The sequence below is a fragment of the Rana temporaria genome, chromosome 3 (genome assembly GCF_905171775.1).
Source record: "Rana temporaria chromosome 3, aRanTem1.1, whole genome shotgun sequence".
NCBI lineage: Eukaryota > Metazoa > Chordata > Amphibia > Anura > Ranidae > Rana > Rana temporaria.
The window spans coordinates 458,676,221-458,820,399 of NC_053491.1; the positions used below are offsets into that span (position 1 = coordinate 458,676,221).

The following is a 144,179-nucleotide window of genomic DNA, read 5'->3' on the forward strand; positions in this document are numbered from 1 at the left end:
CTCACTTCCTGTTCTTCTGTCTGTAACTCCACACAGTAATGCAAGGCTTTCTCCCTGGTGTGGAGAAAGCCTCTTGAGGGGGGAGGGGGCAAGCAGGAGAGTCAGGACACTCTGGCCCAGATTCAGGTACATTTGCGCGATATTTGCGGGGGAGCAGGGCAACGATTTTGCCCTGCGCCCCCGCAAATATTTTGCACTGCCCTCGATTCACTGAGCAGTAGCTCCGTAAATTGCGAGGGCGCGCCGGCAAAATTGCCCGGCGTAAGCGCGCAATGTAAATGATCCCGCCGGGGGCGGGAATCATTTAAATTAGGCGCGCTCCCGCGCCGAGCGTACAGCGCATGCTCCGTCGGGAAACTTTCCCGACGTGCATTGCGGCAAATGACGTCGCAAGGACGTCATTTGCTTCAAAGTGAACGTGAATGGCTTCCAGCGCCATTCACGAATCACTTACGCAAACGACGTGAAATTCAAATTTCACGTCGCGGGAGCGGTGGCTATACTTTAGCATATTAGAAGGGGCAGCCTTGCGCTAAAGGTGCCGTACGGAAACTCCGTACCTGGCTTGTGCAGGGCCCGCGCAAGTTTGTGAATCAGTGGTAGTATGCAATTTGCATACTACACGCTGAACACAATGGGAGCGCCCCCTAGCGGCACACGCAAGAATGCAGCCTAAAATCTGCGAGGCATAAGAGCCTTATGCTGCGCAGATTTTAGGCTGCAGTCGGTGTAACGAGGTTCCTGAATCAGGAGCACTCGTTACACCGGAGCAAGTAAGCAATTGCGCCGTGTAACTTATGGTTACACGGGCGCAATTGCTTCTTGAATCTGGGCCTCTCTATTTTGCAGATAGAGAAAGGAGCTGTGTGTTAGTGGGCGTCCTGACACTTCTGCTCGCCCCCTCCCTCCTCAAGAGGCTTTCTCCACACCAGGAAGAAAGCCTCGCATTACTGTGTGGAGTTACAGACAGAAGAACAGGAAGTGAGGATTTCTCAGAAGAAATAAGGACATTTAAAAGCAAAATGGAAGGATGAGGCAAGTGAAGGAGGACTGCACTAAGGTAAAGGAAGCTATTTAGGGATTTGTTTTTTTACCTTTACAACCCCTTTAAGTTACTAGCGAAAGTCTTAGCGACCCGCTTAAATAGTGTAATTGGTTCTTCAATAAATAAAGACCAGGGGCCAGATCTACGTAGCGCGGCACTTTTTTAAGTCCGGCGTAGCGTATCTCAGATATACTACGCCGCCGTAACTTACATCGTATTTCCCGTATCCACAAATTATTTTGCGCCGTATGTTACGGCGGCCTAGTGTAAATTTGTCGGCATAAGGGCCCGCAATTCAAATCACTAAGTTGTGGGCGTGATTTATGTTAATACGTCTTGACCTCACGTAAATGATGTTTTTTTTAACGGCGCATGCGCCGTCCGTGGGGGTATCCCAGTGCGCATGCTCCAAATTAACCCGCAACAAGCCAATGCTTTCGACGTGAACGTAATTCTACACAAAGCCCTATTTGCGAACGTTTTACGCAAACGACGTAAACAACGGAAAATTCGACACTGGCCCGACGTCCATGCTTAACACTGGCTACGCCTCATATAGCAGGGGTAACTTTACGCCGGAAAAAGCCTTATGAAAACAACGTAAAAAAATGCGCCGGCCAGATGTACGCTTGTGGATTGGCGTATCTAGCTAATTTTAATACTCGACGCGGAAATCGACGGAAGCGTCACCTAGTGGCCAGCGTAAAAATGCACCTTAGATCCGACGGCGTACTAAGACGTACGCCAGTCGGATCTAGCCCAGCTTCAGGCGTGTCTTGTTTTGTGGATACAAAACAAAGATACGCACGAGCAACCTAGAAGTTACGCGGCGTATCAATGGATACGCCAGCGTAACTGCTTCGTGGATCTGGCCCCAGATCGGCTTTATCCCACAGAGCCAAGCATCACATAATATACGCAGGACTACTTTACTAATTCAAGCAACTAAATCACGACAAATACTCATCTGTCTCTTATCTTTAGATATTAAAGGGGAGTTCCACCCACAATTTCACTTTTTAAATATAAATACCCCTGTAATACACAAGCTTAATGTATTCTAGTAAAGTTAGTCTGCAAACTAAGGTCAGTTTTGTTAGGTTGTTACAGCATTTAAATAGTTTATAATCTAGAAATAGACCGTGGCCATCTTAAGTGTGGGCATCATGAAGCCAGACTGTATGACTTCCTGGATTTCAGCTTTGCATATCTCGCACATGCTCAGTGCACAAGCAATGTAATAGGTTTCAGTCAGGTTTGCAAGGACTACTGGGAAACATGATGCCTATCCCAGAAACCCTTGCAAATAGCCTAGGCTAAGAAGGAGGAGGAAGTAATGAAGGATTACAAAATAAAGGTATTTACAAGCAACAAATTAAATAAAAATTGTCCATTCTGAACACTATGGCCCAGATTCTCATACATTAGCGCTGCTCCTGGGCAGCGTAATGTATGAGCTCTACGTTACACCGCCGCAGGTCTATAGGTTTAAATCCTGATTCTCAGAACACTTACCTGTAAACTTGCGGCGGTGTATCGTTAGATTGCTCGGCGCAACCCGCCCAATTCAAATGGGGCGGGCACCATTTAAATTCGGCGCGCTCCCGCGCCGAGCGTACTGCGCATGCTCCGTCGGGTAAATTACCCGACGTGCATTGCGCTAAATGACGTCGCCCCGACGTCATTTTCCTAGATGTATACGTAAATGGCGTCCAGCGCCATTCACGGACGTCTTACGCAAACAACGTAATTTTGATTCAATTCGACGCGGGAACGACGGCCATAGTTAACATTGGTTGCCCCTGCTAATAGCAGGGGCAACCTTAAGTGTCGGGTACGCTACGCAAACGACGTTAATTCGCTGTGTCGACCTCGCGCATGTTCGGGAATCGCCGTACTTACCTCATTTGCATAGACCACGGGGAAAAGCGACGATGCGACACCTAGCGGCGGGAAAAAAAATTACTTTTAAGATCTGACAGCGTAACAGCCTTACGCTTGTCAGATCTAATGGGTACCTATGCGCAACTGATTCTAAGAATCAGTCGCATAGATACCCGGGGCCAGATGAGGAGTTACGACGGCGATAATGGTGTTGCGCCATCGTAACGCCTTCGAGAATCTGGGCCTATGAGATTAGAGCATGCAGCACAGACAAACATAAAAAAATGGGTGGATCTCCACTTTAAATAAGCATTTGCTACAGTTTGGTGGCATTACCTACATTTCATCCTGCAGCATTGGAGATTTGATCCTCATTTTCTTAGCTTCATTATACAAAAATTCCAAAGCATATGTTAAATAGGCTGGATATAAATCAAACCTTTTTGACATCTGTAGTGGAATGCGTCAGAGATGTCCACTTTCCCCACTCTTATTTGCCCTACTTATCGAACCCCTTGCTCAATCAATCCGTACTGACCCCTCTATTAAAGGTCTAGATTTAGCTGGTCATCAACATAAACTTTGCCTAGACGAATCCGATATCTCAATCTCTATGTCATCCCCTCATATTTCTGCTCCTAATCTTATAAGTAAACTTGATCACTTTGCCCACGTAACTGGTCTAATTATTAACTCTCAAAAATCTATAGCCTTAAATATATCTTTACTTCCTCATAATTTACAACAAGCGCAAACATCCCTCCCTTTCTCATGGTCCACTTCACGCCTTCTTTACCTAGGGATAACCCTAATGCCGCATACACACCATCACTTTATGTGATGAAAAAAAACGACACTTTCTGTGAAGTAAAAAATGACGTTTTTGAAACTTCAATTTTCAAAGACGAAGTTGCCTACACACCATCGTTTTCTCACAATGATCTTGCAAAGCGAGGTTACGTTCCACCACGTTTTACCATTGAAGCTTGCTTCATAAGTAGCTTCTGGGCATGCGTGGATGAAAAAACGTCTTAGAAAACTACGTTTTTTGCTACACACGGTCAATTTCTGTGAAGTAAAAAGTGCACTTTTGAAAAACGACACATAAAATTGAAGCATGCTTCAATTTTTTTTGGTCGTTTTTTACAAGACATAAAACAACGTTTTCCCCCACACACAGTCAATTAAAGTGACGTTTTTAAAAACGTCATTTTTTTTCATCACATAAAGTGATGGTGTGTACGCGGCATTACACCCAATCTTTTGCGTCAAATATCTAATCTTCTGACACAATGGCCCTCTCTATCTTGAATAGGTAAAATTAACGCAATAAAGATGGCTATACTGCCCAAAATTATTTTAGGTAGATTCACAGAGAAAGGCTTAAACTTGCGGGCAGCGTAGCTTAGCCTGTTTAGGATACGCCGCCGTAAGTTAGCTAGGCAAGTACACGATTCTCAATGTACTTGCCTGCTAATATACGGCGGCGTAGCCTAAAGCGGGCGGGCGTAAGGGCGCCGAATTCAAATGTGTTGGAGGGGGCGTGTTTTATGGTAAGAGGCTTGACCTCAGGTTTTTTACGTTTTGTTTTAATTCCCCTTCCTCCGGGCGCCTACATCTCCCAGTATGCATCGCGACTAAGTACGCCGCACGGGCCTATTGATTTCGACATGGACGTAAACGACGTAAATCCCGATTCGCGGACGACTTACGCAAACGACGTAAAAAATTTGAATCTCGCGGCGGGAACAGCGCCCATACTTTAACATTGTTATTCCACCTAATAGATGGAATAACTTTAGGCCTGATAATGCTTTACTGAAACGGCGTAAAACTACTGCGGCGGCCGGGCGTACGTTCGTGAACCAGCGTATCAACTCATTTACATATTCTACGCCGACCACAATGGAAGCGCCACCTAGCGGCCATCCGAAAGATTGCAACCTAAGATAGGACGGCGCAAGCCGTCTTATCTTAGATATGTTTAAGCGTATCTCTGTTTGAGCATACGCTTAAACATAAGTCGGCGTAGATTCTGAGTTAGGTCGGCTTATCTACTGATAAGTCGGCCTAACTCTTACTGAATCTACCTAAATATCTTTTTCGAGATTTAGGCCTCGTACACACGATAGGTTAACCAGAGGACAACGGTCTGATGGACCGCTTTTATCGGTCAAAACCGATCGTGTGTGGGCCCCATAGGTTATTTAACCATCGGTTAAAAAAAAGCCAACTTGCTTTAAATTTAACCGATGGATTCCTAACCGATGGAAAAAAAACGATCGTTAGTAGGCACAACCATCGGTTTTAAATCCACGCATGCTCAGAATCAAGTCGACGCATGCTTGGAAGCATTAAACTTTTTTTCAGCACGTCGTTGTGTTTTACGTCACCGCGTTCTGACACGATCGTTTTTTTAACGACGACAATGGTCCATCAGACCGCTCTCATCGGATGGACTAATCGTGTGTACGAGGCTTCACCTATCCCTGTTCCAGCACAACGTAAGGGTTTCATCGGGCAAAAGTTTGGTCTGCAAACGGACAAACCTTTCGGCAACAAAATTCCGATGGTGCCAAGTCCGACCGTGCGTACAGCAAGCCATCGGACTTTTGTACAAAGTGCAAATACGCATGCTCAGAACCAATGTTAAAATCAACCAACAATAGCAGAAGTTAACCAAAGGGTGGCGGTAAAGAGCAGAAAAACCATGTGATGTTGGGAAAGTTTTAGAAAAGTTTGCAGAAAAGTCCGAGCGTATGTATGCTATGGGTGTGACCGGACAACTCACTTCAGACAAAAATCCAAGGGAAAGTTTGTTTGATGTCCAACCGTGTGTACAAGGCTTTAGACCTTGGTAATCTCGATTTATACTTTCATTCTTTGCATTCATGGTATGTGTTTAAAGAAGCACAAAAGTGAGTACTTATTTCGGCGGAAAGCCGCTTGTAAATTCTTTTACATACAGTGAGCTTTCATCTTATTTGCGGTTAAAGCTTGTCAAGTATAACACGGAAATTACTGCCAGAGTAAGATATTTATATGTATGGACAACCTGGATATTAAAGTGGAGTTCCACCCATAAATCTAGCATTACATCAGTAGTTTTAAAAAAATGTCATTAGTCCTTTACGAAAAAATATTTTTTTTTTAGATGCCTTCAAAGTGTTGTTGCTAGGCAGAATAGTTAATCTTCCCACTTCCTGCACCTAGGTGCTTAATGCTTCCTAACCTACACTGCACAGACTCCTGGGAATGTAGTGGGTGTAACTTTCCAGGAGTCTGTGCACTCCCCAGTCTCAAAGAATCATGTGACTTGGACAGCACAGGTGCTGAAACCTGATCTGACACTGCTTGTGCAGCACTGAGCATGTGCAAGGCTGAAATCCAGGAAGTCATACAGTCTGGCTTCATGATGCACACACTTAAGATGGCCCCAGTCAATTTCTATTTTATAAAGTGTCTAAATGCTGTAACAACCTAGCAAAACGGACCTTAGTTTACAGACTAACTTTACTAGAATACATTAAGCTTGTGTATTACAGGGGTATTTATATTTAAAAAGTGAAATTGTGGCCGGAACTCCGCTTTAACCACTTGCTTACTGGGCACATATACCCCCCTCCTGCCCAGGTGAAATTTCAGCTTTCGGCACTGCATCACTTTAACTAACAATTGCGCGGTCGTGCGACGTGGCTCCCAAACAAAATTGACGTCCTTTTTTCCCACAAGTAGAGCTTTCTTTTGGTGGTATTTGATCACCTCTGCGGTTTTTATTTTTTGCGCTATAAACAAAAAAGAGCGACAATTTTGAACAAAATACAATATTTTTTACTTGTTGCTATAATAAATATCCCAATTTAAAAAAAAAAAAAACATTTTTTTTTCTCAGTTTAGGCCGATACGTATTCTTCTACATATTTTTGGTAAAAAATAAAAAAAATCGCAATAAGCGCAAAAGTTATAGCACCTACAAAATAGGGGACAGAATTATTATTTTTTATTATTTTTTTTTTTACTAGAAATGCAGCGATCTGCGATTTTTATTGGGACTGCGACGTTATGCCGGACACATCGGACACTTTTGACACATTTTTGGCGCCATTCACATTTATACTGCGATCAGTGCTATAAATATGCACTAATTACTGTATAAATGTGACTGGCAGGGAAGGGGTTAACACTAGGGGTGAGGAAGGGGTTAAATATGTTCCCTATATAGTGTTCTAACTGTGTGGGGGGAGGGGACTGACTGGGGGAGGTGACCGATCTATGTCCCTATGTACAAGAGCCACAGATCGCTCTCCTCTCCAGAGACAGGACGCTGTCTCTGTGTAAAACGGCAATGAGAGATGATCTCATATGTTTACATATGAGATCATCTCTCATTAGCCGCACGGATCGCATCGCAAACGACCACTCTGATTGGCCGTTCGCGGCGAACTGTAATTGGCTGTGTCCAAGGGACACGGCCAACACAGAGTTTCCCCGCTGCGCGCTCTGGAGCGCGCGCAGGGAACACCCTAAGGGGCGGACGTCAATTGACGTCCAGTTGGATTTCAGGTCCGCGATGTAGCCGTCTATAGCGCGGGTCTGAAGAAGTTAATAACTTTTAAACACACAAGGAAATTGGTTGTATGAATGAGTGAGTGAACTTTCTGTGAGGGTAACTTTACAAGCCTTATGCCCCGTACACGCGATCGGATTTTCCGTCGGAAAAACCTTACATGACTTGCATACACACGGTCACACAAAAGTTCTCTGAACTTTTGTCCGTCAAGGACGCGGTGACGTACAACACTACGAAAAGCAGAGAAAATGAAGTTCAATGCTTCCGAGCATGCATCAAATTATTTCTGAGTATGCGTGGGAATTTTGTGCGTTGGAATTGCTACAGACGATCAGAATTTCCAATCTGAATTTTTCCCGTCTGAAAAATTGAGAACCAGCTCTCAATCTTTTGCTGGCGAAAATTCAGACCGGAAAAGTCCGATGGAGCCTACACATGGTCGGAATTTCCGACCAAAAGCTCACACCGGACCTTAGCTGGCGGAATTTCTGACCGTGTGTAGGCGGCATAAGTTCATTACCCTCTTTACACTCCTGCAACCAATCTCAAGGTGTTTTCAAAACATCCTGCACTGTTTGAGAACAATTAAACACACCGGATCAGCTCGGATCTGTATGTTCATTCAAACCATCAACTGTAGCTCTATTAGAGTATTCGCTAATAACACTGTGTGATCACCTACAGCTGTAACACCTACCCGGAGACCTATTCCTTCAATAGACAACCTTATGTTAACCCAGGGTTTAACAAATTTGCTTGGAATCTAGGAGCCAGCTAAAAAAGTTAGGAGCCAGAAACGCGCCCGTCCCGCCAAGCTTGCGCGCAGAAGCAAACGCATACGCGAGTAAAGCCCGCATATGTAAACGGTATTCAAACCACACAAGTGAGGTATCGCCGCGATTGGTAGAGCGAGAGCAATAATTCTAGCCCTAGACCTCCCCTAACTCAAAACATGCAACCTGTAGAATTGCCTATGGAGATTTTAAAGGGTAAATGTTTGTTGCCATTCCACGAGCGGACGCAATTTTGAAGCGTGACATGTTGGGTATCAATTTACTCGGCGTAACATTATCTTTCACAATATTAAAAAAAATTGGGCTAACTTTACTGTTGTCTTATTTTCTAATTAAAAAAGTGTATTTTTTCACAAAAAAAGTGCGCTTGTAAGACCGCTGTGCAAATATGCTGTGACAGAAAGTATTGCAACGACCGCCATTTTATTCTCTAGGGTGTTAGAATAAAAAATATATATAATGTTTGGGGGTTCTAATTAAAGGGAAGGAGATGGCAGTGAAAACAGTGAAAAACACATTAGAACTGCTGTTTTACATGTAATGCCAACTGCCACCACAAGATGGCGCCAGATCACAGAAGGAAGCTTAGGTCTGCAGAAGGCCGCAAAGCCGCGGTCTCAATTACCGGCGGGCTCAGCGCCAGATCACAGAAGGAAGCTTAGGTCTGCAGAAGGCCGCAAAGCCGTGGTCTCAATTACCGGCGGGCTCGGCTGGGGAGGTGATCGCGGCGGGCCCGCGCCCGCTGGTAATTGAGGCCATGGCTTTGCGGCCTTCTGCAGGCCTAAGCTTCCCCGGGTGCCAGGTCACAATTTCTTGTCGCAATTGCGACCGGGTGCCCGGATTTTGTCGAGCCCTGTGTTAACCTTTGTTCCTTAGCTAGAAACTATTTATGGCGCGTACACATAAATTGATTTTCCGTTAGAAAAAAATCAGATGGTTGTCCCGACGGAATTCCGCTCAAGCTTGAAAACATACGGTCACACAAAAGTTCCCTGAACTTTCAAGCGTTAATAACTCAGTGACGTACAACACTACGGCGAGGCGAGAAAAATAAGTTTAATGCTTCCGAGCATGCATCGAATTGTTTCCAAGCATGCATTTTTTTCCCCCCGTCGAAATTGCATACAGACGAACGGATTTTCCAATGGGAATATTTTCCATCAGAAAAATAGAGAACCTGCTCTCTATCTGAGGCCCCGTACACACGACAGAGTTTCTCGGCAGAATTCAGCGAGAAACTCGGTCAGAGCCGGATTCTGCCGAGAAACTCTGTCTTGTGTTTCAGCCCGATGGAGCCGCCGAGGAACTCGTCGAGAAAATAGAGAACATGTTCTCTATTTTCTCGTTGTTCTATGGGAGAACTCGGCACGCGTAGGCTGCTATCTCCATTGTTTTGCTGAACTTTGTAGTGCATTTGCCATCTGTTTTAAAATAAAGACAACCCAAGGGGTTTTTTTTGGAAGTGCGGCTGTCCATTCTTCCAGCCTCTACAATTTACTCTTTATGTAGTTCTGGTAGCAGAACTTTAATTTCCTTGGTTATCAATATACTAATTGTACACAGTTCTAATATGTAGTATAAGATTTTAAATTCTATAATAAATTATTATTATTATTATTTTTTAAACTATACTCTTGATAATAATTAAGACCTTTTTTTTTTATCTGAGGTCATCTTATATTAACCTGGTCTAAGTTGGTTTTATCCTTCCTTATACAATTTGGGATGTAATATTTTGAGTAGTTAGATCCACGCTAAAATTGTTTTAGTTAAACTACTTTTAGTTTATGTTGGAACTACAACTCAATATATGTGATCTATTATTTTGCTTCCACTTATATATGCTAATTGTTAAAATTGAATAAACAAATTTGACAAGACTATATCTAACATCTCTTTTGACCGGGACATGGAACAGAGACAAGCCTCATCTGTGTTTATGATGTCCTTCACAGCTTGGACAGGGTAGCTCTGGTTCTCTTGGATCTGTCGGGCCACGTTTGATACCATAAATCATGGAATCTTACTGGAGCGGATGAGATCTGTTTTGGGTATGAGCGTGTCGGCTTTGGCATGGGTGGCCTCTTTTTTAGAAGGTAGAGTTCAGGGAGTCAAGACTGGCCCCTTTTACTCTAAGTACACCGCCCTGGAATGCAGAGTGCCACAGGGCTTTGCCTTGTCACCCGTGTTGTTTAATATCTATATGAGGCCCCTTGCCGACCTGCTAAAGTCCCATGCCGTCCTGTACCATGTTTATGCGGACGACACCCAGGTCTACCTGAAGATTCCTAGGAACCAGACGGCTGATGCCACCCTTGCCAACTGTTTGGAGGCCCAACACATGGATGTCTGCCAACTTCCTGAAACTTAACGGGGGAAAAACTGAGGTGATCATCTTCAGCGATCTGACCACCCCCCCAGATATCCCACCTTGGCCTCCCTCATTTGGTCCTGCTCCGGAGGTGGCCCCCCAGGTCCGTGAGCTGGGATTCGTCCTAGATTCAGGTTTAACCCTGGCTCCTCAGGTAAAAAAGGTCGTCAGTGCATGTCACTGGCAGCTAAAACTCCTGAGGGGGCTGTTTAAATATCTGGATATCTCGGACAGAAAAACTGTCATCTGTGCCACGATAGGTAGCTGCCTAGACTACTGCAACTCTCTTTATCTGGGATTGTCAAAGATGTTAGATGTTTTATTCTCTAGGGCAGGGATATGCAATTAGCGGACCTCCAGCTGTTGCAAAACTACAAGTCCCATCATGCCTCTGACTCTGGGTGTCCTGCTTCTGGCTGTCAGAGTCTTGCTATGCCTCATGGGAATTGTAGTTCTGCAACAGCTGGAGGTCCGCTAATTGCATATCCCTGCTCTAGGGTGTTAGATTTTTTTTTTTAAATGTTTGGGGGTTCTAAGTAATTTTCTAGCAAAATAAAATAGTTTTTAACTTGTAAACTGTTTTTCATGGTCGGTCCTTAAAGCGGTGGTTCACCCTAAAAACGACTTTCCCCTATTACACTGCCCCCCCACATTACAATACGATTATGCCTATATTTTTTTTTTTGCTGCTGTACATACCTGGGTACAGCTATTCACCCGTGTCCTCCGGGTTGCGAGTCCCGCGGGAGTGGGCGTTCCTAACATGGTGGTGATTGACGTTTTGACAAAAAAACGAGCTCCCCCCGTCGCGTAAGCCGCGTCACGATTGGCGAAAGGAGCCGAACGGCGAGTCGGCGCTATACTACGCCTGCGCATCGCCGTTCGGCTCCTTTCGCCAATCGTGACGCGGCTTACGCGACGGGGGGGAGCTCGTTTTTTTGTCAATCACCGCCATGTTAGGAACGCCCACTCCCGCGGGACTCGCAACCCGGAGGACACGGGTGAATAGCTGTACCCAGGTATGTACAGCAGCAAAAAAAAAATTATAGGCATAATCGTATTGTAATGTGGGGGGGCAGTGTAATAGGGGAAAATCGTTTTTAGGGTGAACCACCGCTTTAAGTGGTTAAAGTGCGACAGTGCTGAAAGCTGAAAATTGGCCTGGGCAGGAAGGGGGTGAAAGTGCCTGGTATTGAAGTGGTCTAATATCACTTTAATAGCCAACATTTAGCCACTGCAAATTCATCCATTCAGGGTGTTGAAGTTATTACCGGGTAAATCCAAAGCGCATGCCTAACTTGAAGCTACTGGATAATAGCGACAGCCAAGGAACTATAGTCATTCAGAATAGGAGGTAACCATTGGCAGCCTTCGTATTTCTTTTGTTCAGGTTCCCTTTACTTTGACACAAATATCCATATTCTCTCTGCTGTCATCCTACATATTATATAATTCTGTCAGGTGACGTGGTATCCTCGCCTATATATCGGAAAAGCTCTTTCTATGAGTCAGTCCAAACTCCATGCTCCCATCCCGTGACTGCAATCTGCAAGGCTAGTCTCATCTTGTGACTGCAATTTATAAGGGTGGCCAGGAACATAAAAGGGACATCCTATCTGCACCTACTGCAACACACTGACTTCTCCATCAGGTCTCACCACCTCTCACCATGTGCACGGGCAAGTGTGCCAAATGCATCGGATGCACCCTCATCCCTCTCTCCATCATCTGCATCACATGTAACGCCATATTGTTTTTCCCGGGATGGAGCACAGAGCCGTCTATTGAACCCGGGACTAAGCTGACATCAGAAGTCACCACGTGTATGGGGATTTTAGGAGGCGGCCTTATGGTAAGATGGATCCCTTCAGTTTACTAATGCAAAATACTATTTAAAATGAAAAAAAAAAAAAAAAGCGTAACTCTGAATCTATGCCGGTGTTAATTTAAGCGCATTCTGGAAACCAGATACGTTTGAATTAGGCTAAGATACGAGCGGCGTAAGTCTCCTACGCCGTCGTATATCAGGGTGCAATTTTCCCCCTGGCCGCTAGGTGGCGTTTCCGTTGAGTTCGGCGTAGAATATGTAAATGACTAGATACGCCGATTCACGAACGTATGTGCGCCCGGCGCATTTTTTTTACGTCGTTTACGTATGGCTTTTTTCCGGCGTAAAGTTATTCCAACAAATAGCTGGCCTAGCCAATGTTAAGTATGGCCGTCGTTCCCGCTTCGAAATTTGAAAATTTTACGTTGTTTGCGTAAGTCGTCCGTGAATGGGGCTGGACGTAATTTACGTTCACGTCGAAACCAATACGTCCTTGCGGCGTACTTTGGAGCAATGCACACTGGGATATGTACACGGACGGCGCATGTGCCGTTTGTAAAAAATTTGGTTGGTTGCTGATTGGTTGGTAAGTTGAGCTTGGAAATCCTGTGTGTTTTTTGGTCTGCACAGAGTCCTGACCTCAACCTGATAGAACACCTTTGGGATGAATTAGGAACAGAGACTGTGAGCCAGGCCTTCTCGTCCAACATCAGTGCCTAACCTCACAAATGCTCTTCTGGAAGAATGGTCAAACATTCCCATAGACTCAATATTGAACCCTACGTACTGAGACTGGGATGCCAATAAAGTTCATGTGCGTTTAAAGGCAGGCGTCCCAATACTTTTGGCAATATAGTGTATGTTCATATACAATATTTGGTTTTGACTTTGCTCAACCATGTTTCTTGTTTACAGGTCCTGCTTCCAGCCGTTCAAATTTTGGTAGCTGGTGGGAAAGGATGGTGTGGAAACCGTTGTGGGGTAAGAATCCAAAAAAATATATAAATTTCTAAAATTACACCTTTGCGATTGGGGATTTTTGGGAGGAAGGGTCACATGAGATTTTGTTAAATTAAAAAAATAATAATAACAAAAAAAAAATATTAGTATGTAGGGTGTTTTTTTCTTGTCACTTTTCCCCCCCAGGTGAATTCACATAGGGTGGGTGGCCATGATCTTGGGGCCCCCTTATTGAAGGGGGCTCCCGGATTCTGATAAGCCCCCCGCCCGCAGAACCCAACAACCAATGGCCAAGGTTGTCGGGAAGAGGCCCTTGTCCTCATCAACATGGGGACAAGGTGCTTTGGGGAGTGGGGGCCGCAGGGCGCCCCCTGCCCCAAAGCACCTACCTCCCCATGTTGAGGGCATGTGGCCTGGTACGGTTCAGAAGAGGGGGGGCGCTCACTTGTCCCCACTACCTTTCCTGACCGGCCAGGCTGTGTGCTTGGATAAGGGTCTGGTATGGATTTTGGGGAAACCCCCACGCCGTCTTTTCGGGCGTAGGGGGTTCCCTTAAAATCCATACTAGACCTAAGGGCCTGGTATGCTCTTGGAGGGGAAACCCATGCCGGTTTTTTATTTCAAATTTGGCATGGAGTTCCCCCTCAAGATTTGCACCGCACAAGTGTGAATCCAGCCTCAAAGAATAATCGGCTCTGTGGAAGGGAGGGGTTTGTCTGAGAAAACCATTTTCTCTTCCTGGAAAGTTGCTTCAGTTAAGACAGTGATCTGACTTTGGAGGCAACTTCCATGGGTACAAGTTGCCTAGAAGTCGGATTGAAGTAGTACAGGAACCTTTTCTGAAGTCGGAGCGACTCAGTAGTGTACATTAAGACGGCTCTCATTCACTTACATTGATTGTCTCATGTCGGCGACTTGAAGTTGGATCCCAAGTCGCCCCTGTGTGAACCGTCTCTTATCGGTCATTATCTTTTTACAGTTTTTTAATTTACATATCTAGGTTTACACTGATAAGATAAAAGAACCAAGTATCATTTTGCAATTTGTATGGAATTTTAAAACACGATATGAATATTTTTTCAAGGCACTGTATATATGAAAGAACCCCTGAAGAAGTCACATGGGCGTGACATAACACGTAGGGCGTGAGCGGAGGGATACTAGAAGTGACGCCAGCACGGAAATGAGTTCGGCACTCATGGATTTTTGTGCAATTTCGTGTTTTAAAATTCCATACAAATTGCAAAATGGTACTTGGTTCTGTATTCTCTGAAAAAGGCAGTACTGGGAGGTGGGTAGGGGGCAGTGGTGGCTGCTGCTCCAAACTGAAACTGAAAAAAAAAACATCAATTGCAGCCACTGTGCCCATCAAACGCTGCCAGTTTGCCCCCTCAAATGCAGCCAGTTTTCCCCCTCAAATGTAGCCAGTTTATCCCCTCAAATGCAGCCAGTTTGTCCCCTCAAATGCAGCCAGTTTGTCCCAAATGCAGCCAGTTTGTCCCCTCAAATGCAGCCAGTTTTTCCCCAAATGCAGCCAGTTTGTTCCCTCAAATGCAGCCAGTTTGTCCCCTCAAATGTAGCCAGTTTGTCCCCACAAATGCAGCCAGTTTCCCATCAAACGCTGCCAGTTTGCCCCCTCAAATGCAGCCAGTTTGCCCCCTAAAATGTATCCAGTTTGTCCCCACAAATGCAGCCAGTTTACCCCCAAATGCAGCCAGTTTGTTCCCCCAAATGCAGCCAGTTTCCCCCCCAAATGCAGCCAGTTTGTCCCCACAAATGCAGCCAGTTTGTCCCCTCAAATGCAGCCAGTTTTCCATCAAACGCTGCCAGTTTGCCCCCTCAAATGCAGCCAGTTTGTCCCCCCAAATGCAGCCAGTTTCCCCCCCCAAATGCAGCCAGTTTGTCCCCCCAAATGCAGCCAGTTTGTCTCCTCAAATGCAGCCAGTTTGTCCCCCCAAATGCAGCCAGTTTGTCCCCCCAAATGCAGCCAGTTTGTCCCCTCAAATGCAGCCAGTTTGCCCCCCCAAATGCAGCCAGTTTGCCCCTTCAAATGCAGCCAGTTTCCCCCCAAATGTAGCCAGTTTTCCCCCAAATGTAGCCAGTTTCCCCCCAAATGTAGCCAGTTTCACCCCCAAATGTAGCCAGTTTGCCCCCTCAAATGTAGCCAGTTTGCCTCCTCAAATGTAGCCAGTTTCCCCCCAAATGCAGCCAGTTTGTCCCCTCAAATGCAGCCATTTTCCCCCCAAATGCAGACAGTTTCCTCTCAAATGCAGCCAGTTTGTCCCCAAATGCAGCCAGTTTGTCCCCAGCCCGGCACTTAGTTTCCTTGGGTCAGCGGCATCCTCCTCTGCGCTCCCTCCGATCCCTTGATGTCTTCTCCCATCCTCGATGTTGCTTCAGCCAATCAGGTGACCGGTATAACCAGACCCGGTGCACCTGATTGGCCGAGAGGCGGGTCAGTGTTAGGGAAGCGATTTCCTAACACAGCATGGTTTAAACAGGGAACGCACAGCCGTGCGCCCACTGTTTAACCATTTGGAAGCTGATTAGAGGCCACAGGCTCTAATCGGGAAGCCTATTAGAGCCTCTGGCTCTAATCAGGCACTTCCAAAACACCCCCACCGATTTTATTCAGATGGCTGGCGCTCAACAGGGGGCCGGACACCTGAATAGTGGGCGGCAGCGGCGACAATACATAGATGCATGAAAATATCTATTATTGAGTCACGGGTGCGTTCAGGAGAGAGGGGGTGGCGCTCCTGCGCCCACTATGGACGCACTGCCACTGGCAGGGGTGAAACCAAGGAATGATGCTCGTAGGTGGGTAGGGGCGGAGAAAAGAGTTGACTCAGAAAGGGGGAGTTCCTGCACCTATTCTCTAAGAAAAGAAGAAAAAAAGCCCTGGGGAACTCAACAGGGGTGATTTCATCACAAGTTGCATCTATCTTATTTACAAAATGGTTGTTAATGTCCCGGGTGGTGAATGAATGGAGGCAATGGGGGACAAAGTAGCAAGTTAGGGGTGTAAAAGAGTTGAGGTAGTCTAAATGAGGGGTGGTTAATGAGAGTAATCTAACGGGGTCAGTTTGGCAGCACAGAGAAATAATATTTTAGGAGGGCAAATTAATACGGGGTGAAGTCACTTCACACTCACTTAACAACATGGCTTATGAGACCTCTGAAATTGACCTGTTTGCAAGGGTTGTAGCGGTTGGGGCCTAGTTCTGTGCGTAGAGCTAGTGTGACCAAGAAGGATGAGAGTGATCTGTTGTAGGCAAAAGTGGCCAGGTCAGGGCAGGACAGGGATGAGACTTTGCTGCAGAGGCAGGTTGTAGGAGAATAGTTAAACGAGTTATGCCGCGTACACACATGATCGGAAATTCAGATGTGAGCTTTTGGTCCGAAATTCCGACAGTGTGTAGGCTCCATGGGACTTTTGCTGTAAAAATTTCCGCCAAGAAAAGATTGAGAGCTGGTTCTCAAATGACATTCGTCTGTAGCAATTCCAATGCGCAAAATTCAGATGCATGCGCTGAAGCATTTAACTTAGTTTTCTCGGCTCGTCGTAGTGTTGTACGTCACCGCGTTCTTGACGGACGAAAGTTCAGAAAACTTTTGTGTGACAGTGTGTATGCAAGCCAAGCTTGAGCGGAATTCCATCGGAAAAACCATTCAAGGTTTTTCTGATGGAAAAACTCGATCGTGTGTACGCGGCATTAACCACTTAAGGACCGCCTCCTGCACATATACGTCGGCAGAATGCCACGGCTGGACACATATACGTACAGGTACGTCCTGTACTAGTACCCAGCCGTGAGTCACGTGACCCAGTTCGAAGCTCCGTGACCGGGATCACGGGACTCGCGGACCCGATCGCCGCTGGAGTCCCGCGATCGGTCCCCGGATTTGAAGAACGGGGACAAACACGGCTTCCCCCTTCTTCACTGTGGTGGCAGCCTCAATCGTGTCATCCCTTTTATAGTGGGACACAATTGGTGACGTCACACCTACAGCCACACCCCCTACAGTTGTAAACACACTTCAGGTCACACATAACCCCATCAGCGCCCCCTGTGGTTAACTCCCAAACTGCAATTGTCATTTTCACAATAAACAATGCATTTTTTACTGTGAAAATGACAATGGTCCCAAAAATGTGTCAAAATTGTCCGAAGTGTCCGCCATAATGTCGCAGTCACGAACAAAATCGCTGATCGCCACCATTAGTAGTAAAAAAAAAAAATTAATAAAAATGCAATAAAACTATCCCCTATTTTGTAAACGCTATAAATTTTGCGCAAACCAACCGATAAACGCTTATTGCGATTTTTTTTTACCAAAAATAGGTAGAAGAATACGTATCGGCCTAAACTGAGGAAAAAAATGTTTTTATATATATTTGGGGGATATTTATTGTAGCAAATAGTAAAAAATATTGCATTTTTTTCAAAATTGTCGCTCTATTTTTGTTTATAGCGCAAAAAATAAAAACCACAGAGGTGATCAAATACCACCAAAAGTAAGCTCTATTTGTGGGAAAAAAAGGACACCAATTTTGTTTGGGAGCCACGTCGCACGACCGCGCAATTGTCAGTTAAAGCGACGCAGTGCCGAATCTCAAAAAGGGGCAAGGTCCTTTAGCTGCATTTTGGTTCGGGTCTTAAGTGGTTAAAGTATTAAAGGTTTCTATAAGGAACTGTTTGCTGGGGTGAGCAGGAAACTGAATTTTGGAGCAGCCTTACCAGTTGCCTTTTCTTTCTTGGCTTCTTTAGATTGCAGAACTGTTTTAATACTCTTATGCCGCGTACACGCAATCATTTTCGGCATGAAAAAAACGACGTTTTAAAAAAATGTAATTTAAAATTATCGTGTGTGGGCTTCACATAATTTTTCGGGTTCTGAAAAACGACAACATTTTTTTTCGAACATGCTGCATTTTTTAACGACGTTTTAAACAATGTTGTTTTTCGGGTTGTAAAAAATGATCGTGTGTGAGCTAAAACTACGTTAAAAACCCGCACATGCTCAGAAGCAAGTTATGAAACGGGAGCGCTCGTTCTGGTCAAACTACCGTTCATAATGGAGTAAGCACATTCATCACGCTGTAACAGACAGAAAAGCACAAATCATCTTTTACTAACAGGAAATCAGCTAAAGCAGCCCCAAGGGTGGCGCCATCCGCATGGAACTTCCCCTTTATAGTGCCGTCGTACGTGTTGTACATCACCGCGCTTTGCTAGATCATTTTTTAAAAACGGTGATGTGTGGGCAACGTCGTTGTAATGATGAAGTTGGAAAAAAATAAGTTTTTTCTACATGCCGAAAAACGTATTTTTTTTCATGCTGAAAAATGATCGTGTGTATGCGGCATTAGATTTGCTCATGGTAACCCTCAGCCTCTTTGTTCATTGTCTCTCCAGATGTTCCTGACCATCCTGGGTGCAGCTATTGTACTCTGTGGATCACTATTCTGCCTAACAATGTCTGTTGTGGGATTACACCGTGGACCAGTCTGTCAGTATTATGACCGTGTAGAGACGAATACTACTGGCTCCCCAGTACCCACCATCAGTACCTCCCTGATCTGGGGTCGCCCATTTGAGAACCCACTGATTAAACAGAAGTAAGTCCCATATATTTTTGGCTTTTTAAAAGGTCAGTTCTCCCAAAATTGTAAATTTCAGTTAGGAGAGATGCATCACTCACTTGCTTTTTAAATTTCTTTGTGGTCTTTATCATTGACTTTGTGCAAGGAGCTTATTGCCATAATGTACTAATATGTACAAGATATTAGAACATTATTGTGGTGCTACGCAACATTACCAAACTCTCTTAAAACGCATCCTACTATAGGCCCTACCGTGCGAATAGGCTCAAGAATCTGTCGGAATTCTAGATACTCATCGACACAATCACCATTGTTTCCCATATTGGGAAACCCTAGCTTTAGTCCAGGGGTGGGATCAGGGGCGTTAAAACAAGCTACTGGAGAAGGGTTGTACTCAGGCATCACACTTTTTGCACTCTGAGACCTGGCCCACAGTTGCTTCATTGACACTGGGGGGTTGATTCAAATAAAAATTTTGGCAGGCATTACAGTTATGCAATTTTTTTGGGTCGCTGGGACCAGCGACAAATTATCAACGTCAACCAACGATTTTTGAACTATATTGCGAAGAGAAAGAACCCTTACCTTGGACGATATCTAAAATGTATGCGTTGTTAATTGCTCCCTCAGAGGATTTTGAGATACCTGGGATTAGAAAGTAGGAGAAAAAACTTAAAGCGGGAGTTCACCCGAAAAAAATGTTTTAACATTAGATTGAGGCTAATTTTAGTAAGCAGAATCGGGTGTTCTTTTTAAAATGAATGCAGTACTTACCGTTTTAGAGATCGATGTTCTCCCGCCGCTTCCGGGTATGATCTTCGGGACTGGGCGTTCCTATTTGATTGACAGCCTTCCGACGGTCGCATACAGCGCGTCACCAGTTGCCGAAAGAAGCCGAACGTCGGTGCGGCTCTATACGGCGCCTGCGCACCGACGTTCGGCTACATTCGGGAACTCGTGACGCGCTGTATGCGACCGTCGGAAGGCTGTCAATCAAATAGGAACGCCCAGTCCCGCAGCCCATACCCGGAAGCGGCGGGAGAACATCGATCTCTAAAACGGTAAGTACTACATTCATTTTAAAAAAAACATCCGATTCTGCTTACTAAATTTAGCCTCAATCTCATGTTAAAAATGTATATTTTGGGTGAACCTCCACTTTAATAAGACTTTCACTTAATTTACCTCTCCTTGAACTCATTGATCTGCACGTGGTTTCAGGAATCTAATTATAAATTATTGACGAGATGGTATTCTACCCCGTCAAGGTTCCGTAAATTTTCATAATTCGCTGCTGGCGATGTATTGAGGAGCAGGGGAATTTAATCCATATATTCTGTTCGTGTTCAAAGATCAGATCGTACCAGCTGGAGGATCTCTCAAAAATTTACTGTTTTCCCAATTCCAGACGATCCCGCTTTTTTCTTGCTACATTGCTCAGAAATCCCCGTACAGACTTATAAAAACTTGGTGCTGTGTCATTTAGTCAATGCCGCCAAGGCTTGTGTTTCCTTCTGTTGGAAAAACTCTAAGGCCCCGTACACACGACCGGATCTATCCGCTGGGATTTATCCGCGGATCAGTTCCAGCGGATAGATCCGGTCGTGTGTAGGCCCGAGCGGACAATTTTCGGCGGACATTTGTCCAGCCGACGGATTCCCAGCGGATAAACATTTCTTAGCATGCTAAGAAATCTATCCGCTGGAATCCTGTCCCTCGGACTTATCCGGTCGTCTGTACAGACTCACCGGATAAGTCCGTCCGATCCCCATCCCTCGCATGCGTCGGAATGATTCGACGCATGCGTGGAAGAATTTACCTTCCAGCGTCGCGCACGTCGCCGCGTCATCATCGCGGCGACGGCACGGACACGTCGCGACACGTGACCGCGGATGTTTTCCGCGCGGATTTTGATCTGATGGTGTGTACAAGCCATCAGATCAAAATCCGGAGGAGGAATGTCCGCTGGAAACGGTCCGGCGGACCGTTTCCAGCGGAAATCCTCTCGTCTGTACGAGGCCTAAGTGAATCGTGGCTTAATAGGGTCAGAAAAGTTGGGGCCATGGAGGATTTACTACTCTCGGGTTAAAATAGAAAAAAAGCAGTAAAATATGGGCAGCCTGGGATTTATTCATATACTCAGAAGAGGGCAGGAGAATGTTGGGGAATAACCCCCGGGGGGAGAGGCCCACCTGGCAAGGAATTATAGGTATGAATAATACACATTCTATGAATTCTATAAGTATGGAGGTCGCTCGTACCCTCTGGGAAGGCGGAAGGGGGGGGGGGGGGTTGGGGTTGACTTGTGTTTAGGGGTATTTTGCAAAAGGATAAAATAGAAGGGAGGAATAGAGAATACATGGAGTAAAGATAGGGTGAGATTTCCCTTCCTCTTGGAACATGAAGTTAAGGGAGAGTTCTGGCTGAAGAGAGAAAGGGGGAATACGGAGATATTTCTGGGTAATGCCACATATATAGATGTACAAAAAAAACATGAAGATATATTAAGTTTGTTAAATGTGCTTAAAAATGAGGCTAGAAGAAAATATGTATGTATAAGATGTAATGTGAAGTGGCAATGTATTCACTGACTCCTTTCTTATATAAATAAAGAATAATAAAAAAAAAAAAAGAACATTATAGCAGGCAAACCTGCCAATCGATCCCCTCCAGTGGCGCGGTGCAAACGCTCCAATTAATCACTGGTGCTTCCATCTTTTCGGGTCTTCCTACTGAATTATGACGTCCTAATGTAGAGCGCTCCAATTGTAGTGTAGGCTGTTAGGAAAATTTGGCTAGCTCCTCTGTAATCAGGGTTGATTATCTAGGGCTGCTCAGTGTTTCACAGGCTGCTGTTCAGTTGCTTCCCCGTCTTTTAGAGGATTCTCAAAGTATATTGGGAGGAAGGCCAGAGCAAGCAGCCTGAATATTTATGGGACTGTAGCCCATCCCCAGGGAGGTGTGCCCAGGAGGCAGAAAGAGCCCCCATGAATTAAATAGTCTGAGGCCTGTGCAGTGTTCCTGAGTCCAGTCCTGCATGAGGAGACCCCTGTGCAGGGACTATTCCCCTTGGGACAGGAGTGCTAGAGAAGCCTTTGTGAAGACATTGAGGTCCCAGCTAGGCTTAGCTGGGGGCCTATACGCAAGTTAAAGGCCAGGGATCAAGTTGGGTCTGAAAAAGCTTCCTGTAGAGAGCCAAGAGGAAGATGGTGGGACCGAGTCCAGTTGTCCTATAGTGGTGTAAGACTTCATCTTCTTCACTAAGAAGATCCTAGTGAATATTAGACATGTGCATTAGTTTTCGTCCAAATCTCGGCTATTTTCGTTATCGTTTTAACAAATGAAAACGAACGTGCAAAATTTGAAATCCGAAAAGATCCGACATAAAACAATGCTTTATTTTCGTTTTCGTTGCTACAACAGTTCGATATAGATAGGAGATTTGACATGACGCTGACAATAACAATCTGTGTCTATCGAACCTGTGGTCGAATGTGCCTAACCTTAACTCTATTAGTCCAAGATTATTCTACATAGAGAGGAAAGATTCGACATAGAGAGAAACATTATAGAGACAGCGTTGGGGTAGACCATTCGACATGAACAACGAAGATTCGACGAAGCAGCGAAAAACATACAAACGTCAAATTTGTCATTGAAGGCTTATGGTGTCTGTTCTAAGAAGTTCTAAGAAGATTTGACAAGCAGCTAAACTGTACGACGCCGCAATCTTAGATTTCCGGTCAAATGCTCGGCCCATAGGCTATAGAAGAATTTGAATGTTGGTTGACTAGTAATAATAATTTATAAATATAATTATTACTAGTGTCATATAACATTAGAATTCTTCTATAGCTTGTAGGCGGAACATTCGACCGGAAATTTACAATTACAACGTCGTACAGTTTAGCTGCTCCGTCGAATCTTCTTAGAACATTCGACGGACACCATAAGCCTTCAATGACAGATTCGACCTTACCTAATTCAGATTTTCGGACGAATGCATTTTTTTACGAAACAAAATAGATAAAAACAAAATTTCAGGAGTAACTAAATAAATACATTTTTCGGACGAAAACGAAATTCCAAAACGAAATATTTCAGTGTGCGCATGTCTAGTGGATATCGGCAGGAGGCAACCAATGATCCTGTGGCTAAGTGAGTAGTTGACGCTCCGTGCTGGAGAAAAAGTGTGTAGCTTTTAACCCCCTGTAAGGAGTACGGGTCACCAACAGCATAAGAGATCCTGTGGGACATTCAGCAGTTTGTACAGTACAGCCAGCAGTTCTGTGCAGTGTAGCCGGAAATTGAAGTGTCCTGAAGTTATCCAGTTCTATAGTGTCGGGGTATCCCATGCTCTCTCTCCCTATCCCAGTTCATTGTTCCCAACAAAAACCCCAAAACAAACTCCTGGACGGTTTTCTTAGACAGTGGAAGAATGAAGAAAATGCTGTGTGACTGGCTGTGTGTGCTCTACATGGGGAAATAGGACAGTATGGGACTGCTAGCAGCAAGGCATCATCTGGAAGTTTTTTAGCCAGGCTTCTGGAGGTAAGTACATTTCCTACACCAGGGGTGGGGAACCTTTTTTCTGCCAAGGGCCATTTGGATTTTTGTAACATCATTCGGGGGCCGTACAAAATGATCAACTGAAAAATTAGCCTGTTAAAGCGGGGATTAAACGTGTCCCCCCCCCCTGCATCACTGGACCCCTTTACATTACACAGCACCCTGCATCACTGGACCCCTTTACATTACACAGCACCTTGCACCTCTGGACCCCTTTACATTACACAGCACCCTGCATCACTAGACCCCTTTACATTACACAGCACCCTGCATCACTGGACCCCTTTACATCACACAGCACCCTGCATCACTGGACCCCTTTACATTACACAGCACCCTGCATCACTGGCCCCCTTTACATTACACAGCACCCTGCACCTCTGGACCCCTTTACATTACACAGCACCCTGCATCACTGGACCCCTTTACATTACACAGCACCCTGTACCACTGGCCCCCTTTACATTACACAGCACCCTGCACCTCTGGACCCCTTTACATTACACAGCACCCTGCACCTCTGGACCCCTTTACATTACACAGCACCCTGCATCACTGGACCCCTTTACATTACACAGCACCCTGCATCACTGGACCCCTTTATATTACACAGCACCCTGCATCACTGGACCCCTTTACATTACACAGCCCCCTGCATCACTGGACCCCTTTATATTACACAGCACCCTGCATCACTGGACCCCTATTACATTACACAGCACCCTGCATCACTGGACCCCTTTATATTACACAGCACCCTGCATCACTGGACCCCTATTACATTACACAGCACCCTGCATCACTGGACCCCTTTACATTACACAGCCCCCTGCATCACTGGACCCCTTTATATTACACAGCACCCTGCATCACTGGACCCCTATTACATTACACAGCACCCTGCATCACTAGACCCCTTTACATTACACAGCACCCTGCACTGTGCAGGACAATAATACATGAGTCACCATGACCATTGACCAGTGCAGGACATTTACCTAGGGTTGCCACCTGTACGGGATTGACCAGGACAGTACGGGGTTTGAATCATGTGTCCGGGTCTCCTTCCACCTTCTACCCGGACACATGATTCAAACTGTACTGTGGCTTAGCTGGTGGAAGAACATTAGTAGTTAAAGTTGGTAGGGGAAAGTTCTTATCCTTATACAGCAGTTCCGACAATTTAATCTGAGCCCCAATGTCCTCTTCTATACAGATACACTGAGTAATGTAATTGCCGGGATCAGCAGCACAAGGATTACTCTGCAGGGACTATTTGATGATTTTCGGGCTCAGGTTGGAGTAATCCTTGTGCAGAGGTTCTCGGCAATTGCATTACTCAGACAGGGTATCTGTATAGAAGAGGACGTGGGGAGATTAGATTGTCGGGACTCAGAACTGCTGAATAAAGATAAGAACTTTCCCCTAATGACATTGTGATTTTTTTTTTAATATGCAGCATGGGGGGAGGGTGTAAATGTCCTGCACTGGTCATGGTAACTCACAGTGCAGGACATTAATACATGAGTTACTATGACCAGTGCAACTGTGTAGGTAGGACATTTACCCCCCGCCGCCATGCTGAATATTAAAAAAATCACAGACCGTCATCACAGTTAATAATCTTCAGACTGCATAATACAGAATGATGCAGTCTGAAGATTATTAACTTTGATGACTGTCTGTGATTTTTTTAATATGCAGCATAGCGGCGGGGGGAGGGGGGTAAATGTCCTGCACAGTGCACAGGACATTAATACATAACTTACCATGACCAGTGCAGGACATTTACCCCCCCCCCCCCCACATGCTGCATATTAAAAAGAGCATATTCATCATATTTACATTTAATATTTTTCAAATGTAAATATGATGAATATGATCTTTTTAATATGCAGCATGTGGGGGGGGGGGGGTAAATGTCCTGCACTGGTCATGTTAACTTATGTATTAATGTCCTGTGCACTGTGCGGGACATTTACCCCCCCTCCCCCCGCCGCTATGCTGCATATTAAAAAAATACACCGTATGTCATGATGCCGTCAGCATAATATTTATGGCTTACTTGCTGCTTAGAAATGGTTCCTCGTCGGTGGCGCTGGCTCGTCCTTTTTAAGCTCCTCCCATCAGTGCCATCCCAGCCAGCCTTGAATGAGAATCCCCGCCCGCTGTGAGTGACGTCACGCCGCCTGGACGGGCGCCGCCGCCGGGCGGGGCTGTAAACGAAGGGGAGCAGCTCATCAGCTGCAGTACAATGATCCTATTGGCTGGAGGCTGGCGCTGGCTAACTGGGGCGGGCCGCAGGAGCGGAGTAAATGTATTGCTAAACACACGGACAATGAATGAATGATCGCCATGATCATTCATTCATTGTCAGTGCATTTAGCAATACATTTACTCCGCTCCATAGTGACAATCGGCGGCGCTGTTTTACGATCCCATGGGGGGCCGGATGGAATGATCTCGCGGGCCGCAAGCGGCCCGCGGGCCACAGGTTCCCCACCCCTGGTATGGCAAAGGCATTATTCATTATTCAACTTAACGCAAAGTTGCACAGTAAGGGCCAGATTCTCAAAGGAGATACGACGGCGTATCTCCAGATACGCCGTCGTATCTCTGAGTCTGGGCGGTCGTATCTATGCGCCTGATTCTTAGAATCAGTTACGCATAGATTTCTATTAGATCCGACCGGCGTAAGTCTAATACGCCGTCGGATCTTAACTGCATATTTACGCTGGCCGCTAGGGGCGTGTACGCTGATTTACGCCTAGAAATATGTAAATCAGCTAGATACGCGAATTCACGAACGTACGCCCGGCCGACGCAGTACAGATACGCCGTTTACGTTAGGCTTTTCCTGGCGTAAAGTTACCCCTGCTATATGAAGCGTACATGCGGCGTACCAATGTTAAGTATGGACGTTGTTCCCGCGTTGAATTTTGAAAATGTTACGTCGTTCGCGTAAGTCGTTCGCGAATAGGGCTGGACGTCATTTACGTTCACGTCTAAACCAATACATCCTTGCGGCGTAGTTTGGAGCAATGCACACAGGGATATTCCACAGACGGCGTCAATCACGTCGGGTCACAAGTTATTTACAAGTTATTTACATAAAACACGCCCCCCTGTTCCACATTTGAATTAGGCGGGCTTACGCCGGCCTATTTACGCTACGCTGCCGCAACTTACGGAGCAAGTGCTTTGAGAATACAGCACTTGCCCGTCTAAGTTGCGGAGGCGTAACGTAAATAGGATACGCTACGCCCGCACAAATTTACGCCGATCTACGAGAATCTGGCCCTTAGTATTTATCTACAGGTGCCTCTTACCTACATAGTAATTTGTTTGGTAAAACAAACCCTTTAAGACTTGATAAAGGTAGCCTCTCTGACCCCCTAAACCACATTGATTTTTTTAAAACAAATAATGACAAATGATATCTGATATTTAAAAATAGCTTGCCGTTCTTTTTCCTATGGTTTTTTAAGAGTCAACATAGGCCCCTGCACACCAGATAGTTAAATCCTGAAAGTTCCCAGACCCAGTTAGGACTTCCCCCTCCAATGTCAGGGATCCAGCACTTCACCAATCTAATTCCCTATCACGTCTGAGATAATGGCGGACCTAGTGGGGTATGTTAGGTCAGCGTGCGCGCCATACTTAACCATCCCACCCTCTGTATCAGTTTAAGTTACGAATCTCCTCGGAGTATTCTTGTTTTGATCTGTACTCTGTCAGTTCATTAACACGTTGGAGCTCTCTAAATTTGGGAAATAACATACCAATCCATCTCTCTTTTTTTTTTTTCCAGCAATGAAATCTACCTCTTCCACCCAGAATTGTGGGACACGTGTGTGGCACCTCCTAATGTGGTTGGGTTCAACGTCATCTTTTTCTCTATCTTGATAGCAGCGAGTTCCATTGAGGTCATCCTGGGCGCCGTCCAGTTGTTCAACGGTCTATTTGGTCTCATCTGTGGAACCTGTAGGAACAAGGATGATGACGACTATAAGGACATGATGGAAGATGAAAAGAAAGAATACAAATGTAAGAATTTGTTATTTATCACCAAGCCATAAAAAAAAACTGTCTGTGTTGACCATTTCAGCCAGATTAAAGAGACAATGGGGTGGATTCAGGTACGACTTGCGCCCTCTTACGGAGGAGCAGCGTACCGTTTTAACGCTGCGCCTCCGTAAATTACCTGCGCTACGCTTCATTCAGGAAGCAGTAGCTACGTAATTTGCGCGGGCGCTCCCTAAAACTGCCCGGCGTAAGGGCGCGTAATTTAAATGATCCCGTATGGGGCGTGGATCATTTAAATTAGGCGCGTTCCCGCGCCGAAACTTAGTGCGCATGCTCCGTCGGGAAACTTTCCCGACGTGCATTGCGGCAAATGACGTCGCAAGGAACGTCATTTGCTTCAACGTGAACGTAAATGGCGTCCAGCGCCATTCACGATTCACTTACGCAAACGACGTAATTTTCAAACATCGCCACGCGGGAACGACGGGTATACTTAGCATTGGCTGCCCCTGCTAATAGCAGGAGCAGCCTTATGCGGAACCCGGCAAACGTAAACGACGCAAAATGCGTACACAGGGCGCGCATAGGGTAAATCGGCGTGAGTATGCAATATGCATACTCTACGCTGACCACTATGGGAACGCCACCTAGCGGCCATCGTAAGAATGCAGCCTATGATACGACGGCATAAGAGCCTTATGCCAGTCATATCTTAGGCTGCAGTCGGCGTAACAAGCTTTCTGAATACAGAAAAGTCGTTACGCCGGCGTAACTAAGCAATTGCGCTGCGTAACTATGGTTACGCAGACGCAATTGCTTACTGAATCCACCCCAATGTTACTTTGTATATTCGGGGCAAATCCCATCCCCACTGGCAGGGGGACAGTTACCCTCATCACCTCCCCACACTACTGGAGCCCTCGCTGGTTGAGCGGGACTTCTGAGTCAGAGGGAGTTTATGATTAGTGGCCAATCAGCAGGTCCAAACCGTACCTACTAGACGTTGTTATTCAACCTACTGTGTCCTGTAGTGATGTATTGGCCTGAATCAAAACACATTGAGGGAGACTCAGGTATCCAACACACCCCTTAAAGGGTATATTATGTTATGCGTTCACATTCACACAGCACAAAAAAAAAACTAAACTAATTTGGAATAAAAATATTTCTTACATTTGAGATGTTTCTAAGGAGAAAGTATCATGGCTGATTCTTATGCCCTGTACACACGATTGGTCAATCCGATGAGAACGATCTGATGGATTTTTCCATTAGTTAAAGCGGAGGTTCACCCTAAAAACATGTATATAACATTACATTCTGCATACTTCCAACATTTACAGTATGCTGTTTGTTTATTTTTTTTTTGCTGTACATACCGTATTATTGCAATTTTCCACCTGGCTTCCGGGTTCTCACTCCCGCGGGAGTAGGCGTTCCTATGCAGAGGCGCAGTGTCATGTGGGACTTCGCCCAGATGATTGACATCTTGAGAAAAACTTCCCCTCGGCGGATAAGGCGCGTCACGAGTTTCCGAAAGTAGCCGAACTGCGAGTCGGCTCTATACGGCGCCTGTGCACCAACTAGGAGCCATGTAGAGCTGACTGCTCTACACATTTCTCATTCACACCCACCGCTGTTATTCAGATGGCCGGCGCTCAACAGGGGGCCGGCCACCTGAATAGTGGGTGGCAGCGGTGACAACACATAAATTCATGCGATGCATAAATCTATGTATTGTTAAGTGACGGTGCAGGAGAGAGGGGATGGCTCTCCTGCACCCACTATGGACGCACCGCCACTGGTAGATAGGACAGTGTACAGAGGTCAGTAGTATGTAGGGCAGTGTATAGAGGTCAGTAGTTGGTAGGTCAGTGTACAGAGGGCAGTAGTATGTAGGGCAGTGTACATAGGTCAGTAGTATGTAGGGCAATGTACATAGGTCAGTAGTTGGTAGGGCAGTGTACAGAGGTCAGTAGTAGGTAGGGCAGTGTACAGAGGTCAGTAGTAGGTAGGGCAGTGCACAGGGGTCAGGGGGCAGTTTACAAGGAAAGGTAGGGCAGTGGACATGGGTGAGCAGGACAGGGGGTCAGCAGAGCAATGTACAGGAAGGCATGGTGTGAGGGTTTTAGGAAGGCATGGTACAGGGGGGTCAGTTGGCACGGTATGGGGGAGTCAGGGGGGCACAGGTGGGCTGAAAGGGGGCCTATATTGAAGGAGAGGTGTAAGAGGGGTTTTGCAATTGGCTAGTAATGGTGCCAAAAGCACAAGTCCCTGCCCTGCTCCTGTCCTTTTGCTAGAACACTATCCCACCTAACACTAACCCTCCTTCATATTGTACCCACTCCATGCCTGAGGCCTCCACACGACATTCTCTGCAGTTGATGTTTATATCCTTAAAAAGGAATGAATAAGGTTGTTGTACTTGATTGATGGTACTCAGGAAATGGCATAACAATCACATTGACATATAGTACATTCTAGAGCCACTTGACATTACATTTAGTGGACGATCCACAGCAGTCACGCATGAAAGCATATGCAGCACTTGGAGCCGTCATCTCCCTCTAACAGTCTCTCCTTCCAAATCCCAATCAATATCTCTACCCAGCCGGGTATGCTTCCTGCAATTACTCTCCTGGTCCCAGAGTCATCTCAGGGGGCCCTGACTTGCCCATCAGGTTTAGGCATTCAGCTCACAACTCTCCTTTAGTAGTTCTAGAGACAGACTTGATGCAGTTGCTTATACTGAACTTTGTACACCTCTCCTGGGACTTCTGCCCTGAGCAGGGCCTTGGCTGTGCTGACTACACCTACATAGGTGTGGGGTACTTGGCTCCCATGCCCAATCTACACTAGGGCTCCTCCCAACTTGGCTTAAATATGAATGCTGTGTCGCTGATGACATCACTGCAGGAGGGCCCTACCTAAAGGGGGACTAACACCCGATGACACTGTCTACTGTAACCAGACATTATTCTGGCTCAGATCCACTTAGTGGCAGGCTAGCTAACTGCACCTGCCTACATTGGTCTGTACTAATGGAGGGTCTGTACTGAGAGAGAGGTTTTGTACTGAGGAGGGGGGTCTGCTCTGAAAAAATGGGTCTACATACCGAGGGAGGGGGGTATATACTGAGGAAATATATACTATACAGAAGAAGGGGTGGGCTGGAAGAGGTGTAGCAGGTTTCATCCACCTCTGTATGGGGGGGGGGGGGTTTGCACTTTGCATTTTTGCCCCCTTGTCTTGTATACTGCGATGTACATTCCACATTACCACATTTTACACTATATAAGTCATCTCAGACTCTGTTTAACCACACCCCTTTAATTCACACTCAATAGTTAGAGCAATGTAAACCACACCCACTTTTCACCATGGTGCACTATGAGTGCCGCATTTTCTTTTTTGATACTGAACACAGGTCAATTGATTTCATTTATGTAAAATAATATGTTACCCCAACATTTCATACTCCTGATACCATGTACCATGTACTTGCTGTAACGGAACCCCAAATGGGACAGGGGTTAAAGCCGTTTAGGATATTCCATTCCTGAACCCAAGGCAGCTATCGACACTCCACAATCCGGCAAACACGGCCCATACGAATTCCACCATTAACGAGACACAGCTCTGTTTGAGGTTCAACAAAAAAAAGACAATCTTTATTGAGGAAGCAGGCTCTTATATAAACAAAAAGAATACTGCAGTAACCAAATGAACAATGACCCAACTCCACCCACATCATCACACAATGGTTCCTAACGAGCCCCCCCCCCCAATACACATCTTTTAGTAGACATTCTGGCTCCAGCTCTGACATAATTTGCATGAGCTAATTAACTACAGCTGATAATTCAGCCACCTGACCTTTAGGCTGTCTGCTGACTTACAATAAACATTTATCATCAATAGACCTTCACACAATACAGGATCAATTAGCACAAGCCACAATGAAAGATCCTCAGAAGCCATCCTAGATTCATTTACATCACACCAGACAGACAGGTGGCTGAAGTTGATGACATTAACACCTAACAGTATGTGTCCCCACATTATGAATGAGTCACTCTTTCAATTAACCTGTTGAGTTCAGAATCAACAAACAGCAACCAGTTCTCCACAGATATCCTGGAATATATTGTGGATAATAATTACATAATAGTCCCATCTCAGGTAGTCCAAGATATATTCTAAGGGCCAGATTCACATAGAATTTCCCAGGCGCAGCGTATCAGAGATACGCTACGCCGCCGTATCTTACCTGGCTCTAAGTCGAATCCAGGAAGATTTTGCGCCGTAAGTTACGGCGGCGTAGTGTATTTCTCGGCGCGTATTTCAAATTGGGCGGCTAGGGGGCGTGATTCATTTAAATGAAGCGCGTCCCCGCGCCGATTGAACTACGCATGCTTCGTTTTGAAATTTCCCGCCGTGCTTTGCGCGAAATGACGTCGCACCAACGTCATTTTTTGAACTTAGACGTGAGTTACGTCCTTTCCTATTCACGGACGATTTACGCAAAAAACATTTTTTTTTTAAATTCGACGCGGGAACGACGGCCATACTTTAACATGGCAAGTCTATCTATACACCACAAAATAGCAGCTTTAACTATACGCCGGGAAAAGCCGACTAGCGACGACGTAAGAGAATGCGACGGCCGCGCGTACCTTCGTGGATCGACGGAAAAATCTAATTAGCATACCCGACGCGGAAAACGACGCAAACTCCACCCAGCGGGCACCAAAGTATTGCACCTACGATCCGAAGGCGTACGAAGCCGTACGCCTGTCGGATCGAAGCCAAAAGCCGTCGTATCTTGGTTTCAAACTAAAGATACGGCGCGGCAAATTTGAAAGTACGCCGGTGTATCAGTAGATACGCCGGCGTACTTGCACTGTGAATCTGGCCCTAAATGTCCATTATTTTCTGGCTAATGCTTTTTAAGAGCTTCTGGGTCCCACGGCCCTCCCGTTACACTTGCGTTAAAAAAAAAATCTGTTTTCTTTGCATTGCTTCCTTTGTATGAAATACCTGGTGATCCTGCTAGTCCCCCTTCTTTCTTATTTTAAAATGACCACACCAAGCATGAGAGCATCTCCATCTCAGTGTGGTCAGATTTCTGGCTGTGCTGGGAGAACAGCCTGTCTGTCCTCCAATGGCCAAGACTTGTGCAGACACGCCCCTTATGCAGCTGAGGACAAAAATCATGTGATCACTTATAAAGAAAAAAAGGTATTTATACTTTATATTTTATACCTATGCACAAATGTTTTGCCTTTCATTTATATTAGTAAATGGGAGGATTCACGTATACAGTATGTAAACCTTACTCCACAGCCCCCTCCTAAACATTACAAAGCAGGGGGTGCATGTAAGGATTTTTAGGCAGAAAGTAAAAATCACCTAAAAAGGTAATTAGCAATGTTTTTTTAGCTATGCTATGTTAATGGTAATATGTAGCAAATATAAAGTAGATATTATGCCAGTTTGGCTGCATAAGGTTCCCCCCATACTTCCTGTTCTGGTGACAACTAAAAATATCAGATTTCCCTAAACTCTTTTATAATGACAATGATAATCGGGACAAATAAAGAGGATCAACCTTCCCATACCTACTTATCAGGGGTACAGGCAGCAATAAAAACCTAACAAAGGTTCTAATTTGCAGGTGGGCTTTCAATGTAATATTTGCATTTGATTCATTTGAATGTATTTTTAATAGTCTTTTTGTTTGTTTGTGTTCTCATTACAGGTTAATACAGCGACAATGCTTGGAGCAGGAAGCACTTTCCTTATAAACCTGTATTTTCCCTTTACATAGACCGGATGTGGGCTGGTTTCTATAGAAAATGTATCTAGATCTATACATGATGCCCCGTGTGTCCTGCCAATTATCATCTGTTAAAGCGGAACTAAACCCTCCTATACTTTTCAGCCATGGAAGCTGCCATCTTGGCCTCTGTTTGATCTGTGCCTGCCATGGTGCTGCACTTGTGATCAGTTATGACACCAGACATTTCATGGTTTGACGGTTTGGCTGAGAGCACAACCAATGTGATGCTGGGAATGTAACTCTTTTTTTAAACCGTTAAATTGTTGGGTTTAGTTCCACTTAAACCACTTTAAGACCAGACCTTTTTCTGATACTTCTCGCACACATGTAAAAAAATTGTATTTATTGCAGAACACAAGGGCCCTTTGAATTGCAGTATAGGTCCACTTTAATTCTATCTCTCCACCGTGAACTGAGCATATTTTAAATGAGAACTGATACAGAGCAACATACAATAATATATATACAATGTCAATACCTAACAATAGATTAAAGTACACCAGTCGTGGGAACTGGTGTATCAAAAAGAAAGAATGATCGTTAGCTTATCTTTTATAATCTGATCTGAGCATCTTCACCCCATTTCTCTATCCTCCATCCCCTATTCTATCTTTCACCCTCCTTCCCTATCCTTCATCCCGCTTCCCTATCCTCCACCCAACTATCCTATCCTCCATCCTCCTTCCCTATTCTCCACCAAACTACCCTATGCTCTACACCCCTACCCTATCCTCCATCCTGCTTCCCTATCCTCCACCCTCCTTCCCTTGACTCCACCCATCTACCCTATCCTCTACCCCAGGGATCCTCAAACTACGGCCCTCCAGCTGTTGCAGAACTACACTTCCCATGAGGCATTGTAAAACTCTGACATTCACAGAAATGACTAGGCATGATGGGAATTGTAGTTCCTGAACAACTGGAGGGCCGTAGTTTGAAGACCCCTGCTCTACCCCCTACATTACACTTCACCCCCTACCCTATCCTTCACATCAGTTCCCTATCCTCCATCCCCCTACCCCATCGTCCATCTCCCTAACCTGTCATTTATCCCTCTTTCATATACTCCACCTGCCTACCCTATACTTCACATCCTGTTCCCAGTCCTCTATGCCTCTTTCCTAGCCTTCACCCCCTACCCTATTCTCCACCATGGTTCCATATCCTCCACCCCTATTCCAGATCCTCCACCACCCCTCCCGATCCTCCACCACCCCTCCTGATCCTCCACCACCCCTCCCGATCCTCCCTGTCCTCAACGCCGCTTCCTTATGCTCCAACCCCCTTCCCTATCCTCCAACCCCTTCCCCTATCTTCCACCCACCTACCCTATCTTCCACCTCACTTGCCTATCCTCCTTCCCCTTCCCTGTCCTTTATCCCTCTTCCATATACTCCACTCTCTTGCCTATCCTCTACCCTGCTTCCCTATCCTCCACCCACTACCCTATCCTCCACCTCCTTCCCGGTCCTCTATCCCTCTTCCATATATTCCACCAGCCTACCCTATTCTCCATCCCCCTACCATATCCTCCATCCTCCCTTCCCTGTCCTTTATCTCTCTTTCCTATCTTCCACACTCTACCCTATCCTCCACTATCATTCAATATCCACCACCCTTCTCGATTCTCCACTCCCCTTCCCTACATCCCTTTACCTATCTCCCATTCCCCTTCCCTATCCTCCACCCCCCCTCCCCTCACCCTGTTCTCAACCCCCGTTCCAGACCCTCTGCCCCCTTTTCCTATCCTCCACCCCCCTATTGTATCCTAGACCCCCTTCCCTGTTCTCTATCTCTCTTCCATATACGTCACCCTCTAGCCGATACTCTACCATACTTCCCTATCCTCCACCCCCAATCCTATCCTCCACTGCCCTCAGGGCCGGCGCAACCACCAGGCGGACCAAGCGGCCGCTTGGGGCGGGCAGGTCCGCAGCCTGGGATGGGGGGGAAAGATGACCTTTTTTTTTTTTTTTTTTATTGTCCGGAGTTGCCGGCGCTCGGTGTCCCGCTCCAGGGCTCAAGTCCTCTGTAGAGGAGAAGGGAGGGAGAAAAAGTTTCACTGGCACCTCACTGCCCCGCCCCCTCCCCCGGCGAGCTGTTGCAGAAGAACAATAACATCATTAGCATGTGACAAACCCGAGTCTCTGCTGCCTGACTAGTAACTCCCCCCAGCAGGAGATCGTGGCCAGCACTAGCTAAGCTTCTCTTCCTTCCCGGCTGAAGGGAGCATGCTGGCTGCTTGTAATTTTTTTTGTGATGGACGCTGATGAGCTGACCAGCCAATCTGCATGCACCTAGCCCTATCATGTGCATGCAGATTGGCTGGTCAGCTCATCAGCGTCCATCACAAAAATAAAATTATAAGCAGCCAGCATGCTCCCTTCAGCAGGGAAGGAAGAGAAGTTTAGCTAGTGCTGGCCACGATCTCCTGCTGGGGGGAGTTACTAGTCAGGCAGCAGAGACTCGGGTTTGTCACATGCTAATGATGTTATTGTATAAATACCAGGAAGCAGCATGGATGGAGGGTAAGTCACACCACTTTCTGGTTGTAGGAGATTTATTCAGTGTGAAAGAGGCAAACCCGAATGTCTGGCTATTTTCTCTCCAGGCTGAGAGTAATTAATTGATACAGAATAGAGTGAATCAGGACACCAAATTATGGCCACTAGATAGAGCTGGTAATCATAGAAAATACACATGAACATCAGCTCCATCTAGTGGCCATAATGTAATATTTTCTCAAACCACTCTATTTTGGTGACCATTCGACCCAGGGAGAAAATAGGCTGATAACATTTGATTTTGCATGCAGTTTTACAAGATGAGTAGCTCTGATTCCTGTTTGTTGTTGTAAATTGTATCAGAAACAACAAATGCATATTTTCTGTTTTTTTTAAACATTATTGCTTACCGGAATTCTTGCTGTAAACACCTTGAAGAGAGGAGGAGAAAAAGTGACTGGCCCCACCCTGCCAGACTGACCAATAAACATCTACTGCAGCAGAAAAGGGCTAATTGAGTTTTTATTATGATGTATAGAATATGTAAATAGCTTTATTCATTATTTTATATCTTTGTGCAATTCGTGAGATAAACTAATTATACATTTTTGTGATTAAGCAATGGACTCCTTTGTGTTTTCTACAGAAAAAAATATTCTGTGATAAAAAAAAAAAAGGTTTAGTATGAACAATGGTCATATAGCTATAGTACAACACCAACATGCACAATCCTTGGTATTTAATACAAGAAAAAAAATGGGTTAAACGGGCCATACACCTGAGGCCGGTGATCTGACAATATGGTTCCGTCTATCGATATGGTTCCTGTCTTGACTGCGTAGGCGCAATCTTTGCCAACGCAAGTCACCGATTCTCCAGGGCGACGTGGAATTTGAGGTAAGTGGCCAGTGGTCGCTCGGACGGCATGCTGCACTCGCTCGGCCTCCTGGCTTGTTTTTTAACATCCTCCAATCCACAGGGATGTTAAAGCGGGAGTTCACCCGAAATTTTTTTTTTAACATTAGATTGGGCCTAATTACGGGAAGCAGAATCGGGTGTTTTGTTTAAAATCAATGCAGTACTTACCGTTTTAGAGATAGATGTTCTCCGCCGCTTCCGGGTATGGTCTTCGGGACTGGGCGTTCCTATTTGACAGCCTTCCGACGGTCACATACAGCGCGTCACGAGCTGCCGAACGTCGGTGCGGCTCTATACGGCGCCTGCACACCGACGTTCGGCTACTTTCGGAAACTGGTGCTGCGCTGTATGCGACGGTCGGAAGGCTGTCAATCAAATAGGAACGCCCAGTCCCGCAGCCCATACCCGGAAGTGGCGGAGAACATCTATCTGTAAAACGGTAAGTACTGCATTGATTTTAAACAAAACACCCGATTCTGCTTCCCGTAATTAGCCTCAATCTAATGTTAAAAATTGATTTTTTGGGTGAACCTCCACTTTAAGGAATGAGCCTGGATGCCGTCCAAGGTTCGGAGATTTCCGTGGGCTTCATCCGCGCCTGGGCAGTCAGGCAGGGAACCATCTCGATAGGGGAACCAGATCGACAAGACACCAGGTTCACACTGGTATGACATACACTCTGACTTTGGGAGCCCATGTCACATTACGTGTATAAATCAATGGTTCGGGCCGAGGTCCGACTTTGAAAAAGGTTCCTGCACTACTTTGGTCTTGCTTTGGTCCTATTTTAGCCCATTGATTGTCATTAAAGTGGGATCATCATCTTAACAGATTCGATTTTTGTATGCGACTTGTGCTCTGAGGATCTTGAAGGGGAACTCTACGCCAAAAAAAAAAAAAAAAAAACGGCGAAGAAGTCATACGGAGACCCCGCCCCCTCGTGACATCACTGCCTGGCGCATGATGGGGCAATGACGTCACAAGGGAGTGGGGTCTCCGAATGATGTCACCGGATGGCCACTTCTCATGGCTATATAAGTAAAGGCACACGCTGGAGCGAACATTTACAGTGGGAGCTAGCGTTGGGAGAAGAGCCATAGGAAGAACTGGCAGAGGAAGAAGACAGAGGAGAGAGAAGAATTGGAGGATGAACTGGTAGTGTAAATGCATACTATCACATTATACCTTTTTCTTTCAAGTTACAAAAAAAAAAACACCCAGCGGGATCACCTATCCTTTCAGACAATCGGTGACGGGTCTCAAAACCCACTTCCTGATTGGCCGAAAGGAGGATCAGTGATGCAATAGCCCAGAGCCCACCCTATCTTGAAACCTATTAGAGCCTCTGGCTCTAATAAGGTGCTTCAAAAGAACACCCCCCCATTGGAATCCATGCATCTGGAGTCCTGCAAGGGGCTGGACGCATGGATAAGGGGAGGCAGCGATGGATAGAGGGGCCTTTAATGGATGGGCCGCCCCTGCTAGGCAGTTGGAGGGGCTACAGGGTGCTTGTCTAATCTGGAGGAAACTGTTTGGGATCTGCAGATTTTGTGATCTGGGTGGGAGGACATCTTCAATCCTGGGACCCTCCCAAAGAGTCCATGTGGGTGCAAGGGAGAAGCCACAAATGTGCATGTCTGACAGAGCTAACAAAGGGCCCATACTTGAGGGCCGGAGCAGCAGGATTGACTGCCAGCAGAGGTACAGAGGGTGCACGGAAGGGCAGGGACACTGTTATATGGTCAGGAGGACTGAGGCCCAAACCCTGAGCAGCAGTGCTGACCAGAGAGCAGGGTTGGACAGTTTGGGTTTTGAATCATGTGTCCGGTTTTCAGCTTGTCTGAAACCCGGACACATTATTCAGATCGGACTATGGCTCCCCATGCTCCATGGGCCTCTCTGTCACATCTGGATAGGAGGGGCGATGGGTGCATTACTACTCTCCTTGGGGCACCAAAAGGTGTCCCAGATTCTTTACAATGCTCTAGTGCAGGGATATGCAATTGGTGGAACTCCAGCTGTTGCAAAACTACAAGTCCCATCATGCCTCTGGGTGTCATTCTTGCTGAGCAATGCTAAAGTGTTTGGGTTTGGCTTGAAGTAAATGGCACCTGGCAACCCTACCAGAGGTGCCAGGTGGCTCTGTATTTTTCCTTAACATTGTTGCTGTCACTGTGTAAAGTTGAAACCCCCATGTGGGAATCCTGAATAGACTGTTTATTTTTGTTTAAAAAAAGTGGCCCAACAAGCGCTTTATGGATGTTTACATTCCTTGTGACAGCAATAAAAGTGGTCAAAAACATATTTTTATACAGAACAGCGTACAAGTCTAAAAAAATGTAAGTAATTAAAAAAAAAAATATTACAGTGCCCCCATCCTCCCGTGCTGTGCAAACAGCGATCATTCCACACATGTGAGGTATTGTCACGAATGTCAGATCATGGGCAGTATTTATAGCACTAGACCTCCTCTGTAGATATAAAGTGGTAAACATTTTAAAGGCTTTTAAAGTATTGCCTATAGATAGCAAAGTTTACAGCGTTTGTCGCCGCTGCGTGACTATGCGCGGCCATGTGGCATTTTGAAACATTACATGTTTGGTATCTATTTACTCGGTGTGTGTTCTTTTGCATTAAAATTTAAAAACAATTATATTTTCCGACAAAAAACGCTATGCAAAAACCATGTTATATAAAAAAAATTGCAAAACCCACCAATTTATTCTCTAGGGCCTCTGCTATAAAAATATATATATACACCATATTTTCCGGCATATAAGACGACTTTTTAACTCCTGAAATTCTTCTTAAAAGTCAGGGTCGTCTTATACGCCGGTAACCTAATATGCTTACCTTATCCGTGACATGCAGACCGCGGCCGTCCATTTTTCAAAAGCCGCGCCTCCTCTTTCTGCTGTTCCGTGATAGGCGGAACACTCAGCTTCCCAGGAGACACTGTGTTTAGTGTTCCGCCCATCACGGATGCCCTCTCGTCCGAGGCCGAGGACGAGAGGGCATCCGTGATAGGCGGAACACTGAATGTAATTGGGCACAGTGATTGGGCACAGTGAGGCATGTAGTGGCTCACAGTGAGGCATGTAGTGGGGCACAGTGATGCATGTAATTGGGCACAGTGATGCATGTAATGGGGCACAGTGATGCATGTAATGGGGCACAGTGAGGCATGTAGTGGGGCACAGTGATGCATGTAATTGGGCACAGTGATGCATGTAATGGGGCACAGTGATGCATGTAATGGGGCACAGTGAGGCATGTAGTGGGGCACAGTGAGGCATGTAGTGGTGCACAGTCTGGCATGTAATGGTGGCACAGTCTGGCATGTAATGGCACAGTGAGGTGAGGCGAGGCATGACTAGTAGGAAGAGGATCGTCTTATATGGTGAGTATATCCCAAAAACCAACATTTTAGCTGGAAAATTAGGGGGTCGTCTTATACGCCGGCAAATACGGTATATATAATCTTTGGGGGGTTCTAAGTAATTTTCTAGCAAAAAAAATAAAAAAAGATACAGAAAATGTCTGGTCTTCAAGTGGTTAAACGTCAGAACTAGTGTGGACTTTACTCACTGGTGAGCGCTACACTGAGCTAAACAACCCCCAAACATTACTATCTATATAAATTAACCACTTAAGACTTGGGCCAAAATGCAGGTAAAGGACCCGGCCAGTTTTTGCGATTCGGCACTGCGTCGCTTTAACTGACAATTGCGCGGTCGTGCGGCGTGGCTCCCAAACAAAATTGGCGTCCTTTTTTTCCCCACAAATAGAGCTTTCTTTTGGTGGTATTTGATCACCTCTGCGGTTTTTATTTTTTGCGCTATAAACAAAAATAGAGTGACAATTTTGAAATAAAATGCAATATTTTTTCCTTTTTGCTTTAATAAATATCCCCCAAAAATATATAAAAAAACGTTTTCTTTCCTCAGTTTAGGCCGATACGTATTCTTCTACCTATTTTTGGTAAAAACAATCGCAATAATCGTTTATCGATTGGTTTGCGCAAGATTTATAGTGTTTACAACATAGGGGATAGTTTTATAGCATTTTTATTAAAAACATTTTTTTTTACTACTAATTGCGGCGATCAGTGATTTTTTTCGTGACTGCGACATTATGGCGGACACATCGGACAATTTTGACACATTTTTGGGACCATTGTCATTTTCACAGCAAAAAATGCTATAAAAATGCATTGTTTACTGTGAAAATGACAATTGCAGTTTGGGAGTTAACCACAAGGGGGCGCTGAAGGGGTTAAGTGTGACCTCATATGTGTTTCTAACTGTAGGGGGGTGGGGCTGGACATGTGACATCATTGATAGTTTTTCCCTATATCAGGGAACACACGATCAATGACAGCGCCACAGTGAAGAACCGGGAAGGTGTGTTTACACACAGCTCTCCTCGTTTTTCAGCTCCGGGGACCGATCGAGGGACTCCAGCGGCGATCGGATCCGCGGAGCTTCGGACCGGGTCGCGGGCGCGCGCCCGCGACCAATGGCTGGGGCCTTAAAGAGGACGTACAGGTACGTGCTTGTGCCCAGCCGTGCCATTCTGCCAACGTATATGTGCAGGAGGCGGTCCTTATGTGGTTAAAGACTGATATGTACAATTGTTTATATACATAGATATCTATCTATCTCTCTCTCTCTGTCATATATATATATATATATATATATATATATATATATATATGTATATATATATTTATCTAAATATATAACTACTAATACAGTCGTATCCAAAAGTTTAGGAACCCCTGACAATTTCCAAGATTATCATTTATAAATATTTAGGTGTTTGGATCAGCAATTTTATTTTGATCTATCAGATAACTGAAGGACACAGTAATATTTCAGTAGTGAAATGAGGTTTATTGGATTAGCAGAAAATGCGCAATATGCATCAAAACAAATTCAGACAGGTGCATAAATTTGTTGATTTGAATACCTGTAACTACTTAACACTGATAAATTGAAACACACAATTGGTTTGGTGAGCTCATTAATGGCCCATACACACCATCAGATTGTCGTACGATGTATCGTACAATGTTTTCCGCTAGCTGGTCGCATCGGGACCAGAGTTTCCGAAAAGACTCCCGATTATGATCGTACGACCAAAATTGCCTACGTTCTTTGCGGATTTACGTCGTTGCGTTGTGATGTAATGTACGGTTGACCCCATTGTAGCCACGCCCGCAGCATAGCATTTGTGAACCAGCGTTCTTTCGGGCTACTACGTACTTTCCTGTGAACTACGGTAGCTCGTTCGGGCCACCACGTCCTTTCTTTCTTGCCGAGACGTATTTTCTTTCGGAGTGGCACGGTCGTTCGGACAGGATGGAGCCGGGGCACCAAAATACCAACATTGCAGTTGCAATGATTGGAGTCATGGCCATCCAAAAGGTCCTTAGCTAGAAGAAAAAAAAAAATAGAAGGACATGGACCAAACAGTGGCTGATGAATCGTGAGAAATATTCCCACATGTCCTTGCTCAGGGATCTTCAAGAAAAAAATCCAGAAGATTACCGAAATTATCTGAGAATGGATGATGATTGTTTTCAGCAATTACTGGCATGCGTCAGACCACATATTCAGAAGCAGGACACTGTGATGCGTGAAGCAATAAGTGCTGATCAAAGGCTCATAGCAACTTTACGTTACTTGGCAACTGGACGCAGTCTGCAGGATTTAAAATTCTCCACTGGAATATCTCCACAGTCACTGGGCAAGATCATCCCTGAAACCTGCGAAGCCCTTATCCAAACATTGAAGGATGAATATCTAAAGGTACAGTGAAGTTTATTATCTATGCATTTTTAGAATTACACATGTCAGTTTGGGGTCACTTGCAAGCAACGCTACCATTCTTGTTTCTATAACCTCAATGAAGTGTTGCCGCAATTTCCCTGAAGATGTAAAGTGTCCTAGGTAATAAACACATATATGAGCAGGCTTGTGCTTAATTGGACTAGGAAACACATGACACTGAAACTACCCCTAACGTCAAAGTGACATTTGTTTAGAAGCCATACAAATACAGGAGAACAAACAAGCCATCAGCAGTTGTAAACCTTGTTTTGAAAAACATATTCATATATTTTTTGCATACTGAAAACAAATTAAATACTGTTTATCTCTCCTTTTCCTCCTAGTTTCCAAGAAATGCTGTTGAATGGATGGAGGTTGGGCAGAAATTTCAAGACCAATGGAATTTCCCCAATTGTGGGGGCGCAATTGATGGGAAACACATAAGGATCTCACCACCCCCCAATTCTGGTTCTTACTTTTATAACTATAAAGGCTTTTTCAGCATTGTCCTTCTTGCCGTTGTCAATGCCAATTATGAGTTTTTATATGTAGATATTGGAAAAAATGGACGCAATTCCGATGGAAGTGTGATTGAACACACTAAATTCTACAAATTACTTCAAAGTGGGTCTCTGAATCTGCCATCCCAAAATGAGACCATGGAAGGTCTAAAGTTTGTGTTCGTGGCAGATGATGCATTTGGTTTAGGAGACCATCTCCTCAAACCCTTCCCACAGCGCAACCTGACCCCTGACCAAAGGATCTATAATTACAGGTTGTCAAGAGCACGTAGAGTGGTGGAAAACGCTTTTGGAATATTGGCCAACCGTTTCCGTATATTCCAGACGACCATTAATCTGTCTTTAAAGAAAATTGACCAAATTGTGCTATGTTGTTGTGTACTACATAACTTCCTGCGGCGACATGCACAGGGATACATTCATGCGGATCAGCAGAATGATCGCGGGACAATATCATCAGTCCAAGTTGTGCGAGATAGCAGCAATGCCAGACCGACACAATTGACACCACTGGCTCTGCCACATTCCAGGCTGCCATCCCAAAGTGCCCGTCAATGCCGCCTGGACTACATGAATTATTTTATAGGTCAGGGGGCAGTGTCATGGCAGAATGACATGTGACATGTTTTAATACAGGACAAATCCACTGTTCACACTCCATCTCTTTAAAAGGACTGTTTGTCAAGTTTAATGCTTATATGTGTTCTTTTGCTCTTGGATGACATTGCCATGTCAATAAAAAAAAAACCTGAGTATTTGTTTGTATGTTACATATTATTGACATCTTTGCTATCAACATCTTTGCTCATTAGTTCCACGTCATATTGGGCACCCAGTGCCACCAAAGTGAAATCATTATGTGCCAACTTCAAATCCCAACAAGTGCCACCTATCAGTGCCCACTGTGGACACCTAGCAATGGTCACTAGTTTCACATGTAACTGCTCTAATCATGCATTTCCGCGCCCACCTTTAAAGCGGTAGTTCACCCCCCCCGACACGATTTTACCATCGAGACAGGCATTGTAGCGCGAGCTACAGTATGCCTGTCCCGATTTTTTTAACCCCGGACTCACCTTGTAATCTGACATCGTAGATTTCGGCTCCCGCGGGGAATGGGCGTGCCTATGGAGAGGGAGGATGATTGACGGCCGGCCCTGGCACGTCACTCTCCCCGAAGACAGCCGGAGTAGGTCTCGGCTCTTCACGGCGCCTGCGCACAGGCTATGCGCACGCGTCGTGAAGAGCCAAGCCTATTTCGGCTATTTCCGGAGAAGCGTGACGCGCCAGAGCCGGCCGTCAATCATCCTCCGTCTCCATAGGCACGCCCATTCCCCGGTATCTTCGATCTACGCGTACAGGGTGAGTACGGGGGTAAAAAATTCGGGACAGGCATACTGTAGCTCGCGCTACAATGCCTGATTTTATGGTAAAAGAAAAAAAAAAATTTTTTTTCGTTGATAGGGTGAACCCCCGCTTTAAATAGACTTTAGTATCATATTTTAATTGCCCATCTGTGACCACTTTTCTATGGGCACATTGTGAGTTCTTCACCTCAAAAAAATACCCACACCAAAAAATGCATCAAAAGCTCCTGATAATCGTACACACCTCATTCCAGGGAAATTATTTCATAATGAAATATTTCACGGTTCATACTGTGCCTTTTCCTAATTTGGAGTAATAAACACATCATGTGGTGGGAACTAACTGTTTAAAACACAAAAAAAAAGGATCAAGTTCATGACATGATTGTGCTTTTTATTAGGTACCCACCAAACCCGTTGTGAAATCAATGACAAAGTTAAACTAGATAAATTGTACAGCCATGCCAACAGTTGACCAAAACCATTAATAGCAGACTATACAACAGACATTCCGTGCGCGCAGCCTACGAATAAACGTTGTCTACGCACTACGTTCGCATCGTAGTGAAGTCATAATAAACGGACGGCAGACGTACGCTCGTGTGGTGAATGAAAACCGGGCGCAGCAACAGCGAACGCTCCCGGAAAGAACGCTGCTACGAACTGTAGTGTAGCACGAACTGAGGTAAAATGTTATGACAATGTTGCTGGATGTTATGTAAATATTGTATAACTTATAACCAATTGTCAGACCCCATTAAAACCTTCTCTTGCAGGAATCATGCCGGACAAGTTCACCTCCCCTGATTTTTTATCCCAGTTCATTGAAATGTACAGGCAGCTGCCCTGTTTATGGCAAGTAAAATCCAAAGATTATTCCAACCGTGATAAAAAACATGAAGCCCTGAGTAAACTTGTCGAACTGTGTAAAGCGGTGTGCCCAAATCCAACAATTGATTATGTGAGGAATAAAATTGCCAATATACGAACCGTATTCAAAAAAGAACTGAACAAGGTTCGTGTTTCACAGACATCTGGGGCAGGAACAGATGAAATTTATGAACCACGGCTGTGGTATTATGAAAGTCTGCGCTTTCTGACAGACCAGGTTGAAGCCAGAGCATCAGTGTGCAGCCTTTCAGGAACATCTGCTGCATCTCCAAACTCAGAGGATGAGGAACAGGACAATGTAGAGGATCTACCCATATCACAGGTCAGTGTATAATGCCCATTTAGGCATATAATATTCTTTTTGTATGATGCTTTCTTCCTAACAAAGAAAAGGTGCTAGTATCAACATACTAGCACATTATGTGCCACATAACGTTTACAAATGAAAGGAACAGTGCACCTACTGCTGGGCGCGTTTCCATGCACTCACTTGGGGGAAATGGAAGTGCAGTTGTAATCCCTTGGCTGATCACATCTGTCTATAAGTCCATCACAGCCGGATTTTTAAGGTGTGTTTAGTGAAGTGACTAGCAATGATGAAAAGGGCTAAACAGTTCATGCATATAGATAGAATTCTGCATGTTGAACCACATGTAATGATCCAATACATGGCTCATGGTCTCCAAACTTCACAGGGAATTGTGATTTTAACCTACATTATCTAAAGATTGGAGCACTTTAGAGCATTTGCTCCATCACCAAGGATGGCTCACACCTAATACATATGTGCAACTTTTATTATCTATCTAGCTAGATGTGTATGCTTTTTATCTATCTAGCTAGATGTGTATGCTTTTTATCTATCTAGCTAGATGTGTATGCTTTGTATCTATCTAGCTAGATGTGTATGCTTTTTATCTATCTAGCTAGATAGATGTATGCTTTTTATCTATCTAGCTAGATAGATGTATGCTTACATCTATCTAGCTAGATAGATGTATGCTTACATCTATCTAGATAGATAGATAAATGCATATATCTATCTAGATAGATAGATAAATGCATACATCTATCTAGATAGATAAATGCATACATCTATCTAGATAGATAAATGCATACATCTATCTAGATAGATAAATGCATACATCTATCTAGATAGATAAATGCATACATCTATCTAGATAGATAAATGCATACATCTATCTAGATAGATAAATAAATGCATACATCTATCTAGATAGATAAATATATACACATCTATCTAGATAGATAAATATATACACATCTATCTAGATAGATAAATACATACACATCTATCTAGATAGATGTATATATCTAGTTTTAATAGTAATTATATGTTCCTGAAAAGTAACAAAGTACAGTATATGAAGATATTACATTTTTGATAAAATTAGGTTACAATAACTGCACCGTCATATCCACAATGTGATTATAACTGACAACTTCAATGCAATTGATGTCCAAATGTTATAGCTTCTGCAGGAGCAAGAATCACAAGAAGACATGTTCACGTCCAGGCCTGCTCTTCCACCCCTGGCTAGGAAGAAAAAAAGAAGTCTAGATTCGGCTACATGTTCCTTTCTGGATAAGGCTGCATCGGCATTGCAGAACAAGTCCGATGAATCTGATGGGTTTGGAGTCATGATTGCCAACAAGCATAGAAAAATGACTGACCAACAAAGAGAATTTGCAGAGAGACTGGTTTTAGAAGTTCTTGCAAAGGGTATCAGAGGAGAATTGAGCGCTAAGACAAAATTAATAGAGGAACAGCCACCAACAACTTACCAGGCACCCATGCATTTTGCCCAAACGCAAGCATCCAACCACCAGACTGGACAATGGCAATATCCCTCCGGCCAAGTTCATAGTTCTCCTTGGGGTCCAACTTATACCAACATATAATTTTTCATCAAATGTTGGAGTTGTAGTGTAAGGTTTTAATTTTTCAATAATAAATATTACACAACGTATGCCTGATCTATGTTGAGACAATACATTGTGTAATATTTAACACATAGCAAAAGTGTTTGACAATGGTTTTATTTATTCTGTTCATTAAATCATATATTGTACTCTTTATCTGTGCACATCCCTCCCCTTCCCAAAAACATGCAAGGAGTCATGTGAAGTGTAAATTCTTTTATTTTTGCTTTTAGCATGTTGTTTGCTAAACGTGCATATGAAGGCATGATATGCATATTGTATAAAATATAAAAAGTGTGAAACATACACAAACATTGTGCAATTCTTAAGACTTACATGTTTAAGAACAAACATATTTAACATTATGAGGTTGTGTAACATACACACTCACATTTTCTTCAAACTAATAACAACTATTACAGCCCATACTCAACATGAGATGTAAGCATTATAGAAAATATATTTAGAAAAATATATTAACTTTGCGTTACAAAAGTTTCATTGTTATACCCGTTTCAAATCCAGAAAATGGATAGGAGAAATACACCAAACCTATTATACAGCAGGAAAATTCTTAAAGGGGTGGTTCGCCCTAAAAAAAATTTCTAACAATACATTCTGATGTCTGCTTACACTGGCTGTTTTTTTTTTTTTTTCGTACATACCTCGATCATATCACATATCGCCCTCGGCCTCCGGATACGAGTCTTGCTGGACCTAGTTGATTGACGTTCCTCCGAACGGCGCATACTGCGCGTCACGACTTTCCGACAGAAGCCAAACGTCATTGCGCAGGTGCTGTATAGAGTTGGCTCTGTACGACGCCTGCGCAGCGATGTTCGGCTTCTTTTGGAAAGTCGTGACGTCATGTATGTGTCGCTCGGATAGAAAGTCAATCAACTAGGAATGTCCACCGCCAGAAGACTCGTACCCGGAAGTCGAGGGGTTAAACGGCGATATGAAGCTATGTAGGCCAAAAAAAAATTAAAAACCAGCCTACCCGCAGTGTAAGCAGACTTCCGAATGTATTGTTAGAAATGTGATTTAATGGTGAACCACCGCTTTAACACCAAAAAAATAAACTGAAAAAGTGAGTGGGAATACAGTTTTGCAGAACTGCGGAACTGGGCGTTCTCAACCTTGAATTATATGTTTCACGGCTTCCCAAACTGGTCCTCTGTCGCACAATGCATATCACCAAATGTAAGAAAACTAGCGTTGCTGCGATTCGGCACTATACATTGCCTGTGCAGTCTGCTCTATAGTGTCAACTCGTAGGCCAATTGAAATTGAATATCTGGTGATGCGCGTTGTGCAACACGGTATCTATTTCCTAAAAGCCTATAATCACATAAAGGAAAGAATATGAACGGTCACAGTTAATAGAACCGTGAACCTGGGATAGGAATGCCCATTACCGCAACACACAGAAGCGTAAGACATGGATATAAACTGCCACTCCCATAGTTCTGGAAAACAGTAAGGCCTGTTCAAAAAGCCAATATGATGGGATGTATAGCAACAATCAAAACGAAGGCCTCCATCCAATCATATTTGCTTAGTATACTTGTTTTTTAATTGGTTTATTTGGCTGTTTGGTGCTGCACCCCTTCAAAGTGGGGGATCATCCAAAAGAAAACTGTGGATACATTACATAGAACTGAGTAGTCAACATGACAGTTTTTTTGACATTCTTTGCCATGCATAAAAGCATTTGTGAGAGGGCTTCTGGGTATGTAATCTGTGGTATTGAACTTTTAGAATTGTTTGAGATCATTTTCAAATGGTGCATGCAGTGCGTCATGAGTTGCCTTCCAAAAGCAAAACTTTGGTGCACAAGCGCCGTATACACGCTACACGCAGACCAGCTTCTTTCAGCAACTAATGATGCGATGCATGCGCCAGTGGTAACGGCCAATCCCGCAGTTACAAAACCCAGTAAGTCCTGTTTTAAAAGGCAATATTAAGGTATGCAGGGTGAAAAAAGAATAAGGCCTACATACAGTTAAATTTGTTTAGCATACTGGTTCTTTTTTGTTTTAGTTTCCTTTTTGGTGCTCCTACGATTTAAAGTGGGTGGGATCATCCCAAAAAAAAAAAAAATAGCAGCATTACATTGAACTAAATAGTCAACATGACTGCACAACCATTTTTTATAACACCCCTTCTGGGTATGTAATCTGTGGTACTGGACGTTCGCAATTGTTTGTGATCGTTACAACCGGTGCATGCAGTGGGTCACAAGTTGTTGGAAGAAGAAAACCATTGGTTCGCAAGCGCAGTTTAAAGACTAGTAGCAGACCAGCTTCATTCTGAAGCTGCAGACGCACTGCATGCGCCAGTGGTAACGACAAGGGACACAGATCACACATCCGGAAGCCGTGTGGGAAAAAAAGGCAGGTACCGCTACCAAAAAACAAAACATCGGTCTAAAATGACATTCTGACAACTAGGTTGAATGTAATATTTAAGCAATTTGGTTGTCGGGAAACATCGGATTACATAAGGTAATGCAGCCTGAAATGCTCATCCAATTTTGGAATTTTTTTTACAAAAAACTGTACAAACAAATGTAAAAGAATCTAAAAAAACTGTGCAAACAACTTAACAGGTCCAGCATTTCGATTTTGTTCATCAATTCTATAAAGTCTTTCAAATTGTGCTGAAGTGCTGCAGCTGATCGTTTGATCTTCTCGAGTTCGTCACAACAGCGCAAAACATCCATCTTTGAATGCGTAATGGTACTACTTTGCAGCGGATTACCTTTGAAGGATAACATTTACTAAGAATACATTTAGGACAGATGCACTAAAAGCCACAAAAATAATAAGCAACTTACCTGTGCTGGATACAATATTCTGAGATCCATCTGTTATGGCTCTGGCATTTGCTACATCCTCCACTAAAGGGGTGATCTCAATGAGATCCAGGTTTTTATGTCTTTCACTCAGGGGATGATCCCAAACCTCCATCCCAGAATGGTCCGTCTGCATCTCTTCAAGTAGGTATCTTTGATTTTCTGTAAATTCCATACAACATCATTAGGAATTTTCTATACAACCTCTGGTTTTAGATATTGGTGCACAGCATTGCTATATTTGGATTACAAACCTTCAGGACTGGAATCTTGGGTAGGGGAAATTGTAATTATGTCCTCTGTGTGTATGTTCGTCATTGCGGGATTACATGGTGAGCCTAGGGAAATAAAAAATACCAGTCACAATTAAAAACACTGCTTTGTAAAATATCTATATATCTATATCTATCTCTCTACTCTCATCTCTATATATTTTTCCAAAAACACACACACACACACACACACACACAATTTACTGTGTGTATAACATTTTTAACCTTTCGGGTATAACGATAGATAGATACATAGATAACTTGATAGATACATACATACAAATAGAGATATATATCCTGTTCTTCTGTCTGTAAAGTAACACACTGATGTCTGTCTTTTGGCTATATTTGGCTTACAAACCTTCAGGACTGGAATCTTGGGTAGGGGAAATTGGAATTATTTCCTCTGTTTGGATGTTTGTCATTCCAGGATTAGATGATGAGCCTAGGAAAAAGCAAACAGGCTCGTCACGGCGCAAACAAAAAAAAAAGGGATTTAACAATGAGACAGATAGATATATATATATAGATATATTACCGCAATCCATCACAGACCAATGTGTGGGAGAACAATTAGAAAAATTACAGCGCCTACTGATTACGGGAGATGATGCAACTTTTAGGGGTAAATAATTGGTGTTAATAGGAATGGCGGGTATATGTGTCCTTTTTGGGAAAACAACAACATTACACCATCAAAATATGAAATATTCTAAATATGTTTGGGATCATTCACATTTCAACAGTGAACAATGATAGAATTAAGCAGTAATTACTATATAAATGGGACTGACAGGTAAGTGGTTAACCACTATGTGCTGGTGGTAAAGGGGTTAAATGTGTATAGCCTAATGAGTAATTATAGCTTTAATGGTGTGGGGGGCAACATTTATGACCCCATGTACAAGGAAATTAGCTTCTATCTTCTCTCCCTGACAAAACATGGTTATTGTGTTCACGCACATGACTTATTGGGCGCAAAGACGTGTGGCCATCGGACGCCTGGCACGCGCATTAACGTGGAGCTTGGGGTGTAAACACAGAGCTCCATGTCCTGCCAGGGAGAGGAGATCGATGCCATGTCCCGTGTACATAGGGACACACCTCCGTCACCTCCCCCAGTCACCCACACTCACCCTAAAGTTAGAACACTCACTAGGCTACAAATTTAACCCCTTCCACGGCCCATATTGGTTACCCCTTCCCAGGCAAACACAGGTGTACACAATAATCACTGCATATGTCCAGCACCGTTGACTGTCCTGATATTGGTCAGAAGAATGTGCAATGTGTTCCCTATAAACAAACCTGATCGGCGCCATTCCTAGCAAAACCCAAAAAAACAAAAACAAAGGATTGACCCATGTTTTGCACGCAATAGAACTGTTGAACAAAGTAGTCACTATATGTTTTATGGCGAGTTTGTTTTATTGTGAATTTTTTAATAAGGGTGCAAAAAAATGAAAAATGGGTATTGGCCTAAACTTTACTAACAGAATGTTTGGGGGTTTTAAAGCAATGGGCTATTAAGGAGAGCAAAAAGAAAGTTTTATTTTGTATTTTGCAAACATGTTTTTTTTTTTTTGGTAAAAAAAAAAAACAGATGATCAAATAACACCAATTGAAAACTTATTAGTTTGGGTGCAAACACAAAGTACGCCTATTTTTATTAGGATCCACATTGCATGGGCTTGCAAATGCTAGTTATAGCTATGCAGTGCCGGAAGGTAAAATTTAGTTGGGGTAGGAAGGGGGTGTATGTGCACATGAGGTCAAAATCAATCTTGTGGTTTGAACATACCTGTCGCACGCTGAAGCAAGGGATCGTTTTCTACTGTAGAATTTATTCTTTGGGCGTTTTTTTGCTTATTTTTCCCTAGAAAAAAAAAAAAAAAAACATTTTACACTAAAACTAAAAAAGAAATGTTTAAAAAGAGGAGACATTCTTAACATCACATTGCAACTTACTTTTTTCTATGAGCACATGGATTTTTTTCAGTTGGGCTTGTTCCCTATTTTTCAAATCGGACCATCTTTTCCTTAATTGGTCTTTGGAGCGCAGAATCCCATGTTTTTTCTCGATAACTTGTATGACTTTCTCCAGGATCCGATCCTTCCGTGCATTAGGCTTCTGGTAAGTTTTAAGCTTACCATCATAGTCAAATTTTTCAAGAAAGCTCACAAGCTCCAGCATCTCCTGCCTGCTCATCGGTGTGGCCTTCAATGGCTTCTTTGCCTTTTTTGGGCCCCGATTTTTCTTAGGCCCAGCCGTGCTCTGCTCTCCCTTCTCCATGCTGCTGCCTCGCCCTATGTCGCAGACTGTTGTGTGATATAGAGGCACAAAGGGGCGGAGCTTACGACACATGCGCCGAGAGTCTGCTTAATGAAGTATCGTTCGCAGGACGTTCTTTCGGAGCATTGATTGCGTACATGTGCTGCTTCCGGATTGGTTTTGTTATTGTCCTTCCGGGGTTATTAGCTGCTTCCTGTTATGCGCAATCGGTAGTTTACGATTTTGAACGTACGATCGCTGTACAAATTAAACGATTATCGTGCGTTCTGCTATCGTGCGATAAAAATTATGGAGCTTGCTCCGTCGATTTTGATCGGTTCCACGGTCGGAATCGGGTGTCGAAAGTAGTGTACACACGATCCGAATATCGTACGATCCATCATCGCACGATCGTTACCGTACGATATTCGGATCGTGTGTATGGGCCATAAGCCTTGAAATTCATAGACAGGTGCATCCAATCATGAGAGAACCACTTAAGACCCGGACCAAAATGCAGGTAAAGGACCTGGACAGTTTTTGCGATTCGGCACTGCGTCGCTTTAACTGACAATTGCGCGGTCGTGCGACGTGGATCCCAAACAAAATTGGCGTCCTTTTTTTCCCACAAATAGAGCTTTCTTTTGGTGGTATTTGATCACCTCTGCGGTTTTTATTTTTTGCGCTATAAACAAAAATAGAGCGACAATTTTGAAAAAAAATGCAATATTTTTTCCTTTTTGCTATAATAAATATCCCCCAAAAATATATAAAAAAAACGGCAACCATCAAACCCAACTGAACTGGAGATGTTTTGTAAGGAGGAATGTTCCAAAATACATTCATCCAGAATCCAGACACTCATTACAGGCAATAGGAAGCTTCTAGAGGCTGTTATTTCTGCTCTACTAAATATTGATGTGATTTTTCTGTTGGGGTGCCCAAATTTATGCGCCTGTCTAATTTTGTTTTGGTTTTGATGCATATTGTGCATTTTCTGTTAATCCAATAAACCTCATTTCACTACTGAAATATTACTGTGTCCTTCAGTTATTTGATAGATCAAAATGAAATTGCTGATCCAAACACCTAAATATTTATAAATGATAATCATGGAAATTGTCAGGGGTTCCTAAACTTTTGCATACGACTGTATAATCAAAAAAAAAATTAAAAAAAAAATATATATGCTAAAAAATGGATACTGGTATTTTTTGTCTATATCTTATGTATAAACGTTAGCACCGAGAGAGTAGCGAGAACTAGCCAGCAGAGGGAGTGTGGAGCATAGCTTCCACACACTGGCAAACGTACAGTAAAGTTTAAAAACAAAAAGAAACAAAGTATATCATTGTAACAGCAAAAAAAGTTAAAACATTCAACAAGTCCGTTCAACAAGTCCAGAAAAAACAAATATTAAACTGTTTGTAAACCCTTAGAGCCGGTTCACACTGGGGCGGCACGACTTCGGGGGCGACTCGGCAAGGCGTCCTGAAGACGACTTCAGCGGCGAAATGCAAAATGACTTCTGTATAGAAGTCAATGCAAGTCGCCCCGAGTCGCCCCCAAAGTCGTACAAGAAACTTTTTCTAAGTCGGAGCAACTTGCGTCGCTCCTATTAGAACGGTTCTATTGAATACAATGGGACACGACTTGTCAGGCGGCTGTGTCGCCTGACGAGTCGCCTCAGTGTGAACCAGCTCTTAGAGCCGGTGTCTTGACGAGCTGGTTCCTCCATCGATATGGTTTCTGCCTCGACTGCGCTGGCGCAGTAGGAGGCCACGGAAATCTCCGAGCCTCAACAGCTGATTGTCAGCTTAGACGAGCTCGCTCCCGATGCCTGCTTATACATGGCGCTCTATAGCAGTGTTTTTCAACTCCTGTCCTTAAGGCTCACCAACAGGTCATGTTTTCAGGCTTTCCATTATTTTGCACAGGTGATTTGATCAGTTTCACTGCCTTAGTAATCACCACAGCCGTTTCATCTGAGGGAAATCCTGAAAACATGACCTGTTGGGGCGCCTTGAGGACTGGAGTTGAGAAACACTGCTCTATAGTACACGCCGCTCTACACAGCAAGGGGCGGATGTGATATTGAGCAGTGCTTTTTTGATTGGTTATCCATGCCGCTCTATACAGCAAGAGGCGGATGTGAGACGTCTATTTTATTGAGAAAAAACATCCCCCAAAAAAGGACTGCTCAGTATCACATCCGCCCCTTGCTGTAACAAGCGACGTGGATATCCAATCAAAAAACCACTGGTCAATATCACATCCGCCCCTTGCTGGTCCTTGCTGTGTAGAGCGGCGTGTACTATAGAGTGTATAAACAGCCATCCGGAGCGAGGATGTCTACAGCTGATGAATAGCTGTTCCCGCTCAGAGTTTTCCATCGGCTCGGACTGCGTCTGCGCACTCTGGAAGGAACCATACCGATGGTAAGAACCAGCTCGTCAGAACACCGGTTCACACTGGGGCAACACGACTTTTATAAAATCCCAATAAAATACATTTATGTTTTTTAGTTGTAACATGACAAAATGTAGAAAATTTCAAGGGGTGTGATTACTTTTCCAAAGCACTGTACACAATATATATATATATATACAGTGGAATCATGGTTTACGAGTAACGCGGTTAACAAGCATTTTGAAAGACTAGCAACTTTTTTTTTTTATTCTGACTCGGTTTGCGAGTGTTGTCTCGCAATTCGAGCAAAATTCAAGCTAATAGGGGGTGCAGTACCGCATTTGGCCAGAGGTGCGGGGGCGCCGGTGATACTCGGAACGGTTCGGAGCCGTTTGGAAATACTCGGAATCACTCGGAAATATGCAAAAATACTCTGTTCCCGAAACTTTCCAAGGGTTTTCGAGATCAGCCGAGCTGTCCCTGAGTATTTACAAGGCTCTCCGGCGCCCCCCCACCTTTGGCCACATGCGGTACTGCATGCCATTGAAGTTAATGCAGGAAGAATTGTCTTATTTTCCATTGACTTCTATGGGGAAACCCGTATTGATATGCGAGCGCTTTGGATTACAAGCATTCTGCTGTAGTGGATTATGCTTGTAATCCAAGGATCCACTGTATATATATATATATATATATATATATATATATATATATATATATTTATTATTTTTTTTATTTTTTATCTAGTGTGCTGCTTTTTTGCATTCGAATCTTATACCTACTCCTAATCTGCATATTTGTTTCAAGATAGCAACTTTAACTTCTTGAAACCCAGGCCATTGTAATTTGACGGCCAGAAGGTGGCTCTACAATGCCAGGAGGATGTCTATTGACGTCCTCGGATCCTCACGGCCACTGGGGGGGCACGCGTGCCCGCTGCGTCACTCTGTTGCCGATGCGCGTGCCTGACGGCCGCGATGTCTGCCAGTTACCTGCGATCGGCCGTTACAGAGCCAGGGACGTGGATCTGTGTGTGTAAACACAGAGATGCACGTCCTGTCAGGGAGAGGAGACTGATGCTGTATCCCTTGTACATAGGGACACACCATCGGTCACCTCCCCCAGTCAGTCCCCTCCCCCCACAGTAAGAATCACCTAGCAGGGAACACATTTAACCCCTTGATCGCCGCCCTAGTGTTAACCCCTTCCCTGCCAGTCACATTTATACAGCAATCAGTGCAGCACTAATCGCTGTATAAATGTCAATGGTCCCAAAATAGTGTCAAAAGTGTCCGATGTATCTGCCGTAATATCGCAGTCCTGACAAAAATCGCAGATAACTGCCATTACTAGTAAAAAAAATAAAATAATACATTTTTTTTCATAATTCTATCCCCTATTTTGTAGGCGCTATAACTTTTGCGCAAACCAATCACTATACACTTATTGCGATTTTTTTACCAAAAATATGTAGAAGAATCTGTCTAAACTGAGGAAAAAAATCGTTTAAAAAAAAAAAAAATGGGATATTTATTATAGCAAAAAGTAAAAAACATTGTGCTGGATTCAGAAAGATAAGCGTATCTTTCTGCGGGCGTAACGTATCTCAGATACGTTGCGCCGCCGTAAATTAGGGCGCAAGTTCCGTATTCAGAAAGAACTTGTGCCCTAAGTTACGGCGGCGTAACGTATGTGGGCCGGCGTAAGCCCGCCTAATTCAAATGGGGATGATGTGGGCGTGTTTTATTTAAATTAATGGTGACCCCGCGTTCTTTGAGTTTTTTACGAACGGCGCATGCGCCGTTCGTGAACGTATCCCAGTGCGCATGCTCCAAATTACGCCGCAAATAGTCAACGCTTTCGACGTGAACGTAACTTACGTACAGCCCTATTCACGAACGACTTACGCAAACGACGTAAACAACGCAAAATTCGACGCTGGCCCGACGTCCATACTCAACATTGGCTACGCCTCATAGAGCAGGGGTAACTTTACGCCGGAAAAAGCCTTACGTAAACGACGTAAAAAAAATGCGCCGGGCGGACGTACGTTTCTGAATCGGCGTATCTACCTAATTTGCATATTCGACGCGGAAGTCTTGGGAAGCGCCCCTAGCGGTCAGCGTAAATATTGCACCCTAAGGCCTCGTACACACGACCGAACATGTTTGCTGAAACTGGTCCGCGGACCAGTTTCCGCGGACATGTTCGGTCGTCTGTACGGCCGACTGGACCGGATTCCCGGCCGAGCGGACAGGTTTACAGCGGACAAATGTTTCTTAGCATGCTAAGAAACATGTCCGCTGGAAGCCTGTCCGTCGGACATGTTCGGTCGTCTGTACAGACTCACCGGACACGTCCGCTCAGCCGAAAGCCCTCGCATGCGTCGAAGTGATTCGACGCATGCGTGGAAGCATTGACCTTCCAGGGTCTCGCACGTCGACGCGTCATCGTCGTGGCCACGTCACCGCGTATCCTGTCCGTGGGGAATTTGGTCTGATGGTGTGTACAGCCATCAGACCAAATAATCCCAGCGGACAGATCCGGTCGTGTGTACAAGGCCTAAGATACGACGGCGTAGGAGACTTACGCCGCTCGTATCTAGGCAACATTGAGGCGTATCTGATTCTATGAATCAGGCGCCGAGATGCGACGGCCCGCATTCGGAGTTACGACGGCGTATCTGGGGATACTCCGACGTAACTCCTTTCTGAATCCCGGCCATTGTGTTTTTTTCAAAATTGTCGCTCGAAAAGAAAGCTCTATTTGTGGGAAAAAAAGGACGTCAATTTTGTTTCGGAGCCACGTCGCACGACTACGAAATTATCATTCAAAGCGTGACAGTGCTGAAAGCTGAAGTTTCGCCTGGGCAGGAAGGGGGGTATATGTGCCCAGTAAGCAAGTGGAATGTTGTGAGGACCAAGAAAGGAACTATAGTCATTCAGAAGAGGAGGTAACCATTGGCAGCCTTCGTATTTTTTTTTTCTTTACGACAAATATCCATGAAATAGAATTACCTCTCTGCTATCATCCCACATATCATATAACTCTATTAGGTGATACGGTATCTCTGAGAATCTCATCTCTGTCTTGTAGAGTCAGTCCAAACTCCATATTCCCATACCGCGACTACGTGTAATCTTGGAGGCTGGTCTCATCTTGTGGCTGCACTTTATAAGGGTGGCCAAGGGACTTTCTCCACCAGTGCTCACCACCTCTCACCATGTGTACGGACAAGTGTACCAGATGCATCGGATGCACCCTCATCGCTCTCGCCATCATCTGCATCACATGTAACGCCATTCTGTTTTTCCCGGGATGGAGCACAGAGCCGTCTAAAGAGCCGTGGACTAAGCTGACCACAGAAGTCACCTCGTTTTTGGGGATTTTAGGAGGCGGCATTAATGTAAGATGAGTCCCTTCAGTTTACTAATGCAAAATACTATTTAAAATGTAAAAAAAATATACATGTTCATTCCTATGTATGCCATAGCTTCCAACTGTCCCTGATTTCCAGGGACTGTCCCTGAATCGGAGCAATGTTCCTCTGTCCCTCTTCCCTCCTCATTTGTCCCTCAATTTGATCTGATCTATAAAGTTGTATATAAGCCTAGGTTCACATTGGAGCAATTTGTCAAGTCACAGCTTATTGGAGGCAATGGCACTGTTCCAATCGGTGCGACAATGATTTTGCGGCGCCGCACCGATTTGCAAAGGTAGTTCCTGCACTACTTTTTTGCCGATTTCAGAATCGACTTCAATAGACATCTGTGTATGAAGCCTAGGTTCACATTGTAGCGATTTGTCAAGCGATTTGAGAGATCAAATCGCATGGCAAGTCACAGCTTATTGGAGGCAATGGCAGTGGCGTCACTAGGGTTGGTGTCACCCGGTGCGGTAAAACATGGTGTCACCCCCCCTCTGTCTAGGCTGCCCAGCACCAAGCAGGCAGCGCACGGGCACGGGGCGCACCCCTAACCAGCCCCTGTAAATGACAGTATAGTGGCAGGTTAGGGTAGTATAGAGTGGTATAGTGGCAGGTTGGTGTAGTGGGGAGGTATAGGACAGGTTAAGGTGGTATATGGCTTGTTAGGGTGATATAGGGTAGTTTGGGGTGGTATAGGGAAAGTTAGGGTGGTACAGGGCAGGTTGGGGTGGTAAAGTGCAAGTTAGGGTGGCATAGGGTACGTTGGGATGGCATGGGAAAGGTTGGGGTGGTACAGAGCAAGTTAGGGTGGCATTGGGCAGGTTGGGGTGGTATAGGGTAAGTTATGGTGGCATAGGGCAGATTGGGGTGGTACAGGGCAAGTTAGGGTGGCACAGGGCAAGTTGGGGTGGCATGGGAAAGTTTGGGGTGGTACAGGGCAGGCTGGGGTGGTACAGGGCAGGCTGTGGTGGCACAGGGCAGGCTGGGTGGTACAGGGCAGGCTGGGGTGGTACAGGGCAGGCTGGGGTGGTACAGGGCTGTTTGGGGGGGGGTACAGGGTAGGCTGAGGTGGTATAGGGCTGTTTGGGGTGGTACAGGGCAGGCTGGGGTGGTACAGGGCAGATTGGGGTTGCACAGAGCAGGCTGGGGTGGTACAGGGCAGGCTGGGATTGCACAGGGCAGGCTGGGCATGTCAGCTAAAAAAAATAAAAAATATGGGATGGTGTCACCCCTCTAGCGGGTGTCACCCGGTGCGGACCGCACCCCCTAGCAACGCCTCTGGGCAATGGCACTGTTCCAATCGATGCAAAAGGAGTTCCTGCACTACTTTTACCCAATTTCAGGATCAACGTCAATAGACATCTGTGTACAGGGATGGACTGGCCATTGGGACTACAGGGAGTTTCCCGGTGGGCCGATGGCTCACGGTAGGCCGATGGCTCACCCTCCACTCCTCTGTCTCTCCCTTCCCGCAGCGCTCACCTCCTCTCCCTCCCCGCAGCGCTCACCTGGGGGGAACAGAGAAGCAGGGGGAGGACCAGAGGAGCAGGGGGGGGATGACATAGGAGCATGGGGGAGGGGACAGACAGCTGACTCAACAGCTATGGCCTGGGAGTTTCTCACTTCTGCCTAATCTTGTCCCATAAGGGGGAGCACCGAACTGATTCCTTGCCCCGGGTGAAATAATGTCTAGCTTCCCCACTGGTACTGCCTATAAGAGTACCAGTACCAGTCGTTCTACTCTAATAAAGAAGAACGGCTAGTGGCTAGTGAAGGGGGAGAGGGGGCTTGGGTGGCCGGGGGGGGGGGGGGTGCGGGAGTTGTCCAGCCGCCATGGGAGAGACCTGTCAAAGTGGGCCAGTCTGGATAAAGTCCAGGGCCAAATTTCTGTCCCAGTCCAGCCCTGTCTGTGTATGAAGCCTAGGCTCACATTGCAGCGATTTGAGAGATCAAATCGCATGACAAGTCACAGCCTATTGGAGGCAATGGCACTGTTCCAATCGGTGCGACAATGATTTTGCGGCGCCGCACCAATTTGCAAAGGTAGTTCCGGCACTACTTTTGCCGATTTCAGGTGCGACTTCAATAGACATCTGTGCATAAAGCCACACAGATGTCTATCAGGTAGCACCTGGAATTGGGCTGACCTTGCTACTTTGAAATTGCGCTACTTCAAGTGAAGAGTGCGATTTCAAAGCAATGTGAACCAGGGCTAGAATGCACTTTTTATCTTTCAAAAAGTGTTCCCCAGTGCTAAACCTTTCATCCAATTTCTAAATTGCTGCATTTGTACATTTTAAAAGCCAATATAAAGGAAAGTTAGTGGTAAAAAAAAGCCCTTGTGGATTTAATTAACTTTGAGGTTAATTCTCCTTTAAGGGGGTTTGGCAGGGGGCGTGTCCTATGCCTACATACGTTTGTTAGTAGGTGTCCCTCATTCCCATCGCAAAATGTTGGGAGGTATGTGTATGCTATACTTCTAACATGATAGTGGTTGATTTTGTTGTAAGATTAACATTTGCTACCAGCAAACTTTTGTTGAATCTAAAAAATTGGTCAAGGAGCTGCTCAGCCCCCTTCCACACTTATTACGACTTGTCCCACGATTTTGGACTGCAAAATCGCATGACAAGTCATTCTCCATGATTTTCAATGACTTCCATTCATATTGGCACGACTTAAAGTTGTGCCCACTTTAAATTAGTCCCTGCACTACTTTGGTCAAATTTTGATGCCACTTACACAGGCATTCCATGAAATCAGGGCAGTGAATCGTGGCAAAATCGCACGACTTTGAAGTCGCAGTAGTGTGAAAGGGGCCTTAAGTAAAATTTGCTTTTAAAAAAAAAACAATAAATGATGAGGTCAATGAGAGGCCATTTATTTGGAGCAGGTTAACCGGTGTCCCTCAAGCAATTTTATAAATGTTTCACACAAATGTTTAGGGCTGCAATTAACGATTGTATTCATAATTGATTAGTTGTCCGATTAATGTTTCGAATAATGGATTAATTGGGTAAAAACCTTGGAAAAAGTTTGGTGTATAATTTAGTTAATATTTAAAGTTTAAAAAAAAGACAATTTATTCTTGAATACAGTATATTACCAAAAGTACAGTATATTACCAAAAGTTTCACATATCAGACCATTCCTTCTCCATAGTGTGACCCAAAAGAGAAAAGGCTGACATAGCGTGATACCGTAATAATTTTTTTTAATGATAAAAGTAATGCACTTACAGTTATGCAGTTAAAACAGTGCGTGTATAATAATAGCCGGCCGGCTCTACTGTCCGCTCGTCCTTCCGGGTAGACAGCGCGGTACGATTCGTGGTGACGTCAGCACACCGCTTCTCCCTACGCCGTTTCGTCACAACAATGACTTCTTCCTGTGCCCCTGGAAGAAGTCATTGTTGTGACGAAACGGCGTAGGGAGGAGCGGCATGCTGACGTCACCACTAATCGTACCGCGCTGTCTACCCGGAAGGACGAGCGGACAGTAGAGCCGGCCGGCTATTATTATACACGCACTGTTTTAACTGCATAACTGTAAGTGCATTACTTTTATCATTAAAAAATTTATTACGGTATCACGCTATGTCAGCCTTATCTCTTTTGGGTCACACTATGGAGAAGGAATGGTCTGATATGTGAAACTGAGATAAGGTGAAAATATACCCTGGAATCCTGGATCTGGCTGTTATGGTCACATGCTTGGTTTCATGCTTGATTAACTTATCATTTTGGTAAGCAGCTAGGATTTAACGGTGGAGGATACTTTCATCTGCTATACAGATTCACTGGATATTATCTCGATACCTTTCACACATTCGGAGAACTTTCTGTCATCTTGATTTTCTCTGTGATACATCCATTCATATGGACTCTGCACCTTTCACTTGTTTATTTTAGATTGCACTAATGATTTGTGTGCATTGCACACATTATAATTTGACTGTTATATTGATTTTTTCACATTGCAGCGCAGCTTCTACCAATTTTCATCTGTATTTTATGTTTATCTGACATTTTGAGCTGCAGCAGCCTTTTATTATTTTTTTTTGGCTTTACATATTTTTTATTTTTCATTTTCACTGTTTTTTCATCCAATGTAAATGGTCTCACACTATTTATGATTGTTTAGACCTGCGCAGTATTTATTTTCACATACATTCATTCCAGGACAATACAGTGTCCCAAAATGAAACTGACACAGCCACCCCCCCCCCCCCCCCCCCTGGCCAATCTGATGACCCAAAAAAAGGTCGCCACATCACTGCTTTACTCACTGACAGTACTTGTCCTGGCCGGGAATGCCTGGAGGAGCAGAGCCCCGCCCCCTGCTTGTGATTGGAGAAATCATAAATCATGCCTCTTGTGTCCAATCACTGTGCTGTGATTTGTTACAGCACAAGCTGATTTTTGGGAAGGGAGGGTGTCCCTGAATGGTAGTTTGGAAATGTGGTTACCCTAGTTTAGGAGTGTGTCTATGGGAATGTTTTACCATTCTATTAGAAGCGCATTTGTGAGGTCAGGCACTGATGTAGGACGAGAAGGCCTGGCTTGCCGTCTCTGTTCTAATTCATCCCAAAGGTGTTGAGGTCAGGACTCTGCGCAGGCCAATAAAGTTCCTCCACCCCAAACTCGCTCATCCATGTCTTTATGGATCCTTGCTTTGTGCACTGGTGTGCAGTCATGTTGGAACAGGAAGGAGCCGTCCCCAAACTGTTCTCACAAAGTTGGGCGCATGAAATTGTCCAAAATGTCTTGGTAGGCCGACGCCTTAAGAGTTCCCTTCACTGGAACTAAGGGGCCAAACCCATTCCCTGAGAGAAAAAACCCCACACCATAATCCCCCCTCCACCAAATGATTTGGACCAGAGCACACAGCAAGGTCCATAAAGACATGGATGAGCAAATTGTTAGGCCCCATACACACGATAGAATCCATCCGCCGGGTTTTAGCGGATAGATCCTATGGTGTGTACACTCCAGCGGATCTGTTTCCGCGGATATTTCTCCCCTGGGATGGATTCCAGCAGATCGAATATTTGCTGACATGCCAAACAAATCTATCCGCTGGAATCCATCCCAACGGATGGATCCGCTGGTCTGTATAGACTCACCGGATCCATCCGTCCGAAGGGATCCCCCGCATGCGTCGTAATGATTCGACGCATGCGTGGAATTCCTTATATGACAGCGTCGCGCACGTCGCCGCGTCATAATCGCGGCGACGGCGCGACACGTCATCGCCAGAGGATTTCGGCGCGGATTTCAATGCGATGGTGAGTACACTCCATCGCATAGAAATCCGCACAAATCCTCGAGAGGATTTATCCGCGGAAACGGTCCGCTGGACCGTATTCGCGGATAAATCCTCTCGTGTGTATGGGGCCTTAGAATTGAATTGGCCGAAAAATCAACTAAACTGGATGGAAATGATCAGCTGATTAGTGACTGCATCCTAGTGATAGCAACTAGGCACTTATCCACATCAAATATAAGGCTGTCGTATCCAGATACGCCGTCCGGATACGCCGTTGTATCTCTGAGTCTGAGGCGTCGTATCTTGGCGCCTGATTCAAAGAATCAGATACGCCCGAATTTTTATAAGATACGACCAGCGTAAGTCTCCTACGCCGTCGTATCTTAACTGCATATTTACGCTGGCCGCTAGGGGTGTGTACGCTGATTTACGCCTAGAAATATGTAAATCAGCTAGATACGCCAATTCACGAACGTACGCCCGGCCGTCCCAGTACAGATACGCCGTTTACGTAAGGCTTTTTCCGGCGTAAAGTTACCCCTGCTCTATGAGGCGTAGATGAGGCGTACCAATGTTAGGTACGGACGTCGGAACAGCGTAAAATTTTTCACGTTTTACGTCGTTTGCATAAGTCGTTCGCGAATAGGGCTGGGCGTCATTTACGTTCACGTCGAAAGCATTGGCTTTTTGCAGGTTCATTTGGAGCATGCGCACTGGGATACTTTCACGGACGGCGCATGCGACGTTCGAAAAAAGCGTCATTTACGTGGGGTCACAATAAATTTACATAACACACGCCCACATCTTCCACATTTAAATTAGGCGGGCTTACGCCGGTCTATTTACGCTACGCCGCTGCAACTTTGCTTTGTGAATACTGCACTTGCCTGTGAAAGTTGCGGAGGCGTAACGTAAATAGAATACGTTACGCCCGCACAAAGATGCGCTCTCCTACGTGAATCTAGCTCACAGTGTTTACATTCAGTAGGATGCTGGAGGCTTGCTTCCTGAAACAGGTTGGTTTGTGACTGATTAAATGATCTGCTGGGAGGGATGCTGAACTGTCCTACCAATGTGGAGGCTCACCCCAGACTGGTATGCTGTTTACATGCGGAGAAGTTCCTTCTTCCCGTCACTGGGTACAAACAGGAGGTGTCCTGGTTGTCCCTAGACTTTCCCTTCTTCACAGGAACCCATGCCTAGGCTCAGCCTATCTCTCCCCATCACAAGTGGATATCTATCCCTGACTGCATTGCCCACACTGCAGAGCACATCACCTGGCCACAGAGCAGGGGCTGTATAAGACCCCTCGCCTTCGAATATGGCCATCCAACTCTTGAGAGAACTCTCTGTTCAATCAGACACAGGCTGCCCAAGATGGCACCCAGACTCCATGGCAGAGGACAAACTGGTGCCATGCCTGACATCCCCCTAGAAGACGCTAGGAAGCTAAAGTGGAATGTTAAAGGGGTTGTAAAGGTAAAAAAACAAAATCCTAAATAAGTTCTTTACCTTAGTGCAGTCCTCCTTCACTTATGTAGCGCTACCCCCGGAGAAGCCGCTGATTAGATTTGGGATGGCATAATTATGTTACCTCTGTGATGTGTCTAGGGTTGATGGTGATGATGAGAGCAGTGACGGAATGTCCAGACAGTTGGTTGACATTTTCAATGCTTTTATTTCTGGTCTAAACCGACCAACAGTCAACTCGAGGTAGATAGAATAGATTGGTGAAGAAGAATAAACTTTGCAGATTCAGGCTATGGATAGAAGAAGCAGTCCTGCCTCCAATGATTATGCTTATTTCGTCGCCACTCCAGCCAGAGTGGGTGTAGTGCCCCTGGACAGGTCCCTCTCACAGGCCTGGCAGCCAGGGCGTCACTCGGAACCACTGAGAAGGAACAAGTCTCTGCCACCGACTTGGCTCTATTAGATTTTAGGTTAGTAAAGGGGTCTCTGCCACAGGCCCAGTACTCAGGAACATGAAAGTAGAGCGAATCCTCCCAGTTGAATAATTTGGGGTGCCACCGACTGACAGTTTGCATCATACAACCTGCCAGTATTCGGTCACCCAGATCCCCGATGGTTTTGTTCAAGCCCTATTGGATCACCTGCCTCCGGGGCTCACCTCAGACCGACTCCCCACCGAACAGCACAGCCAGCTTGGGATCTTTCTCTCAAAGGGTGGGGACCTAGTAAGTCACTGGGGCCCCATTGTAGCTTCAGTTGCTCTGAGCCCTGAGGGCCCAGAGTCAGGAACTCCGTGTAGCACGTGCCCCCCGGCCTGGTAGGCCATATTGCCGGGGTCCGTGATGTGCGCACACCATAAAGGTGGGTGCCGCACATGAAACCAGGAACCCGCGAAGAACCCCGAGCAATGGCCTCCGCCACAGAAATACCCCTCCCCAGCATGCCCCGCGAGGGAAACGCTCCTCTAATTGACAGCTGGGGAAGAGTGGCTCCGCCTGGACCCCTCTGGCGCCACCTGCCATCCAGAGATGGAACTACATCTCTGGAGCATAGAATGACCCACAGGACAGTTCAGGGCTGGCAACATCCAAAGTTTAAACAGATCACCCCCGATGAAAGCAAATAACTCTCTCATCCTACTAAATTTAACATAGCACCTGTATTGAAAAGTACACAGGCGCTACACTTTCCTCATCCTTCCATTTTGCTTTTAAATGTCCTTATTTCTTCTGAGAAATCCTCACTTCCTGTTCTTCTGTCTGTAACTCCACACAGTAATGCAAGGCTTTCTCCCTGGTGTGGAGTGTCGTGCTCACCCCCTCCCTTGGACTACAAGAGAGTCAGGACGGTCTACATTGCAGATAGAGAAAAAAACTGTGTGTTAGTGGGTGTCCTGACTCTCCTGTAGTCCAAGGGAGGGGGCGAGCACGACACTCCACACCAGGGAGAAAGCTTTGCATTACTGTGTGGAGTTACAGACAGAAGAACAGGAAGTGAGGATTTCTCAGAAGAAATAAAGACATTTAAAAGCAAAATGGAAGGATGAGGTAAGTGAAGGAGGACTGCACTAAGGTAAAGGAAGCTATTTAGGGGGAAAAAATTGTACCTTTACAACCCCTTTAAATGCAGAATTTAGGGCAGGGTTTGAATGGAAAAACCCCACAGATGCCACCCCCAGCTATCACACTTCTCGCTGCTACATCTACTACATCCACGTGAGCCACCAGCATAGACAGTCACAGATGAAAAGGAGGATGGATCTCAGAGCTGCTGCAAGTGACAGGCATTGCTGCAGTTCAGACTCAAAACAGCAAATATGTGCTCTCACACACTGCACAATTGTCCTTGGAATTTGTGTGCCAGCAAACATTGCACACATGGAGGATACCATGCGCCACCGAGTAAAAGGAAATGGGAGGTTCAGTGGTGTGGAGTGAAGGGTTGGGGGAGGTTAAAAGGGGGGTGGAAAGGAGGGTGCAGGGAGGTTTAGAGTGGGGCGCAAAGGAAGGTGCAGGGAGGTTCCAAGTGAGGTGGACAGGAGGGCGCGGAAAAGTTCAGATTGGGGTGGAAATAAGGTAGAGGTTCAGAGTGGGGTGAAAAGGAGGGTGCAGAAAGGTTCAGATTGGGGTGGTAAGTAGGTAGAAGGGAGGTTCAGAGAGGGGTGGAAAGGAGGATGCAGAAAGGTTCGGATTGGGGTGGAAAGAAGGGTGTAGGGAGGTTCAGAGTGGGGTGGAAAGGAGGTTACAGGGAGGTTCAGAGTGGGGTGGAAAAGAGTATGCAGGGACATTTAACCTATGGTGGAAAAGAGGGTGCAGGAAGGTTCAGAGTGGGATGGAAAGGGGGGTGCAGAAAAGTTTGGGGTGGATGGGAGAGTGCAGGGAGATTCAGAGTGGGGTGGATAGGGAGGTGCAGAAAGGATCAGAGTGGGTTGGAAAGAAGGGTTAAGGGTGGTTCAGAATGGGGTGGAAAGAAGCGTTCAGGGAGGTTCACAATGGGGTGGAAAAGAGAGTGCAGAAAGGTACAGAGTGGATTGGAAAAGAGGGTGCAGTGAGGTTCAGAGTGGGATGGAAGGAAAGGTGCAGGAAGGTTCAGAGTGGGTTGGGAGAAAGGGTGCAGTGAGGTTCAGAGTGGGATGGAAGGAAGGGTGCAGAAAGGTACAGAGTGGGATGGAAGGAAGAGTGCAGTGAGGTTCAGAGTGGGATGGAAGGAAAGGTGCAGTGAGGTTCAGAGTGGGATGGAAGGTAAGGTGCAGTGAGGTTCAGAGTGGGATGGAAGGAAGGGCGCAGTGAGGTTCAGAGTGGGATGGAAGGAAAGGTGCAGTGAGGTTCAGAGTGGCATGGAAGGTAAGGTGCAGTGAGGTTAAGAGTGGGATGGAAGGAAAGGTGCAGAAAGGTTCAGAGTGGGATGGAAGGAAGGGTGCAGTGAGGTTCAGAGTGGGTTGGAGTCATTCTTCTAGAATCAACTTTAGCAACTATCAACATCAAGGCAGAGGACATATTGGTGACATGCCTGACTTCTCCCTAGAACACAGAACAAAAGTACTTCCCTTGACGATCATTCCAACTAAGGAACTAAGAACAGATGGGGACATATAGTAGTTAAAAGGTAAAAGTACATGCCTAACACCTTGATACTGTAGCTGGTGTCTTAATATATGGACACTTACCTGTCCAGGGAGCCCACAATGACGACACCCAAGCCGATCTTCAGATCAGCTGTAGGGTGCTGCTGCCGCCATCGTCACTAAGGGAAACCGGCAGTGAAGCCTTTTGGCTTCACAGACGGCTCCCTACTGCGCATGCGTGAAGTACTTTCTAATTGGCCTGGCGGCAGAAGAAGGAGGAGGGGGGCCAAACTTCCAAGAGACAGCGCCGCGGCCCCGTCTCCGGAAATGGTTGAAGGGGGACATGTCAAAAACAGGTCCCAGTTCCCCCCCCCCAACAGAAAGGTGCCAAATGTGGCACTGGAGGGGGGGAGGATGCAAATAAGTGGAAGTTCCACTTTTGGGTTAAACTACGCTTTAAGAAAAAATAAATGGCTAAACCTGTTTCTTGAAACAGTTCAAATGAGTTTTAAAACCATTCACTGGAAATTCAAAGATCAGGAAAATCGCACTCACGAGGAACAACAAGAGTAAGTAAATTATGAAAAGAAAGTGAAAATACAGCGATAGTACTATCTGTAGGCTGTAGACAATTAGATAAAAATCCTTTTACAATACAGGTTAAACATCTTAATGATATTCTGATGCTGCGTACACACGATTGGAAAATTCCGACAACAAAACCGTGGATTTTTTTCCGACTGAATTTTGGCTCAAACTTGTCTTGCATACACACAGTCACACAAATCTTGTCTGAAATTCCGAACTTCAAGAACGCGGTGACGTACAACACTACAACGAGCCGAGAAAAATGAAGTTTAACCTCTTGACCACCGCCCCATGTCAAAAAGACATCCTCTTTTTAAAGTTGAATATCTCGATAACGGCAGCAGCTGCTGCCACAACCGAGATATTCATCTTTTCAGGGGGCGGTGGTGTACACGATAACGGCGGTCTCCGCGGCGGATTCGCCGCGAGATCGCCGTTATCGGTGGCGGGAGAGGGGCCCCCCCCCTCCCGCCGCTCTCCCGCGCCCTCCGCCGCTTACCGGAGCCGTCGGTAGCGGCGGAGGGTATCGGATGTGTCCGGCAGCTGAGCGGGGACGGGACTGAAGGAGAAATCTCCTTCACCCGTCCTCATAGCTCTGCTGGGCGGAAGTGACGTCAAAACGTCAGTCCCGCCCAGCCTCTTAAAGATACATTTTTTTTTTGTCATTTGAAAAAATGACTTTTTTTTTTTTTTTTTTTTTTTTTAGCATTTAAGTCTAATTATGAGATCTGAGGTCTTTTTGACCCCAGATCTCATATTTAAGAGGACCTGTCATGCTTTTTTCTATTACAAGGGATGTTTACATTCCTTGTAATAGGAAAAAAAGTGATCAATTTATTATTTTTTTTTTTTTCAGTGTAAAAAATTATAAAACTAAATAAAAATAAATAAGAAAACCCAAAAAAAATTTTTTAAAGCGCCCCGTCCCGACGAGCTCGCGCGCAGAAGCAAACGCATACGCGAGTAGCGCCCGCATATGAAAACGGTATTCAAACCACACAAGTGAGGTATCGCCGCGATCGTTAGAGTGAGAGCAATAATTCTAGCCCTAGACCTCCTCTGCAACTCAAAAAATGCAACCTGTAGAATTTTTTAAACGTCGCCTATCGAGATTTTTAAGGGTAAAAGTTTGACGCCATGCCACGAGCGGGCGCAATTTTTAAGCGTGACATGTTGGGTATCATTTTACTCGGCGTAACATTATCTTACACAATATATAAAAAAATTGGGCAAAATGTATTGTTGTCTTATTTTTTAATTCAAAAAAGTGATTTTTATCCAAAAAAAGTGCGCTTGTAAGACCGCTGCGCAAATACGGTGTGACAAAAAGTATTGCAATGACTGCCATTTTATTCCCTAGGATGTCTGCTAAAAAAAAATATATAATGTTTGGGGGTTCTGATTAATTTTCTAGCAACAAAATTGTGATTTTCACATGAAGGAGAGAAGTGCCAGAATTAACCCGGTGGGCAAGTGGTTAATGATTCCGAACATGCGTAGGATTTTTGTGCGTCGAAATTGCATACAGACGATCGGAATTTCCGACAAGAACTTTTGTTGTAGGAAAATTTGAGAACCAGCTCATACATTTTTGTGGTCAGAAATTCCGATAGCAAATATCCGATGGAGCCTACACACGGTCGGAATTTCCGACCAAAAGCTTACATCGAACATTTGTTGTCAGAAAATTCCGACCGTGTGTACGCGGCATAAGTTTGGCAAAAGAAGCAGGGCTACTAACCAAACGGGAATATGACTATCTGAAAGTGACTAACTATCATGTACCCACGTTTTTTTTTTTTCAAATATAACATTTATTATTTTCCACAATGGCCGAAATCAGGTCAATACATCCAGTAAATACAACAAATTGCAATTAAAATGTAACATCCATGTAGACATCGGCCATCGAATTTAAAACTAGTTTCAAGCCAATGTTTCCGTTTGCTGTCTACTAGAAGAAATATATATAAAGACCCAAAGTCACCCATGACCTTTTTCCTATTTTCGAACTAAGAAGATTTAGATTAAAGAAGAACAGAACTAAAGAGAATTTGAGACAAAGAAAGGAAAGGGAATGAAGGGGAGAGAGTGGAGAAGAATAGACAGAGGGGGTCGAGGCTCGGAGAGGAAAGGTGGGGGGGGGCTGAGTATCGTTGGCTCAGGTAGCCAAGGCCCTCAGGAGGGTAAACTGTTTCCAACGTTTCAAAGTTGTAGAGTACTTTTCCTGCTGGTGTTGCGCAGTTATTATTATGTCTTCCATTCTACTGATGTCCTCCACCTTTACGTAACCAGTCAGCCGCAGTTGGCGGTAACTGTTTCTTCCAGTAGAGTGGAATATAGGACTTTGCAGCATTGAGGAGGTGTCTTAAAATAGATTTTTAATAACGTTTGGCAGAGATATTAGATACATGTAGTAAGAAAAAGGCCCGATTACCAGGAATATTGTATTCTGTGAACGTTTGAGGTATTTCCCTGACTGTTGTCCAGAAATTAGTCAATTTAGGGCATGACCAAAATATATGGAGTAACGTTCCTCTATCCCCCTGGCATCTCCAACAACGATCCGTAGTGTCAAGGTAATATCGGTGTAGCAGGTGGGGGGTGAGGTACCATCTTGTGAGAAGTTTATAATTGGACTCTTGGATTTTCGTACATACCGATGACTGGCGAATCTTAGTATATGTTGTACTTGGGGCGGTGTAAATTTCCGCTGTAGGTCTTGTTCCCATTTGTCAAAAAACGGCAGGTGGACATTTCAACATGGAGTATGTTTTGGATAAAACCTGTGTTTTGGTGCCTTCATCGGAACAGTATTCTTCAAGCATCTTTAGAGGACAAGCGAAGTTCCGGGAATTAGGTAGGGTGTCAAGAAAGTGTCGTAACTGAAGTGCCAGCCAAAAGGGCAATTTAAAGGGGCCTGACTTCACCATCAATTCCTCGATGGAAGGCCATCTGCTGTCTGTTAGAAAATGAGACGCCTGGATTTTGCCCAACTGTCGTAGGTTTCTGAATGTGTGGGGGGAAAAGGCCCAGAGAGAATTGTGGGTTCCCCAAAATAGGGAACAGCGGGGAATCGGAAGAGGAGAGAGAGTATTGTTTGCTAACTTGTGAGCCTATTCAAAGCGTTGTTCCCACTGAGGGGTGTCATTTCAGTGGTGGCTGGATGTGGTCATAACAAAGTCCCCAAAAACGGAATGCGTGTTTGGGTTTGCTCTATTTGAGCCCATAGTTTAGATCGGCTATGACGGCACCAGCCAATGATCCTGCCCAAGTGAGTTGCTTGGTAGTATTTTCGGATATCAGTTGCTTGGGTAGGGATAGTAAGTGGAGATGAAGGTGCAATTTCTTATGCGCCATACAAACTTGATGAAAAGCGAGTTGACTTGTTTAAAGTAAGCTAGGGGGATCCTAATTTGTGAGGCTTGGAATAAATAAAGGAATTTAGGCAGAATACACATTTTCAGCAGAACCTTGTTCCAGGTCTCCAGTAGCGTGTGGGTTCTAGACAGCAGTGGTGGGAAGTTACGTTTGAATATTCGCAATATATTCGTAGGGATGTGAGTGCCCAAGTACTTTAAAGCCGTCGCCGTCCATTTAAAGTTAAAACTAGACGTAAGTGTAGATATCCCCATTTCTTCTGAGTTATTAAAGTTTTTTTTCAAATTGGAGAGAGATCCGTAGGTTTCAAACTCATGTAAAAGATTGCTGAACGAGACAACAGGGTTTCTCAGAGAAAAAAACAAATCATTTGCGTAAGCCGAAATTTTGTATTGGTTACCTCCAACATTTACGCCCTGGATGCTGGGGTTTAGGCGAATTCTGCTTAGGAATGGTTCCAGGGACAGGGCGAATAACAGGGGGGAAAGCGGACACCCCTGTCTGGTGCCGTTCGTTATGGGGAAGGGGTCGGATAGAACCCCATTGGCTTTAACCTGAGCTGTAGGTTGGGAATATATGGTAGTGATCCAGTTGATAAGTTTCCCCAAGGCCTAGGTGTCGGAGGACCGTGAACTGAAGAGCAAGGCCGTCCGGGTCGGGGGCATTTCCCGGCTTGGTAGAGCTCACCGCCAGTTCCAGCTCCTCTAAGCTTGTGGGCAGCTGAGCCCAGTGCATGTACTCGTCCATTAGCAATTGGGACTTTGTGGCAGGGGGTATGTTATAGAGAGATGCATAGAAATCTTGGAAAGCTTCTGAAATCTGCAAGGGCAAGGCAATCTTCTGAGCGTTCAAGGACATAATGTGTGGTATGTATAATTAAAGTTTTTATTCCCTAATTGACCTAGCTAATGTTTTCCCGCATATGTCTTCACACGCGCAACTGATTTTCTTGCATTCCTGCAGTGCCGCCTTGGCCTTGTATCGTAGTAGATTATTAATTTGTGCACGAAGTGAAGCGAATTCCCGTTCTAGAATAGGGGAGGGTGCATGTTTGTGCTGGGATTCAGTAATTTAAAGTTGGTCAGAAGCAGTTTTAATTGCCTTTCTCTGTCTCTTTTAAGTCTGGAGCCGTGTTTGATGAGGACGCCTTGTATGACTGTCTTGTGGGCCTCCCACACTATGCCCAGGCTACTGTCAGGAGTGTGGTCCGTCTGGAAGTATAAAGGTAGCTCTTTAGTGATTTCTGTCAGTATTTCTGGGATTTGTAGGAGGCTTTCATTTAGCTTCCAGATGCGTGTCGCCTGTGAGGCGACCTGCGACAGAGCGTACGTCAATAATATGGGAGCATGGTCGGACCACGTGATCGAACCAATGGAAGTTTCGCGAACAGCATGCAACTGAGCATAAGGGATTCGAAAGAAATCGATTCTCGAGTAAACCCTGTGGAGGGTAGAGTAAAATGAATAGTCTCTTTCTCCTTAATGTTGGAGTCGCCACATATCGATCAGTTGGGCTTTGTGTATAGATTGTGTAATCCGTTTGTGGGAGCAAAATAGGGGAAAAGTGGAGATTGGAAAGGTCAAGAGGATGAGAAGGAACAAGAGACGGGGACACAGTCCATCACTCACCACACCTTAAAACAACTAAAATGGTTAACACCAAGTAATGTGAACATACATACACCTCAAGGTGGGTTGGAGGGGGACACGGAGGGAGACCGCAGCATGGGGGGGGGGACACGCAGGAAGAGAGCAGCACGGTGGGGGACACGGAGCGAGAGAGCAGCATAGAGGGGGACACGGAGGGAGACCGCAGCATGGAGGGGGACACGGAGAGAGACCGCAGCATGGAGGGGGACACGGAGGGAGAGAGCAGCATGGAGGGGGACACGGAGGGAGGAAGACAGGAGGAGGGGAGACTTCAATAGGGTTCTGCCAATAAAAGAGAAATGGTGGTTATATAAACTTAAGTCACTTGTCCCCCATGGCTTGAACAACTAGATGAATCTCCAGGTGTTCCCCTGTGTTTTATCAAGTGCAAAGTCAGTGCAGCCCTCTACCAGGAAATTTCTAGATCACTTCATGCTTCCCTCTGCTAACAAGCTTTATGGAGATTCTGATTTAATTTTCCTGCAGGACTTGGCACCTGCCCACACTGCCAAAAGCACCAATACCTGGTTTAATAATCATGGTATCACTGTGCTTGATCAGCCAGCAAACTCGCCTGACCTAAACTCCATAGAGAATCTATGGGGTATTGTCCAGAGGAAGATGAGAGACATCAGACCCAACAATCAGACAAGCTGAAGGCTGTTATCAAAGCAACCTGGTCTTCCAAAACACCTCAGCAATGCCACAGGCTGATCGCCTCCATGCCACGCCACACTAATGAAGTAATTCATGCAAAAGGAGCCCCAAACAAATAATGAGTGCTTACTATATTTAATAGGGACATACTTTTCTGTAAGCCAACATTTCTGTATTAAAAATCTTTTTTTTTTTTATTGGTCTTATATAATACTCTAATTTTCTGAGATACAAAATTTGGGGTTTTCACTAGCTGTAAGCCATAATCATCAAAATTAAAAGAAAGAAATGCTTGAAATGTATCACTCTGTGTGTACTAAATCTAAATAAAATATTAGTTTCACTTTTTGAATTAAATTACTGAAATAAATTAACTTTTTGATGATATTCAATTTTTTGAGATGCACCTGTATATGTGGCGATTGTCCGCATACTACCAGACGTTCTGAACGTTTATTCAGTGACATTGTTATTATTCACCTGGTGATGGGATTGTGGTGCGACAGCACTGCATATGTTAAATGTAGAGTAATATTGATATGTGGTTTTCCTTTTTTTTTATACTTTGAATATAAATAACATTTTAGCCTAATGATAAAAGCCTTCTTTGCCATTGCTTAACCGCTTTTTCACCCTACCTGTGGGCTTAACGCTTAGGAATTAGGGTGTTTTTTTGTGTATGGATAGTTGTGACAGCCAAGGAACATAATTAGTTTCAAAGTGGGGGGGATTTGGGACTTTAATGAGCTGGGTGTTGGTGGCTAAAGGATAAGTAGATGTTTGAAAATATACTTTTATTATAAAAAAGCATCACTGCATAACATAATATACATACAATAAGTAAAATAGCCAATCACATAATGCAAACCATGTATAATAAAAACAGTATTGGCAGCATAACAGGCCCATGGTGTGGTGAGCATAGATCGCATAGATCTTTCATGTAAAAACACTTTGAGATCACAGTAATAATGTGAGTTCAAGATATTAAAGTCAATAAAACATCTAAGAATCGGGTGCATCCAGTTGGACTGACGCGTTTCATGTATGTAAAATTACACTCTTCAGGGGCAGGTGCACGTAGGTCTACAAAAAAACATGAATGAGTAAATATGATCCATGCTTGAAGCCATTTGTAGAGAAAGTACATACTTGAAGGGAGAGAGATCTGAACTCATCCCTATATATACGCATAGATATGCACCCAGTTTCTCACGAGGTTTCCTCATGACGTTACAATGACGAAACATGCGTCGAGGCGCATCCCAGTCACGTTTTCACTTCCGGCCACTTCCGGTTTCTGTATACTATGGCGATGGGACGCATGCTCCCACTCACAGTGCGAGCGGGACGGCTGATTGTCATCTCGATTTGGTAACAGATGTGGTTTACCTCCAGTCCCGAGGCAAGGCACATTTTAAAGTAAGCGGCCATTTGGCTCATGTTTTAATTTTTTGTTTTAATAAAAACTGAATTACGCTATGGCCCTGCTTTTTTCTTTTTATTTCTGAATGCCATTGCGGTAGAGTAACAATCAGATCCCAGGGCATATGCTCTTGGTGTGTACCAGTAAAAGATCGAAGACGCACAACCATACAAAGCTCCACCTGACCTTCATTTTAGTCAAAGAGGTCACATAGTCTGGTGAGTAGGAATTTCTACCTTTTTCACCGGGTGTTGTCTCATAAAGTCGTTGACGGGGTGATGGTGTAAAGACCAGAGTTGCATATAACATTTTCTCTGACCTTGTGTAATTTGTTGTTTGATTTTTTGATGCACTTTGTTTATTGGTGGGATATTTTTAAGCACTGTAATGTTCATATAATATCATTAATTATCTATTGAGCACTATGTACTTTATACGTCAATGTATGCAATTCAGTTTATTGTATGCAATTTAGTTTATTGTTTTAGCACCCCCAATTAACACACACCCGACACTCTACAAGGTTTGCAGTATAGAACTTTAAGGAGAGCAGCTTTCACTTCATTATATGTATCGGCACTATCTTAAGCTACTTCATAGCATGGGGTTCTCCATGTTATTTTTGTAGGCCTACGTGCACCTACCCTTGAAGAGTGTAATTTTACCTTCACGAAAAGTGTCGGGCCAACTGGATGCACCCGATTCTTAGATGTTTTATTGACTTTAATATCTTGAACTCACATTATTACTGTGTTCTTACTAGGGTTGTCCAGATACCGATACTAGTATCGGTATCGGGACCGATACCGAGTATTTGCGGGAGTACTCATACTTGCGCAAATGCTCCCGATACCTAAATAGAATACTTTTTTTGTATTTATCAACATGTTCTATGAAAATTCTTTGAGTTTTTTACTACTGCGTGACAAGCAAATAAAACATTTTTATTCATTTTTACTCATTTTTATTCTTTTATAATGTCTTGAGTTAGAGTTCTTCATAATTCTAAAGAAAATATCCTTAGTCTGTATTGTGGTTTGAAAACTGTCACATGACATTTAAAAAAAGTATCGGTATTCGGTATCGGCGACTACATGAAAAAAAGTATCGGTACTTGTACTCGGTCCTAAAAAAGTGGTATCGGGACAACCCTAGTTCTTACCACACCATGGGCCTGTTACGCTGCCAATACTGTTTTCATTATACATGGTTTGCATTATGTGATTGACTATTTTACTCATTGTATGTATGTTATATTATGCATTTTTGACAATAAAAGTATCTTTTCAAACATCAACTTCTCATTTAGCCACCAACACCCACCTCATTTAAAGTCCCATATTCCGAACTCTTTGCAACCGATACAGGGATGGAGATATGTGTTTCTGCATGTCTCACTTAAAGTCCCAAATGTTTCCTCTTATAAACTATCATTCAGTAATTCAGAACAAAAGGTAACCATTCATATTTCTTCTGTTTAGCACCCTTACTTTGACACAAATATTCATGCAAAGAATTACCTCTCTGCTATCATCCTACATATCATATAATTATATCAGGTGATATGGTATCGGCACCTATATCTCGGAGAATCTCATCTATATCTTGCAGAGAGTCAGTCCAAATTCCGTGACTGCTATCTACAAGGCTGGTCTCATCTTGTGATAAGGGTGGTCAGGGACATTAAAAGGGACAAGGCCATCCTATCTGCACCTACTCCAACATGCTGACTTCTCCATCAGTGCTCACCATGTGCACGGGCAAGTGTGCCAAAGGCATTGAATGCACCCTCATCCCCCTCTCCATCATCTGCATCACATATAACTCCATTCTGTTTTTCATGGGATAGAGCACAGAGCCGTCTAAGGAGCCGGGGACTAAGCTTAAAGGAACATACTCCCTTAAATTTGCTGAGCTATAATTGCCTCTCTTATGTAACTATTAGTTGCGATCACAATTCCTAACTGCTACGTGCTTGACATAAGTGATCACTAGTTTATGGGCCTGTGCCCTAAGTTACTGAACATGTTTGTCTAATCTTTTCTATGCTAACGGTTGAAGGTATTTCATACCTACTCCCTTAGTGGCCTAATGCATTTCTTAATGTTAAAGTGATATGATGTAGAGAACCCCCAAACTCCTGTTTTCTGTATGGAGTGACGCCTGGGGTCCAATACTGAATTCTCACATAACATAGAGAAGTGCATTGAAATCCTTGCTATCCGCAGTTGTGGTTCACTCCCGTTCACTAGTGTTGTGACACCTAGTTTTTTATTTATTATTTTTTCCCTTTTTCTCTTTCCCTCTCCTCATCCCAAGCATCGCTCAGGTACCCAACCTTTTACGTAAACCATCTTCCATCCCTATCTCCCCCCAGCTGTGAGTCCAATGCATGCTGCCCAGGGCTGCTACTGACCCATTATTCTCCTCCCAACCCGGCAGGGAAGGGGGTGAAAGGTCTAATTTAATACAAAAGTCCCGTAGATCTTCAGGGAATCTTAGTACTGCCCTGCATCCATCTTTTTTCCCTTTGAAAAATCCCCACTGATATGTCACATTCAATGCACGTATTTTTTCCATCAGTGGTTTAAGAAGTCTTCTTATTGCTAGAGTCTCCGCTGATAAATCCGAGAATATTTGCAGTTTTGTTCCATCATATGATATTCCTCCCAGCGTCTGCATTCCTTCCATAATTTTAGACTTCTCCTCCGTATGGTGGAACCTAGTTATCACATCTGTTGAAGTGTCGTCTGCTTGCGTTTGGTATCTTTTGATCCTATGCACCCTATCCATTTTTAGAGTTTCTGCTGTTTCTCTCCCCAAAATAGGGTTAAATAGTTCCTGCATCACTTTTTTTAATTCATAATTTTCTCTGTGGTATCCCTCTTATCCGTAGATTTTTTCGACGGCTTTGATGTTCTTGCTCCTCCAATTTATAGAATAACCATCTATTTGTTTTTTGCAAAGATGTCATCTGTTCATTCATTTCCACCAGCCTTTGTTCATATTTGTCCAATCTTCCTCTATTTCTTCGACTCGCCCCAGGACCTGTGCAATATCCGTTCTAACTGCCACAATTTCTGTTTTCAGTGATGCTTTCATTTTAGCCAGCATCTCTGCCATCATCTCTTTAATTTAAGCAAGGCTTGCCTGAGCTCCTTCTGCCCCCAAACTCTCTTCAGTCTCTGACGTCGTGCCTACTTTCTTCTTTTGGTGGTCTCCATTTTTTACCATGGAGCTCCCTTGGGAATTATTCCCTTAATTATTTGGTCGCAGGCCACGCAAGTTAAAGGCGTTCCATTGATTTTCCCTGCTTTCATATGCTTGGGGCTTCCATGTCCATTGTCTATCATACTTGTTTCAGCTGACATGTAGCGCTGAATACCTCCTGGGCTCGCAGCAGGTGGTGCCCCTTTCCCCGCTTTTCATGTTAGTTCAAGGGCTTCCCTTACTTTGAATACTCCTAGAGAGGAAAGACTCTTGGCCACCAGTCCTCGTCAGCTGATAGCCACCTTCAGCAGATGATACCAATTATGGGACAATGATATTAATTCTCAAATGATGACAGCAGACATTCTACTGATGGCATTTATCTCAGGTCAGCACAGTCATGTCAGGGTATCAAATCTCGGGCTATCAGGTATCAGGGCTTGTCAACCAATAGCGTCAGTTTCCCATACAAAAGCACCGGGAATAAAAGGGGTTTGCAATTATTTGTCAAAAATACATGTTTTTTTTTTTTATAGCAGTTATCGGTTCTAAAGGCAGTTATCTAAAGAAGCGACAAATATGAGCAGATTGTACTGGCAATAAAAAATAGCAAATAGCATAATAACAGTAGTTATCAGGTCACTGCGAGTATACATGATTTTTCCAAAGGTGATAACAGTTCTCATAAGGGAGCAATTGTCCTCTATGAAGTAGTGGCCACTCTATACAGACCCATATAATTGCCCCCGTAATTTGTCAGAGGGGACAGACATTTATCAGGTTATAACAACAGTCTATCCGCAGGCCGGGTGATTGACAATAATCAGCGTTAACTGTCAGCAGCACTCTCCTTAAATGACAATAATCATCCGCTGCAATTGTTGGCCTTTATCAGCAGGAATTTATCAGCAAGTGTAGCAGGTTTAGACAATCACAGTGTTGGTCGGCAGCTATCATTAGCACATAGCAAATAATTTTACAGTCATTAACAAGCATTCAGCAGGAAGCTATGACCAGAAAGAGAGGCTCTCCAGAAAAAATTCTAAATAAATGATGAGGTCAATGAGAGGCCATTTGTTTGGAACAGGTTAACCGGTGTCCTCTGGAGCATATTTTTTCATTTTTCACACATATGTAACATGTTAAAGTGATACTAAAGCCTCAGTTATTTTTCGTTAAAAATAACAAACATGTTTTACTTACCTCCTCTGTGCAAATGGTTTTGCACAGAGCATCCCAAATCCTCCTCTTCTTGAGTCCCTCTTCAGTGCTCCTGGCCCCTCCCTCCTGTTGAGTGCCCCCACAGCAAGCAGCTTGCTATGGGGGGCACCTGAGCTGGAGCTTTGTGTGTTCATTCAGACACGGAGCTGCTGCCCAGCCCCAATCCCTTTCTCTCCTCATTGGCTCACCTGGTTAAGGTACATTGATGACATGCCCCTACTGTGGAAAGGTGATATAGATATAGTGAAAAAAGGAATAATATGTGCACCATTCTACCTTCTTCCACCCCACTGCGCCAATCAAATATACAAACCCCAAAAAGCAGCTACTTTGAAAAATAATAATATGTACCGAAATTCTGAATAAACAAAATAGTAGCGCTATGTGCAAAAATGACTTTGAACAATTCTGAATAAATATAAAATTAAATCTGTGACAAATTAGAGTGAAAAAAGCTTTTTTGCCAAGCATGCGAATGCAAGGCATATCCTATTGGTAAGCACAATTCCTGTGGGTGTGGAGTCACTGAGCACTTTGGTGTGGTGAAAGGTCTCAATCAAGAAAATTATTTAAGAAGACTTTTTCTTTGGACACTTTAATTGTTTTCACTTGGAGTGATTACTTATAAATTTGTCTTTTTGAAATTATTTTTCACTGTATGGACGTTTTTTTCAGAACAATTTATATTTTTCTTTAGATATATGTGTATTGATATACACATTTTTTTCACTCCTTACATTACTTATTATAATTTGTCACAGATTTAATTTTATATTTATTCAGAATTGTTCAAAGTAATTTTTGCACATAGCGCTACTATTTTGATATAGATATATTACATTCTTTTATAGAACATTTAAATCTAAATTACCGTAATTACTGTAATATTCACCTTACGTACTCCTTTAACAAAACCCAGAATCCTTTTTTAGATTTATTGATTTCTACTAAAGGACGACTGTTTGGTAACACAAACAAATGGCGGCGATTACTCTACTACAGGCTGGGCCATCACCAAAATTGATAAAAAATGTAATACCTGTAGGCCAATTCCTCCACATTAAGTGCAATTGTGCTAAGCAATGTGACTATAGAAAAGAGGAAAAAGAGCATTACTCCAGGTTTCGCGAACGTGGATACTCACACAGGAAACTGCATGGGGCTAAACAGAGAAGAGTGATCTGTGATAGAAGAGAACTCCTCTAAGGCCCCTTTCACACTGGCACATTTTTCGAGTGTTTTTCAAGCGTTATTCAATCGTTTTTCGAGCGTTATTCAAGCGTTATTCAAGCAAAGCCTCATCTGCAATCCCAATGTGAAAGCCTGAGTGCTTTCAGAGTCCTTTCACACTGCCAGCGCCCGAAAACGCTGGTAAAGCACCGCTAAGACCCTAACGTTTTAGGGCGTTTTTGCAGTGCCTCAGTGTGAAAGGGCAATGCGTTTTTACAGCGCTTTCAATTCATTTCAATGGAGAGGGGCGTTTTTGGAGCATTTTTTTCAGCGCACAAAAGCTTCTCCAAAGATGCTGCTTGCAGGACTCAGTGTGAAAGGGTCCATTGAGATGCATGGAGAGCGTTTTAATAGCGCTATTTTTAACGCTAAAATGCTGTAAAAATGCTTCAGTGTGAAAGGGGTCTAAAGGAGAGATAAGAAAAAAGAAACTGACAGTCCAGGTCCCGTCAGATTGATAACTCCTCTTGGAGCCCAATGGTGGAAAGTCAGAGAAGTTCTCCAACTCCAAAAGCACTGGCCAACTCCAATAACCAATGGCTAGCTAAACATGTTGGAGAAACAACAAAAATGGTGACCTGGAGGGCAGGGAATTTAGGAGACATTTTAATACATTTGTAGCTGGATTCAGGTAGATGTGTGTGTGTTTGCGGCGGCGTAGCGTACCGTATTTACGCTACACCGCCGTAAGTCAGAGAGGCAAGTGCTGTATTCACAAAGCACTTGCCTCCAAAGTTACGGCGGCGTAGCATGAATGGGCCGGCGTAAGCGCGCCTAATTTAAATGAGGATGTGGGGGGCGTGTTTTATGTAAATTACATGTGACCATGCGCCCTCCGTGGACATATCCCAGTGTGCATTGCTCCAAAGTACGCCGCAAGGACGTATTGGTTTCGACGTGAACGTAAATTACGTCCAGCCCCATTCACGGACGACTTACGCAAAATACGTAAAATTCTCAAATTTCGACGCGGGAACAACGGCCATACTTAACATTGACTAGGCCAGCTATTTGTTCGACTAACTTTACGACCGGAAAACGCCTTACGTAAACGGCGTATCTTTACTGCGACGGGCGCACGTACGTTCGTGAATCGGCGTATCTAGTCATTTACATATTCTACGCTGAACTCAACGGAATCGCCACCTAGCGGCCAGCGGAAAAATTGCACCCTAAGATACGACGGCGCAGGCCGTCGTATCTTAGCTAGGTTTAAGTGTATCTCAGTTTGAGCATACACTTAAACTTACGACGGCTTAGATTCTGAGCTACGTCGGCGTATCTACTGATACGCCGGCGTAACTCTTTGTGAATCCAGCCCTTGGAATTTACAAGGACACCTAACAGTGATTAATCAGAATATCCCAGAACAAAAGGGATGTTTTCTTGTGGGAAGTGGCAAATGTGTCTTTTTGTGGATCGCACAAATGTATTTATGGACAAAAGATAACAAATAAAAGATTTAATTGCTCTACCTCCCGGGGGATATATATTCTCACGTGTCCTAATGAAAAAATCGATATCGGTTTAAGAAAAGACAGCTTTGAATCTGGGTGGGAGAGCACATGAAAGAAAGTAAAGAAAACAACACCGAAAAACCCTTATCTAAACATTGAAAAATGGCACATAGGGCAAGTTGGACGGTATGAAAATTAAAGGTATCTTTGCACTTAAACCATCACCCAGGAGGGAGACTCCTGGGTTCTACTAACAAAAGAGAAATGGTGGTTCTATAAACTTAAGTCACTTGTCCCCCATGGTTTGAACAATGAGATGAATCAGATGAATTAGATAATATATGGCACACTATTATCTCTCCCGGTCTATTTATATACCCTAGCCTTGATGTATAGAAAGCTGTAACCTCCAATTCTAAATAACCCATACGAGACTAAAGAGATTCATAGTGCTTCTCCGGTTCACAATGAATGGGGACTTTGTGCGTATTCTTTTTGTGTGGGAATTGCAGTGAACAGCAATGGGCGGCTCTACTGTTTGAACCTGCACGATATAAGGAAGACAGAAGCTAGACGTACTTCCCTGGCTAAGCTACTCTTGTACATAAGTGAAACACATTGACATCACATTTCCATGCCTCCTTGGCTCTCAAACTAGCGGTGGAAGCATAATGGTACTGCAGTGACAGCTCCTGAGACAGGTCACAGTGACCGGAGGGCTTGTCTGACAGAATTTGGAGCTGGAGATGGAGACCAGCGAATATATCCAGCTGTGTAAACCAACAAAGCCGCGCTACATACAAAAATCTTTAGGTAAAAAATGCAATATAAAAAAGTCCACGTGAAATAGTGAAAGATATTGATATTGTTTTTTTCATCGTGAAAACGGTTGTGTGTACGCTTTAACGAGGGGGGGAAAAACATGCGTGCTCTGAAGCAATTTATGAGATGGGAAATTAGCATAATCAGCCCAAAGGGTGTCGCTAATTCGAATGAAACTTTCCATTTATAGTGCCGTCGTTTTTCACAACGTTTCCTCGCGACGTCACAATGACGAAACTTACGTCGAGGCGCATCCTGGTCACGTTTTCACTTCCGGTCACTTTTGGTTTCTGTATACTACTGCGGTGGAATGCACACTGATCCATCACAGCGCAAGCAGAAAGGCTGCTTCTCATCTCGATTTGGTAACAGATGTGGTTTACCTCCAGTGCCGAGGCAAGGCACATTTTAAAGTAAGCGGCCATTTGGCTCATGTTTTAATTCTTTGTTTTAATAAAACTGAATTATGCTATGGACCTGCTTTTTTATTTTATTTCTGAATGACATTGCAGTGGAGTAACAAACAGATCCCAAGGCATATCCTCTTGGTGTGTACCAGTAAAAGATCGCAGACCCACAACCATACAAAGCTCCACCTGACCTTCTTTTTAGTTTAAGAGGTCACAGTGGTCTGGTGAGCAGGAATTTCTACCTTATTCACCGGGTGTTGTCTCAAGTCTTTGACAGTGGTGATGGTGTAAAGACCAGAGTTTCTTCACAAAAGATTTGTGGAGTTTTCAAACATAAAACATTTTCTCTGACCTTGTGTAATTTGTTGTTTGATTTTTTGATGCAGTTTGTTTATTGGTGGAATATTTTTAAGCACTGTAATGTTCACATAAAATCATTAATTATCTATTGAGCACTATGCACTTTATTCGTCAATGTATGCAATTCAGTTTATTGTATGCAACTTAGTTTATTGTTTTAGCACCCCCAATTAACACACACCCCACACTCTACAAGGTTTGCAGTATAGAACTTTGAGGGGAGCAGCTTTCACTTCATTATATGTATCGGCACTATCTTTAGCTACTTCATTGCGCGGTGTTCTCCAATTTCTAAATTTTTTTTGTAGACCTACGTGCACACGCCCCTGAAGAGTGTAATTTTACCTACATGAAAAGTGTCGGGCCAACTGGATGCACCTGATTCTTAGATGTTTTTTTGACTTTAATATCTTGAACTCACATTATTACTGTGTTCTCACCACACCATGGGCCTGTTATGCTGCCAATACTGTTTTCATTATACATGTTTTGCATTATGTGATTGACTATTTTACTCATTGTATGTATGCTATGTTATGCAGTGATGCTTTTTGACAATAAAAGTATCTTTTCAAACATCAACTTCTCATTTAGCCACCAACACCCACCTCATTTAAAGTCCCATATTCCAACCTCTTTGCAACCGATACAGGGATGGGGATATGTGTTTCTGCATGTCTCACTCAAAGTCCCGAATGTTTCCTCTTATAAACTATCGTAATTCAGAACAGAAGGTAACCATTCACATTTCTTCTGTTCAGGTTCCCCTTACTTTGACACAAATATTCATGCAAAGAATTACCTCTCTGCTATCATCCTACATATCATATAATTCCATCAGGTGATATGGTATCGGCACCTATATCTCGGCAAATCTCAATCTCTATCTTGCAGAGAGTCAGTCTAAATTCCGTGACTGCTATCTACAAGGCTGGTCTCATCATGTGATAAGGGTGGTCAGGGACAAGGAAGGGGCAAGGCCATAATATCTTCACCTACTCCAACACGCTGACTTCTCCATCAGGTCTCACCACTTCTCATTATGTGCACGGGCAAGTGCGCCAAATGCATTGGATGCACCCTCACCCCCCTCTCCATCATCTGCATCACATGTAACTCCATTCTGTTTTTCCCAGAATGGAGCACAGAGCCGTCTAATGCCGCGTACACACGATCGGAAATTCCGTCAAGAAAACTGTGGATTTTTTTCCAACTGAATTTTGCCTCAAACTTGTGTTGCATACACACAGTCACACAGATGTTGTCTGAAATTCCGATTGTCAAGAACGCGGCGACGTACAACACTTACGACAAGAAAAATGAAGTTCAATAGGTAGTGCGGCTCTTCTACTTGCTTCAAAGCATACGTGTTTTTTTGTGCGTCGATATTGCAGAAAGACAATTTCCGACAAGAACTTTTCCCATTGGAAAATTTAAGAACCAGCTCTCAAGTTTTTTTTCCACAAGAAACAGCTCTCCAATTTTTGCTGTCGGAAATTCTGAAATTCCGATAGGGCCTACACACGGTTGGAAATTTCCAACCAAAACCTCACATCGAACCTTTTCTTGTCGGGAAATTCCGATCGTGTATACGCGGCATAAGGAGGTCGGGACTAACCTGACATCAGAATTCACCTCGTGTTTGGGGAATTTAGGAAGCGGCATTATTTTTAAGATAATCCCTTTAGTTTACCAATGTAAAAATACTTTTTAAAATGGGAAAAAATAAAATGATCATTCCGATACCGGGTGGTGGTTGATTTTGTTGCAAAGTTAACATTTGCTACCGACGAACTTTTGCTGAATCTGACAAATTGGTCAAGGAGCTGCTTAGGTAAAATTTGCTTTAAATTTAATTAAATTTTTTTGAAATGATGAGGTCAATGATAGGCCATATATTTGGAACAGGTTAACCAGTGTCCCTCTGGAGCATATTTTTTCATTTTTCACACATATGTAATATGTTAAAGTGATACTAAAGTCTCAGTTATTTTTTGTTAAAAAAAACAAACATGTTATACTTACCTCCTCTGTGCAGTCGGTTTTGCACAGAGCATCCCAGATCCTCCTCTTCTTGGGTCCCTCTTCAGTGCTCCTGACCCCTCCCTCCTGTTGAGTGCCCCCACAGCAAGCAGCTTGCTATGGAGGCAACCGAGCCGGAGCTTTGTGTGTCCATTCAGACACAGAGCCACTGCCCAGCCCCAACCCCCTTCTCTCCTCATTGGCTCACTGACTTTGACAGCAGTGGGGGCTAATGGTGCCATGCTGCTGTCTTAGCCAATGAGAAGGGGATTGCCGGACAGCTGAGTCTCTTGTGCAACATCAATGGATTGAGATGGACCTCAGGTAAGTATTAGGGGGACTGAGGGAGGCTGCTGCACACAGAATTCTTTTTATCTTAATGCAAAAAAAACTTCTGCCTTTACAACCACTTTAAAATCTACATGTGGTCTAGAGGTTGCTGGTGGTTCCTTGAACTGTGAGGCCCCGTACACACGACCGAGTTTCTCGGCAGAATTCAGCCAGAAACTCGATCGGAGCTGAATTCTGCCGAGAAACCCGGCGTGTGTACACTTTCGCCGAGGAAGCCGACGAGTTCCTCGTCGAGCCAAATAGAGAACATGTTCTCTATTTCCTCATTGTTCAATGAGGAAAGTTGGCTCGCCGAGATCCTCGGCGGCTTCACACAGAACTCGACGAGCAAAACGATGAGTTTTGCCCGTCGTGTTCCTCGGACGTGTGTACGGGGCCTGACTGTTTGTCCTCCCTTGGTTGAACAGTTCTGGGGCCAACACCAATCGGCAAAGCCAACAGCATGACGCCCGGGATCTAATTTAGCTGTACAAAAGAGTAGTATTCTAAGGGAGAGATTCTTCCCACGGACCAGCAATGTACTGCACATTTCTCCCACTGACGCCTGATTATACAAGGGGTTCCCCAAGACCTGAACAATTATTTTAAAGGTTCCTCTGGGATAAAATGGTTCAGGAGATCAGCAGCAACAAAATGTCAAAATTTGCCAATAGAAGGGAATACAGTATTATTTTAAGAAGTAAGCACAGCAGTGATTTACGTTACATGGTGCTTTAGCAAACCAAAATGTCCTCCAGTTAGGGTTTATAGTGTATGACTCTGTATGTTCATATACAGAATTAGGTTTTGACTTTGCTCAATCATGTTTCTCTTTTACAGGTCCTGCTTCCATCCATTCAATTGGCTGCAACTGGTGGGAAAGTATGTTGTGGAAACCGTTGGGGGGTAAGAGTCAGTTAAAAAAAAAAAACATTTCTAATATTACCTCTTTGTGATTGGGGATTTTTTGAAGGTAAAAGATCATAAGCAGATTCTGTTAAAAAAACAAACAAAGATTAGTTAGTAATTAGGATGGCAACATTTCATTGGGAGATTAACTTATCTGTCATTATCTTTTTACAGCTTTTGTTAATTTACATATCTAAGTTTACAACTGATAGCAGTTCTGCGTGAGTAAGGTGAAATATACAAGGAAGAAAGACTCCTCTAAATAGCACATGGCCCAATCCTTATGTACTGCGCATTCCATATCACTATCACTCCAGTATTAGGCCCCTTTCACACGGACGGATAGAATGGTGCTTTTAGCTGCAGGTTTTGCCGCAGCTAGAAACACACAATGCTTTCCTATGACATCATTCCCACACTACGGTTACCTGCGGTTTTGTGCGGATAGAAAAAATAGATCTCAATGCGTCCAGCTGCGAAATCACGCAGCTATCGGCACATAACCGCAGGTAACCACAGTGCACTGTGTCAGCTGCCTTTGGTATTAATCTTGAGGGGGAACTCCATGCCAAATTTCAAATAAAAAAACAGCATGGGTTCCCCCTTCAGGAGCATACCAGGCCCTTGGATCTGCTATGGATTTTAAGGAGACACCCCGTATGCCGAAAAAACGGTGTGGGGTTCCCCCCAAAATCCATACCAGACCCGTATCCGAGCAGCAGCCTGGCCGGTCAGGAATAGGGGGGGGACAAGCAAGCTCCCCCCCCTCCTTAACCGTGCCAGGCTGCATGCCCTCAACATGGGGGATAGGTGCTTTGGGGCAGGGGGGGCCCTGTGGCCCCGCCACCCCAAAGCACCTGTCCCCATGTTGATGAGGACAGGGCCTCTTCCCGACAACCCTGGCCGTTGGTTGTCGGGGTCTGCGGGAGGGGAGCTTATCGGAATCCGGGAGCCTCCTTTAATAAGGGGGCCCCCAGATGCCGGCCCCCCCCACCCTAGGTGAATGAATATGGGGTACATCGTACCCTTAGCCATTCACCTTTCGGAAAAAAAATGTAAAAAAACACACTACACAGGGTTTTTAAAGTAATTTATTAGTCAGCTCCGGGGCCCCCCCCTCTCTTCTTTAGCTCTTTTACGAGGGGGGCCTTCTTCTTTGATGTCTTCTGCGGGTGGGGATGTGCAGGTCTTCACCGCCGTCTGGTTCTCTTCCGCCGGGGGGGGCGCTTTCTTCTTTAGCTTTTTTACAGCGGCCCCTCTCCCGGGCTTCTTTGACGTTTTCGGCGGGGGGTGCCCGGGCTTCTGTCGCTTCTGCCTTCTTCTTCTCTTCTTCTATGTTGACACGTCGCTTCCTCCCGATGTAAAGTCGCTTCACACTCGCTTAACAGCATGGCTTATGACAGGGCTCAAAATTTCAAGTCCTGAGCCACTAGCCAGGCCTTAAGAGTTACTCGCCACCAGTTGCCCCACCCAACACCTCCCCTGCCCCACCCCTAAGTCCGCCCCTAAACACGCCCTTGTAAATGATCTCATGAAATTACACTGTTAAATATTTTAACCACTTCCATACCCGGCCTATTTTGGCACTTCTCTCCTACATGCATAAATCATAATTTTTTTGTTAGAAAATTACTCAGAACCCCCAAACACTATATATGTTTTTTTAGCAGACACCCTAGGGAATAAAATGCCGGCCATTGCAACTTTTTATCTCGCACAGTATTTGCGCAATCATTTTTCAAACGCCTTTTTTTTGGGTAAAAAAATGGTTTTGTGAATTAAAAAATAACAAAACAGTAAAGTTAGCCCAATTTTTTTGTATAATGTGAAAGATGAAGTTACGCCGAGTAAATAGATACCTAACATGTCACACTTTAAAATTGCGCACACTCATGGAATGGCACCAAACGTCAGTACTTAAAAATCTCCATAGGCGTCGCTTATTTATTTTTTACAAGTTACAAATTTAGAGTTACAGAGGAGCTCTAGTACTAGAATTGTTGCTGGCGCTCTAACGCACGCGGCGATACCTCACATGTGTGGTTTGAACAGCGTTTACATATGTGGGCGGGACTTACATGTGTGTTGGCTTCTGAGCGCGAGCTACCGGGGATAGGGGCGTTTAAAAAAAAAAAAATTTTTTATTTTTTTTTTTACTCTATTTCTTTTATTTTTACACTTTTTTTGACATTTTTTTTTTTTATCACTTTTATTCCTATTACAAGGAATGTAAACATCCCTTGTAATAGGAATCACTGTGTCAATAAGACCCCATATCTCTCCTCCAGGCTGGAAAGCATTAGATCGTGAAAAAAAATTCACCGATCTAATGCTTTCAGCCGCGATTGTGGCTGTGTTTACATTCCAGGACCCAGGCATGACGTCATAACATCGCGCCCGGGCCTCCAGCGATCATAGAGATGACTGGTGACCATCTGGTCACCAGTCTACTCTATGGTTTCCATCGGACGCCAGCGGATCGTTTCTCCGGGTCTCTGATGGCAAAGGAGAGCCCGGAGAAGCACCAGATGGCCCTCCCACCGCCTATAAGAATGATCAAGCGGCGGAACCGCCGCTATGATCGTTCTTATGGTGCAGGGATTCGCCGGCTGAAGAGATGGATATCTGAATGATGCCTGTGGCTGCAGGCATCATTCAGATATCCCCACTGAAAGTCCAGGACGTCATATGTTCGTCATATGCACAAGTTCCAAAAATAAGTATTAACAACTTTAACAATAGTAACACAAAGCATATCAGTACCCATCTGTGCAGCCTCAGTGTGCCCGTGAACGCAGCCTTACAGTGCCCCATCAATGCAGCCTTACTGTGCCCCATCACTTGCAGCCTTACAGTGCCCCACCACTTGCAGCCTTACAGTGCCCCATCACTTGCAGCCTTACAGTGCCCCACCACTTGCAGCCTTACAGTGCCACATCACTTGCAGCCTTACTGTGCCCCATCAATTGCCGCATTACTTTACCCCATCAATAGCCGCATTACTGTGCCCCATCAATTGCAACATTACTTTGCCCCATCAATTGTCGCATTACTTTGCCCCATCACTTTGCCCCATTACTGTGCCCCATCATCACTTCAGACTCACCTCACACAAACACTGGCGCCGATTTGAGCCGAAGCTGCAGCACTCTCCTCTTCCTCTTGTATCACACATACAGCGTGCATCTTCTGCTGTGTGTCATGGAGCGGGGTTTGTGTTTGGCGGCACTGTGTGATAAGGTCCCACCCCCTAGAATGGTTAATGTGATAGACAGAACACCGATTCAATCAACTATCACATTAGCTGGGGGGCGAGACCATGTCACAACGCGCCGCCAAACACAGACCCTGCTCTATGACACACAGCGGAAGATGCCCGCTGTGTGTGATACAAGAGGGGGAGAAGGAGAGCGCTGCAGCCTCGGCTCAAAGCGGCGCCAGGGCAGTCCAGCCTTGCCGCTCTCTGTGTCCTTCGGCTGACAGTTTCCTGGCTGATCGCTTCAGCCAGGAAACTGTCAGCCTGGTTCACCCCAGCTCCTCACTCGCCCTGGAACAAATTCCACTCGCAAAATGCGAGCAAAAGAGTGAAATTTTGAGGGCTGGCTTATGAGACCTCTGATGTTGATCTGTTTGCAAGGGGCCCAATTCTGTGCGTAGAGCAAGTGTGACCAAGAAAAATGAGAGTGAGCTGTTTTTCGGCTAAAGTCAGGGCAGGACAGGGGTGAGACATTGTTGTAAAGGAAGTCTATAGCAAAATTTAAAAAAAAGTGGTAAAGGTTTCTATAAGGAACTGTTTGCTGGGATAAGCAGGAAACTGCATGTAATAGCAACCTTCTTTTTTTTTTTTTATCTTTTTATTGTAATAGCAAACTTCTTAGTTGCCTTCTCTTACTTGACTTCCTTAGATCTGTTTTAACACTTATACATTTGCTCACTGTAACCCTAAACCTCTTTGTTCATTGACTCTCCAGATGTTTCTGTCCATCCTGGGTGCAGCTTCTATAGTTTCTGGAGCGCTATACTGCATAACAATGGCTGTTTTTGGATTACGATATGGACCGGTCTGTCAGTATTATCACCCTGAGGAAACAAATACTACTGGCTCCCCAGTACCCACCACCAATACCTCCCTCATCTGGAGTCGCCCATTTGCGAACCCAATGATCCAACCGAGGTAAGTCCCATATATTTTTGGCTTTTTAGAAGGTCAGTTCTCCCAAAATTGTAAATGTCAGTTATGACAGTGGAAAGATGAATCGCTCACTTGCTTTTTCTTTTTCTTTGTGGTCTCTATCACTGACTTCATTCATTGAGATTTATGCCATAATGTACTAATATGTACCGGATATTAGCACTTTATCACAGATTGACCTGCCAGTTGATCCCTTCCAACGGTGTGGGGTGTGGTGCAAGCGCTCCAATCACTGACGCTTCCATCTTTTCCTGGTCTTCCTTTTGGATTCTGACGTTCTAGTGTATCACCCTCCCAGCGTAATGTAGGCCCAGATTCACAGAGAGCAAGGCGTACATTACGCCGCTGTAGGGCAAACACTGTACGCTACGCCAACGCAGCGCAGAGAGGCAAGCATTGCATTCAGCAAGCCAGTGCTCCCAACGCTGCGACAGCGTGGCGTGGATTTCGAAGTCGCACGCCGGCGTAGGTTGAAGTGGACGTGAACCCATGCAAATGAGGCGTGACTCCATGCAAATGATGGGCCGAGCGCCAGACAGGTACGTATGACAAACTGCGCAGGCGCCGTGACGTAGACGCAAGCACAGAACCCCCATGCGCCTGCTCACAACCACGCTGGCACAACTGCCTAAACTACGCCGGATCACTGCGTACGCCGTGAACATAACGTACGCCCAGCCAGACACACGTCCAACGCACAATACGCCGGCTTGTGTTCCATGGTGCAGACCTGTGCATGTCTGTTGCTGGGTTGCACCTCCTTTATGGGGAATAACTTTACGCCGGACGTACAACTTTTGCGCATCTCGCGTAGCATGCGCCGGGCACACGCACGTACGTGAATCGCCGTATTTCCCTCATTTGCATGTTTGAATGGCTAATCAATGGGAGCAGCCCCATGCGTCCAGCCTAAATGTGCGCCCACCCTACGCCGGCGTGTGCAAGCTACGTCGGCGGGGTGTAGCCTGTTTTTAGGCGCATATTAATTTGTGGGTCTGGCGCACACATACGCCGGCGCACATTTGCACTTACGTCGGCGTAACGTGTTATACGTCGGCGTAAGTGCTTTGTGAATCTGGGCCGTAGGCTTCTAAAAAAATTTTAGCTAGCTCCTCTATAATCAGTGGAACAAGCAGTTTATTATACAGGGCTACTCAGTGTTTCCTGATTACATATTTACTCTCAGTTCCTTAACATGTTGGTGCTTTCTAAATTTGGGAAATAACATACCAATCCAATTATCTTTTTTTTTTTTTTCCAGCAATGAAAGCTACCTCTTCTACCCAGAATTATGGGACATGTGTGTGGAACCACCTAATGTGGTGGAGTTCAACATCATCCTTTTCTCTATCTTGATAGCAGTGAGTTCCGTTGAGGCCGTCCTGGGCACCGTTCAGCTGATCAGTAGTATATTTGATGTCATCTGCAGAACCTGTATTAAAAAGGATGACGACTATGGGGAAACGGTGAAAGGTGAAAAGAAAGAAAACAAATGTAAGCAACACCTAACCTCATTTATCACCAAGCCATACTAAACTATCTGTGTTGACCCATTTCAACCAATTAGATTAAAGAGACAGTGTTACTTTGTATATTCAGGGCAAATGACAGAGTCTGCACATAGTCCATCCCCACTGGCAGGGGGATCATCACCTCACCACACTACTGGACCCAGGGATGGACTGGCCATTGGGACTACAGGGAGTTTCCCGGTGGGCCAATGGCTCAGTGGGCCAGCTTCAGTGACAGCGGACCGCTGCCCCCCTCCGCTCCTCTGTCTCTCCCTTCCCGCAGCACTCGCCTCCTCTCCCTCCCTGCAGCACTGACCTGGGGGGAACAGAGAAGCAGGGGGAGGACCAGAGGAGCAGGGGGGACGACGGAGGAGCATGGGGGAGGGGACAGACAGCAGACTCAACAGCTATGGCCTGGGAGTTTCTCACTTCTGCCTAATCTTGTCCCATAAGGGGGAGCACCAAACTGATTCTTTTCCCCGGGTGAAATAATGTCTAGCTTCCCCACTGGTACTGCCTATAAGAGTACCAGTACCAGCCGTTCTTCTCTAATAAAGTAGAACAGCTAGTGGCTGGTGAAGGGGGAGAGGGGGTGCGGGTGGCCGGGGGGGGGGGGCGTAAGTTGTCCAGTCGCCATGGGAGAGACCTGCCAAAGTGGGCCAGTCTGGGTGAAGTCCAGGGCCAAAATTTTGTCCCAGTCCAGCACTGACTGGACCCCTCACTGGTTGGGTGGGGCTTCTGAGTCAGAGGGAGTTCATGATCAGTGGCCAACCAGCAGGTCCGAACAGTAACTAGCGGACTCTGTTATTCATCCTACTCTGTCCTGTAGTGATGTAGTGGCCCTGGACCAAAATGCATAGAGGGAGACTCGGGTATCCAACAGACCCCTATGTGTGTCAGATGCTTAACCACTTTAATACCGGGCGCTTTTACCCCCCCTCCTGCCCTGGCCAATTCCACCAGCTGTCACTGCCCAAATCAGTGTATATTATTTACCGTATATACTCGGGTATAAGCCAACCCGAATATAAGCCGAGGCACCTAATTTTACCACAAAAAACTGGGAAAACGTATTGACGCGAGTATAAGCCTAGGGTGTCCATCTGCATGCCTCATTGTGCCTCATTTTGCCTCACTGTGCCCATGCCTCACTGTGCCCATGCCTCACTGTGCCCATGCCTCGACTGACGTTTAACATGGGAGTCTATGGAAGGGGTGCCCGGGTTTGAAAAATTGGTTCTCCCCAGCCATAGGTCCCCCGGACAACAAACTTTGCACACTTGTAAAGGAAGAGTGGGGTCATCTGTGTACCAAGTTTGGGGTCCAGGAGACCTACGGCCAGGGGCGGACTGACCATTGAGTCACTCGGGCACTGCCCGAGGGCCCCATGCCACTAGGGGGCCCCATCAGGGTTGTCAGGCTCAGTAAAACCAGGGACAGTATGTAAAAATCTGTGTTTTTTTTACATCTGTCCCTGATATGTCTGAAACTGACATGCTTTTGATGTAAAAATCCAGAGATTTTAGCTGCCCGCCTCTGTACTGCCTCCTGGCGTGGTGGCCATCTGTAAGCTTGGGGGCCCCATAATCTTCTATTGCCCGGGGGCCCCATGAGTTGTCAGTCCGCCCCTGCCTACGGCCGGCTGGTATTGGGGCCCCAAAATACGGGAGATCAGGAGCAAAAAGGTGATTTGAGTATAAGCCGAGGGGGCATTTTCAGCACAAAAAAATGTGCTGAAAAACTCGGCTTACACTCAAGTATATACGGTAGTCTGTAGGAAAGTTATACAGTCCACAAACTATGGTATGTATATCTGAAAATCGATTAACCCTGAAGTACTGATGGACTCATTTCTTGAGGCCCTAAAATGCAAGGAAGGTTCAAATACCCCCCAAATGACCCCTTTGTGGACAGTCCAAGGTACTTAGTAAGAGGCATGGCGGGTATTTTGAAGTTGTAATTCATCTGTCAGAACTTTTGGGAAAATTAAGAAATGTAAAAAAATAAATTTCCACAATTTCTTCTTTATTTATTTTTTATTGTTTTAATATTTTTTTTTACATACTATCACCAGTGCAGTATAGTGTTATCATATAACTGTGTGGCGGTGATCAGGAACCCTGACTGGTGACAGTATGTAATAAAAAATAAAAAAAGTTATAATTGTTTATCATTATTATTACATTTTTTTTTTTTTTTTTGCAATTTTTTTTTTTTTACACACTGTGACCAGAGCAATGTTACTATTACCATAGTAACATTGCATTGCTCTAGGAAGTGATCAGGATTTTTTTTTTTGTTTACATTATGTTTGCTTATAGCAGTGCATTACATTGCTATAAGCAAGCATTTTACTGAATGAAACTGATTCATTCAGTTTGCTTTGTTTTGATCAGCTGTGATTGGTCAAAGCTAATCACATGGTACAGATGTCTTACCATGTAATCAGATTGACCAATCACAGCTAGCAACACATTTGTACACATTGGGCGGCTTGAAAGGAAGCCATCCATTGTGTACAACTGTCATGTGCACAATAAGTATAGGCGCAAACACATGAGAATATACCTTATTCCCACAAGAGTATCATCAAGTCCATAAACAAGTCCATGGGACTGGGGAATGCACAATATATTATATATATGTAAGTGAAGTGGTCTTTTGCGCTACTATGAGTAAACGGAAAATCAATAAATGTGAGTGAAATTGTATCCCAAAGCTGCAATATCTAAAAGTGTTCACTTTACACAGATAATGAAATAAAAATGCAGGTGATCTTGCGCTAAAGAAAGTACACTCTAAAAACACCCTACTAAGTGGTGCACAAATGCTATCAGATAAAAGTGAGCATATATGAAGTGCTGGTGCAAAAATACATCAATGTAAATACATAAAAAATACACTGAAAAATATGTAAACAAAGTCCACTTAAAGTAAATACCGTGTTTCCCCGAAAATAAGACCTACCCCAAAAATAAGCCCTAGCGTCATTTTCCAGGAGGGATGCAATATAAGCCCTACCCTGAAAATAAGCCCTAGTTTAAAATGCTTGTAAAATTCTATAATCCTCTCTATTACAGTAGTGTATAATGTACAATGTGTGTGTTTCTGTAATATAATTGTGGGGAAGAGAGCTCCAGTGGGTCACAGAAGCGCAGAGCGGTGCTATAACGAAGGTATTTGGCACAATTATATTACAGAAACACACACATTGTACATTATATATTACTGTAATAGAGTGGATTATAGGATTTTACAAGCATTTTAACTCGCACTGGGGATTCCTGACTGGCAGGGAGAGGGGGAGAGAAGACAGCACATTACATGGTAAGACCTACCCTGAAAATAAGCCCTACTGTGTCTTTTGTTGCCAAAATAATTATAAGACCCGGGCTTATTTTTGGGGAAACACGGTAGATATCAGTCCTGAGAGGTGGGTAGCTATCTCAATGAGTGGATGTCCCAATATTAGTTCCCTTGGAGTATTTCTATGGGGATTGTATATTGGAGTGAAAAAGTGATAATGGATAAGTACAGAATCCTCCGACTAGTCATACAGAACTCTCACCTCTATTATAGTAGTAATAGGCGTATAGTGATATTGTATATATCAGCCTCGAATGTGGCTCTCTCCCATTTTTCTTCTCTTTCTTCTCCAATGGTATATATAGCTCTGACCATTACCTCCTTCCTCACCCTTGGGTATTCTGATGTCTCCGTTAAAATGAGCGTGCCAAAGGAAGGGACATAGAAATTGGAGAAAGAGAGAGGAAAAAGAGGCCTCCAATGGTGCAGTACGGTTAAAATGTAGGCTTGGCTAAAAAGGTGACACACTCAATATTTGTATTTTTTTTTTCTCTCTCTTTTTTCTCTTTTTTTCGAGATGGTTATGAAACTTCTCCCCTTCGCACGGCAGGGGGGGGAGATAAGGTGATGGAGAGTCAATGAGGCACGAAACACAGATCCTTCTTTTTTTTTTTTTTTTTTCTCTCTCTTTTCTTTTTTCCCCCTCCCCCCGCCTTCTATCCTATTAAGGATTTAGGGGGAGGGGGGTTAAGAGAAGGGGAGGGGGGGTTTCAGGATTCACTAAAGTCACAAAATTAAGGACTATTAAGCCCTGCACAAAATCCTTTTTTTTTTTAGGGTGGTATTGAGCTCCTCCTTTTTGTGCCGTAGGGAGGTCATAAGGTGATGGGGTCTAGGGGGTCACGAGGGAGGAGGGGGGGTTTCGTCTTTCCTTTCCCCTCCTCCTCCTCCCCTCCTCCTCTTTCTCTCTCTCTCTGGCGTCCCTCCCCGCCTCTTGTAGGTGGGGAGTGGGACGGGAGGATTGGAGGAGAGGGAGGGGGGGCTGATGGGGCCCATGGGGGGGACAATGTAATTAATTGTAGGTATTTTTATTTAGATATGTATGGAGATGTCTTTTTGTACTTTTTCTTGTTATTGTTATTTGTTTTTTATGTATGTGATGCAATTTGGAAAATAAAGAAAATAAGCAATTATAGAAAAAAATTGCTAAAAAGGAAAAGGTGGACTCTTACATGAAAAAAATGAGTGATAAGCCAAACAATGAAGACCGGCGTTCTAGACGCCTTCCCACATGAGTTCCGGCCACTTCCGGTTTGTGTCAGCCTTGCGTGCCCTACGTTGTTACGTCATGCACCTCGTCACTTCATCAGGGGAACCTGGAACGACGCAAACCGGAAGTGAAGTGACCGGAACTCATGTGAGAAGGCGTCTAGAACGCCGGTCTTCATTGTTTGGCTTATCACTAATTTTTTCATGTAAGAATCCACCTTTTTAGCAATTAATAAAGCCTACATTTTAACGGTGCTGCACCATTGGAGGCCTTTTTATCCTCTCTCTTTCTCCAATTTCTATGTCCCTTCCTTTGACACGCTCATTTTAATGGAGACATCAGAATACCCACGGGTGAGGAAGGAGGTAATGGTCAGAGCTATATATACCATTGGAGAAGAAAGAGGAGAAAAATGGGAGATAGCCACATTCTAGGCTGATATATACAATATCACTATACGCCTATTTTAAACGTGGTAAGTGTCTGCGCTGTGGTTAAACTACCGGGGGATGGTCGGACAAGGAGAATGTGGGGGGAAGGGAAGGGGTGTTGGAATAGGAAACAAAATGTGTAAAGTGCAACAAAGAATGTTTTAACAAATGGATAGCCTAAGAAGGTTGTTATTCGATCACTCTGGTCCGTGCTGTGCTGAGTGATAAAACGCAAAATCTAGAAATGATAGTGTAAGATTGTGCAATACATCTGATGTGCTCCATCCAGCTATGGAATGGATCGTGGACAATGGAAGCTCAATGCAGTGAAAAAGAAGGTGTACAAACGCAATTAAGTGAAAAAAAGTGACTAAGAAAAACGATAGGTAAAAAATCAAAGTCCAATGGTTAAAAGAGTGCAATCCAGTGCACAGGTCATGCAACCCACACCATTAGGTGAAATAAAGGCTTACCTCCTCGTTTTCACTCACATATACACTGGCTTGCTAGTATTCAGCCTCTTGTGATTACATATCCTCTTGTCAGATCACAGTAATTTCACCATACATGCAGAGGAGAGAAATGTATATTTGTAGCAAGAGCTTTCTGCCACTCAGGGAGGAGGGGGAGAGAAAGACTTTCTTCAAAGATATGGTGGGTGAGTATAAACTTACACAACTCACACTAAGTATAAGGATAAGATGCCTGTCTCCACGAGCGCCGAACTCGTATCCTGATCTTCTCCTTTAACAGCACTCAGCTCCTCGGATGTCAATGTGAGCGGCCGCTCGTATCCAAGTGAGGGAGCAGAGAGGAGAAGGGAGAGAGGGGGGGCGTATCGCGTGGACAGTGCAATAATGAAAAAAACTTTTAATGAACAAGTAGGGATAAAATAAGAACTCACATTTGAGCGGTATCAAAACGGTCGCATCTCCCACGAGCACCGCGCTCGTATGCCGTCCGTTGGGTGTTGCTCGTAAACAATGTTCTAGTGTCCCGACGCGTGTTCGTCACGTCACGTGACTTCATCAGGGGATCCCCTGATGAAGTCACGTGACGTGACGAACACGCGTCGGGACACTAGAACATTGTTTACGAGCAACACCCAACGGACGGCATACGAGCGCGGTGCTCGTGGGAGATGCGACCGTTTTGATACCGCTCAAATGTGAGTTCTTATTTTATCCCTACTTGTTCATTAAAAGTTTTTTTCATTATTGCACTGTCCACGCGATACGCCCCCCCTCTCTCCCTTCTCCTCTCTGCTCCCTCACTTGGATACGAGCGGCCGCTCACATTGACATCCGAGGAGCTGAGTGCTGTTAAAGGAGAAGATCAGGATACGAGTTCGGCGCTCGTGGAGACAGGCATCTTATCCTTATACTTAGTGTGAGTTGTGTAAGTTTATACTCACCCACCATATCTTTGAAGAAAGTCTTTCTCTCCCCCTCCTCCCTGAGTGGCAGAAAGCTCTTGCTACAAATATACATTTCTCTCCTCTGCATGTATGGTGAAATTACTGTGATCTGACAAGAGGATATGTAATCACAAGAGGCTGAATACTAGCAAGCCAGTGTATATGTGAGTGAAAACGAGGAGGTAAGCCTTTATTTCACCTAATGGTGTGGGTTGCATGACCTGTGCACTGGATTGCACTCTTTTAACCATTGGACTTTGATTTTTTACCTATCGTTTTTCTTAGTCACTTTTTTTCACTTAATTGCGTTTGTACACCTTCTTTTTCACTGCATTGAGCTTCCATTGTCCACGATCCATTCCATAGCTGGATGGAGCACATCAGATGTATTGCACAATCTTACACTATCATTTCTAGATTTTGCGTTTTATCACTCAGCACAGCACGGACCAGAGTGATCGAATAACAACCTTCTTAGGCTATCCATTTGTTAAAACATTCTTTGTTGCACTTTACACATTTTGTTTCCTATTCCAACACCCCTTCCCTTCCCCCCACATTCTCCTTGTCCGACCATCCCCCGGTAGTTTAACCACAGCGCAGACACTTACCACGTTTAAAATTGTTTTTGTGTCCTTCATTGGAAAGGCCCCCTTTTTTGTTTGCTGCAGTGCTCACCTTTAACTTTACACCCCCCTACCTAGCCACTTCACTGTCCCCCCATCCATCCATTACAGCGCAGGAGTACCACCTAGTTTCATTCACTATACGCCTATTACTACTATAATAGAGATGAGAGTTCTGTATGACTAGTCGGAGGATTCTGTACTTATCCATTATCACTTCTTCACTCCGATATCCACAATCCCCATTGGAATACTCCCAAGGGAACTAATATTGGGACATCCACTCATTGAGATAGCTACCCACCTCTCAGGACTGATATCTATTTACTTTAAGTGGACTTTGTTTACATATTTTTCAGTGTATTTTTTATGTATTTACATTGATGTATTTATGCACCAGCACTTTATATATGCTCACATTTATCTGATAGCATTTGCACCACTTATTAGGGTGTTTTTAGAGTGTACCTTCTTTAGCGCAAGATCATCTGCATTTTTATTTTTTTATATTTATATATATATATATATATATATATATATATATATATATATATATATATATATATATAGATAGTTTAAAACATTATGTATAGTGCTCGCTTCGGCAGCACATATACTAAAATTGGAACGATACAGAAAAGATTAGCATGGCCCCTGCGCAAGGATGACACGTAAATTCGTGAAGCGTTCCATAAAAAAAAAAAAAAAAAAACATTATGTATAAATAGTCCACGCACGAAGGTCAGCCTCCATGGAGAAACAGAAGCCGGGTTCCAGCTGGGCTGAAAAGACGAGGAGAGCGGCGCCTCTAAGTGCGGGATGCCCATCTGCTGTCCAAGCCTCGTTCTGAGTCTCCCCAGAGTACGGCCAGCCTTCCATCTGAAGGGGATCTTTCAGGAACACTGGCCCGGATTCAGAGAGCAATTGCGCCTGCGTAACCATAGTTACGCAGCGCAATTGCTGACTTGCGCCGGCGTTACGAATGCTCCTGATTCAGGAACATCGTAACGCCGACTGCAGCCTAAAATCTGCAAAAATGGTACTACAGCGCTAATTAAATATTTAAAAAATGTCATTAGCAAAATAACCAAATAATAAACGCAGCAATAAAGTGATGTATGTCAAACAAAAATGGTGTAAAAATTATATAATATATATTGCGCTGAATATTAACTAAGATAATGTGAAAACCAAATAATGCGTGATACAATATGTATACAGATCCACAAACAACAAGAAAAGACAATTAGTCCAATTGTATGGATACACCAGTGTTTCTTCCGTGAACAACACCCTGTGTAATGATTGAGAGATGTGGGATCTAATCACACTATGTAGACATCTGTTTCATATGTGCAGCGCTTCCTCCACACTGATACAGCTCATAGAAAAACAAGAGAAAAGATCTTCATAGCGCAAATAGCATGAACAAATATGGGTAACAAATTCCTGACTAGGTCTCACTCACGAATCCACCGAGTTTAAACAGCATTTAAGGACAACCAAGCACCAATCCTTCAAATTAAGCCGCTCAGCGTCTCTGATGCACTCTCCTCATTCGAATCTCAGATCCGTCCCGCTCGTAACTCCTCCCCCACGCGTTACGTCACTAGACACGTGACTTAGTCATGGGTAACTGCTTGCCAGGTCTCAGCTGATGTTATTTATAGTCAGCGAGATACTCAGGCACTAACGGGATATGCAGTAAGGGAGTGTTTCATCTTACATCATCGCAGGCTCATAAGGATTGGTAACATATTCATATGTATAATTTTTAATACAAGTACAATTTAAAATACAAGTACAATTTAAAATTATTATTTAAAAACAATCAATTCATATTCGACAACTGGGGATATGTATATATACATAGCAGCCTCCAGTGGTCACAAGTGGTACAACACTATAACCTCCAAACATTAGCAATATGTGTGGACAACTGTGGGTATATGACAGCCTCCAATGGTCATTAGTGGTACTACACATGAATTTATAAAAGAGAAACTCCAGCAACTTTTCAATACCCATATTTGCCGACCATAATAAAAACTAAAATCAACATAGAATATGCATTTACGACCATAAAAAATACATATTAAAATTTAAATTTAAAATTTAAAAATTTAGAAATTTAGAAAAAACAGAGAGGACATTATCTCAAACATACACATATAGATAAAATATGAAAAATGCATAAAAAATTATATATAAAAATATATATATATATGTATAGAGATCAATAATCAGAGATGAAACAATTGAGATCAAATTCAATATTTAACCCATTCGGTGATAATGATCTCATTTCATGTATCCATCTTGATTCAGTCTGACTCAATTGCCGTACCTTGTGACTCCCCCTCCAGTGTGGGTTATATTTGGCAATAGCCCAAAATTTGAGATCTTTGGGATTATTTTGATGACACATAGAGAAATGCCGTGACACATTATGGTCAGGGAAGCCCTTTTCAATATTTTGAACATGCTCCCTCAGACGTTTCCACAAGGGCCTTTTAGTACGGCCAATGTACTGAAGAGAGCATGGACATTGTAAGGCATAGACTACACCCTCAGTTCTGCATGTTATTAAATCTTTGATTTGGTATTCCGTTTGAGTAACATTAGATACAAAACTGGAGCATTTTTGTCCATTGAAATTAGTCTTTTTGCAGGCAAAACATCTTTTACAAGGAAAAAAACCTTTTCCTTGGAAGAAAGTTAGTCTGTTAGATTTAGTAGGGGGATCCGGTACATTTTTAGCCACTAAGTCTCTTAAAGTGGGTGCCCGTCTATAGATTATTCTTGGCATACTTGGCAATATACATTGTAATTGTTTATCCGCCTGTAATATAGCCCAATGCCTTTTGAAGATAGTCTCCACTTGTTTATATTGGACGTTGTAGTTCAGAATGATTGGTACTTGGTCATCCAAAGCTGTTCTTTTGATCCTATCTTCTATTAGTGTTTCTCTGGGTATTTCCAACACTTTTTGGATCTGTGTATGTATAAAACCAGTGTCATATCCTTTATTCACGAACTTTTCACCAATCATATTAGCTTGGTCCATGAATATTCGTGGGTCCGTACAGTTTCTGCGGATCCTGATCATTTGCCCCTTCGGGATATTTATTAACCAGGGGTCATGATGGCAGCTGTCTACCGGTATATAGCTATTTCGTTCAACCGGTTTGAAATAAGTTTTAGTGGTAATTTGTTGAGCTTCAAGTGTGATTTCTAGGTCCAAAAATTGTATAGTTTTCTCATTTATCATGTGGGTGAGAATAATGTTTTTCTGGTTCATATTGAGTTTTTCAAAAAATTGGATCAACGAACCCTCATCACCACTCCATATGAGAATGCAATCATCAATGAACCTTTTATAGAGAACTAATTGCTCGGGTGGGTCTTCATAAATAGCAGTTTCCTCCCACTCAGCCATAAACACATTGGCAACACTTGGCGCATATTTTGCCCCCATACCTATGCCATTCAATTGGCGATAGTATTTCTGTCTATGCCAGAAATAGTTGTGTTGTAGGCCGAATGCCAAACATCTCAACACAAACCTATTTTGTTTCGACACAAGTGACCCAAATTTATTCAATGCCCATTTTGATGCCTGAATCGCCTCTGCATGGTTAATAATCGTGTAGAGCGAGGACACATCAGCAGTGGCTAATAGATATTTCTTAGATCTATCTATCCTCACTGTATCTAAAATCTGAATCAGATGTTTCGTGTCCCTTAGGTAGGCCCTTGTTAGTGGGACTAATGGCTGAATAAACTTATCTACATATTGTCCAAGTCTTGAATTTATGGACTGAATTCCATTGATAATGGGTCTGCCTGGAGGTCTGAGTGGGTCCTTATGAATCTTTGGTATTGTATAAATTATAGGCACCCTGCAGTTTTCTGGAACCAAATATTTTTGTTCTCTTTTATGAAGTACTCCTTTGTCCCTCCCTCTTTGGATCAAATCAATTAGTTCTTCCTTATATTCACATGTAGGGTTTCCCCTGAGCTTAATATATGTATTTTGATCTTCCAGTTGGCTTTCCAATTCTTCAAAATAATATTCCTTGGATAATACCACTATAGCTCCTCCTTTGTCCGCAGGTCTAATAATGACTTGTTTATTGTCCTCCAGTTCCTTTATTCCTTTGTGTATATATTTGGGATCTGGGACTTTTTTAGTTTTTAATTTCTCTAGGTCTCTCAGAACCATTTTGTTAAAAACTTGAACATGTTCATTATTGTGAACCTGGGGATTGAATAATGACTTATTTCTTAATTGACTATGCTGAACTCTCCCCAAAAGGGTTTGGTCCGATACTCCCTTTATGGGTTGACTCATCATATATTTCTTGATATTTAATTTCCTGGTATATTTTTGTATATCCACATATACATCAAATTTGCTCAGATTTCGTTTTGGAGCAAACTTGAGTCCTTTATCCAAAGTTAAAAGTTCCGTACGTGTTAGTTCTACCCCACTAATATTATAGATCCCTTCCCCTACTGGACCTTTCTTCTTTTGGATCTTGTATCCACCTCTGCAGCCTCTCTTTCGTTGGGACTTCGCGGGTGTGTCATTTGTTCGTATCGTGGAGGTGTTCTGTCGCTCCGACGATACTCTAAAAAAGATCTAGAGTCATTTTCCTCTCTGTAATTACCCAATGGTTCATATTTATTATACATTGGGACGGGACTTCTTCTATTATCATATTGATGATAGTCCCTAGGAGTTGAGCTCCCTTGTTGGTATTGTTGGGGCGGGGCTCTCGGCTGTTGCTGTGAATGATTATCCCTGGGATCCCTATAGTCATGGCTATGGTACTGATGTTCCTGTTGATAACCATATTGGTGCCCCCCTGATTGGTCCGGTCGATTTTGTGGAGCTTTAGATTGTTTTTGGTTATTTTTATTTTTCCAAAAAGCCTTTTTGGGTGATTTTGACCTTGGTTTTTGATTGCTTTTATTACCCCACCAGGGTTTTGGAGTCCTAGGTTCATTCTGATCGTTTCTTGTAGATCGACCTTGACTATTGGGGTATTGACCATTAGGGTTATCCCTAAAGGGTCTTCCATATTCCCCTCCATTATGACTGGTGGGTTCTGGAGATCTATATCTCATCTCCCTCCTAGGCGATACTAAACGTACCTCCCTTTCTGGGGATGATGAGACTGATCCCCTTTTACCATCCTTAAGGTTAATCTGCCATTTAAAGATCTGGTGCTGTTGGTAATCATACGTGTCCCTGAGATATTTTCTCTTCTTCCGTTGTTTGATCTCAAGATCCTTTTGCTCCAATACTTTGTTAAGTTGAGCAGTGAGTGTTATAAAAGAAGGAGTATCCTTATGTCCTTCTAGGAATACTTTACATTCAGCAATTTGTTTATTAATTGTTGCAATTTTTCTTTGTTTCCGTTTCATTATGAATTGCACTAATTCAAGCCCTTTTTCATTAAAAAACTTGTACCATTCTTCTATAGAGTCCTGGTCTAAAAGGCCATCATTAATTGGTACCTCCCATCTGAGTCTCCGGGGTACAATACCCTCTTTGATATATTGTTCATGAGTGGTTAAATCCCACCATATGCTAACCTTTTTCTCCATTAAATGGCCAAACTTTCTAAAGGTAGTATCAAGATCTCCTACTTCAGAAACAGGTTTGGTGGTAAACACATCTTTCAAATCAACTGTGCGATTTTCCATAAATTTAAATATATCCATAATAGCTGCTGAATAGTGATAAAGTGACTACTGTGAAAAATGTGAAAATGGTACTACAGCGCTAATTAAATATTTAAAAAATGTCATTAGCAAAATAACCAAATAATAAACGCAGCAATAAAGTGATGTATGTCAAACAAAAATGGTGTAAAAATTATATAATATATATTGCGCTGAATATTAACTAAGATAATGTGAAAACCAAATAATGCGTGATACAATATGTATACAGATCCACAAACAACAAGAAAAGACAATTAGTCCAATTGTATGGATACACCAGTGTTTCTTCCGTGAACAACACCCTGTGTAATGATTGAGAGATGTGGGATCTAATCACACTATGTAGACATCTGTTTCATATGTGCAGCGCTTCCTCCACACTGATACAGCTCATAGAAAAACAAGAGAAAAGATCTTCATAGCGCAAATAGCATGAACAAATATGGGTAACAAATTCCTGACTAGGTCTCACTCACGAATCCACCGAGTTTAAACAGCATTTAAGGACAACCAAGCACCAATCCTTCAAATTAAGCCGCTCAGCGTCTCTGATGCACTCTCCTCATTCGAATCTCAGATCCGTCCCGCTCGTAACTCCTCCCCCACGCGTTACGTCACTAGACACGTGACTTAGTCATGGGTAACTGCTTGCCAGGTCTCAGCTGATGTTATTTATAGTCAGCGAGATACTCAGGCACTAACGGGATATGCAGTAAGGGAGTGTTTCATCTTACATCATCGCAGGCTCATAAGGATTGGTAACATATTCATATGTATAATTTTTAATACAAGTACAATTTAAAATACAAGTACAATTTAAAATTATTATTTAAAAACAATCAATTCATATTCGACAACTGGGGATATGTATATATACATAGCAGCCTCCAGTGGTCACAAGTGGTACAACACTATAACCTCCAAACATTAGCAATATGTGTGGACAACTGTGGGTATATGACAGCCTCCAATGGTCATTAGTGGTACTACACATGAATTTATAAAAGAGAAACTCAAGTGACCGGAACTCATGTGAGAAGGCGTCTAGAACGCCGGTCTTCATTGTTTGGCTTATCACTAATTTTTTCATGTAAGAATCCACCTTTTTAGCAATTAATAAAGCCTACATTTTAACGGTGCTGCACCATTGGAGGCCTTTTTATCCTCTCTCTTTCTCCAATTTCTATGTCCCTTCCTTTGACACGCTCATTTTAATGGAGACATCAGAATACCCACGGGTGAGGAAGGAGGTAATGGTCAGAGCTATATATACCATTGGAGAAGAAAGAGGAGAAAAATGGGAGATAGCCACATTCTAGGCTGATATATACAATATCACTATACGCCTATTACTACTATAATAGAGATGAGAGTTCTGTATGACTAGTCGGAGGATTCTGTACTTATCCATTATCACTTCTTCACTCCGATATCCACAATCCCCATTGGAATACTCCCAAGGGAACTAATATTGGGACATCCACTCATTGAGATAGCTACCCACCTCTCAGGACTGATATCTATTTACTTTAAGTGGACTTTGTTTACATATTTTTCAGTGTATTTTTTATGTATTTACATTGATGTATTTATGCACCAGCACTTTATATATGCTCACATTTATCTGATAGCATTTGCACCACTTATTAGGGTGTTTTTAGAGTGTACCTTCTTTAGCGCAAGATCATCTGTATTTTTATTTTTTTATATATATATATATATATATATATATATATATATATATATATATATATATATATATATAGTTTAAAACATTATGTATAGTGCTCGCTTCGGCAGCACATATACTAAAATTGGAACGATACAGAAAAGATTAGCATGGCCCCTGCGCAAGGATGACACGTAAATTCGTGAAGCGTTCCATAAAAAAAAAAAAAAAAAAAACATTATGTATAAATAGTCCACGCACGAAGGTCAGCCTCCATGGAGAAACAGAAGCCGGGTTCCAGCTGGGCTGAAAAGACGAGGAGAGCGGCGCCTCTAAGTGCGGGATGCCCATCTGCTGTCCAAGCCTCGTTCTGAGTCTCCCCAGAGTACGGCCAGCCTTCCATCTGAAGGGGATCTTTCAGGAACACTGGCCCGGATTCAGAGAGCAATTGCGCCTGCGTAACCATAGTTACGCAGCGCAATTGCTGACTTGCGCCGGCGTTACGAATGCTCCTGATTCAGGAACATCGTAACGCCGACTGCAGCCTAAAATCTGCGTGGCATAAGGCTCTTATGCCACGCAGATTTTAGGCTGCATTCTTGCGATGGCCGCTAGGGGGCGCTCCCATTGTGCTCAGTGTATAGTATGCAAATTGCATACTAACACCGATTCACAATGTTGCGCGAGCCCTGCGTACGCAAGTTACGTCGTTTCCGTACGGCGTGTTTAGCGTAAGGCTGCCCCTTCTAATAGTAGGGGCAGCCAATGCTAAAGGATACCCGTCGTTCCCGCGTCGCCAAATTTGAATTTCACGTCGTTTGCGTAAGTGATTCGTGAATGGCGCTGGAAAGTTTCCCGACGGAGCATGCGCTCTACGCTCGGCGCGGAAGCGCCTAATTTAAATGATTCCCGCCCCCTACGGGATCATTTACATTAGGCGCCCTTACGCAGGGCAATTTTAAAGAGCGCACACGCAATTTACGGAGCTACTGCGGGGGCGCAGGGAAAAAACGCTGCCCTGTGCCTCTGTAAAAAAGGGGCAAATCTCTTTGAATCCGGGCCACAGTGTTTTACAGCGATGGACCCTTAGGAGCTGTCCCGATGTGGGATTTACTTCCTTGACGTGCCTGTTTTTTTACTGACAAGATGTGAGTTGCCAATTTATGTGCCCAATAAATTGTTTTACATCCTGCACTTCGAGGCGACTCTCTCCTTGTCTTTACAACTGTTATGTGACCTGCTGTGTCCCTTGAACATGGGCCGAGACAAATTGCACCGCTGTGCTGCCCCTTCGCATTTACACAGCAAAAAAAAAAATTGGAATAAATGCAGCACCCTCTAGTGTAGAGTGCTAGGTTGTACATAGGTTTTTCTGTAGTGTGGGTATATTTTTGATTGGCTGGCAGCCAAGCCTGTTTTGAATCTGCGTCAGGGTCAGTGACTCAGGGAGGCTGGATGACTCAACAGACAGCACCTCTGGGCACTGGAGTTGGCTGCACTGATGGGCACTGGTGAGGCTGCATTGAAAAATCAGATGGGCCATGGATGGTGAGCTGATTCAGCGGTTCAATGGGCCACTTGACTGGACTTGTCCCCCAGGCCTAAGGCTGCCAGTCCTCCCCTGGCCCTTTATGTACCTGAGAACAGAGATTATGTGATCACTTATCAAAAAAAATGTAAAAAGGTATTTATACTTTATATTTTATACCTATACACAAATGTTTTTCCTTTTCTATCTTAAACAAAATGGGTTGTTACACAAGGGGAGGATTCACATATACTTTAAACATTACTCCACAGCCCTCTCCTAAACATTACAAAGCAGGGAGAGCATGTAAGGATTTTTAAGCAAAGAAAACAAAAAAAATAGGTTAAAAGCATCTAAAAAGGTAAGTAGCATTTTTTTATTTTTAAGTTATGCTATGTTAATAGAAATATGAAGCAAATATAAAGTAGTTGTTATGCCAATTTGGCTGCATACGCCCCCCCCCCCCCCCCCACACACACACACACACTTCCTGTTCTGGTGACAACTGACAATATCAGATTTCCCATCACTTTTTATCATAAGGACAATTAAAGAGGATCAACCTTCTCATAGCTACTTATCAGGGGTACAGACAGCAATAAACACCTAACAGGGGGTCTAACGTGCAGTTGGTCTTTGAATGTAATATTTGCATTTGATTAGTTTGAATGTATTTTCATTTATTTGTTTTTCTCATTACAGGTTAATACAGCGACCATGCTTGGAGCAGGAAGCACTTTCCTTATAAACCTGTAATTTCCCTTCACGTAGACTGGATGTGGGCTGGTTCCTCTAGAAAATGAATATAGATATATACCCGTGGCCCAGTGTATCCTGCTGATTCTCAACTATTAAAGCGGAACTAAACCCTCCTATAATTTTCAGCCATGGAAGCTGCCATCTTGGCCTCTGTTTGATCTGCAACTGCCATGATGCTGCACATGTGATCAGTTATGACACCAGACATTTCATGGTTTGACAGTTTGGTTGAGAGCACAAGCAACTATGACAGTTAGCATTTCAATGTTCCACTTTAAGCTAATAGGGCCATATTCTCAAATACTTTACGCCTGCGTATCAGCAGATACGCAGACGTAAGTCCGATCCTATGTTTAAGTGTATTCTCAAACTGAGATACACTTAAACATGCCTAAGATACGACAGCCTGCGCCGTTGTATCTTAGGCTGCAATATTTACGCTGACCGCTAGGTGGCGGTCAGCGTAGAATATGCAAATGACTAGTCACGCCGATTCTCTAACGTACGCTTGCCCGCCGTAGTGTTTTAACGTCGTTTCCGTAAGCGATACGCGGCGTAAAGATAAAGATGCCCCCTAGGTGGCGTACTCAATGTTAAGTATGGCCGTCGATCCCGCGTCGAAATTTGAAAATTTAACGTCGTTTGCGTAAGTCGTCCGTGAATGGCGCTGGACGCCATTTACGTTACAGTCAAAACAAATGACGTCCGTGAGACGTCATTTAGCGCAATGCACGTCGGGTAATTTACCCGACGGAGCATGCGCATTACGATCGGCGCGGGAGCTCGCCTAATTTAAATGATCCACGCCCCCTACCAGGATCATTTGAATTAGGAGGGCTTGCGCAGGTGGACTTTACGCGACGCCGCCGCAAGTTTACAGGTAAGTGGTTTGGGAATCAGGCACTTGCCACTTAAACTTGCGGCGGCGTAACGTAAAGGACATACGTTCCGCCGCCTCAGATATTTAAGAATATGCCCCATAAACATTAAAAAAAGTTCCTGCAGATATGACCACCCTGGGTCCCCAGTGCTAGTTGTGACATGTGGTCTCTGTCAGGGGACATGTGAGACACAGCCAGCCAATCAGCAACTCACCAGAACAATGATCCTCCCTTTCAGAAGAGATCACATGACTAGCCTTGGCATTAGGTCAACTGACTGGCACTGGAGGGAACCTGGGTAACCATTTCTGTAAGAAGTTTTTTCATTTTTTTTTTTTTTTTTAATATATACCATTGGTTTTCTTAAAGCGGTAGTAAACCGCATAAATAGATTAAAGAAAATCAGGCCCTGGGCAGTTTAACCACTTGCCCACTGGGCGCTTATACCTCCTTCATTACCAGACAAGTTTTCAGCTTTCAGCGCTCTCACACTTTGCATGACAATTACTCAGTCATGCAACACTGTACCTCTATGAAATATTTGTCCTTTTTCCACACTAATAGAGCTTTCTTTTGGTGGTATTTAATCACCACTGGGTTTTTTATTTTTTTGCTAATTAAATAAATACCAAAAATGTTGTAAAAAAAATGCATATTTCTTTGTTTCTTTTAAAAAATTTAGCAAATTAATAATTTTGCTTCATACATTTTGGCCAAAAGTTATACTGCTTCATATCTTTAATATGCACCTAAGTAGAAAAAAAAGTCCTTAGTCTAATCTATATAGACAAAGGGACAGATTCTCAGAGACTTACGTTGGCGTATCAGTACATACGCCGTCGTAAGCCCGAATCTGCGCCGTCGTATATTTAAGCGTGGAAACCAGATACGCTTAAATTTGGCTAAGATACGAGCGGCGTAAGTCTCCTACACCGTCGTATCTTAGGGTGCATATTTACGCTGGCCGCTAGGTGGTGCTTCCGTTGTTTAACCACGTTGAATATGCAAATGAGCAAGATACGCCGATTAAAGATAAAGCAGGTCTCTAGGTGGCGTAGCCCATGCAAACTATAGACGTCGGAACAAGCGTATCTTTTTACGTTGTTTGCGTAAGTCGTACGCAAATAGGGCTGTGCGTAAGTTACGTTTACGTCGTAGGCAGTGTTCGACGTATCTTAGGCATTCTATCCGACGCATGCGCACTGGGATACGTCCACGGACGGCGCATGCGCCGTACGTTCAAAACGTCATTTACGCGGGGTCATGCTTTATTTGCATAAAACACGCCCACCTATTCCCAATTTAAATTAGGCGCGCTTACACCGGCACATTTACGCTACGCCGCCATAACTTAGGACGCAAGTGCTTTGTGAATACAGCACTTGCCTCTCTAAGTTGCGGCGGCGTAGCGTAAATACGATACGCTACGCCGCCCACACTTACGCCGGGGTACGTGAATCTAGGCCAAAGTTCCAATACTCAAAGCAGCCCTCCAATCAAATAAATGAAGTATGACCAGCATTTACATGTAAATCCACATGGGAAATCGGTAGTATGTTGATAGGTGATGAGTTCAATTGATAGGTGAAGGATTCTACTTAATGACTGATAAGCAAATACCATCCATCAGAGTCCACAACACGTGAAACCCACTCCCCTAGGGGTTTACACCATGAAACCCACTCCCTCAGGGGTTTACACCATGAAACCCACTCCCCTAGGGGTTTATATCATGAAAGCCACTCCCCTAGGGGTTTACACCATGAAACCCACTCCCCTAGGGGTTTATATAATGAAAGCCACTCCCCTAGGGGTTTATATCATGAAAGCCAATCCCCTAGGGGTTTACACCACGAAACCCACTCCCCTAGGGGTTTACACTCACCAAAGGGATGTAATTCAAAAGCCTTGAACTCACCAGATGTCTGCCGTTTGGTCCAGTTATCTCAAACAGCCCAGGGTGGTTTAGTCATTTAAAAAAGAGGCTCCACATAGTGTGATACTGTTTTAAAAGTTTTTTCAAGACGACCACCCCCTTTAAAACCACACTTATACAACATAAATTGTAACAGGCATTTGTTTGAATAATGAAACTGTGTGTTATCACCAATCAGTATGGAATAACATCTGCCATCCACTGCATTGAAGTATCTGGCTGTTCATTCCTGGTTGTAACACGCATACATCACTTCCGGTCGCCGTAAGGTCATGCACTGTCGCGTTTCATCATCACGACTTCAACAGAGACGCTCTTCACCCCCTTTAACTATCCTCCACCCACCTACCCTATCCTCCCATCCCACTTTTTCTATCCTCCACCCCGCTTCCCTATCTTCCATCCCGCTTCCCTATCCTCCACCCACCTACCCTATCCTCCACCCTGCTTCCCTATCCTCCACCCCCCCATTCCAGATTCTCTACCCCTGTACCCTCTCCTCCATGCTCCTACCCTATTCTCCACACCCCTCCATTCCAAATCCTCCACCCCGCTTTCCTGTCCTCTATCCCTCTTCCCTATCCTCCACCCCACTTCCCTATCATCCACCCCGCTTCCCTATCCTCCATCACGCTCCCTTATCCTCCACTCACCTACCATATCCTCCACCCACCTACCCTATCTACCACCCCCTACCCTATCCTCCACCCTGCTTCCCTATCCTCCACCCCCCATTCCCAATTCTCTACCCCTGTACCCTCTCCTTCATGCTCCTACCCTATCCTCCACATCCCTCTATTCCAGATCTTCCACCCCCTTCCCTGTCGTCTATCCCTCTTCCCTATCCTCCACCCTCCTACCCTATCCTCCACCCCCCTACCCTACCATCCACCCCTCCATTCCAAATCCTTCACCCCTTTCCCTGTCCTCTATCCCTCTTCCCTATACTCCACCCTCCTACCCTATCCTACCATCCACCCCTCCATTACAGATCCTCCAACCCCTTTTCCTTGTCCTCTATCTCTCTTGCCTTTCCTCCTCCCCTACCCCCCCCCCCCCCCCCCCACCATATCCTCCATCCATTCCAGATCCCCCACCCCCCTTCCCTGTCCTCTATCCATGTTTCCTATCCTCCACCATCTTTCCCTATCCTTCAGCCGACATTCCAGATCCTCCAACACCATTCCTGATCTTCTATCCCACTAACTTTTCCTTCACCCCCCTTCCCTATCTCCATCCCCCTTCCCTATCCTCCACCCCCTACCCTATCCTCCATCCTCCTTCCCTATCCCCCAACCCCCTGCCCAATTCATCATCCCCCTTCCCTATCCTCTACCCCCTTTCCTATCCTCCACCCCCTTTTCTATCCTTCACCCCCATTCCAGATCCTTCACCCCCTTCCCTATTCTCCACCCCCCTTCCCTATCCTCCATCATCCCTTCTTATCCTTCATCCCCATTCCAGATCCTTCACCCCCCTCCCTATCCTCCACCCTCCGTTCCTATCCTCCACCGTCCTTCTCTATCATCCCCCCCCTACCCGATCCCCAACCCCCTTACCTATCCTTCCCCTCCTACCTGATCCTCCACCCCCTACCCAATCCTTCACCCTCTTCTCTATCCTCCAACCCCCCCCCCCCCCTTTTTCTGATTTTCTCCCTCCTCCCTGATCCCCCGCCACCCTTCCGAATCCTCCACTCCTTTTTCAGACTTTTCACTCCTATTCCCTATCCTCCACACTCCTTCCCTATCCTCTACCCTCCTTCCTTATCATTCCACCCACCTCTTTCCTATCCTCCACGACTACTTCCATTTTCTGATTGTAGGAGATAACCATGGTGCCCTCCCACTCCACAACGTAGTGCCTTTTGCAACTTAAGAACTGTCACCTTATTCAAGTATATACTGTATTCATGCCACAGTTCCACTTAAAAATGTGTTTCTTGGAACAGTGGACCCTCTTTCCGGCACGATCTCTTGATCATTAGAGGTCATTAAATGTTTGGGTATTTTCTCTCCAGATTGAATGTAGAGTAAATCACGTATATACCATATTATGGCTGCTAGATGGAGCTGGTGATTGTAGAAAATAAATATTAGGAGCATTAGCTCCATCCAGTGGCCACTCTATTTTTATGAATGGATAACAAAATTATATTATAAATTGCATCAGAAACAACAAATGTATATTTTATTTTTTTATAAATGATTTTCCTGACTGCATTTCTGCTGTAATCACTGTGCCGACAAAAGGAAAAGTCTGCCATCTACTGGATTGAAAGTATCTGGCTGTTCCTTCTGCATAAAAGGTGATCAATAAATATCTACCGCAGCAGTAAAGGGCTGAGTTTTTATTATGATGTACAGAATATGTAAATAGCTTTATTCATTATTTTATCTTCTATCTTTGTGCCGACATGTGACATAAACTAATTATACATTTTTGTGATTAAGCAATGGACTCCTTTGTGTTTTCTACAGTTTGATCTATACAATATTCTTTGATAAAAATGGTTTTAATATTAAAAAGGCTCATGTAGCTGCAGTGCCTTGAAAAAGCATTCATACCTCTTGAAATTTTCCACATTTCGGGTCTGGTACGGATATTAAAGTGCAAGCCTCCATTAAAAAAAAAAAAAACTACACCCTGCAAGACAAAGGCATAATGAGCTAGTATGCATGGCATACTAGCTCATTATGAATTACATACCTGAGATCGAAGCCTCCGTAGCGGTCTTTGTTCGCCTCCTCCGTCGCCGCCATCTCTCCCGGAGTGACTTCCGGGTATCACATTCTCCAGAGGTCTCCAGGGCCCCCGGATGGCAACCCCCCTTTTTATTTATTTTTTTATAAAAAAAATTACATTTTTTTTAATATATATATTTTTTTTATTAAAGGGCTCAGAGGTCCCCATGTGGCAACCCCCCCTTTTTTTATTTTTTTTTATTAAAAAAAGTTTTTTTTATTTATATATATATATATATATATATATATATATATATATATATATATATATATATATATATATATATTTATTATTATTAACTATTGTCGGGCGGTGTCCTCAGCGGGTCGCCGTGGCCTTGTTCCGGTAAGTGATGGACGTGGAAGGGAAAAAAAGGGGAGTCCACATAGGGTGATATTGTTGGTACTCTGGGTATATTTATTGTAAAATAAAAAATTGTACCATACAAAAAGTTTAAAAGGTAAATAAAAAGAAATAAAAAAAACAAAAAAAAACAACAGGCAAGCAGCACGAAATAAGATCCAATAGTCTGCCGCGTTAGGTACTTCCCGGGTATGTTTAAATGTAGTCCCAAGATGGAGCGTATCGAGTGTGTCGTGTTTGCGCTCCACAGCTTGCAGCTCCTTACCCGGAAGTGCCTCTGACGTGGTGTGCATGTGATTTCAGCTGGGTCCACTGACGCGTTTCGTCGGATGGACGTTGACAACGTCCATTCGACGAAACGCGTCAGTGACCCAGCTGAAATCACGTCACACGCACACCACATCAGAGGCACTTCCTCGTCAATCACAAGATTCTCCCGAATCCAATTCGCATAAGTGTGAACTCAGCTTAATTTAATTCCCAATGGGATCCTTGGTTTTTATATAGACTTCCAAATGATGACCTGTCCGTATTTTTTCCAACTTGAACATCTTCATGATGTGGTCTTTTATCTATGTGCAGTGCCTTGTTGAGTCATTATAATTTTTTTTTATTTTTTTCTTTGGTGGTACCCAGGGCCGGCCCTACCATGGGACTCGGTGGGTCCATGGGTCCATGGGTCCCAGGTGGCAGTTTTAGCAGGGGCAGCCATGGCCGGTGGCCCCCCTCTGCCACCTCCGGATGCCGTAAATAGAGCATGTGTGACTGTTTGTGTATAAGTGGCGGCACGGTACTGTCTCGGCCTCCAGTCTCTGGTCTCCAGACCGAGACCAATATACAGTGCGTCCGGGTCACCAGTAATGGCTGGTGCTCAAAATTTCTTGGGGGGCGCAAAAGAAGAAGAAGAAGAAGAAAAAAAAACATCAATTGCAGCTACACTGTGCCCATCAAACGCAGCCACTGTGCCCATCAAACGCAGCCACTGTGCCCATCAATTGTCACCACTGTGCTATCAATTGTCGCCACTGTGCTATCAATTGTCGCCACTGTGCCCATCAATTGTCGCCACTGTGCCATCAATTGTCGCCACTGTGCCATCAATTGTTGCCACTGTGCCATCAATTGTCGCCACTGTGCCATGCCATCAAACGCAGCCACTGTGCCCATAAATTGTCGCCACTGTGCCCATCAATTGTCACCACTGTGCCATGCCATCAATTGTCGCCACTGTGCCCATCAAATGTCGTCACTGTGCCATGCCATTAATTGTCACCACTGTGCCCATTAATTGCCGCCAGATTGCCCCCTCAAATACTACCAGATTGCCCCCCCCCCGGCACTTACCCCCTCCATGCTCCCTCAATTACGTGGACTTCTCTGGGACATCACCACTCACAAGGTCCAGTTCCGGCAGGCGCTGAGGTAGGACTGGACCACGGGAGGCTTTAACGTAGCCCACCTTTCAGTTTACAGGTGGGAAGGAAGCATAAGTGCTGGCAGTAGTGTCCATTGCGGTGTCCACCGAAGGTTCTGTAGTAACAGCAGCATCTGCTCTGGATTCCCTCGTTGCATCAGATATGGTGCGCGTAGGCTGAACCGTTGGTGCGAAGATGGCCTCCTCCGGAGTTACGGCACCTGTCATCCAGTTCACCCGATAGGCGCAGGGTGGCATGGTGGGCTGTTCCACCTCAAATTGGTAGTCCCCACAGCATATGCATCGTCCGAATGGCTGTAACTGCACCATTAATTTCTCACATCCAGGGCACAGCATACCCAGGGCCTCCACATCCCATATAAAGCGTGAAACGTCCCCGGGGTTTTAAACGGATTCCCGTATCAGTAAGTGGGGCTCCGGAAGGTGTGGCACCCACGACATTGGGCAAGGATGGCATCCTGGGTCCCGCATGGCTGGTGTCTAGGAAAAATACATCTTTTTGCGCGATCTCCTCTCACGATCTGGCAACCTCTGGTCTTGGCGCCAAACACACAGACGTGTTTCACGCAATTGGCAGGAACACCTCCCCTATCTGCTCTCCTGGCACGTAGCTCGCTGGTTTTTCTCTTTTGTTGTCTGCCCACTGCCCACGCGGAAAGCAAAGCAATCTGTACCCTTTAAACCCTTTCTCTCTCTTTAAAAAGATGAGGTCCAACACTTCATTGCTTGCAGACGTCCAATAAAATAAAACACAATGATCCAGTTGTCAGAGGCAATAGCAAATAATCCCGGACGAGCCCCCACATGTATCACTACCCCGTAGGAGCTGGTTTAGATTTTGGGTCTACGCTCTGCCTATCAACCCCAGAAGTTTGGCTCAAACCCTCCCTTGGCACAACTGGACAACACAACGATTGTGGGACCCACTGGTAGTTGGGAACCACAATGATATCATACAGTAATAAAAATACAGTTAAATGTTATTACCTTGTACTGACCACCACCTGTCCAAATGGTAATAGATAAGGCTTCACACAAATTGCAGTTTAACCAAGAAGTGTTTACTTGGTAGAAAAAGATGAAACAAAGTTAAACCAACAGCAGTTGACTTTTTACAGGGCCCTGCAAGAGTCAATAATAAAAATTAAGGAACAGGTTTGAATAATACAGACCAAAATCAGACCTGTGTGAGAACGCGTGGAGGGATTTCCCTAATACAGTACTACCAGCACTGGAGTACCTCTCCACTAGGCCTCACCCAGCTCTCAGGAACAACAATACTTTACAAAATGAGTATAGAATAATTATGCTATGTATATGAGTCTATAATTCTTTAGCTCCCCCTAGCGGGCAGTTCTTAGGCCCCATACACACGGGAGGATTTATCCGCGGATACGGTCCAGCGGACCGTTTCCACGGATAAATCCTCTCGAGGATTTCCGCGGATTTCTATGCGATGGAGTGTACTCACCATCGCATTGAAATCCGCGCCGAAATCCTCTGGCGATGATGTGTCGCGCCGTCGCCGCGATGATGACGCGGCGACGTGCGCGCCGCAGTCATATAAGGAATTCCACGCATGCGTCGAATCATCCATCCAAAGGGGGATCCCTTTGGACGGATTGATCCGGTGACTCTATACAGACCAGCGGATCAATCCGTTGGGATGGATTCCAGCGGATAGATTTGAAGACATGTCTTCAAATATTTATCTGCTGGAAATCCATCGCATGGGAGAAAAATCCGCGGAAACAGATCCGCTGGATTGTACACACCATAGGATCTATCCGCTGAAACCCATTCGCTGGGATTTTTCAGCGGATGGATTCTATCGTGTGTATGGGGCCTAAGACACGTGTCCTACTATGATAGCTTAGTTAGTCAGACTGAGTCCTGAAGTCTTCGCTAGCTTTAGTTGGTGCACGTCCACTAGGTATGAGGAAAAATAGAAACAAACATTAAAAAGTAAATGTAGCGTGCTGGCGACACAGGCGCCAATTCCTTCAATGCACAGTCACTGCTGGATGCAATGTATCCCTGCACATGGCGTGTTAACTTCCAAAACTACACTAGTGAGTATATCAGATCCACCTTCCTGCGATATAGTTATTATATCGGTGGGCAGGTGCCCTTCTCACCCAATGAGGCCTCGCCTCTCCGGTACGCTCCGTCTGTAGTGTCCCGGTTCTCGGCCTCTCCGCAACTGGCAGTCTCTGGTCCTCCGCGCAGCCGTCACAAAGTGCTGGTGGACAGGCGACTCTGGCTGCCGTGGAAAGTAGGCCAACCACTGAGTCAAGGATCCCCCTCAGGATAGGTGGTCCACGCTGGTGACTGTAGGCCCAGGTTTCTGAGGCCTAGGTGCCCTTAAAGCAGGTCTCAGCACAGGCTTCCTGCTTGCTAGAAGTTGCCGTCCCAAGAGGCCGGATGCAAGCCTTTTCTTGCTATAAATAGATCCTCCCAGAAGGCTGTGCGTAATGCAAAGCACTCTGGTAGTACAGCAGCACTGTGGGTATTGTAGTCTGTTTAATACCCATGGCAACGAAGTCTTTATCTCCCTGTACTTCAAGTTCCATAATGCATTGTTCTATAATGATCAAACCAAACAAGTGGCAGCAGTACAACAATTGACCACCGGAGGGAGCTGACCTCATTCTCGATCACAAACTGTAGTCTTTTAGCTATGGTGCATAGTGACACCTTGCTACAGTTAGAATTGCACATTAGAGAACATATTAACCCCTTCAGCGCCCCCTAGTGTTAACCCCTTCCTTCCCTGCCAGTCATATTTACACAGTAATCAGTGCAGTTTTATAGCACTAATCGCTGTAAAAAAGTGAATAGTCCCCAAAAATTTGTCAAAAGTGTCCGATATGTCCGTCGAAATGTCACGGTCACAATAAAAATCGCAGATTGCCGCCATTACTAGTAAAAAAATAAAAATGCAATAAATCTATCCCCTATTTTGTAGACACTATAACTTTTGCCCAAACCAATCAATATACGCTTATTGGGATTTTTTATTTTTTGCGATTTAATTTTTTAACCAAAAATATGGAGAAGAATACGCATCGGCCTAAACTGTGGAAAATTTAGTTTTTTTATAGATTTTTGGGGATATTTATTATAGCAAAAAGTAAAAAATATAGAATTGTATTCAAAATTGTCGCTATATTTTTATTTATAGAGAAAAAAATAAAAACCACATAGGTCATCAAATACCACCAAAAGAAAGCTCTATTTGTAGGAAAAAAAGGACACCAATTTTGTTTGGGAACCACGTCGCCCGACCGTGCAATTGTCAGTTAAAGCGACGCAGTGCCGAATCGCAAAAAGTGCTCTGGTAAGGAAAGGGGTAAATTCTTCCGGGGCTGAAGTGGTTAATGACTAGAATATGGATTGGTGCAGGGTCAATGTGGTGGCCATATTTAAAATGGGATCAAAGGCTTTACCAAGTAACTATAGACTAAACCTCTTAGTTTAAAGTGGTTGTAAACCCTTTACAACCACTTTAACCTACCGGTAAGCCTAGATTAAGGCTTACCTGTAGGTGCTTGAAATATCTCCCAGACATGCACGGTCTAGGAGATATTTGCAAATCGGCGTACGGCAAATTGTTCTGCGCATGCGCCAGAGTTAGAAAGGGCATGCTGTTAGAATCACTCCCTAGGACACAATTAACCTCTTCATCGCCCCCTAGTGTTTCACCCCTCTCCTGCCAGTGTCATTTACACAGTAATCAGTGCATTTTTATAGCACTGATCCCTGTATAAACGACAATGGTCCCAAAATAGCGTCAAAAGTGTCCGATGTGTCCGCCATAATATCGCGGTCATGATAAAAATCGCAGATCGTCGCCATTACTAATAGAAAAAAATATTATAAAAAATTGCCATAAATCTATCCCCTATTTTGTAGACGCTATAACCTTTACGCAAACCAATCAATATACGCTTATTGCGATTTTCATTACCAAAAATATGTAAAAGAATATATTTCAGCCTAAACTGAGAAAAAATTAGCTTTTTTAAATAGAAAATCGAGGATATTTATTAGAGCAAAAAGTACAAAATATTGTGTTTTTTTTCTAAATTGTAGCTCTTTTTTTGTTTATAGCGCAAAAAATAAAACCCGCAGAGGTGATCAAATACCACCAAAAAAAAAAGCTCTATGTGTGTAAAAAAAAGGATGTCAATTTTGTTTGGGTGCAGCGTCGCACGACCGCGCAATTGTCAGTTAAAGCGACGCAGTCCTGAATTCGCAAAAAATGGCCTGGTCATTCAGCAGCCAATTCTTCCGGGGCTGAAGTGGTTAATAAAAGACCACATAGACAAGTTCTTGTTGGCAAAAAAATATTTCAACCACTTAAGCCCCGGACCAACATGCAGGTAAAGGACCAGGCCCCTTTTTGCGATTTGGGACTGTGTCGCTTTAACTGACAATTGTGCAGTCGTGCGACGTGGCTCCCAAACAAAATTAGCGTCCTTTTTTTCCCACAAATAGAGATTTCTTTTGGTGGTATTTGATCACCTCTGCGTTTTTTATTTTTTGTGCTATAAACAAAAAGAGCGACAATTTTGATAAAAAAATAATATTTTTTACTTTTTGCTATAATAAGAATCCCCCAAAAATATATAAAAAAAAAATTTCCTCAGTTTAGGCCGATACGTATTCTTATACATATTTTTGGTAAAAAAAATCGTAATACGCGTTTATCGGTTGGTTTGCGCAAAATTTATAGCGTTTACAAAATAGGGGATAGTTTTATTGCATTTTTATTAATTTTTTTTTTTACTACTAATGGCGGCGATCAGCGTTTTTTTTCGTGACTGCAACATTATGGCGGACACTTCGCACAATTTTGACACATTTTTGGGACCATTGTAATTTTCACAGCAAAAAATGCATTTAAAATGCATTCTTTATTGTGGAAATGACAGTTGCAGTTTGGGAGTTAACCACAGGGGGCGCTGAAGGGGTTATGTTTCACCTAGTGTGTGTTTACAACTGTAGGGGGGTGTGGCTGTAGGAGTGACGTCATCTATTGTGTCTCCCTATAAAAGGGATCACACGATCGATGCAGCCGCCACAGTGAAGCACGGGGAAGCCTTGTTTACATACGGCTCTCCCCGTTCTTCAGCTCCGGGGACCGATCGCGGGACCCCAGCGGCGTTTGGGTCCGCGGGTCCCGCGGTCCCGAAGCTTCGGACCAGGTCGCGGGCGCGTGCCCGCGACCCACGGCTGGGTAGATGTACAGGACGTGCTGGTACGTCTATCTGCCCAGCCATGCCATTCTGTGGACGTATATCTACAGGCGGCGGTCCTTAAGTGGTTAAGCAACAGACAGCATGGATTCATGAAAGACAGAAGTTGTCAGACAAACCTGATTTCTTTTTATGAAGAGGTAAGTAAAACCTTGGACAGAGGCGTGGCGGTGGACGTGATATACTTGGATTTTGCAAAAGCGTTTGATACAGTTCCGCACACACGGCTCATGTGTAAGGTAAAGTCTACAGCATGGGTCTCCAAACTATGGCCCTTCAGTTGATCAGGAGCTACAATTCCCATCATGCAAAGTCATTACTGTGAATGTCAGAGTTTTGCAATGCCTCATGGGATGTGTAGTTCCGCAACAGCTGGAGGGCCGTAGTTTGGAGATCCCTGGTCTACAGGATTGGAAAGATCAGTTTGTAAATGGATAGAAAACTGACAGAATTCAGAGAGTAGTGGTTAATGATTCTCACTCTGAATGGTCTAAGGTTATCAGTGGTGTTCCCCCAAGGTTCAGTGTTGGGACCCTTACTTTTTAATAACTTTATAAATGATATCGGGATATATTTTTTTTATATTTAAATGATATAATGATATATTTACAAGCCAACCTCAATGAACGGTTTCATTGGACATCTATGTGACAAACGAAGTACTACTAGCTCATTATGTAGTACTTACCTCCGATCAAAGTCCCCGCAGCGGTCCTCGTCTCCCCCTTCAGCCGCCGACATGTCATCCCGGTGTTACTTCCGGGTATCGCGGCTCCGACGCTGTGATTGGCTGGAGCCGCGATGACGTCACTCCTGCGCATGCGCGTGGGAGTTGCCGGTAACGGCACGAAGACTGGAGCAACGGTACATACTGTAGGTGCCATTGCTTCAGTTTGCCCCAGTGCGCATGTGCCGATGACTTCGGCACATGCAGACATAGGGGGATACCTCCTAAGCCGTGCAGGTTTAGGAGATGTCCTGGGTAGCTACAGGTAATCCTTAATATAGACTTACCTGTAGCATAAAGTAAAAAAAAAGGGTTTACAACCACTTTAATGTTGATAAATGCAAAGTTATACACTTGGGGCTAGATTCAGATAGAATGGTCTATCTATGTGCCGGCGTAATGTATCTCAGATACGTTACACCGCTGTAAATTTGGGCGCAAGTTCCGTATTCAGAAAGAACTTGCGCCCTTAGTTACGGCGGCGTAACGTATTTGGTCCGGCGTAAGCCCGCCTAATTCAAATGGGGATGATGTGGGCGTGTTTTATGTATATTAACTGTGACCCCCCGTATTTGACGTATTTTACGAACGGCGCATGCGCCGTCCGTGGAATATCCCAGTGTACATTGCTCCAAAGTATGCCGCAAGGACGTATTGGTTTCGATGTGAACGTAAATGACGTCCAGCCCCATTCGCGAACGACTTACGCAAACGACTTACGCAAACGACAGAAAATTTTCAAAACTCGGCGCAGGAACGACATTCATACTTAACATTAGCTACGCCTCATATAGCAGGGGTAACTTTACGCCGAAAAAAGCCTAACGTAAACAACGTACGGACGTACGTTTCTGAATCGGCGTATATATCTAATTAGCATATTCCTCGCGTAAATATACGGAAGCGCCACCTAGCGGCCAGCATAAATATGCAGCCTAAGATACGACGGTGTAAGACACTTACACCTGTCGGATCTTAGGGAAATCTATGCGTAACTGATTCTCTGAATCAGTCACATAGATACGACGGCCCGCACTCAGAGAAACGACGGTGTATCCGCAGATACGCCGTCGTATCCGCAGATACGCCGTCGTATCTCGTATCTGAATCCGGCCCTTGGAGGCTAAGAATATGCATGCATCATTTATATCAGAGTAAGTACGACTGGGGAATCAATGGTGGAGAAGGATCTGGGTGTTCTGGTAGATCACAAGCTTAAAGTGGATGTAAAGCCACTCTCATCCTTTCTTTTTTTTTTTTTTTTTCACATTGCATTTCTATTTGTTTTTATTTCGAAAAAATTTTTTTAAAACATACACAATTCACATTATATTACATTTGTGTTAAACGTGTACAAAAGATTCACCTTTAAATACACTCAACATAACTTAAATATACATGACAACATTAATGACAACATTCTCGATTTGGGTCTATCCTACACCTTTTTATCTTTCTCCCTCTCCTTTATCCTCCCTCTTCTCTTATGCTTTCCCTCCATCTCCCTCCAAAGAAAAGGAAAAAAAAAAAAAGGGGGGGGGGGCTTTTTTTTATTAACCCCCACCACACCCCCTTCCTATTCCCATTAAGTGTTAAAACCATATTTAATTCCTTATTAAATCTCTTGTGAGGAAAAAAAAAAAGGGGGGGGAGGGGGGAGGAATTAAATACTACGTGTATCTTTATCCTCTTCTCCCTTTCGTGATACCTATCAAAATATCTTTATGTGTTTAACTTTATATTTATTCCCAGTGACTAAATCCATTTATTTTTATTTTCTCTTCCTTTCCCTTCCTCTTAAGGGGGAAAATTTAACTAACATTTCTCCCCTTCCAATCCACTCGTGCAAAAAAAAAAAAAAAGGGGAGGGGGAGGGAGGGAAAGACAAAAGAGAAAAAAACCCTTTAGGGGGTGACCTCCCTCTCTCTCCAGAGGTACTAAACCCTCAGGCATACCTACATCCTATCTTCCCTGCTCATAAGATCTTGATAGAGCTGGGATTGCTTAAAGTCCACCCAGCCTCTCCAGATCCCTGCTTCTCTCTGGTTTATTTCCCAGTACTGGTCTTCCTCCATATTTCTAATTTTTTCTACTTCCCTTAACCATTCTTGTATTGACGGAGCCTGTTTTTCCTTCCATTTTTTCGGAATCAGTAATTTTGTTATGTTTAGTAAAATAGGCACGATTGATGTTTTATATTTTTTCCTGGGTATGGTTGTTGCATGGAACAAACACTGCCAGGGCTCCAAAATAATCTCTATTTTACTAATCTCTTTTATTAATTCTAATATTTGTTTCCAATATTGTTGGATTTTAGGGCACTGCCACCAGATATGGGCATGGGTTCCCACCTCCCCACACTCCCTCCAACACAAGGGTGAGACCTGGGGGTTTATCTTGTGTAGTTTTGCTGGAACATAATACCACTTAACTAATAATTTAAAATTCATTTCTTTTATCCGGGTATTTATTGATGTTGAATGTACATAATCTACAACTTTATTTCTCATAATTTCTGGTAATATTTGGTTTAATTCCCTTTCCCAGCTTCTTGTTGGGCATATAGCTCCAACTTCTAGTTGTGTTATCAGAAGCTTATAGATGGTTGAAATTCCGTAACCCCCTGTGTCCGTTTGGTCCACTAATTTTTCCCATACATTTAATTCACCAATCCCCCGGAGTGGTCTAGGAAGGGAACCTACAAAATGTTGCAGTTGTTTATATCTCCAGACCTCCTAGGGGGAGGGCCCATATATTTCACGGAGTTCATTTAGTGAGCAAAGGACATTCCCCTTCATTACATCCCTCAATCTTAAATAAGGTGCTGTAGTCCATTTTAGATATAATTTGTTGTCCTTCCCCGGAGGAAAGTAGTTGTTTCCTGTTAAGGGCATTAAGGGACTATTTTGTTGTAGCTGTGAACCTTTGGCTAGTTTATCCCAGGTATTAAATACTACTGAAGTAATTGGTGCCATTGGTTCCGTCAACCCTCTAAACTGCCTTGGGATCCAGAGAATCTGCCCCAACACTACTTTAGAGGTTTTTTCTTCCAAATCTACCCATTTTTTTATTTTTTTTCCCTGGGAAGCATATGCCCAATCTCATCCTTTCTAAACTACTGCCATAGTGCTGATCTATAAGGATATAGATGCCTCCTGCATGTATCCTTACCTGTCAAATGTCTCCCTTCTGTCTGGTATAAGAACTGAAACACTGCAGATTCTGTGGGTGGGTCTGTTGTCTGGCGCTCTGTGGGTGGAGTCGTGATGTCAGTAGACTGCCCCGCCCTCCTCTACACTCCCCTTGTCAACATGCATTTTGTCCTGTGTATTTCTTTCACTAAATTCGTCTATGATCACTAACATCCAGTCAAAATCCAGAAAAGTAGCCACATGACTTCAGAAAAGGAGTGGGGGTGGGAATTAAAAAATAATGCCTGTCTCCAGGCTAGTGCATGACATATGTAAATAACCTGTCACTCACAGCAAGGGGGCGAAACGGACTAAGATTTTTCTCTGTAAGTCCGTTTTATTTCACTGAACAATAAAAGAGGATTGCTCAGAGCTGGATTAACTCTGTGTGGCAAGACTGGGCACAGATAATAGGAAATCTTGAAACTCTACATTGTGACATACATTTTTTTTTTTTTTTGGGGTTTACATCCACTTTAATATAGACTTACCTGTAGCATAAAGTTAAAAAAGGGGTTTACAACCACTTTAATGTTGATAAATGTAAAGTTATGCACTTGGAGGCTAAAAATATGCATGCATCATACATACTAGGGGGAGTGCGACTGGGGAATCAATGGCGGAGAAGGATCTGGGGGTTCTGGTAGATCATAAGCTTGATAATAGCATGCAAATAATTGCAGTACAGTTTTTTTTTAAAGTGTAAGAAAACAGGACTTTCCCAGGCGCCATCTTTGTAAATAACAAACACTGACAGGGGATAGAAAATAGAATGGGGATGGTCTAGCTAAGGCTGAACTAACTAGCACCAAAGAGGAGGGGAGGACAGAGGGAGAAACCAAAATCACATAATAAACAAGCTGCCGTGGCCCAAAACCTCCACTAGATATCAGCATACTATTGAACAATAATAACCTTTTGCAGTTTATAAAACACAGAAAAAATACATAAAAGTGGGGAAGAACATATTTTGTAGTATATATATTTTGTGGTAGGGTCTCTTTAAATATGGGACACTTAGGGGCAGATCCGCAAAGATCTGGCTTGGTGCAGCGTATCTGAGATACGCTACGCCGCCGTAACTTACTTTTTTTGGTTTGAATCCTGAAAGAATTTGCACAGTAAGTTACAGCGGCGTAGTGTATCTCTCGCGGCGTAAGGGCGCGGAATTCAAATTGGGCGGGTAGGGGGCATGTTTCATTTAAATGAAGCGCGTCCCCGCACCGTACGAACTGCGCATGCGCCGTCCCTAAATTTCCCGCCGTGCATTGCGCTAAATGATGTCGCAAGGACGTCATTGTTTTGACGTGGACGTAAATTACGTCCAGCCCGATTCACGGACGTCTTACGCAAATGAAAAAAAAAATTCAAGTTAAACGCAGGAACGACGGCCATACTTAACATAGAAGGTTTAACTATACGCCACCAAATAGCAGGTTTAACTATACGCCGAAAAAAGCCGACTAGAGACAATGTAAAAGAATGCGACGGCCGGTCGTACGTTCGTGGATCGTCGGAAATAGCTAATTTGCATACTCGATGCGGAAAACGACGGGAACGCCACCCAGCGGACGCCGAAGAATTGCATCTTAGATCCGAAGGCGTACGAAGACGTATACCTGTCGGATCTAACCCAGAAGCCAATAAATCACAAAACGACGGTCCTCAATAAAGTCCGGCACTCTGAAAAAAGTCCAGATCTGGCACAATTCTGCCGTGTATGGGTGTGTTTCATCAAAAATCAATCCAATCTCCAACAGTGCAAGTGTTGTATAAATAATAATACACAGAATACACACACTTTTAAGGAAAAACGCACGGAAGGTAGTTCTAGAGAAAGTACATATAAGACCCTTGAATCCGGAGTGTGAGTGGGATAGAGTAGTTGAGCCAACACCAAGATTACATGTATACACCTCTGGTGGGCCCAGCTGCTCACCTCAAGTTGATCGCAATATGTCCAGATCAACCTGGTCTGGATGTTTATGGTCCACAAATGGAAAGATCTCCGTCCAATGTGTCATATGGGAAAACAAAGTAAAAAGACAACAAAAAGCTGATGGTGAAATAACGTCACAAAGGGGGCTGTTAATTGGGGTCTTGACGGGTGGGAGTGCACTCACATGTAGGTGAGAGATCTCAGGCTCGTCTCCACGAGCACCGAACTCGTAGGTCCCTCTATATTTCCTCTATTTTTTCCCCCGCTAGGTCTTGGAAGTCGTGGGCTAACTGTTTGGTCTCCCCGAGGGTTCAGCGTGTGTGGAGATGTCTCAGCTGGTATGGGCTAATGGTGACTCCTATTCCTCTTTTAGTGCCTTAGATGGAGCACTCACATGGCATGATGGTGGGGAAGAGGTGAAGAGAAATATCCATAGTGTAACCCAGTCAGCGGTACAAACAGTTTTATTAAAAACAGATAAAAACTCACATAAAAAGCTCAGGAACTAAGCAACAATCCTACGAGTGGCGAACTCGTATGCCTGTTCGTCGGATGCTGGGGTGTGTCCTGCCTGCCAATCCCGACGCGTATCGTCACGGTCACGTGACTTCATCAGGGGATGATGTAGGGGACACATAGACAGACATTTATAGTCTGTGTTAATGAGCGCCCGGCGGCCATTTTGTTGAAGTTCATGAGTAATGACAGCGCTGCTGGTAGTCTACTTGCGCCGTGCTAGATATTGCAAGTGGCGCGTGTAAAATAAAACAAAGAACGGAGGTTCAGAGTATATAACACATATGGATGGCGTCATATCTGAGCAGACCAACCGTAAATATCAGGGTGGGGGATCCAATTCGAGAGACCTAATGCCAAGAGGGGAGAAGCATATTGTAACGTGGAAAAGACAGAGGGAGGAGGGGAAAGGGGAGAGGGGGGGGGCCATAAGATCATGTTTTAATGTAGGAATATGCGGTCTGGAACCATAGTGATAGATGTCCGATAGATACATATCTGGACAATAAAGGATCAGAGTGTCTATATGACCCAAAAAACTCCTAGTAGCATAAAAGGGTGTTAGAACTGATCGGGAAGGAGATGATATGGTAGGACGGGAAGGATGAGGAGGGGAAGGGGCGGGGAGGGGCGGGGAGAGGCTGTCATGGAGATATAAATATCTCCAGAAAAGAACTAAATTAATGAGAGTCTGTAGGTGCCAGATGCCTAGCTAGGGTAGGGAGTGACCATAGGAATAATGACTATAAAAGACCAGGGCAGGGAAGTGTCACACATGTGGGGACTGACGGCCTGATCCCTAGGATCCTAGCCTCATTTATAATAATGGGTGTTTGACCATGCAACGCAAATATTCATATAGGTTGATACGCAAGAATGGGTAATGCACATATACTAGGACCCAGTCAGGCGTATACTACACCTCTCTTCCTCAATTTAGGAGAGTGGTGAATTAACATATGGTGCGTGGTATCAATATAGGTGATTGGTACTCACAAAGGAGGAGGGCGTGATACCAGGGGGAGGGAAGTGGGAGGGGCAGGGATGAAGGGCATGTGGGGAAGAGGGCTTAAGTGCCAGTGGGTAAGTTGCAAATTGCCATACATATCAGGAATGAGGCAAGGCTCACTAATCTTGTGGTAATAGTGGCTAAGTTAAGACACTGTATATATAAAAAAGAGAAACTTTTAGAGTAATTTCAAATGGAAACTATGGAGGAACGAAGTCGGGTAACAAACAAAACCTATATTCAAAAAGTGGGAGTAGGCTAGCCCGAACCACAGGAGGCATGATGTCCCACAGCATTCAACGTACAGCCAGATGCCATCTGGATTATAAATATGTACAGTAAGAGGGAGCATTTGCACAATAAAATCAAAAATCACTAATAAAACAATTGAGGTCAAAATCTATGTTTAAACCCTTAGGTGCAAAAGTGTCCATGGAGAATATGTACTTAGACTCAATTTGGCTCAGTGTTCTAACTTTGTGGCCGCCACGCCAAGGCCTAGAGTAAGGCACTATCCCCCAGAACCTTAAATGTGTGGGGTCGTTTTGATGTACTTCAGCAAAGTGGCGGGATACACTGTGTTTTGGGAACCCGCTTTCAATGTTTTTGACGTGCTCCTTAATGCGAATTCTCAAGAGCCTTTTGGTGCGCCCAATGTACTGGAGGCCGCAACTGCACTCCAGACAGTAGACTGCACCTTCAGTATTGCACCCAATAAATTCTTTGACCTCATATTGAGTCCCATTGCTATTGGACTGAAACTTGGTTACTTTCAGATTAGGTTTATGAGTGTGGGTGCATGAATAGCATCTCTTACAGGGGTAGAACCCTTTTCCCGTAAAGAAGGAGAAAGCTTTTTTGGGGGGGTTAATCACATTCTTGACCAATTGGTCGCGTAAAGTAGGCGCTCGTGTGTACATAAACTTTGGTTTATCAGGTAGTATCTCCTTTAGACCTGGGTCTGACTTTAGAATGTGCCAGTGGCGTAGAATAATCTTCTCTATTTTTCTGTGTTGTACGTTGAATTCTAGAATGATAGGGACCTGATCTTTCTTGCTGACAGGTCTGCGGGTTTCAAGAAGTTGGCTTCTTTGTAGCTCAGATACTTCTCTTATTTTGTCTTGGATAAAGGTTCCTTCATATCCCTTCTCTATAAACCTATCGCCTATTTTGTTGGCTTGAATCTGAAATTCTTCAGTGATCGTGCAATTCCGCCGTAGCCGTACCAGCTGCCCTTTGGGTATGTTAAAGAGCCAGTTCTTGTGGTGGCAGCTGGTGATGGGGAGGTAGCTATTGCGGTCAACGTTTTTAAAAAACGTTTTCGTGCTGAACGCATTGTTCGACCGGCTGATTTCCAAATCTAAGAATGGTATCATCTTTTCTTCAATTTGCCAAGTCAAAACAATATTGACATAGTTATCGTTTAGTTTCTCAAAAAACGATATGAGCGACTGACGGTCACCTTTCCATAAAACAAAAATATCGTCTATGTACCTCTTGTACAATAGAAGATCTGATGGAGAGTCGGAAAAGACGGCCTCTTCCTCCCATTTGGACATAAAGAGTCCTGCTACACTGGGTGCAAACTTAGCCCCCATAGCAACCCCAGTTCGTTGTGAATAATATTGATTTCCGTACCAAAAGTGGCTGTGTTTCAGACAGAAGTCCAGACACTTAATCAAATATTTCCTTTGGAGGCATGGGAGCTTGGTGTATTTACGAAGACCCCACTTTGTAGCATCACAAGCCAGATGGTGGGGAATGATCGTGTATAAGGAGGATACGTCCGCCGTCGCCATCAGGAGTGATCCGTCGGCATCTATACCATCCAGGAGTCTCAGCATTTCTTTCGTATCTTTCAAGTACGCACAAGTTTTCTGCACGGCTGGTTGCAAATATCGATCAATGTATTGGCCAAGTCTGGCAGTAATAGATTCGATCCCGTTCACTATCGGACGAAAAGGTGGAGTTACTAGGTCCTTATGTATTTTGGGCAGTGCGTAAATAATAGGGGTCCTACAGGCTTCTGGGACAAGATATTTAGCCTCCCTTTTGTCTAGAATATTCTTTCTAGTGCCTAGTTGGACTACCTGTTCTAACTCCTTTTTCCATTTGAAAATGGGATTTTTGGATAGTACACTGTATGTATCGGAGTCTTCTAGTAGTTTCATCATCCCAGTGTGATATTGTTCAGTTGTTTGGATGACGATCCCTCCTCCCTTATCCGAAGGTCTTATTACGAGATCGGATAAGGGAGGAGGGATCGTCATCCAAACAACTGAACAATATCACACTGGGATGATGAAACTACTAGAAGACTCCGATACATACAGTGTACTATCCAAAAATCCCATTTTCAAATGGAAAAAGGAGTTAGAACAGGTAGTCCAACTAGGCACTAGAAAGAATATTCTAGACAAAAGGGAGGCTAAATATCTTGTCCCAGAAGCCTGTAGGACCCCTATTATTTACGCACTGCCCAAAATACATAAGGACCTAGTAACTCCACCTTTTCGTCCGATAGTGAACGGGATCGAATCTATTACTGCCAGACTTGGCCAATACATTGATCGATATTTGCAACCAGCCGTGCAGAAAACTTGTGCGTACTTGAAAGATACGAAAGAAATGCTGAGACTCCTGGATGGTATAGATGCCGACGGATCACTCCTGATGGCGACGGCGGACGTATCCTCCTTATACACGATCATTCCCCACCATCTGGCTTGTGATGCTACAAAGTGGGGTCTTCGTAAATACACCAAGCTCCCATGCCTCCAAAGGAAATATTTGATTAAGTGTCTGGACTTCTGTCTGAAACACAGCCACTTTTGGTACGGAAATCAATATTATTCACAACGAACTGGGGTTGCTATGGGGGCTAAGTTTGCACCCAGTGTAGCAGGACTCTTTATGTCCAAATGGGAGGAAGAGGCCGTCTTTTCCGACTCTCCATCAGATCTTCTATTGTACAAGAGGTACATAGACGATATTTTTGTTTTATGGAAAGGTGACCGTCAGTCGCTCATATCGTTTTTTGAGAAACTAAACGATAACTATGTCAATATTGTTTTGACTTGGCAAATTGAAGAAAAGATGATACCATTCTTAGATTTGGAAATCAGCCGGTCGAACAATGCGTTCAGCACGAAAACGTTTTTTAAAAACGTTGACCGCAATAGCTACCTCCCCATCACCAGCTGCCACCACAAGAACTGGCTCTTTAACATACCCAAAGGGCAGCTGGTACGGCTACGGCGGAATTGCACGATCACTGAAGAATTTCAGATTCAAGCCAACAAAATAGGCGATAGGTTTATAGAGAAGGGATATGAAGGAACCTTTATCCAAGACAAAATAAGAGAAGTATCTGAGCTACAAAGAAGCCAACTTCTTGAAACCCGCAGACCTGTCAGCAAGAAAGATCAGGTCCCTATCATTCTAGAATTCAACGTACAACACAGAAAAATAGAGAAGATTATTCTACGCCACTGGCACATTCTAAAGTCAGACCCAGGTCTAAAGGAGATACTACCTGATAAACCAAAGTTTATGTACACACGAGCGCCTACTTTACGCGACCAATTGGTCAAGAATGTGATTAACCCCCCCAAAAAAGCTTTCTCCTTCTTTACGGGAAAAGGGTTCTACCCCTGTAAGAGATGCTATTCATGCACCCACACTCATAAACCTAATCTGAAAGTAACCAAGTTTCAGTCCAATAGCAATGGGACTCAATATGAGGTCAAAGAATTTATTGGGTGCAATACTGAAGGTGCAGTCTACTGTCTGGAGTGCAGTTGCGGCCTCCAGTACATTGGGCGCACCAAAAGGCTCTTGAGAATTCGCATTAAGGAGCACGTCAAAAACATTGAAAGCGGGTTCCCAAAACACAGTGTATCCCGCCACTTTGCTGAAGTACATCAAAACGACCCCACACATTTAAGGTTCTGGGGGATAGTGCCTTACTCTAGGCCTTGGCGTGGCGGCCACAAAGTTAGAACACTGAGCCAAATTGAGTCTAAGTACATATTCTCCATGGACACTTTTGCACCTAAGGGTTTAAACATAGATTTTGACCTCAATTGTTTTATTAGTGATTTTTGATTTTATTGTGCAAATGCTCCCTCTTACTGTACATATTTATAATCCAGATGGCATCTGGCTGTACGTTGAATGCTGTGGGACATCATGCCTCCTGTGGTTCGGGCTAGCCTACTCCCACTTTTTGAATATAGGTTTTGTTTGTTACCCGACTTCGTTCCTCCATAGTTTCCATTTGAAATTACTCTAAAAGTTTCTCTTTTTTATATATACAGTGTCTTAACTTAGCCACTATTACCACAAGATTAGTGAGCCTTGCCTCATTCCTGATATGTATGGCAATTTGCAACTTACCCACTGGCACTTAAGCCCTCTTCCCCACATGCCCTTCATCCCTGCCCCTCCCACTTCCCTCCCCCTGGTATCACGCCCTCCTCCTTTGTGAGTACCAATCACCTATATTGATACCACGCACCATATGTTAATTCACCACTCTCCTAAATTGAGGAAGAGAGGTGTAGTATACGCCTGACTGGGTCCTAGTATATGTGCATTACCCATTCTTGCGTATCAACCTATATGAATATTTGCGTTGCATGGTCAAACACCCATTATTATAAATGAGGCTAGGATCCTAGGGATCAGGCCGTCAGTCCCCACATGTGTGACACTTCCCTGCCCTGGTCTTTTATAGTCATTATTCCTATGGTCACTCCCTACCCTAGCTAGGCATCTGGCACCTACAGACTCTCATTAATTTAGTTCTTTTCTGGAGATATTTATATCTCCATGACAGCCTCTCCCCGCCCCTCCCCGCCCCTTCCCCTCCTCATCCTTCCCGTCCTACCATATCATCTCCTTCCCGATCAGTTCTAACACCCTTTTATGCTACTAGGAGTTTTTTGGGTCATATAGACACTCTGATCCTTTATTGTCCAGATATGTATCTATCGGACATCTATCACTATGGTTCCAGACCGCATATTCCTACATTAAAACATGATCTTATGGCCCCCCCCCTCTCCCCTTTCCCCTCCTCCCTCTGTCTTTTCCACGTTACAATATGCTTCTCCCCTCTTGGCATTAGGTCTCTCGAATTGGATCCCCCACCCTGATATTTACGGTTGGTCTGCTCAGATATGACGCCATCCATATGTGTTATATACTCTGAACCTCCGTTCTTTGTTTTATTTTACACGCGCCACTTGCAATATCTAGCACGGCGCAAGTAGACTACCAGCAGCGCTGTCATTACTCATGAACTTCAACAAAATGGCCGCCGGGCGCTCATTAACACAGACTATAAATGTCTGTCTATGTGTCCCCTACATCATCCCCTGATGAAGTCACGTGACCGTGACGATACGCGTCGGGATTGGCAGGCAGGACACACCCCAGCATCCGACGAACAGGCATACGAGTTCGCCACTCGTAGGATTGTTGCTTAGTTCCTGAGCTTTTTATGTGAGTTTTTAATCTGTTTTTAATAAAACTGTTTGTACCGCTGACTGGGTTACACTATGGATATTTCTCTTCACCTCTTCCCCACCATCATGCCATGTGAGTGCTCCATCTAAGGCACTAAAAGAGGAATAGGAGTCACCATTAGCCCATACCAGCTGAGACATCTCCACACACGCTGAACCCTCGGGGAGACCAAACAGTTAGCCCACGACTTCCAAGACCTAGCGGGGGAAAAAATAGAGGAAATATAGAGGGACCTACGAGTTCGGTGCTCGTGGAGACGAGCCTGAGATCTCTCACCTACATGTGAGTGCACTCCCACCCGTCAAGACCCCAATTAACAGCCCCCTTTGTGACGTTATTTCACCATCAGCTTTTTGTTGTCTTTTTACTTTGTTTTCCCATATGACACATTGGACGGAGATCTTTCCATTTGTGGACCATAAACATCCAGACCAGGTTGATCTGGACATATTGCGATCAACTTGAGGTGAGCAGCTGGGCCCACCAGAGGTGTATACATGTAATCTTGGTGTTGGCTCAACTACTCTATCCCACTCACACTCCGGATTCAAGGGTCTTATATGTACTTTCTCTAGAACTACCTTCCGTGCGTTTTTCCTTAAAAGTGTGTGTATTCTGTGTATTATTATTTATACAACACTTGCACTGTTGGAGATTGGATTGATTTTTGATGAAACACACCCATACACGGCAGAATTGTGCCAGATCTGGACTTTTTTCAGAGTGCCGGACTTTATTGAGGACCGTCGTTTTGTGATTTATTGTTATTTTATATGTTAGATAATATTATCTTCACTAGTTACTTTGTAGTATACCACCCTATTTTCATTATCTGTCCCTCATATTTTACAGCGCAAGTATTTCATTTGACACATTTATTTCACTTTAGTCTATCGAGGTAGACCTTTATATTTGCAGCAGTATTTTCAGTTTTTAGTTCGTTTCTTCCCCTCCCCCACCCACCCCCCTCCCTCACTTTTTAGACAGCGCAGGAGTTCACGCTTAACTAACCCAGAAGCCGTCGTATCTTGGTTTGAGGATTCAAACAAAGATACGACGCAGGAAATTTGAAAGTACGCCGGCGTATCAGTAGATACGCCGGCGTACTCGCTTTGTGGATCTGCCCCTTAGGTTGTGGAATATTTACTCCCGGGAAAAAAGGTTTATCTGCATTTTCCCTCTGTGGAATTTTTATTGTTTTTCTTTAATGTCAGTTCATTCTTGTGACAGCTTGTAGATTGGACTTTGTCTCATTGCTGTTCAAAGAAAATGGATACGCCTCCCAATCAGGAATTCATTTATCTTCAGTATTATTTACCTTGGTTACCATTTGATCACAACAATTGATCATATACAGTGCATCCGGAAAGTATTCACAGCACTTCACTTTTTCCACATTTTGTTATGATACAGCCTTATTCCTAAATGGATTAAATTCATTATTTTCTTATTATTTACACACCTCCCAACTTTTTGAGATGGGTATGAGGGACACCTATCAGCAAAAGTATGCAGGCATAGGACACACCCCCTTGAAACGCCCCCTTAACCACCTCAATACTGGGCACTTTCACCCCCTTCCTGCCCAAGCCATTTTTTTAGCTTTCAGCGCTGTCACAATTTAAATGACAATTGCGTGGTCGTGCAACACTTTACCCAAATGAAATTCTAATATTTTTTTCCCCACAAATAGAGCTTTCTTTTGGTGGTATTTGATCACTTCTGCGGTTTTATTTTTTTCGCTACAAACAAAAGAATAGGGACAATTTTGAAAAAAAAAACAATGGCCCGGATTCACATACATCGGCGCATATATATGCCGCCGTAGCGTATCTCTTTTACGCTACGCAACTCAGAGAGGCAAGCACTGGAATTCACAAAGCAAATGCTCCCAACGTTGCACCGGCGTAACGTAAATTCATAGGCGTAAGCCAGCCTAATTCAAAGTAGGTGGAAGTGGGCGTGATCCATTTAAATGAAGCGTGACCCCATGCAAATGATGGGCCGAACGAACGGCGCATGCGCCGTCCCGTGGACGCATCCCAGTACGCATGCTCAGAATCACGTCAATACAACTGCCAAAGATACGCCGAATCACTGCCTATGACGTGAACGTAACCTACGCCCAGCCCTATTCACGTACTACTATGTAAACAGCGTAAAATACGACGGCTGTTCCCTGGTCCATACCTTTGCTTGAGTTGCGCCTCATAGATGGGGAATAACTATACGCCGGACGTAAGCCTTACGCAAACCGCGTATATTATGCGCAGGGTGCAACTATGTTCGTGAATCGGCGTATCTCACTGATTTGCATATTTGAATCGTAAATCAATGGGAGCGCCCCTTGCGGCCAGCGTAAATATGCGCCCACGATACGACAGCGTAGCAAACTTACGTCGGTCGGATGAAGCCTAATTTCAAGCGTATCTTGCTTTCAAAGTCAGGCGCATAGATACGACGGCGCACCTGTGCACTTACGCGGCGTATCTCGAGATACGTCGGCGTAAGTGCTACGTGAATCCGGGCCAATATTTTTTACTTTTTGCTATAATAAATATCCCCAAAAATATACAAAAAACATTTTTTTCCTCAGTTTAGGCCGATACATATTCTTCTACATTATTTTTGGTAAAAAAAAACGCAATAAGCGTATATTGATTGGTTTGCGCAAAAGTTATAACGGTTACAAAATAGGAGATAGATTTATAGCATTTTTATTTTTTTTATTTTTTTTTACTAGTAACGGCAGCGATCAGTGATTTTTATCGTTCGTGACTGCGATATTGCGGCACACACACGCCACATGTACATACCAACCTGATATACAAAGGACTGGCACATTTATTGAATCCAACAGAGGCTGCCTCAAGCCTTGATAGAAATGTTTTAACTTGACCTGCAGTCTATTGTACCTGTCAGGGGTGCGTGGTCACAGATAGTTACATAGAAAATACAGAAGACCAGACAAAGCCTCCCAAGCAATAGCCTTCAAGGTCGCCTGCATGAAGTCCCACGCCACCCTGTCGAATGCCTTCTCCGCATCGAGCGATAGTAAAAAAACGGGGGTTTTTGGTGGCTGTGAGCCAATGGTGGACATTCAGGGCTTTAAGGGTATTGTGCCTCGCTTCTCTACCTGGGACAAAACCGACCTGATCGAGATCCACGAGTTGGGGGAGGTAGGGGAGAAGTCTGTTAGCTAACGCTTTGGCAAACCATTTCAAGTCCACGTTGAGTAAAGATATGGGTCTATAGTTGGTTACTACTGAGGGGTCTTTGCCTGGTTTCGGTATAACTACCACATGAGCAGACAAAAGATCTCTCGGCGGCTCAGTGCGATGTGCAAAAGAGTTAAAAGCAGAGAGAAAGAATGGTGTTAGAATCTTTGCGTAAGTCTTGTAGTACCCCGCTGTGAATCCATCTGGACCTGGACTCTTGCCTGCTTTCATTTGATTCAGCGCTAATGTAACTTCCTCACTATTCAGGGGGATGTCTAACTCCTGTTTGGCAGTTTCCGATACCGGAGTGGGGCTAAATTTACTCAAAAAATCTTCAATCATTCAACGTCGCGTGTCCTGCGTCATAGATGGGTCAGTCGGGGGGAGTTTGCATAATGTTTTATAATAATTGACAAATTGTTAGGCGATGTCTGATGAGGAGTGAAGTTTACATCCCCGTTCATCAGCGATAGAGTGTATAGTCGTAGTGGCTTTCTTAGATTGTAAAGCTCTCGCAAGCATTTTGCTAGCCTTGTTGCCATATTCATAAAATAATTTTTAGCAAGTACATATTTGAGTCTGACCCTTTTACCCAATACATCCAAGAGTTCAGATCAGGCTTGGATCAAATCCGTCAGGGTCGCTAAAGCTTGGGTAGGTTTGTGAGCATTTTCTAACTTCCTGATCCTGTCAGTAAGATCTGAATACTGTTTACGTCTTTCTCGGTTAATTTGGCAGCTGCTGCGATTAGCACACCCCTAATCACACATTTATGGGCTTCCCAATTAGAAATGGGAGCAGTATCCTCAGGTCTATTTTCTTGAAAGAAAAGTTTGAGGTGGGTTTCCACCTTGTTAGCTATGGCCGTGTCAGTAAGTAGGGAGGGATCAAGTCTCCATGTGTGAGGCCTAGGGCAATTTTCTGGGAAGGACAATGTGATCAATACAGGGTTGTGGTCCGATAGGAACATGGGTTCAATAGAGGCGCGTTTTAACATGGGCAGGTCCTCTTGGGAAACAAACAAATAGTCTATTCTGAAGTATCTGTTATGTGGTGAAGAGTAAAAGGTATAGTCTTTGCCAGCAGGGTTCAAGGTGCGCCATGTATCATGGAGAAGAAGGTCGCGGAGGTGTGATTTAATTTTCCTCAGGAAGGAAAGAAGTGCCGGTGGAGGTGTCTTGTGAGAACAATAAAGTCGCCTCCCAACATAAGGGTACTTTCCTTAAAGGAGGCTAGCAACTCAGAAATAGAACGAAAGAATGAAACCTGATGAGCATTCGGGGCATAAATGTTAGCTAAAGTAATTGATCGATTTAGATATGTGCCTTTCAAAAACAAGTACCTGCTCTCTGCATCTGCGACTGAGTCGGATATCTGGAGGGAGCAGTGTTTAGCTATTAATATAGAGACCCCTTTGGATTTGGCATCCAAATTGGTTGCATGGTACACCGTAGGAAAATGGAAATCATAGAGTTTGGGTGTGGAATCAGACCGGAAATGTGTTTCTTGCAAAAACACCACATCTGCCTTATTGCGGTGCATATCTAATAGGAGTTGGGAACGTTTCTGTGGAATGTTAAGTCCTCTGGCATTAAGGGATATAATCTTGAGCAGAAGCAAGTCTGTATTATTCGTGGCGGCAGTCATTATGTGTGACCTATAGATTGGTCTTTTAATGCGAAGGGAAACAATTAAAGAAGAGCTGTGGCAGGGAGGGGCGGGGCACAGAGGTTAAGTCCGAAGACGCTTGGCGGATAGGGGAACGGGTACAAGGGGAGGGTATTCCGGTTATCTACAAAAACCCACCCCCTGGCGGCAGGGAGCGGGAGCTGCAGAAGTAGAGGGGGGAACCAGAAATGGTCAGTGGCCAAAAAGTTTTGAGAGTGGGCAATAACCCAAGATTAAATAAAGGACCACTGTATAGGGGTTGATTTAACTATTTGGAAGACTGAAAAAAAAATTAAAGGTGGTACAGTAGTAGCCACCATCTCATACCAAAGCCCAAACATGCCAGAATAGCCAGCGCCTGGGACATTAGAGCGTGAGGGGTAGAGCAAGTCTAGTCCCACGATGACCACGAGGGTCGATTATAAGCGATCAATAAGACAGATTGTTAAGGGGAAGAAGTGAGGAATTCCAATTAAAACCTAAAAACCGAGTCTACAAAAGTAGAAAAACTTGTTCCAGGATGTAACCCAGGCATAAAAAAAAAGAAAAAAAAAAAGAACGTACTCTGCGGAAGGGAACCATAACCCACTTATGATCACCAGAACAGGACCACGGTTAAACATAAGGGAGGAATAAGGGTAGGATCTTCCTAACATACGCTATCAGGGCCAGGTGTAATGTGAACTTCAGCAATCTCCAGGTAGTGAGGAGAATTAACTAGGTTTGGCCCCTACGCTGAAGAAGGCATATAACAAACAGAGTGACATTGACAAATTTGCTCTACCAAAGGCTCCCCACCAGATGGCAGTACAATACAGCTGTAAGCGTTGAATGATATACGCAGGTCCCGTAGCGTCCATATTGATAGTGTAGCACAGGGGCCTCCAAACTTTCTAAACAAAGGGCCAGTTCACTGTCCTTTAGACTTTAGGAGGGCCAGACTAGGGCCATTTGGAGTAGAAAATATCCGTTGGGAGTAAACAATACCATGTCTTTGGTGTCAGTGGGAGGACTAGTGCCCCATTGTTGCTGTGAATAGAAGGAATTGTACCCTTTGTATAGTGTCAGTTGGATGAATAGTGCCCCATTGGTGCATTTCAGCAACAAGAATGATTCCCCATTGTTGGTGTTAGTTAGTGGAATAGTGCACCAAGGGCCAGATGAAGGCAAGCAAAGGGCCGCATTCGGCCCCGGGGCTGCAGTTTGGAGACCCCGGTGTAGCACAAGCCCCTTGTTGACCCAAAAATCTAAATATACCAGGCAATCAACATAGAACAAATACTGTTATATGCAATAAGAGTAGTAATTGTCATGACACATAGCAACATTAAATAGCTACCTGACAGGATACACAAATACCTCCCAACTTTCTGAGATGGGAATGAGGGACATCTATCAGCAAAAGTATGCAGGCATAGGACACACCCCTTGCCATGCCCCCTTAAAGGAGAATTGTACAAAAAAATAAAACCCACAAGTGCTTTTTTATCACCACTATTCCTTTATATTGGCTTTTGGAATTTACAAATGCGGCAATTTAGAAATCAGATGAAAAGTTTACCACTGGGAGACACTTTTTGATAGATAAAAAGTGCATTTTATATACAACTATAAGGATCAGACCAAAATGAGGGACAAATGAGAAGAATGAGGGACAGAGGGACATTGCTCCAAATCAGGGACAGTCCCTTGAAATCAGGGACAGTTGGGAGCTATGTACACATGAGATAAGCTGAGAAAGAGAATCCCTGCAAGGTCCCTGCTCTTGGTGTCCCGTGATCCGAACCGGCACCTAAGCCAAGTAGCCGAAGTCATAGGGCTATCTGTTTCAAGTGGAGCGAGTGATATGGGAGACAAATCCAAGTCACTTCTGTTTTTGCAGGCACATGGAGATCCCTGGGACCCAATGTCACTCGTCGGGTCTTGCTAGTGGATGTTAGTCACAGGACATAAAACAGCATAACTGGAGAGATCCTGGCTGTACGAATAGGGGGTACACAGGTCGGTATCCGTATATGAGAAAATGGGTCAAAATAGACAAACGTCTGAGTCTGAGTCTAGCAAAGACCATGAAGGACACCGTGGTTAAACTAGAAGCGATCCCTGAGGCGGTAGAAAGAACAAACAGTTAGGAAACACAAGGGAGATGGGGAAACTGGGATGCAAGTTATCCATGGATCCAGAACACGTAAGAACAAAGTACTCCAAACAGGAATCCTCCGCAGATAAAAAAGCCCCTGGGTTATGATCGTGTGGCTCAAGCTAATTCAGCGGGAGATTAGGCCTTGATCACGGCGAGCTCTACGTGGCAACGGAGCAGCCGACGGGCTGTTGTGCGACGGATGACCTTGCGCAGCGGGACCAGTTCTCGATGCTGAAGGCGATCGTCTTCAGCATTTGTCTAGAATTCTGTGCTTCCATCGGTTCTTCTTCGGACTCACGGCGGAAATGTTCGGGGGTTTGAAATTCTGCATACCAATCCGGTACGCGGACATACGGTAAGTCCAGATGTTTACAGAAGGCATCCAACTGTTTACAGAAGGCATCCAATTCTTCTGGCACTCTCAAGAGGGTTGATGGACCCTGGTGGGTCGCGAGCAATCCGAAGGGAAATTTCCAACTATATCGGATCCCTCTATTCCTCAAGACGTCAAGGAGTGGGCGCAAATCCTTACGGTTTTTGAGCGTGATGGCCAAGAGATCCTGATATATTTGAATTGGGTAACCATCAAATTCAAGGCAATTTCTCTCTCGGGCCTTCTTAAGGACCGATTCTTTAATTGCAAAGTCATTAATATAACAGATGATGTCTCTCGGGGGATCAGTTTCCCTACCCCGAGGATATAGAGCCCTGTGGATGCGCTCCATTGCAATCTGAGTGTCAGGCGGCCTGTCCATGAGGCGGTTAAAGATGTTCGTCACCGCCGGGACAATTTGATCAGTTTCGACGTGTTCGGGGAGACCTCTGATCCTCAGGTTATGTCTTCTTCCCCTATTGTCAAGTTCCTCGACATGGCGCTGAAGGTCACGGAGCTGCAGGGTGTGTGATTCCACTCTGCAGGCCACTCTCTTAATGGCCGTGTATTGAACCGCCGTATCGTTTTTCACTTTCTGGACTCTCCCCGC

The 144,179-nt window shown here is 44.2% G+C and overlaps 3 protein-coding genes and 2 non-coding genes across 5 annotated transcripts; all 5 read left to right on the forward strand.

Annotated features, from left to right (window-relative positions):
* Positions 1 to 18,885: 18,885 nt before the first annotated feature.
* Positions 18,886 to 33,638, forward strand: LOC120930946 (transmembrane 4 L6 family member 5-like). Its single transcript, XM_040342078.1, has 3 exons — positions 18,886 to 19,075; positions 27,441 to 27,676; positions 33,417 to 33,638. Exons 1-3 carry the CDS (start codon positions 18,933 to 18,935, stop codon positions 33,419 to 33,421), a joined length of 384 nt encoding a protein of 127 aa, XP_040198012.1. The 5' UTR covers positions 18,886 to 18,932; the 3' UTR covers positions 33,422 to 33,638.
* Positions 33,639 to 45,406: 11,768 nt separating this feature from the next.
* On the forward strand, positions 45,407 to 47,782 carry LOC120933498. Its single transcript, XM_040346736.1, has 2 exons — positions 45,407 to 45,854; positions 47,027 to 47,782. The coding sequence occupies exons 1-2, from the start codon at positions 45,423 to 45,425 to the stop codon at positions 47,453 to 47,455; spliced, it is 861 nt and encodes a 286-aa protein (XP_040202670.1). The 5' UTR covers positions 45,407 to 45,422; the 3' UTR covers positions 47,456 to 47,782.
* A 10,662-nt stretch (positions 47,783 to 58,444) lies between these two features.
* LOC120933499 (transmembrane 4 L6 family member 5-like) lies at positions 58,445 to 110,799 on the forward strand. Its single transcript, XM_040346737.1, has 5 exons — positions 58,445 to 58,692; positions 88,119 to 88,184; positions 92,159 to 92,361; positions 93,641 to 93,873; positions 110,576 to 110,799. The coding sequence occupies exons 1-5, from the start codon at positions 58,510 to 58,512 to the stop codon at positions 110,578 to 110,580; spliced, it is 690 nt and encodes a 229-aa protein (XP_040202671.1). The 5' UTR covers positions 58,445 to 58,509; the 3' UTR covers positions 110,581 to 110,799.
* On the forward strand, positions 101,533 to 101,639 carry LOC120934131. Its single transcript, XR_005748283.1, has one exon. It is a non-coding gene; the product is annotated as a U6 spliceosomal RNA (small nuclear RNA).
* Positions 108,461 to 108,567, forward strand: LOC120934132. Its single transcript, XR_005748284.1, has one exon. It is a non-coding gene; the product is annotated as a U6 spliceosomal RNA (small nuclear RNA).
* Positions 110,800 to 144,179: the final 33,380 nt, after the last annotated feature.

Bases quoted from the DNA above. Each gene is read 5' to 3' on its own strand.
- LOC120930946 (XM_040342078.1), top strand. From the start codon at position 18,933: ATGTCTGTTGTGGGATTACACCGTGGACCAGTCTGTCAGTATTATGAC. The intron at 19,076-27,440 runs GTAAGTCCCATA...TTTTTTTTCCAG, and splicing joins AACCCACTGATTAAACAGAA to CAATGAAATCTACCTCTTCC.
- LOC120933498 (XM_040346736.1), top strand. From the start codon at position 45,423: ATGCCGGACAAGTTCACCTCCCCTGATTTTTTATCCCAGTTCATTGAA. The intron at 45,855-47,026 runs GTCAGTGTATAA...CAAATGTTATAG, and splicing joins AGGATCTACCCATATCACAG to CTTCTGCAGGAGCAAGAATC.
- LOC120933499 (XM_040346737.1), top strand. From the start codon at position 58,510: ATGTGTACGGACAAGTGTACCAGATGCATCGGATGCACCCTCATCGCT. The intron at 58,693-88,118 runs GTAAGATGAGTC...TCTCTTTTACAG, and splicing joins TTTTAGGAGGCGGCATTAAT to GTCCTGCTTCCATCCATTCA. The intron at 92,362-93,640 runs GTAAGTCCCATA...TTTTTTTTCCAG, and splicing joins AACCCAATGATCCAACCGAG to CAATGAAAGCTACCTCTTCT.